The 144179-nt window shown below is 41.0% G+C and overlaps 1 protein-coding gene across 4 annotated transcripts; it reads left to right on the forward strand.

Moving 5' to 3' along the window:
- Window positions 1-34761: 34761 nt before the first annotated feature.
- Window positions 34762-93628, forward strand: LOC126412867 (muscle LIM protein Mlp84B-like). Of its 4 annotated transcripts, none has more exons than XM_050082742.1 (12): window positions 34762-34920; window positions 51603-51745; window positions 56170-56338; window positions 61302-61419; window positions 68806-68902; window positions 71231-71315; window positions 72787-72910; window positions 74480-74655; window positions 77712-77844; window positions 83647-83831; window positions 87302-87407; window positions 91377-93628. In XM_050082742.1, the coding sequence occupies exons 2-12, from the start codon at window positions 51631-51633 to the stop codon at window positions 91545-91547; spliced, it is 1479 nt and encodes a 492-aa protein (XP_049938699.1). In that variant the 5' UTR covers window positions 34762-34920; window positions 51603-51630; the 3' UTR covers window positions 91548-93628. The 4 variants fall into 4 exon arrangements, with proteins under 4 accessions (XP_049938699.1, XP_049938696.1, XP_049938697.1 ...); XM_050082739.1 differs by lacking the exon at window positions 71231-71315 and adding an exon at window positions 71552-71639; XM_050082740.1 differs by lacking the exon at window positions 68806-68902 and adding an exon at window positions 70030-70126.
- The last annotated feature ends 50551 nt before the right edge of the window (window positions 93629-144179 follow it).

Below are 144179 nucleotides of genomic sequence, written 5' to 3' on the forward strand. Positions count from 1 at the left end.
TGATGTACCTGACCCCAGGAATGTGTCAATAAAGTTTCCCCTTCCTGGGACAATGAATTCACGGTGTTCTTATTTCAATTTCCAGGAGTGTATTTAACTCTTTACTTATTTCAGAATTCTTTACTTGATCTCTCAGAGTAAATCCTTTTACTTAAGATTTTCATTTCAGCTGACGGTATCCTTCTTCGGTCTTACTTAGCTAGTACCGAAGCCTTACTTCTGTAGATGACCACAATGTTGCCATTACTTTGTAGAATTTTGTCTTTATGTGTTTCCTGGTTTTCCTGTTAATGTTCTACATATCATTTGATACTTATTTGACTTACTGGGTAATTCATGATAATATTCATAACTTACATCGCATCCTGACAGCTAAAAGTGCAATAACTATTTAGCCAATTTTCTATTTAGCATTACTTTAGATCGTACAGGTAATTTTCCTTTAAAAGCCGTAACTTTGGATTTTTTCTGATGAAAATATCAGAGATTGCCTACCAAGTCCAAGCGATGTAAAGCAAATTGTAAATCATCCTCAGTCTTTTATAAAACTATTTGGTCCTTTGTTAAGTTCTTGTTTCCATTGTCTAACAATGTCGTCAGAATACACATCAAATAAAGTGGGATAGAGACCGCACCCTTTGCGTGCTCCTCTGTTAATTGCTACTGGTCCTGTTCTCTCTTTGCCTGTATTAATTAATATTTCGTTATTTAAATACAATCGTTTTATCACTTGTATTAAATGTTCAGGATAACCTCGTCTTTCTATTATATCCTATAGCTCATACCTATTCATCCTATCTCTCTTCTTCATAATCTACAAATTTAATATGAGTTTCCAGATTATATTTTTGTCACTTTTCAATTATCCGTCGCACTATTGTTATACTGTCACTGCATGATCGTCGTTTTCTAAAACTATTTTGTTCCTTCAGTAAGAGGGCGTCAGCTATTTTTTTCAGTCTATTATTAATTATTCGTGCTTATAATGAACAGCCAGTGTTCAACAGACTTAATGCTCTATAATTTTCACAAGCATTTCTAGCTCCTTTTTCATAGACTAATTTTACTTCATCCTCTCCAAGGGTTGGGTTTCGCCTCCCATTTCCAACATTTTCCTGAGTTCTAAGCTATCCTCCACATTTGATAAGCTCTGTACTAATATTATTTCAGCCTACGGCGTTTCTATTCTTCACCTGCTTTCATGCTTCTTTCATCTCCTCCAATATAATACAGTCTCCTTGGTACATTTCATCACCTAGTCCTTTATGCAGTTCTATTTTCGCTTGTTCAATTTTATTATTGTTTTCTACCCATAATCTCAGACGAGGTTTTGTCCGAGTCTGTTTGTCTATTACGTGTAATCGTACAGAAAATTTTCCGTGTTCATCGTTTCAGGAGTTTATAAGCCATCTCTTGTCTACCACGTAGATCATTTTCAGTGTTTGGTATCATTCTACCACAGGATACTTGATGGGCTTCTCTCACTATTTTCTTTGCATAGTTGCCTTTTCTAACGCACTAACGGTTCTTCTGTACTGTGTTGCAAATTTTTAGTGTATGCTTTTTGTTCTTCTCCAATTGCATTTGATATATATTCATCCCATATTTTGACACCCTTCCTCCACCTGAATTTCTTTTTCATCCCCATTGCCTCCGTCGTCCCTTACGTCACACATAGCCTTATGTTTTCCCATTCTGTAGTTATATTCTTTCTGTAAATTTATTTCGTAAATAATCCGCGAGTCGTTATTGAAACAGACTTCTTACACCATCATGTTGCAAAAGGTGGATTTCTGAAATTTTATCTTCGAGTTTACTCCTCAGAATTGTTTGCTTCTTCCGTCCAATAATCAGGTTTACCTTGGGAATCAGCAGGAAATTATCTGGAACCATCTCGCTACCGCAGTGTACTCTTACTTCTTGTACTAGTCCTCCGAGTTTCCTATTCACTATCAAATGGTCAATAATCGATGTATAGCTCCATATATTCTATGTGAATTTATGAATATCCTTCTTTCTAAAGAAACTACTGGTGGTTTTCATTTCATTACACGTTAGAAAGTGACGTAATCGTGTTCATTGTTATTTATTACTTGCTCTCCAACTGTTCCTATTGTTCTAGATATCTGCAATCTCCATTTGTGTGCATTACAGTTTCCACTGACAATCGGATGAAACTTTCTTCTTTTGAAGGTATTCTTAGAACACTTCAGTTTCTTCTCCCGTCTCTTCTTTAGGAACTTATTGACCTACTATTGTGAGATAGTCTATCCATTTTTAGACTTACTGACATTACTCAATCATTTATAAAGGTATAGCTGTGAATCTTTTTTCCATTTATTGTCAATTAATATTGTTACTCCACATTTTATCTAGTTGTTGGGGTCACTTCGTTGTAAACCACTAAATAATCATCCCAATCCTTTGTCCCTTTTAGTTCCTTTTTCGTTTCAGATCAAAATTAGAAAAAAATACACCTACACTCGTAATTCAACGCTCGAACTTATGTATCCTAATCCAAAAATTTATGCAGTGACCACTGTAACAGAGGACTGAGTGAAGATACTTGTTGTTGATGTCATTACTATGTCACCAAATTGTCTTTCTCTGATGTCTATTTTCTACCGAAAATATGAACGGGACGAAATTTTGGTACAGACAGTTTTGCACTGTCAGTATGTTCGGAATCGCATTGTGGTGTCCGAGGTCAGGAATCCTATATAACACATATTTTTGTTGTATTGTGTATTACATAATATGTAACTCTGCAGTCGTAATTAAGAAGACAATAATTGTTACCTATAACGTTCTTGTAAGTTCCCTCTGTATTTCATAGCTTCCTAAAAAAATGATACCGTAAATCTAAAATTTATCTCAGAATTAAACTTCCAGTGCTCTGCTCGAGAACGGAAGCTCTAAAGCGCAAAGTGTGAGAGCAGGAAGAACTTTGGAGGCGTCACGTCCGGGGTGATGGACGAGATGATCAACCGGGGTTAATAACGTTGCCCTAAAAATATGACAGGGTACTAAGAGTTTCGTAGAAAATCTACACCATGCTTAAAATGTGCTGCGTGTCCTGCGTACGGCATCTTTTGTGTGCCATCCAAGTCCAGGTTGAATTAACGTCGCCCCGAAATAAGACTGCTGCCAAGAAGAGGGATAACTAGTCGTGCATTTTCACTCGCTCTAATTATACGCAGACTCAGAGGAGAGGCATGGAAACCAGATTACTAAATCATTTGCGCCTAGATGGCTGAAATGATGGCGTCGCTGAAAAAGAAAGTCAGTGTGGTGTTCAAGCTCAGCTGCCAACAAACTACAGCTCACTGCCGATTAACAAAATGAGACTCCAGTAATTTTGATCTTCTCTGTCAGTGTGTGGCACGATAAGGGCGTGATGTGAAAACAAGGGCCTAGTGGCAATCTGGGATTATGTCGTCGGCTTTAATATAACGTCATCTGAAATGATAATTTATTCTCAATACTTTATCTCGCTGGAATTATGTTCACTAATGTTGATCTGCAGGAAAGTCATAATACATTGCCGGACAGGACCTCGAGCTTACATTTATACCATATAGTATCAACCCTGTACCAACTGAACTCTCCGATCAAGTCTCTTGACGTGCCGCACTGATTTATCATGTCAACACTTTTCGCCTGTTTTATTGTTTGGATGGTTAGATTAACTTTTTGTCTCACAGTTACACAGTGACAGGATTCTCATGAACACGTTATAAAACACGAATATATAAAACATATATTCAAAAAAAGTGATATGCTCATCTCTCTTCAACAGATCTTAAGTGAAATGATCCTCATGGTTATTGACAAAGCCAAAAAAACCTTTAACTTATTTTCATTTACGAGGTAATAACAACTATGTCACAAAACAAGCAAATTTACAATACAATGAAGTGCATATGACAGTCCTTAGGCAATTTCAACCAAGCATCACCAAACAGAGAATCAGTTTGCAACACTTATTTACATTCATCACATTACTGCAGTGAAGATGAGCAGTAGTTAGATTTTACGTGCCGCTCATGCTTATTTGATATTATCAATAATGTATACATCAATCGGTTCTCCAAAGAAATTCTTCAATGGAATAAGAATTAGGCACCAGTAAATCCTTTGCCTCCTCTTAAACTAAATCTTATTAGAAGCTAAACATTTTGTAACTGCCAGCAAATTATTTAAAATGTTGTCCCTGAATAATGTACACTTTTCTGGTCAAACTGAGTGATATTAAGGCTTTATTAAGGTTACTTTTCTTCCTAGTATGAGTACTGATTCCGTGAAACGAGCTGTTTGTTTGAAAAAGAGATATATCATTTATGAGAAATTTCACTGAGGAGTAGATGTATTTGAAAGCAATAGTTACTATCCCTAGTTCCATGAAAAGGTCTCTGCAAGACGTTCTTGAGTTCTACGAAAAGTAACTCGTATTACACGCCTTCGGACTAGGGAACCTTTCACTTGATTTGGTAAGTTACCTCAAAAAGATGATCCCGCATAACATTACGGAATGAAATTAACCGATATAAATTGGAAGATACGGTTAACAGCATAATATGCATTATCATCGTGATGCTGTGTGTTCCGCGGTGAAATTTTTTTGCCAAAAACGATAAACTGTGATCAACATAGTTTCATCAAATGGTTCAAATGGCTCTGGGCACTATGGGACTTAACATCTATGGTCATCAGTCCCCTAGAACTTAGAACTACTTAAACCTAACTAACCTAAGGACAGCACACAACACCCAGCCATCACGAGGCAGAGAAAATCCCTAACCCCGCCGGGAATCGAACCCGGGAACCCGGGCGTGGGAAGCGAGAACGCTACCGCACGACCACGAGATGCGGGCTAGTTTCATCACAGCTACCTGAGTATTGGTTGGTTTAAACACTGGCAGCAAATTAAAAATGGTCCCTACTGAAGGTGCTTGCCACTGAAATATCCGAATACGGATCACTCTAGTCGTGCAGCATAAAAGCAGTGGGGTGGAGGTAATGGCAGCTAGAACCATTGAATTGGGCGAAGTGCAAGCCCTGGACTGGCGCACTGTGTTAACCTGTACAATATGTAATTTTTTGAGTTTCACTGTTTTCATAGCCGCAACTTGAAAATCCAGTATTACGTGGCTGACATGCTCCAACATGATCGTCGCCTTTAGTACTGTTGGACTCTTGTTCACACGAAGTTCAAGGAGCAGCTTTTTAAGTAATATAAGTTGCAGAAATGCGTGTTACTGAAGTTATTAAACGGGTTTGGTAATTTTTCCGTTATGCTCACAGTAATGTCTGTATAACTCTTTCTTTACATATTTTGTGATGAAATGTGCAGCAAAGACTGAGTTTCAAGTTCAAGTTATGTACTATACACTACCTGACAAAATAAGCGAAGCTACCAAAACATATGGTCGAATGTCAATGTAACTTCAAAGAAGCACGCGCGGATGGGTAAATGATTAGATACGCAGTTCTCTGTGACACATAGAACAGTCACCAGGATGCATCATTGTTGTTACCAGATCTGGTAGGATACATAACCTCAATGCTTTTCAGAGATCGCCTCTCTCACAAAATATTGCATAGATTACAATGTTTTACATTTTTTAAGTGAATACGTAATCTTATGCGTGTAGAAATATTTTGTTCGAAATTAAGAACATGTTAATAAATGCATACGAACACCACAGTGTAAATGAAAAATAATATCTCCATAGGTGGCAGTTACAGGAAGTATCCGGAAAGCTATTTCAGTTCGCCTCAAAGCGGCCTAGGGCTTAACTAATAAGGTGTTTACACTGCCTTTTGCTGATGTTACAAAATTTAATCATTGAGGCTTTCAGAAAAGTTATGTCACGTTACAGGAACAATTTGTTGCGATTTTTCCTGATACATCAGCTATTGTTGATGCCGGACTGTGCTTGCCTTGTACACAGGATTATCACGCTGAAACCGAAAGCTTCGATTACTAACTGCTACCACACTAAGGGAAGAAAGCTACTGACTAATGTATCTTAATCTACACTTACGTCGATTTTGCCGACGAGCGAAACGAATTTATTTATTTATTTTGGAGGTTTCAGATTTATATGTAGACGGTAATCCTGAATCTGCGTTATGGTATCACGTGGCTATAAAATGTTGCTGTTTATCACGTCTGAATACCGCAAGGTCGTTAGCCAAATATTCTTGAAATAACACACATCAAACTTATAATCCTTGGAGAAATGGACACAGCTCTCCCTAGTCATAAACAGACTTATAATCAAGCAAGACGAGCGAGTGTAATGCTCATTACCTTCACTGAATAACGACAAAATGTCGTTATACTTGACCACTGTGCACAGTGAGAACAACAGGCTTAGGTGTGTATCATGTTATATTTCTTATTAATGGGTCGCTTAACCTTGGAAAAGTTTTAGGACAATTTAAAGGATCTCATAATTTAAATCAAGTCCAAGTATAACAGATTTAGATTTGCCTTAAGTATCGGACACAATACACAAGTACTTAAAAGGTAGCAAAGTTTTCTAAAACTCTGGATTAAATTCACACAAAATGATGTTAGAACTGTGTGGAGTTACCAAATTACACTCCTGGAAATTGAAATAAGAACACCGTGAATTCATTGTCCCAGGAAGGAGAAACTTTATTGACACATTCCTGGGGTCAGATACATCACATGATCACACTGCCAGAACCACAGGCACATAGACACAGGCAACAGAGCATGCACAATGTCGGCACTAGTACAGTGTATATCCACCTTTCGCAGCAATGCAGGCTGCTATTCTCCCATGGAGACGATCGTAGAGATGCTGGATGTAGTCCTGTGGAACGGCTTGCCATGCCATTTCCACCTGGCGCCTCAGTTGGACCAGCGTTCGTGCTGGACGTGCAGACCGCGTGAGACGACGCTTCATCCAGTCCCAAACATGCTCAATGGGGGACAGATCCGGAGATCTTCTAGAGCACGTTGGGTGGCACGGGATACATGCGGACGTGCATTGTCCTGTTGGAACAGCAAGTTCCCTTGCCGGTCTAGGAATGGTAGAACGATGGGTTCGATGATGGTTTGGATGTACCGTGCACTATTCAGTGTCCCCTCGACGATCACCAGTGGTGTACGGCCAGTGTAGGAGATCGCTCCCCACACCATGATGCCGGGTGTTGGCCCTGTGTGCCTCGGTCGTATGCAGTCCTGATTGTGGCGCTCACCTGCACGGCGCCAAACACGCATACGACCATCATTGGCACCAAGGCAGAAGCGACTCTCATCGCTGAAGACGACACGTCTCCATTCGTCCCTCCATTCACGCCTGTCGCGACACCACTGGAGGCGGGCTGCACGATGTGGGGGCGTGAGCGGAAGACGGCCTAACGGTGTGCGGGACCGTAGCCCAGCTTCATGGAGACGGTTGCGAATGGTCCTCGCCGATACCCCAGGAGCAACAGTGTCCCTCATTTGCTGTGAAGTGGCGGTGCGGTCCCCTACGGCACTGCGTAGGATCCTACGGTCTTGGCGTGCATCCGTGCGTCGCTGCGGTCCGCTCCCAGGCCGACGGGCACGCGCACCTTCCGCCGACCACTGGCGACAACATCGATGTACTGTGGAGACCTCACGCCCCACGTGTTGAGCAATTCGGCGGTACGTCCACCCGGCCTCCCGCATGCCCACTATACGCCCTCGCTCAAAGTCCGTCAACTGCACATACGGTTCACGTCCACGCTGTCGCGGCATGCTACCAGTCTTAAAGACTGCGATGGAGCTCCGTATGCCACGGCAAACTGGCTGACACTGACGGCGGCGGTGCACAAATGCTGCGCAGCTAGCGCCATTCGACGGCCAACACCGCGGTTCCTGGTGTGTCCGCTGTGCCGTGCGTGTGATCATTGCTTGTACAGCCCTCTCGCAGTGTCCGGAGCAAGTATGGTGGGTCTGACACACCGGTGTCAATGTGTTCTTTTTTCCATTTCCAGGAGTGTATATGGAAGACTGCATGGAGCAAACACAGCAAGTTATCCTTGTCTGGGCAGCTGAAGAATTCAACATTAATAGTGCAGATTGCAAACCTCGCATCTCCCCAAAATCAGCAAAGCAGGCAACCATCAGCACCAGACGGCGGCCGGGAGACCAGCCGCACGGCAGCTGGAACACCAACTTCACCAAACTTACGTCTCCCTCCTTAACTTTCTACTTTCAAAAAAACTCTACGTGGAGGGGATAACTCAATACAAATGTGGGTGTGACGGATAATAATATCGCTTATTTCATGAAAAAACAGGGGAATACAGCAGAAATCTCCCACACTTGTCGCACAAACCGCACACTAACAAAGAGAATGTTGGTATTGGCCTAGATCAGTGTCTCCTCGATTACTCGGACTCTTTGGTCTAAGCACGGTGGTGGGGAGACTCAATTAGATTTGATGACCAAAATTTTGGATCGAAAGCAACCAGCTTTCTCAAAATGGCTGGACTGCTCCGCACCCTCTCGACTTCTGATGTTCGCGCATAAAAGCTAAAGTGTGGTACTCAATTATTCTCTGAGGACTACAGCTGCGGCACAGTGTCTGCTGCCCGCAGCTAGGCCAGCTCCTGGCTCTGCCCACAAAAGCAAGAAGCTGGCTGCAGCCTCACTTCCACAAAAACTGCACATCTCCCATGGGACGCTCACCTCTCCTAATGACAATCACTGACTGCATCTGCCGACAACATGACCCTGACACCACACCGGGGGTGCACGTTCCAAGTGTGAGAAACGCAAAGCCTTCCTCCCAAGATCAACAACGGTGGAAAATGTAACAATATCGCTTACCGATATGTGATAGTAATGTCACAATTTATTTATTTGTGTCGGAAACATACATTGTAATTTACAGGATATCATAAACATTAACAAAAATACTCCTAACAAATTGGTAAAATAAGTGTTACCATTTCTACTAAAAGCCAGTGACTTTTGCTAACTATATGTTACACAAATATATATTAAATATGGTATGACCAGTATGCTGGTAATTTACATGCTTCCTCTGTGGCATTCACTGTCTCTTCTTCATCACCTTTACATAATACTTTCTGACGCTGATTGTTTTTCCAACTCCAAAGCGCAGCCTGTTGAACGTCTTCCATACAGACCAACTTTCCTCGTGGCCTGAATGGACGCTTTCAGACTACATCACCCATCTTGCAAAGTGGCTAGATCTGGAATGCCAGCGAAGCTTTCTATCATATGGAGGAGGCTATGTCTGCTACGCAGTAAACGTTTTCAAGTGATGCAGAAGTCAAACAACCTGAAATGAGTCTGCAAGTATGATTTAAGGAGAAATCAACTTGATTCGCGTAATTAGATTTGCAGCCGACTGTTTAGGTATACTCTGCATCTCAATAAGACAGGGCTGTAGCTGAAGTTGTTAAGATGCGCAAGTGCGTCTCCAAAGTTGTTCTAGATAATATTCGAAGAACATTGTTCCTTGCTGATACGTCTCCTTTTGATGTTCAAGCAGTGTGTTCCGTATGTGATTTCTCGGTCACGAGCTACTCCTAGATATTTGGGAGTGTAGCACTGTCAACGTGGCTTTCCTTCCCAAATCACATGAAAATGTCTTGCTGCATGTCTGTTTTTGATGTGAAAGGCAGAGACTTGTGCTCTCGATGAACTCGGTTTCAGCGTGTTCTCCTGATAATAATTGCTTAGAATTTGTAGAGCACGTGAGACAATCTTCAAAAGTTGCCTCCTGAGTTGCGAGGACGACATCATTTGCGTAAATAAAGCTCTTTGTTCCTTATATTTAGGAGTGATCATTAGTGTTCACATTAAAAAAATGTAAGAGCTAGTACAATTCCTTGTAGAATGCCTTTTTTAGTTTCCTTCAAACAAAAGTAACAGTTCGAGAACAAACAGGGAAAAACAATCGCACAGCAACACGCTACCGCTGTTAGATAACACGGTCGCGACAACGCACTGGAGTTATATCATTCACCAATAATCCGAAAGATCCACGCATGCTCAGCTTCTGGACAGTAAAATATCTTTCGCCACTGCTCCACTGACGAACGGTATGGTCTGCACCATACTAAGCGTCGTTGCGCATCCTTTCTTCAGTTATTGGCATGACTGCGAAATCACTGTAGTCGCTTCTCGGATGATCGCCGTGTTATAGAACTCTAAAGACATTACGCAGTTGTTTGAACGTGGTCCTTCAACAAGCACACGCAGAATTTCTGTACGTATCTGTGTTCCATGTTCAGGAATATGGATGACATTACCTACGCACAGCCTCTATATTCACCATTTATAGTGGATTCAACACCTTCGAGAAGGCGATGTGGGCAGACGAATGGAATTCTGTCGTTGGCTATTTGCAAATTGCCGAGCAGTCCCATTAAAATTGTTTACGGATGAAGTCCCTTTGACTCGTGACGATATCAATAACAGTCGTGACCCACATCTTTAGTCCGACGAAAACCCATATATCTTAGTGGAGACAAATTTTCAAGAACGTTTTTCGGCAAATGTCTGCTGTGGTACGATAGACAATCAGTTGATTAGGTCTTCTGTGTTGCCGCATCGACTTACAGGTCCCGTTATCTAGACTTTCTTGGTAACGAGCTTTAAGCATTACTGGAAGAGTGTTCTTTGGCTACTAACAAGGGTATGTCCCTACCAACATCACGGGACCCATACTCATTCTATCGTGTGACACATTATCTAAACTCAAGATTCCTCGGAAGATGGACCGGCAAAAATGATCACGTTTCTTAGGCACCAACTCACCGAGGTTCCGAGACCTTAGGCTTACCTCTTTGGATTTTTGCCTGTGAGGAAGCCTGTGTAGTGGAACTTTTTTGCTCAACAGCCAATAACGACGTTGTAGGACGACTGCTTGCGCCGCTTATGTACCAATATTGTTATTAACTGGTAACCAACATAAATTAGTATCTTATGAGCCCCCAATGGACTAGCTACAGAAAGGGCTCGATAAGATTGGCCGCCATCCCCTTAGTACTGATCGATGTAAGTTGGCACCGCTACTAACAGTTCGTGTCTCGATCGTTGTCTGTTAAGATTGCTGCCATTCACAGCGACCCCAGAGTTGTGACACTGACAAATTTTGTGCTGTCTATGTGGTTAACAACAGTACCTTAATACGTATATTTATATGCCTTATGCAATATGAGACACGATCGCAAATATTTACTAGATGTTTTGAATGTCATTTCTCTTGTACGATTTGCTCTGTATTACAACAGCCTTCATTTAATTTGAAATTCCTTGCTACAAATATTAATCCCATTTGAAGATTATAGTCTCAATAATTTTGCACAGAGCATAACTTAATCATAGCTAACACTTGGTTCAAGAATCATAAAAGAAGGTTGTATACCTGGAAGATTCCTGGAGATACTAAAAGGTATCAGATAGATTATATAATGGTAAGACAGAGATTTAGGAACCAGGTTTTAAATTGTAAGACATTTCCTGGGGCAGATGTGGATTCTGACCACAATCTATTGGTTATCAACTGCAGATTGAAACTGAAGAAACTGCAAGAAGGTGGGAATTTAAGGAGATGGGACCTGGATAAACTGAAAGAACCAGAGGTTGTACAGAGTTTCAGGGAGAGCATAAGCGAACAATTGACAGGAATGGGGGAAAGAAATACAGTAGAAGAAGAATGGGTAGCTCTGAGGGATGAAGTAGTGAAGGCAGCAGACGATCAAGTAGGTAAAAAGACGAGGGCTAATAGAAATCCTTGGGTAACAGAAGAAATATTGAATTTAATTGATGAAAGGAGAAAATATAAAAATGCAATAAATGAAGTAGGCAAAAAGGAATACAAACGTCTCAAAAATGATATCGACAGGAAGTGCAAAATGGCTAAGCAGGGATGGGTAGAGGACAAATGTAAGGATGTAGAGGCTTGTCTCAGTAGGGGTAAGATAGATACTGCCTACAGGAAAATTAAAGAGACCTTTGGAGAGAAGAGAACCACTTTTATGAATATCAAGAGCTCAGATGGCAACCCAGTTCTAAGCAAAGAAGGGAAGGCAGAAAGGTGGAAGGAGTATATAGAGGGTTTATACAAGGGCGATGTACTTGAGGACAATATAATGGAAATGGAAGAGGATGTAGATGAAGACGAAATGGGAGATAAGATACTGCGTGAAGAGTTTGACAGAGCACTGAAAGACCTGAGTCGAAACATGGCTCCGGGAGTAGACAACATTCCATTAGAACTACTGATGGACTTGGGAGAGCTAGTCATGACAAAACTCTACCATCTGGTGAGCAAGATGTATGAGACAGGCGAAATACCCTCAGACTTCAAGAAGAATATAATAATTCCAATCCCAAAGAAAGCAGGTGTTGACAGATGTGAAAATTACCGAACTATCAGTTCAATAAGTCACAGCTGCAAAATACTAACGCGAAATCTTTACAGACGAATGGAAAAACTGGTAGAAGCGGACCTCGGGGAAGATCAGTTTGGATTCCGTAGAAATGTTGGAACACGTGAGGCAACACTAACCTTACGACTTATCTTAGAAGAAAGATTAAGAAAAAGCAAACCTACGTTTCTAGCATTTGTAGACTTAGAGAAAGCTTTTGACAATGTTAACTGGAATACTCTCTTTCAAATTCTGAAGGTGGCAGGGGTAAAATACAGGAGCGAAAGGCTATTTACAATTTGTACAGAAACCAGATGGCATTTATAAGAGTCGAAGGGCATGAAAGGGAAGCAGAGGTTGGGAAAGGAGTGAGACAAGGTTGCAGCCTCTCCCCGATGTTATTCAATCTGTATATTGAGCAAGCAGTAAAGGAAACAAAAGAAAAATTCGGAGTAGGTATTAAAATTCATGGAGAAGATGTAAAAACTTTGAGGTTCGCCGATGACATTGTAATTCTGTCAGAGACAGCAAAGGACTTGGAAGAGCAGTTGAACGGAATGGACAGTGTCTTGAAAGGAGGATATAAGATGAACATCAACAAAAGCAAAACGAGGATAATGGAATGTAGTCAAATTAAGTCGGGTGATGCTGAGGGAATTAGTACAAGAAATGAGACAATTAAAGTAGTAAAGGAGTTTTGCTATTTAGGGAGTAGAATAACTGATGATGGTCGAAGTAGAGAGGATATAAAATGTAGACTGGCAATGGCAAGGAAAGAGTTTCTCAAGAAGAGAAATTTGTTAACATCGAGTATAGATTTAAGTGTCAGGAAGTCGTTTCTGAAAGTATTTGTATGGAGTGTAGCCATGTATGGAAGTGAAACATGGACGATAACTAGTTTGGACAAGAATAGAATAGAAGCTTTCGAAATGTGGTGCTGCAGAAGAATGCTGAAGATAAGGTGGGTAGATCACGTAACTAATGAGGAGGTATTGAGTAGGATTGGGGAGAAGAGAAGTTTGTGGCACAACTTGACTAAAAGAAGGGATCGGTTGGTAGGACATGTTTTGAGGCATCAAGGGATCACAAATTTAGCATTGGAGGGCACCGTGGAGGGTAAAAATCGTAGAGGGAGACCGAGAGATGAATACAGTAAGCCGATTCAGAAGGATGTAGGTTGCAGTAGGTACTGGGAGATGAAGAAGCTTGCACAGGATAGAGTAGCATGGAGAGCTGCATCAAACCAGTCTCAGGACTGAAGACCACAACAACAACAACAGTCTCAATAATGTGCAGTCACGAATCCACGTCACTTACATGTCAAAATTTATACCATACCAGCTGCTTGGTACGTTCGCACACACCTGTGAGTAGTCAGTAGTGGAAGAGAAACAATATAACATTCCTTCTCCCACACCCTCTAACCCTGCGTCAGCTGTGTCACTTATCACCCTGCCCTGAGGTAAGCGGCCCGTTTTAATCAGCTCACGGCCAAACGAACCAATGTCAATTAAAATTTAACGCGTCCTGAATTATTACTGTCTGTGTATTTTTGTTTGTTACTAAGAATGAAAACTACATTCTTACGAAGTTCTTAACGTTAGTTGACGTTTTTGGATTCGGCTGTTAGTTGAGGGAACCCGTTGAGAACGGCGGGCGGCAGGAATACTTGATTTGGGCACTGCTCTTGAAAGAACGCCAAGACGACGTAAGAGGAGCTACAAAAATGTGCATTTACTTTGGATGACGAATTTATGAAAGTCCACATTGAACATAATCATTTTCCATTGCTTAACACTTACTGTGAATGTTTGTTTGAGTTACTTCTAACAGTTGTATCTCTGTAACGAATAAAAATTGGACATACGTCATACAGAATGTTTTATCCGAATGAATCGATACTGGCACTTCCGAACATAGTTAGCTTTCCTTCTGCAGCATCCTTAATAATTTGGTTGCTACTATCATTTAACTTGAGTCAAAATTCTCCTACACAGCGTTTGTACGTTCCCGGTACATTCGATCTCACTAACTTCTCTGTACAGGTAGAAAACACTCTTACGTTGTTAACGCACCACGTCAGACATCATACGCGGTCTTTCACTATTATATACTAGTCCACAGCCCGTGGGCTACCATTTAGCCTCGCTGTCTCTAGATCGTGGGATCCCGAGCTCGATTCCCGGCAGTGTCAGAGATCTTCTTCGCTAGTGGACTGCGTGTTTATCCTGTCCTATTAATTTCATATCACGTTCACTACCGCGCAATTAGCCGAACTGGCGTGAAGTAGAGAGATATGGGCCAGGCAGACGAACAACCCGAGAAGGAATCTGGAGGCCAATAATGCATTTCATTTCGTTATTACATGTTAAGCTGCCATAGATTTCTTGGGTCGAATAAATATTGAAACGCATATACAGTGTACAGCACAACGTGGTTTTTGTGGAACCTAGGAATCCCGAAAGACGCTGGTTTGAAACGTGTCATTCAGCGACAAATTCGAAACCGCTCGCAATAAACCGAGCGTAGCGGTAAACCATCGCTCACACGACGCGTGATCACATTGTCTGGGGTCACGGAGGCTACAGCCCCCACGCATGAGACAGTGCTTCGCACCCTCATACCGATTAGTATTTTGTAACTCTGACCTGAAGGACTTTTGCACGGCATGTTTCAAAGCAGCATGCCGTGAGCAAGAAAAAGTACCGACAGTATAGCTAAACGCAAAAAAAGCAAAAAATGAAATTTTGGATGGAAACAGAACAGGTTGTTACCTGAAAATGCCCCGTGGAGATATCAAGCAATGGAAGGGGGCGAGATACAGGGTTAGCACTATAAACGAGAACACAACTTCAAAATACATTCGACGCGCCAGATGAATTTTGCTCAAGAAGCCTCGTGTTTCCCGTGCACTCAAGTCCCACCTCACTGTAAGAGAAATAAGAAACGTAAACAGTACGGGGAGTTGCTGGACAGGAGCAGACAGCATTCCCGGAACGTCGGAAACGGTCGGCCTAGCAGCAGAGAGACGGCTTCCGGACAGCAGATGCTTGACGTCGTTTATGTGAGTCCTAAAATAACCGCAAATGGCAAAAACAAAATGTACAGAGAGGCTCAGAAAGCTATGGCCACAGCTTCAGACGGAAAACGTTATGACATTCTTATTACCCTTTCTACATCTCCCCTCCTCTCCCCCCCCCCCCTCCTTCCTCTCTCCACGACAGAGTGTATGTTCTCTTTTTTTTCATATTCTTGTGCGCCCGCTTATACGAGCATCATTTGAAAGAAATAGATACTCTAAATTAGACTTTACATCTGCTTCACCTACAAATTACTTACTATTTGCGTGGTTTTTCACGTCATTTTGGTGAAACGGAAAATCATTTATTCGGTGCATTGGCAGAATTCATTTCATGACACTTCAAGAACGGGTCACTGCGTAGCTGACAGTCTTGCGTTTTGTGTTCGTGAACGAGTGGGAACGACACGAGCCCATGTAGCCAGAACAACTGAACTTTATTATGTCAATGAACAAACCTCACAATACTTTCTAGGTGCGTACCTTGGAGGAAGCTTAGTCAGTCTGGAATGGTTGTAGATGGCTGCAGTCACTGGCAGAATGGAGGGCCCGCAATGTAGAGAGCTCGGAGACGATAACGGAAGCAACACAGGGCACTCGGCGAGGGCCTGGTGGTTTTGCACGTCGCCTGCTATGTGCTCAGCGGTCTGCAGCTGTAAGCTGAGTCCGTACTAAGCGATGTCGCGCGAGGCGATAACTTGGGGACGATGACGGAGGTGACATCCCACGAAGTGGAGCAAAGAAGTCAATTGGCAAGTGCCCGAAGGTTCTATACACGGCATGTGATACGCTCATCGGTCGCCGGTTATGGGTGGAGCCTGCAGCCGGTGGTGTACCGCAACAGTACAGCTTGAAGACGGAGATAAAGTCCCACGAAGCAATGCAGAGGAGGCACAGTGTGAGGGCCCAGCAGTTCGATATGCGGTAGTGAAACGCTCCCGGTCTTCGGCACTGGTCTCTAGCTGGAAGGATCGCGAGGTGCGGCCGGCGTTGATCCAGAGAGCCTGGTGTGCTCGGCCAAGCGAGCTCCGTATTGAGGGACCGCAGACGGTCGGCGCTTGGGTACACTGCCCAGCACTGGGAGGCACACGACTGGTGCCTGGCTGGTGGCAGCGATGCGGTGCCGGCGCCGCCTGTAGCGAGGCTGGCGCCGCCATGAGCCGCGGCCACTGCTGGAGACTTGCAAGAAAACAATCTTTCATGTTTCTGTTTACAACGGATTATTTTCCCGTACATTAAATGTATTCGCCATTGCGAATGTGGACAATCATCAGCTGCTAAATGGAATGACGACAATGAAAATTTGTGCCAGACCGGGACTCGAACCCGGATTCCCCGCTTCGGCTAACCCATTTGACTAGCCGAGCACGACTCATGGCCAGCCCCAAACTTCCACATGTCGTCGACCATGTGTCTGTAACTTGTACGTATACATCCATTATGTATATTCCAGTACAGGGGAGACATTTTACTTGACTGCCGCAATCCCGGTGTCGGCGGATAAATACGATATTGCAGTGCCTGTGTTGTTCCGAAAAACGATGTAATGTTCCCTTGGATACTCATGCACATCTGGAGCCCGTGCAGCGAGCGGGCGAGGGATACAGGCGACTCGCGATACCTGGTAGTACGAGCGGTGGTCGGATCGTAAACGCTAGGCGTATGATACAATAAGATTCAAATACGGCGACAACAATTTCAGGCTAATTTAAATAGGAGCTCCGGTAGACACTTGCAGAAATAGTAACTCAACTTCCAAAACAGTGGAGAACTTGGAAGTAATTTGGGAAACGTTTACAAAACACTAATGCAAATCACCAAGCCATACTCCTCGTCGGGAAAACTGTTTACGGTTTACGTTCTATCAACCGAATAGTTTCTTGTATTTCACACACATTCTGTTCATTTTCACGTTCAGGTAAAATGTGAGTGCTAGGCAGTGCACTACATTCACGTATTTTAGTGAGAACACGAGTAAACACTCTTTAAACTGGTACTCTGCTATTGCCAAATCGTCTACCCTGTTCTCGACTAGGAGAATTTTCCATTACAAAACACGCAAACACATATAACAGCATAGACAGTAAAAGTAAATACAGACGTATGACACAAGTGACACCCAATCACCTGACCACGTTCGAAGTCCGCGAGTTCTGCGGAGCACCCCATTCTGCTCTCTCACGATGTCTAATGACTACTGAGCTCGTTGATATGGAGTACCTGCCAGTAGGTTGCAGCACAATGCACCTAATATGAAAAACGTATGTTTTGGGGGTGTCCGGATACTTTTGATCACATACTGTATGTGTCCGTTACCATACGAATAATCGTGTTGGCTCCAGAATGTGCGAGGTCGAGAATCGTGTCAGAAACCTGCTGCCCGCAAAAGGAAGGAACGGAAGGTTGAGGTCATCACTGCGAAACGTCACACCAGATGAGGAAGTTATCAATAGGTATTTGTCTCAGTTGCATCCCCGTCGTTTGTTTCATAAGGAACTGAAGTCCTCGTCCGTTTCCTGTGCCGGGCCATCTGGGTTGGACATACTCTTGCAGAGAGCGCGTTGATTCTTGAGACGTAGTGGGCAACGTCATCAGCTCCCCGCAGGTGACAGAAATCGGTAGTGAACTGTGCGATGAATTTTAGTTGACTAAACTGAGGAGGAGAGCATAAATTTCGAGGGTTTGTATGGCAGAGAAAGGTTTATGGTCTGTTAGTGAAATGGCGTGCCTCAACTTGTGGTCGGAAATGACTCATCGCTTCGTAGACTGCTAACAGTTCGTAGTATCGGACCAGGTTTGTGATTGGATTCAGGATTTCCTAGAAGAAAGAACACAACATGTCATTCTTAACGGTTCAAAATCTGCAGATGTAGAGGTAATTTCGGGAGTACCGCAGGGAAGCGTGATAGGACCTTTATTGTTTACAATATACATAAATGACTTAGTTGACAACATCGGTAGCTCCGTGAGGCTATTTGCAGATGACACGGTTGTCTACAAGAAAGTAGCAACATCAGAAGACTCGTACGTACTCCAGGAGGACCTGCAGAGGATTAATGCATGGTGCGACAGCTGGCAGCTTTCCCTAAACGTAGATAAATGTAATATAATGCGCATACATAGGGGCAGAAATCCATTCCAGTACGATTATGCCATAGGTGGTAAATCATTGGAAGCGGTAACGACCGTAAAATACTTAGGAGTTACTATCCGGAGCGATCTGAAGTGGAATGATCACATAAAACAAATAGTGGGAAAAGCAGGCGCCAGGTTGAGATTCATAGGAAGAATTCTAAGAAAATGTGACTCATCGACGAAAGAAGTAGCTTACAAAACGCTTGTTCGTCCGATTCTTGAGTATTGCTCATCAGTATGGGACCCTTACCAGGTTGGATTAATAGAAGAGATAGACATGATCCAGCGAAAAGCAGCGCGATTCGTCATGGGGACATTTAGTCAGCGCGAGAGCGTTACGGAGATGCTGAACAAGCTCCAGTGGCGGACACTTCAAGAAAGGCGTTACGCAATACGGAGAGGTTTATTATCGAAATTACGAGAGAGCACATTCCGGGAAGAGATGGGCTACATATTACTACCGCCCACATATATCTCGCGTAATGATCACAACGAAAAGATCCGAGAAATTAGAGCAAATACGGAGACTTACAAGCAGTCGTTCTTTCCACGCACAATTCGTGAATGGAACAGGGAAGGGGGGATCAGATAGTGGTACAATAAGTACCCTCCGCCACACACCGTAAGGTGGCTCGCGGAGTATAGATGTAGATGTAGATGTAGATGTAGTCGTAGGCACTCCATTTAGCCCGCGCGCCAGACAACTTGCGGGAAAAAAGTCGAGGGGTTGTCATGAGTGTATGATCACAGCCAGCGGCGAAAGGAGGATTTGACTTTGTAGAAAGCACACAACAATTTATGTGTCCACACGATGAGGTGTTTACCTGGTGATGTGTTGCCGGAAAGCACTGCTGTAAGCGGTCTGAACCATCGCTGCTCGTTGAAATTGACGCCTGTGAAAATTATCCACGCCTAAGAAATGGTGTAATTGCCCATACGTTTCTGGTAGGGCTTCTTAAGGCCGAATGGCATCCGAACACATTCAGGAAGGCCATGAGGCATGACTACTGCTATTCTTCGTACGTCCTTTGATGCTACTGGAATATCATGATAGGTGAAAGTCAATAACACTAAATATCTGCGAACTTGCCAGAGTCACCGTGAAATCATGTAAGTGGGGAATAGGATTGCACTCCAGCCTGGTGCGCGCGTTCAGGGTGCAGTACTCCCCACACGGACGCCATTAACCGTCTTTCTTTCGAACTAGATGTAGGGGCGACGTCCAAGAGCTGTCAGAACGTCTGATAACCGCCTTAGTCAGCAAATCTTGAAAGTCTTTCTTTGCAGCAACATATTTACCAGGAGCCAACCAATGGGTCTTGAAAGCAATTGGCGACCCAAGCGCAGTAGGAATATGGTGTATGGCGTTTTGCTTTACTTGAAACTGTTGTACGGGATGGCTGTTTGCTGAACATTCTGAAGTCCTCTCATGTGGCAGTGTGGTTGCTGCTGACCCGGAAGCGTGGCATGGAATTATCGTACATCCGTGTACAATCTCATTATTCAGGTGATGTGCAGCGTCCTGTATGGACGCCATTATGTTGCAACAGTGGAGAAAATCCGCACCGGGTATGGGCTCAGCGACGTGGGAGATCGGGAATGCCCACCGAAAATCTGCGAGAATCTCAAATTCACTGCTGCATCTCCGTGACCGAAAGTAAGAATTCTCGAATTGTTCACTGCTCTGAACAATGATCTGACAGATGAACGTCTTCTTGGTGTTGCAGGTAGGACACTGATGTGTTCAGTCCACCTCTCCTTGAGGTACAGTCGATGTGACGTCGGATCACTGTGAAGAACAGAGTTTGACACAGATACATTGCCAGCACAAGGGAGAACGCTGTTAACACGTAGCCGAGTATTGGCGGCACACTTTCTTCTAGTGGGGGGAGAATTGTTTGCGGTAGTGGGTAGGCACTGTAGAGTTGAGCGATCTGTCGTGTTTTATTCGGATTGCTGTCCCCATTTGGGAAAATTGGAAATTTGTGGTAAGGACTATGGGACGAAACTGCTGAGGTCATCGGTCCCTAGGCTTACACACTACTTAAACTAACTCAAACTAACTTACGCTAAGGACAACACACACACACACACACACACACACACACACACACACACACACACACACATGCCCGAGGGAGGACTCGACCCTCCGGCGGGGGCAGCGGCGCGAACCGTGACAAGACGGCCGAGGCCGCGCGGCTACCCCGCGAGGCCCCCATTTGGGTAATCGCATGGCTGCATGCATTTTCGAGCCAACTGTCCAAAGCGTGAAAGGTACCAACACAGTTTCGCTTGCTAGATGACGTTAGTCCGTGCGCTGCGCCGTCTGGTAGATTTAGTGCTTTCTGTAGGTGGCTGGAGTTCCTCGCAGTTGCCGCTGAAGAGCGTCGACGCTGCAACGTAGCGCACTCACTTGTTCTGTAAATGAGACCTGCTGCTTCTTAGCGGTGGCGTCCGCAGCCATATCCACGACGCCGTGTTCATCTACATCTACATCTACATCCATACTCCGCAAGCCACCTGACGGTGTGTGGCGGAGGGTACCTTGAGTACCTCTATCGGTTCTCCCTTCTATTCCAGTCTCGTATTGTTCGTTGTGAGGGGATGGTGAAAATCACTGTGGAACTTAACTGGCTCGTCCAAATTTGTTTGAGCACGCCGTCAGAAACCGTAATCGTGGAAATCAGTGATCGCTGCTGACACCAAAAAGCAGAAGGTGCCTTGTAACCAACAGTTTCACCTTGCAGCACTTGCTGAATGCAGATGTCCGTCTGTTTGCGCATTCGATAAAGTACACTGTACTGTTCCGATAGTAGCAGTTAAGTCTGTGAGTCCCATGTTACCATCTGGGACGCCTTATACCTGGAAGGAAAGCTCAAAAAGCCGGAACGAAGATTAGGCTGTTGCAGTATGTACGATGGTACGGCGAATTTAGTACGCGGCGCGAAAGGCGTGATGCAGCTTGGCGGCGAACTGTCTGCGAACTGTATGCGACTCGAAGTGCCCGACACATGCTCGAAAGTTGTGGAACAGTCTGAAGGTCTTTTGAAACAACCCAAATTGGTCTTGGAGGTACAGTCTCCACGTTAGTAGGCGAAACAGTCTCACTCTCGATTAGCTTATTGTCTGCCATTGTCGGAGTCCCCACTTGTGGGAACTATAACGTACGATTTTATTACTTTAGTCAAACGCGAAAACCAAGGATTGAAATACTCTCCAGCGGAAACAGGGAGATTTTAAAAAAGGAGAACACGAAGATGCTGTTAGTCCGTCCATCACGCAGACATAAATATAGCTCATACTTTCAGTTACTAGTTGGACTGCTTGCTTCGCCACAACGTATTTGTTGACTTTTTACCATTTGTTTATTCATAACAGCAATGGCGAATTACAGTTGTTGCTACAGGTGCAAAGAGAAATATACGAAAGAAGAAAGTTTGTTTTGTATGACTACTTTGACGTCCTGTGCTACTTTGGTTGCATTTTGGCTAAATGTTATAAATTTGTAACTATGTTTGAAAAATGTGTAGGATTATTGAGCCACGTCTTTGGTTATCTGGTGCAGTCATTTGTAATAGCGAATTCCTTCTTGGTATTGACACACACAAAAGTCAATTGAGACCCTCAGCTTCAAAAATGTCCACGTCATATGATAGTGGCGAACATCAAAGGAGACTGTATAGTTAGACTTTTTTCGTCATGATACATTTGTGATAGGTCACACCTGCGTGATGTATGGGTTTGTTTGTTTGAAATCGGAATATACATACCATATGGAACTCTGTAACACGAAGGAACAGTTTAGTGTTTTATGCAAAAGCAAAATGTTTGTGAAATTTTTCACTCTTGTCTGATAGGATGTCTTGCACAATATAGAAGAAAAACGGTATATCTGCTACGTGTGTGGGAGGGGGAGAGGGAGGGGGAGGGGTGATGGGGGGAGGGAGGGGAGGGGAGGGGGATTCTCTCTACAGTACCAACATCCGAAAGTAAATAAAAAGTTAAATAGTACTACTTACAATGTGAAATGATGACCTTTGAAATGAATGTAAGCTACAAAATATGAAACTCCAGCGCACATTTTAAATACGTTTTCTGCACCAACTTCATTTGTTTATTTTTGTTACAACTCTTCATTTCCACAAACCTAGATTATAATTTTTTTCCTTCAGACAAGTCATTAGGAGATCACCAAGTTGAATGTGTATCATAACAATGGGGAACAAAAGGAAGATAAATAAATCACAAACATCCACACAGTGTATAATTATTTTAGTACAAATTCAGCTGCTTTGCGTCCTGCTTATTGCGTTCACCATTTGGTTAACAAGTATAAAATATTAGTACATAACATGACAGCTAGCTTTTTCATGTGTGTAATAATGTCCACTTACCATTATGCTGTTACATTGGTCTACTAAACAAATGACACTGAAAGGCTACAGTAAATGTCTCTCTCTTTCTCCGTATCTGTCCGTGCGTCCTTGTATGTGTGTTGTATGTGTGTGTGTGTGTGTGTGTGTGTGTGTGTGTGTGTGTGTGTTGTGTGTGTGTGCGTGTGTGTGTGTGTGTGTGTGTGTGTTTGTTTGTGCCCTGGAGAGTGAAATATGTCCTATACATTTTTATTATTTGTAGTATATTTTCCACTTACATATTCTGTTAAGTAGTAGGAGAGCATATCTATAGAACGCGCTAAATATATGTGTCAGAGTTAACAGGAGACAAAATAATGTGTAAGTCTCCAAAAAAGACGAAAATACATAAAAAAATAAAAAAGTTATGAAGAAGTAAGTTGTACCATCGCCAATGTGCGGCAAATTCGGTGTTTCTCGGGACATTTTCATAGACACTAGCTTGCCATCGAGTCGTTTTGCAATGCCATTACAGAATAATATATTGAATCAGACTCGGCAATACGATAAAGTGTCATATAAAACCCAAAAACTTGTGGCTGTCCCAGTAAGCAAAAAATTAGCGGCATCTGAGCTCTAACACTTGTCGAAAAAACAGAATGCCATTTGTTTTGTTCTTCAAACCTAAGAGTCCCGCTTCTTTCGTCTGTATGCAGTACAAACCTACGCCGTCCCGAGATCGGGTGACCACGATGGCATCTATTCTGCGCATCACAATGCTCACTCCGGGGATATTTCTACTCCACGTGCAACAACAGTGATGCAAGAAAACACCGATACTGCGAAACAAATTACAGCAAAACTATTATTTATCACTCTTGTAGCGTTTGATAAGCCCCTAAGTACCCAGATATTAGGCTGATTGCATCACAGATACTACTTGTTACGAACATTATGGTTTCGTTATGAAATGGGCCTCTGTCATTATTATTTGGAATAAAAGGGGTTGCTAATGTATGGTTTCGATCATACCTAGCAGATAGGTTACAAAGAGTAGAGATAACACATACTTCAAAAAGGTCTAAACATTTAGTAAAACACTTACGAGAACCAAAATACATTAATATAGGGGTTGCGCAAGGTAGCATATTAGGACCAATACTATTCCTTATATACATCAATGACTTTCCCAGTAGTGTTACTCATGGTGAAAAAATCCTTTTCGTTAATGACAGCAATATTATACTCACTGAGAAAACAAGAGAACTCCTTGCAGAGAAAGCAAATGAAGCTCTTAAGGAAGTTTATGATTGGCCAATAAGCAATAGTGTCATTGAACTAATACCATGATTTTCAGTTTGAAGAGGGAAAATTACAATGTTAAATTAAATGTAGATGGCACATCTATAGACTATGTAACAAATGTAAAATTTCTAGGAATGAATATTGATTCTTAGTTGAAGTGGTGTGAACACACAAAGGTACTTGTAAACAGAATGTATCAGCATCTTATTCCCTTAGAATCCTATCATAAGTATGTAACATGCAGTGTCTTTTAGTTACATACTATTCATATGTACAGTCAGTTCTTAGCTATGGCTTTCTTTTTTGGGGAAGAAATGCACAAAATATGAACACAATGTTCAAACTCCAGAAAGGAGCCATAAGAATCATAACCGAATATGGTAGTCGAGTTCATTGCAGAGTTCTGTTCAAAACACTTGGGATTTTAACTGTTCCATGTGAATACGTTTACCAGTCAGTTGTACACATCAAAAAATAACATTGGTAATTACTGCACAAACAGTTCTTTCCTTGACCATGAAACAAGAGCTACACTCAACTTACATTTGCTAAGAAAAAATAAGCATAAAACTCAAAACAGCATTTTCTACCAAGGAATAAAACTGTACAATAAATTACCAAGCACATAAAAGAAATTGCAAAAATACACTCATTTAAAAAGGCAGCTAAAAAGTACCTGTTATGCAGTACATTTTACACATTGAAGGATTACATAGGTAAAACAGAGTTGGGATATGGTAAAAAATACAAATAAATAATAATTATAAAACATCCAACATTCCACACACCACCTTCACACTATGTTTTTTTTTCCTTTTCTAGAAGTACTTACTCCCAAGCTATGCATTGCACAATACTAACACCCCTTCCTCTTTCTGAGCTCAACATCGCACTCATTACAGAGGGATGCTGACTCAGTTTTTCAGGATAGCAAATGAGAAGTTGTGGTACAGAAGATGACCCACGGACCACCAGTGTGTGTGTTTGAGAGGGAAGTGTTATGAAACAATGTGTGTATAGTCTGTGCAGTGACTGATACTGAGATATGAGTGAACAGTGTGGCATTACATTATTTAATAAGTGATTTGTAAAAAAGGTATTGTATACCAGGAGCAAATCTAATGATTGTCTCTAACTAGACGTCTGTAAATGTATGTGTATACGAATTATCTTATTTTAAATTGGTCTAAACTTGTAAATACTTTGACACGTCCTATACCCTTGTAAAAAGAGATCTACGGATGAATAAAGCTACTACTACTACTATTACAGCAGTATAAAGTCTTGCGTGTAAACTGGTGTCGAGCATCGAGGAATGTGGTTGTGGAAAATGGTATGCAATCAGCGGAAGCTCCCTAGTGCTATCAGCAATCCAACCAATACAATGTCTGTGTGTAGGCAGTTGCAAAGAATGTGGTACAATGACCGCGCAGCTCCTCATAAGCCACACATTTCTTAACTGTCGCTCGAGCTGGTGTACAGAGCGACCCACTGGAAAGCAGAAAGAAGGTCACTGGAAACGAGTGATTTGGACTGATGAATCACGCAGTATCCTGTATGACAATGCATCTTTTCATAAACTTGCATCAGAGAGGCAATGGTGATGAAGCAGAAGCACCCACAAAAAATAAGATGGCTAAATGAAATTCAGAAAATTAGCGGTTCCAGTTAACGTAGTTGTGCATTCTGACACACTAAGAGGTTTACAGTTAGTGTTGACCCAGTAACTCCTCTACCCCAGTTTTTTAAGGTATCCAACCCCACGTATAAACAACTTCAAATGTCTGATTACACACGAGTTAATGTGTTAAATGTTTCATGTTAAAGTTGTAGTATGTTTGTGCAGGTTGCCTACACAACGGCTTCCAAGGGCAACAAAGAAATATGATTTTCAGTACTTCATATAATTATTGACGGAAATCAAAATTTTTAAATACTGTCATGATATACTCATTAAGACGTATAATCTTACGTTTAAGGTTTAACATACTACGTCAAGTATTAAAGTTGCGAACGGTGTATACGTCTTAAGGCAGCATAATTCTTAGGGTGCATTTAGCAAGACAATATTCATCCAGTATTTCAGGTTGAGGGCACTTAGCGACTTCGAACGAACTTGACACATAATTTCAAGTCTTTTAGAAACTTTATCTAGCAGGCACTCCCTCAGAAACAATGAAAGGAAAAAAAGGTTTTCGCTTACTACATTTTCGCTGTACATGAAGTAAAACTTCAGGCATGATGTTTTAATCTATTACTTCTTTACTGCAAACTCTATTCGCAACAAATTTTGTACAGAGTATCCACATGTAACACTTAATTAACTTGCAAAATTGTATCATTTTATGAGACAAAGGTCTCGAGATATGATGTCATAAACATTGAAACGTATGAAAATTAGCTTTTCATGAAACGGAACGCAAATTACTCTGGTTACACTCATCCAGTGAACAATATGAAACTAATAAAAGCAACACAATTGTGCCTTCAGCATAAAAGTTTTCTCTGGTTAACGTCAGATATTTAACACACTAACACATCTGCAAAGTAATCAGACATCTGAGACTGTTTTATGCATAGGAGATTGACTCTTTGATGAATTGGGGGTTGTGGGAAGTTACTGCTTGAGCATCTAATTGCGATGTTCTTGTTCCCCTGATAATTTCTCTTCCCTGTGAAGTGTGGTGAACAGAGATGCGCGCTTGGGGGTGCCTTTGATATAACATATAATAAGGAGAACTTTTTCTAATAACTCCTTACAGGCCGCAACAGTCAGTTTCTTTTGTTCATTTTCCGCACTATCGTACAATTTAAGCCTTAGGTCATTTTAAAGTACCTTTGACGCTATGATCATACAACACTCTACTGATACTATGATTTTCTTGACAGTTGAAGGCCGTATGGAATAATTCAAAAATTCTTAGCAACCATGTCCCTGTTCAAGAGGAACTGAGAAGGTGGTTTTTCTCCACGAGGGATGCTGGCGGTGACACAGTTGTCTCTGAATGACGGTGCTTATAGTATACCCTTGACATCGTACGTGAGACGGAATGGGCTATGAGTGGAGCACCCACGATCTGGCCGCGACCAAAAGTATCGATACTGCGTATCTTGCCAATTGTGCGATCTGCTGCCATCAAGTCGACGGCAATCACAGTGTCCCAACCTACCCACGTGACCAACCGAACTACTTCACTCGCCATGACGGGAAAAAAATACCCTAACATTTCCCTAAAACCCATTACTTCGAAACAGGGTAGTAAGGACAAAAGCCCTGGAATGTCGTTATCACGGCTAAGCAGACAATTGCATATCAAAAGGTACTTGCTGCATGCTCCGTCTCCCAAGAAACGTGTTTCACGGCCTGGTTTAATTTTAAATCATTTCGACTTTTCCCATCGCAAATGTTGTCGGCTTGGAAGGCTTGTTTATCACACTGCAGAAGTGTGACACGGTGGCTCAGCAGCAAGCAAAACCAACAACATAAAAGTGGTTGAGAGAAAGACTACTTATCCAGAGGTCTGGAGTTTGATCCTCGGTTAGTCTGTCACTTACCACTTCTTTAACCCCCTGAAAGTGTCTGTTGATGTGAAAAATACAGTGATGAACTGTGTTTCGGAGTCCACGTTGAACTGTATAACCCCATAACTGGCTGGATAAGTCAGGGGAAGGTAAGGGCACAGCACCACCAAGAGGGCTGTCACTAGTAAAGCACCGTGCTGCTCAAACCTGTCCCACAGTCGATCACAGCTTTACTGTTTTTAAAAATTTTCGCTCATTATCACACAACGATATTTTAATGCGGCACTAAGCCGTTCCCAAACCCCTTCCGAGTAGTACATCAGATGTATAGGCACCAAAAGTTGGCGGACTCTGAGAAGAACCGCGGCACACATCTTAACCACACCCACCAGTGCCCAATCTTAAATCTACATCCTGGCAATCGGGAAAACTATTCACGTAAGAGCCCTACCTAATCCTGACAATAACCTCAGCCTCCTCCAAGCTATCGCTTCACTTCAATGGCGATCTTTCTAAGGAAAGTTCTCTGTCGCATCTTACGAATCCTTAACCAATTCCTTAAAGACTACACCACGAACAGGACAGCCTATCAACATCTCCTGCTTCTAGTGGAGAATATATATATATTATATGATTTATGAAGCTCCCTTCAGCTAGATAGAAAACTAACTTTTTGCAAGCATATTAACAAAACGTAATCAGTTTCGCATTAACACATTAGAATATCTACCAAGTTTCACTGCCATATTATAGTTACAATCCACAATGGATCTCTGTGAGTAACTAAACTTTACTCATAACCACCTAGTACGTTAAAGGTTGTCCACTCGAGATTATGTACAAAGAGAAACCTTCAATCAAGGCTGTGACATTTACCAAATACACTCCTGGAAATGGAAAAAAGAACACATTGACACCGGTGTGTCAGACCCACCATACTTGCTCCGGACACTGCGAGAGGGCTGTACAAGCAATGATCACACGCACGGCACAGCGGACACACCAGGAACCGCGGTGTTGGCCGTCGAATGGCGCTAGCTGCGCAGCATTTGTGCACCGCCGCCGTCAGTGTCAGCCAGTTTGCCGTGGCATACGGAGCTCCATCGCAGTCTTTAACACTGGTAGCATGCCGCGACAGCGTGGACGTGAACCGTATGTGCAGTTGACGGACTTTGAGCGAGGGCGTATAGTGGGCATGCGGGAGGCCGGGTGGACGTACCGCCGAATTGCTCAACACTTGGGGCGTGAGGTCTCCACAGTACATCGATGTTGTCGCCAGTGGTCGGCGGAAGGTGCACGTGCCCGTCGACCTGGGACCGAACCGCAGCGACGCACGGATGCACGCCAAGACCGTAGGATCCTACGCAGTGCCGTAGGGGTCCGCACCGCCACTTCCCAGCAAATTAGGGACACTGTTGCTCCTCGGGTATCGGCGAGGACCATTCGCAACCGTCTCCATGAAGCTGGGCTACGGACCCGCACACCGTTAGGCCGTCTTCCGCTCACGCCCCAACATCGTGCAGCCCGCCTCCAGTGGTGTCGCGACAGGCGTGAATGGAGGGACGAATGGAGACGTGTCGTCTTCAGCGATGAGAGTCGCTTCTGTCTTGGTGCCAATGATGGTCGTATGCGTGTTTGGCGCCGTGCAGGTGAGCGCCACAATCAGGACTGCATACGACCGAGGCACACAGGGCCAACACCCGGCATCATGGTGTGGGGAGCGATCTCCTACACTGGCCGTACACCACTGGTGATCGTCGAGGGGACACTGAATAGTGCACGGTACATCCAAACCGTCATCGAACCCATCGTTCTACCATTCCTAGACCGGCAAGGGAACTTCCAACAGGACAATGCACGTCCGCATGTATCCCGTGCCACCCAACGTGCTCTAGAAGGTGTACGTCAACTACCCTGGCCAGCAAGATCTCCGGATCTGTCCCCCATTGAGCATGTTTGGGACTGGATGAAGCGTCGTCTCACGCGGTCTGCACGTCCAGCACGAACGCTGGTCCAACTGAGGCGCCAGGTGGAAATGGCATGGCAAGCCGTTCCACAGGACTACATCCATCATCTCTACGATCGTCTCCATGGGAGAATAGCAGCCTGCATTGCTGCGAAAGGTGGATATACACTGTACTAGTGCCGACATTGTGCATGCTCTGTTGCCTGTGTCTATGTGCCTGTGGTTCTGTCAGTGTGATCATGTGATGTATCTGACCCCAGGAATGTGTCAATAAAGTTTCCCCTTCCTGGGACAATGAATTCACAGTGTTCTTATTTCAACCGACTGCGCTACCCAAGCGCGACACACGATCTGTCCTCACAGTTTTATTTCGCCAGTACCAAATCTACTACGTTCCAAACTATTTATAAGTCCTCCTGCATAACTTGCGTGACTAGCACTCCTGCATGACAGGATATTGTAGAGAAATGGCGTAGTAATACCGTGGGGGATTGTATTCAGAATGAATTTTTCACTCTGTAGCCGAGTGTGCACTGATATGAAACTACCTGGCAGATGAAAACGATGTACCAGTGGGACTCGAACCCAGCCCAGGATGAGTGTGTGTGTGTGTGTGTGTGTGTGTGTGTGTGTGTGTGTGACAGAGAGAGAGAGAGAGAAGAGAGTTTTTTGACAAACATCATGTGTAACATAGAATAACTTATGTCGAAATATTTTAGGATCCACTGTGATTTAAACCAAGTGTGATACAGAGATTGAACTATGGACATTCATAAGAGCTGCTTAATCTGCAAGTTAAATCACTAGTACCAAGTTACACCAATACTGTCAATATCTTTACATATGTTTGTTACATAATCGAATATTTTTGAAGATGCTTTCAATTTACGAAAAATTAGGTGAAGATTACGTTTCTTTGACATGGAAATACTGCTGTAAAGGTATTACTTATTGTGCATCTGTGCAGTAAGAGTAGCGTCTGTTTGTAGATGACTTGCTGGATTTATTTATTCAATTGAGGTATCCACAGTTGTTCAACGCTATCACAACAGGTTATCCCTAGCGTTCCAATTCGCGAGTTGCTTTTATGACATTCTTTTTCTGGCTCACGTTTGAAAGATAAGGTGATTTAATCACTATTTGCAGTTTCCGCCACCATGACTTCTCTCTCACCATTCACAGCATCCTATTCAATTAAGTACCTCACTAAAATATCTTGAACTACCCTTCCATTGTACACCAACGTGGAAAATCGCACCTACTAACCAACCAACAAATAACCTACAATATGTAGACTTAAACTATCAACCGGCCAAACATGTGGAATGAATCCCTCCACCATACTCCACATCTACAAAGCCTGTATCCATCAGTCCACTTTTATGCCAACGTCGCCTAAATTTCCGCTTCACCAAAATTTTACCATCGCCTGCAAAGTCTCAAACACTATGTAGCCTGCCTCATTGTCCATAACCGTCTACCCCTATCCACTAGCATTCCTCTCTTTTGCCATACTCAACACCCGATTTCCCAAATTTGCCGCAAACTTAACGCCAACGGCCCTACTGTTTCAACCCTGATCACCAATCTTCATATTCTGCTGTGCTTGTACCAACACATCTTCCCAACCTTACACTCAATCACTGTCCACATCCCATCCCAACAAGAGTAACCTCCTTCCCCCCGTCCCTCCACCTAACCACAAGATCCACCCAGAGAGCCTTTCAGCTTTAATGGAGTGTTCCTTTCCTCGGTATTTCAGGGGTCTCTTTCCTTCCACGTTCATCCCTCACTTTCCGAAAACTTAGTTCGGTGCACTCCTTCCCACCTTCTCCACCCAACACTCTCTTTAGAACACCCTGCCTCTAACAGTCCTCTTCACCAACTGATCAGTCTCTCCATTAAAGTAGAGTGCCCGTCTTTAAGAGAGTCATCATCAAGTTTGTTTCACTTAAAACACGTATATTTTATATTTTTCAGTTTTTTAGAAAATTGTATTTGAATATTTTACACACGCTCATAGTTGAAGAGGTGCGATGTATTACCGCCTGTCAACCCTCACGAATGGAGTAATTATAATGGGAAAAAACTGGGAAGGATGTAGTCCTCGCTCGCAATTTGTAAACATTCTACCAGTTCAGTTACGCAAGAATAACTGTTTGCTGTGTTTTCAAATTAATGTTTGTACGTACGTTTTTCCTAGGTGTAGGAAACTTGATATTGACATTGGTGCAACTAAGATATGGCTATACGGAAAGCTGTCGAAGAGGATATTTTTTGTTGCTCCGCGAAAATTCCCACGCTCATTCTGCACAAGACACAGTCACACATGCTGCTCCCTTAGGCTATCAGATTTTACCTCAGATTCCTGTAGTCTCCTGACATGGCACCCAGCGACATCTCCCTCTTTCCTCTGGTGAAGAGACTATAGCGTAGCAGACATTTACAGGATGATACAGAGGTGATTTTCGAGGTAGAACTTCCCCGAACAGGCAAAATGCAGACTTTTCGAGTCATCCATCGCTGGGAAAAATGTGTGGCATTAAAGGGTTAATATGTACCAAGTTTCACGGTCCCAGCTTGATTTTTTTCGAGGTGATAACTAAAACTTTATGACTACCTCCTGTATATACATTATCTGATCAAAAGCACCCAGACACCTACTAGCGGACATTAATATCGGCCGTGTCCATCCTTCACCTTTATGATCGATGGGACTCTATTGGGGACATATTCAATGAGGGGCAAATGCCAGGATGATTCCTTTAAAAAGGCACGGCTGACTTCCTTCTCCATCCTTCCAGAATGAGATTTTCACTCTGCAGCGGAGTGTGCGCTGATATGAAACTTCCTGACAGATTAAAACTGTGTGCGGGACCGAGACTCGAACTCAGGACCATCGTCTTTCACGGGTAAGTGCTCTACCATCTGAGCTATGCAAGCACGACTCACGACCAGTCCTCACAGCTTCAATTCTGCAAGTACCTCGTCTCCTGCCATCCAAAGTTCACAGAAGCTCTTCTATATACCTTACAGTACTAGCACTCCTGGAAGAAAGGATATTGCGAAGACCTTAGCCACAGCCTGGGGATGTGTCAGGAATGAGATTGTCACTCTGCAGCGGAGTGTGCGCTGATATGAAACTTCAAATGGTTCAAATGGCTCTGAGCACTATGGGACTTAACATCTAAGGTCATCAGTCCACTAGAGTTAGAACTACTTAAATCTAACTAACCTAAGGACATCACATACATCCAGGATTCGAACCTGCGACCGTAGTAGCAGCGAGGTTCTGGACTGAAGCGCCTAGAACCGCTCGGCCACAGCGACCGGCTATGAAACTTCCTGACAGATTAAAACTGTGTGCCAGACCGAGACTCGAACTCAGGACCTTTGCCTTTCACGGGTAAGTGCTCTCCATCCTTGCCTATTCCGAGGGGACTGATGACCTAGCTGTTTGGTTCCTTCCCCCAAATCAACAAACCAACCAACCATTCAATGGGGTGCCTGAATGTCTGTGAAGAAATGGCAGCTCTTTCCTCCTCAAGAGCCAAAACCAGACACGGTAGTGTCGCCGGACGCTAGGGACGGCGTTCTAACTCGTCCCAAAGATATTCCATTGGGTTCAAGTTGGATCTCTGGACAGGTCATTCCATTTCAGCAATGTTACTGTGCACAAACCAACGTCTCACAGATAATGCTTTATGACAAAGTACAATGACATGTTGATACCAACCAACACCATCTCCGTACTGCTCCTGTATTATACGCAGCACATAATGCTGTGAAACCTGTTCGTGTCCATCAGAATTTAGCGTTTTCTTAAGAGCAATAAGGGGACAACATCATAACCACGAGAAAAAACCTTCACACCGTAACACCACCGCCTCCAGACTTGAATACTGGTACTGCACATACTGACATATAGCGTTCTCCAGGCATTTGCCAAACTCCAGTCCTTTCATTGGATTGTCACAAGGGTATAGCGTGATTCATCAGTCCAAATCACATATTTCCTGTCATCTGCTGTACAGTGGTGTCGCACTTTACACCATCTCAAGCGTGCCTTCACATTTTTTATAGAAATTTGTAGCTTATGAGGATCTCCTCGACCATTGTACACAATTCTTCGTAACTCCCTATGCACATTCACCTAGCTGGACTGTTGCCAGCACTTCGGAACTCACGAGTGATTCCTTGGACTAATTTCACGCGATTTTTATAGCCATCGTCCGCAGTTCTCGACGGTCACTAACCGTCAGAACCTGAGATCTGTCTCGGTTTAGGCTGTGATTTTTGCTTTGCGTTTCCACTTTACAATCACATCACAAACAGTCAACTTAGGCAGCTATAGAGGCATTGAATTGTCCCTTATGGATCTGTTACTCTTGTGACATCCAGTGACTAGTCCACGTTCGAAGTCACTGAGCTATCCTGACCGACTCATTTCGCTGTTACTGCTTCTGTACTACCAACACAATACTGTCTGCTTGATTTTATACTGGCGGGTCAGTCTCTCGTGGTTAATTTCCCAGCATATACAGAGTGCCGGAATACTTTAGGCCAGAGAGTGTAATAGCGTCAAAATCAGTTACAGTATGCTAGCAAGATTATTTCAGAGCATCTTCATCGCAGCGAAACAGAAAGAGAGAGAGAGAGAGAGAGGCAGAGAGAAGGAGACGGGGAAGGAGAGGGATTTGTCACAGGGCCATTCCGCTGCACAGTCGAAGTTCCTGAGTCACAAAGGCGGAGAGTGTCAGAGATGAGAATATGTTCTATAAGCGTGGCGGCCGACAAATGAGCTGCATTTGGGCGTGCCGGTGCAGCGGCCGCACCTGCAGCGCCGTCGCTCTCGCCCTCCAAAATACCGGCGGCAGCGAAGGCGTCGGCGGCGGCGTCCCGGCGTGGTCCGCGCGGAGGCGGCGGCGGCGGCGGCGGCGGCGGCGGCGGCCGAGTCGTCTATTCCTGGCGGCCGGGGGCGAGCCCCACCGCCACCGCCGCCGCCGTGGTGCCGTGTGCAACCGGGGAAAGACTAGGCCGGCCGCGCGCCCGCCGCCTCCATTCGAATACGCGCGGTAGTCCAGTGACTGGAAAGCAGCCCCCTCGCTAGTTTCCGGCCTCGCCTACCAACGAAAGCCGAACAGGTACGTGCGCCCCGGCGCCCTACTAACCAGCCACCAGCCGCGGCGCGCTAGCCGTAGCCGACTGCAGACTCCGGCCGCCGCGACGCCGCCGCCCTTCGCAGGAGTTGCCGCTTTCTCGTGAATCCGACACCGACCGCGAGGACAGCCCTGGTGCTCCGACCGCCCTCGGCTACGCAGCGTCCGCGGCACACCAGTGTCTCGTCTGTTCCTTTTATTTTTTGGATGAGAATGGAAATCAGCACCTCTAATTCGACGAGCGGCAAAAGTGGTGACGGCGAAATCATTTTTTAATATTGCCGGTTTTTTTAGACACTGCACTGTGGGGTGTGTGGAGGACATGGATGTTTTTTGTGTGTCTCGCTTGTGGGCTGCGGGGGAGGAGTAGCGGTGTAGGGAGACGAGTGACTCTATATACGCAGCAACGTCACAGCTGTTATCAGTCTGTGTTCCACGAATAGTCTGCTCGTTTCGTCCGCTCCTCCCATTGGCCGCCTAGAACTGGATAGCGCTCGAACTTCCCCCCCCCCCCCCTCGCCCCTCTTTTCCCCTCTCCCTGACACTCTACCCAAATGTCGCAAAAAAAGCGCCACCAACTCTCTTTCTTGCCAACCATGGGGTTGGCCTAACTTCCGCAATTATTCCATGCACACAGCTCCTGCTTTTTAGATGTCGTCACCCTTGAATAACGTTCTTCATTTACAGTCAGACTGATGTTAACAAAAAACGTACGGAATACTTAAATTTTCTCAGTGCATTTTCCAGAAGATGTACGGGATAATTCTGTATAGTTCGATGAAATCTTGTCATTTTCAGAATAGCTGAATACGTAGTCCAGAATTACTGGTGCAGCGAACGTCACTTAAGTTATTTTTGAGTAATAGGAAACGGTAGACACACACGCCGGTTGGTATGTGCTTCAAAGAGAGAGCCCTCTAGCTATTTCTACGTGTTAGGTTCTCTACTTACTTGAGCCTTCGCGTAAGACAGCACAAATGCAGAATTGTTACACAGCTGACTCTGGATGGAAGTCTGACTCTGGATGGAAGTCTGAAGTCATAAAGTGAAACAGAATAATACACCGCTAGCAATCTCGACAAGAGAACGAAAGGGAAAAATAAACTTTGTAAGGGAAATATTCAGCAGAGTTTCTAACGTAGTGTCTACGCAGTGTGCAGCCTATGGTCTTTCCATAAACAGATCTTCCTCTCGTTTTTGTTTCTCGCTGTCAGATTTATCCGTAGAGAAGTCGTGTAGTCTCCTCTCCCTTCACAGCATCACAGAAAGAAATAGCCACCTCATACAGTGATCTAAAGCGTTCTCCACGGTCGTTTCTTCGTGCACCTTGCGAACCGGGTCTGTTTGCAGGGCGGCAGTGTTCGGATGAAGTCCATCCGAACAATCACACATCAAAATTGCCTGTTCCATAGTCAACACTTACTGCTACGAATCTACAGGGCAAGATCGGTTCGATTTGGCATTTATTGGTTGCAATATTTTTCGTCTATTACACTTCCTTTCCCTCTAGAATACCCGTTTCTCTCTCACACACACTTCCATTTGTGCTACTGCCTTCCTTCCAAAATTTTATTCAGTATAGAGCAAATGTGCCGTCTGAGGAAAACGTTCAACATGTCTCACCTGTTTCTTTGCTCTACTAGACTTCACGATGGCATACCCTAGCTATCTGAAGACATCGCTCTTATGTTCGCAAAACACTGGACACTTCACGAAGGGAATAACATTAACCGATAAAGGTAGTGCAGTGTTTAGACAACACAAGCTTTCAGGGGAGCGGAGTCCAAATTCCCCTCTGACCATCATTATCCAGGCTTGCCATGGTTTCCTTATATCAGTTCACATGAATACCTATTCAACTCCTTCTCTAAGCCGTTGCAGATATCTTTACCCATCTCTACCCATTACCAACTAACTTTCCATCTCCACTGTCCTCAATTTTGACTAACTTCGATTATGACTAATTTGCGGCAGAGGTAGACCGCAGATTCAACATTATACTTATTTTCAGTAAGAGTCTACCGATAACCTGTAATAACTTTCACTTTTCTTTTAATAAAGACTTAGCAACACCTTAACAAGTGCAGGGCAGCCAATAATAGTAACTACTGGATTCGTTTCGACTTGTGAAGAATCTTGTGAACGCCTCCATCAGTAATTTGTTATTCAATGGGAACATACTACGTGGAAGTTACTTCTAACGCTGACGGGACAGTGGCAATATTTATCTTTGAAGACTTGCTGCACTGCTACAGCAAAGTGGATTGTTGTTACGAATGGAAATGTAAATTTCTTTTTACAACGTAGAATTTTCACGGAGAGTTCCCTAGGACACGCTGCTTCTGTAGCGCAGTGTTGCCTAACCTCCAGCATTCGTATCACATAACCGAAAGCCTTACACCGGGAGCATTGCTGAAACTCTGTAACAGCTAGTCAGCCGGTAATACACGACGTACAGAATACAGGGCACTTAGAGGGCTCGGTAGGAGGTGGTAATGTATGATGTATTGAGTACGTTGCGGTAAAATGACAATGCCACGCCGAATATAACTACAAACACACTTTTTTAAACACTTTCGTAAGCAACTTCTAAATGTAAAATATTTATGAGTCGGAGGGAAATTCTGGGAATGAAATGTGCGTTGCATCATAGGTGTACAATAATAACACCTACGCGAGAAAGCAAGAGAAAGTACAGAAACGTCAGGCAATAAGAAACAGTGTCCTATTTACGATTTCGGTTGTGGTTATCTACCAAGTCGTGGAAAAACAAAGACATTACATCTCATTGTTTCTGCTGCCAGTTTATGTATTAAACTGAATATTTTTGTCTTATTCCGCATAGTTAAAAGAGATCGCTGTGACCTGCTGATATTCGTACTCAAAAAGTTTATATTACAATTCATTAATCATTATAATATATTGCAATTAAAGATGACTCTTCCTGGTACGAAATACTCATCGGGAAACGCGACTTGAGGAATAATTGAATGTCTCAGCTGCCTATTACTGGCTAGTCCTCTTGCTCCTTGAATCCAGGATAAAACGACTTTCAAATTTGCATTTGAAGAGGGTATCACTCCAAAATCATCAGAGATGAATTTCGGTAAGTTTAAACAAGAGTGGAAATCGGTTATGGCGTGACATCCTTTCACGTAGTCGTAATCATGAGATGATGAAACTATTTTACCAGAGGTGTTACGTCGTTTGTGACAAGAGAGCGGCAATTATCTCAAAGAAAAAGTGAAGAAGTCCAGTACTTGGCAAGGGAAGAGTCGGTCGTGATTATCTAGTGGTGCAACTCGGGATAAATATAGCTCGCAGAATTTATCACGTAAAAAACATCGTGCCTAGTGAACAACAGCTGTAAGCGAATATGAGTCAAAGCCTTGGCTACAGCACTCTGCGAGACTTGGCTCGCGAAGAAAAAACGTCACAATGTACACAATAATGATTGCAAAATCAGGTCCTCGTGTAAGTTCTTACTAGCGTCTACAAATATATCAACAACCATCTATGTAATGAATAGCGGAAAGCACCCTGTATCTTTATTCGTTGCTTCCAGGCCCCTAGCATCGCTCGGTCCTCTTCAGCCCGAGTACGCAGCAGCATCCGAAAATGACGATATGCCACCGTAAACCTGTTTTCTAAATTTACACAACGAGGCTTCGCGAAGTGAGCGTCGTTTTCATTCCAGAGATTCCCATTTCGGGTTCCTGAACATTTTTGCAATATATCCATCACGTTCCTCAGCTTATTCGATCAGATCATTAAATACTAAGCGAGTGAAACAGCAAAGAAGTTAAGACAACGAATTAAGGGCGTACCCAGGATCTCAGCAGTGGGGAGCGGGATACATAGTACGCATGGTCCGGAAAATATTTCATATACCTTGAGTACATCCAAATTACATCATCCACCGTGGGAGCTGAAGAGGTAAGTTGGATTGCCTACCTTAAAGTAAATGAAATATTTTCTGGGCCAGGTTTACTTTACCCACCCTCTACCTACAACGTACTTAAACGGGAGGTGGAGTTTGCATGAGATTTCAATATATTATTTTGCCGTCAGGCACCGAACTATCACGTACACGTGAATACTTTCCATTTCCATCTTTTAGTAGGTTTTGTGCAATCGCTGGTAACACGAGGAAAAAATTGCGAATTGGAAGTATAATGTTACTGTATCCTTTCAGAACTCCTTTTCAGTCAGAAGGATAATAGCTGCGAACGGCGAAATAATTTTGAAATTTCTTGACAAATGGCGCCATGTCCATTTGCTGTTCTTCGGAATCTATCACAAGTTTGGCGTTCTTCAAACAGATATTGATTCATAGTCTATCCATGTGGTGTAGCAGGACGAAACTTTCTCTAGCGCATTTTTTTTTTTTTTTTGTTCGAGGGAAAAAGGGGGCAATTGCCCACCCCTCCTCGTCGTTGGGCACGCACTGAACCCATATGTGGGAGCAACTAGGTCCTCAGCATGGTCCGGTCGGGGTAAACTTGTGTTCCCGTGCTTTCCTTGTCATTGCAGCCAGACGCTTTCCGCACCCGCAATTTCCACCCTCATCCACTCCTTCTTTTCTCCTGTCCCTACCATAATCGAGCTAATGCCCCGTCTCTAATGACCTCGCCGTCGACTGCACATCAAGCTGTAACCTTCCTTCCTCCTTCTAACAGATAGCACGAGAATCTTTGTCGGTGTGATGTGTTTTCCAAAATTTTCCTGCAAAGGAAGCTCTTCTTTTAGCTCTTGCTACAACCAGTTTTAGTACCTGGTTGCACATCACATTCAATAGTATCAAAACACCCAGGTGTATAATTCGTATGTCAGAGTTCCTACTTGGAACTTTCATCCTCTAATTTATAGGGTGCCCAAAATAGACTGGTCCAGAAAATATTTCATGCACCTTATGACAGGGTCCGCTTTCGTAACTGAATAGGCAACGTGGTTGACAGCCATGCAGGGGACCATGGTTCGATTTCCGGTATGGTCAGAGATTTTTCTTTCGTGGGAGGACTGGTACAGGATGCATTCAGCCTCATGATGCCATCTGAGGAGCTGCTCGACCGATTAGCAGCGGTTACAGCGTCAAGAAGCCCGACAGCAACCGGGAGATCGATGTGGTGACGACATTCCCCTCCATGTCGGATTCAATGACGCCATTGGCATCGGATGACACAACGGTCGGTCGGTTTCGAATGGCCCGTCTAGGGCCAGAATTTGGAACGTTACCTTACCATACCTTAAAATAGGCAACCCAAGTTACTTCATCTGCACAAGGGGCGGATGATGTAAAATGGGTTGCCTATCGTACAGAGCACGAAATACATTATGTGTCAGGTTTACTTTGCCCACCTTGTACTTGCAATATATTTCTATTTACTGAATGTAAGACATACCACCATTAACGCATTTATAAATGCAGCCAGGTGGAAATTTAGCGGGTTTTTGCAATCAATGTGAAAACCAACTTTTAATGTCAGAATGTTCTACAGTGACTCCGTCCGTTAAATATACAGTATTCTGTACATGGTGCGAGAGACTGAAAAAGACGGGAGTGAAATGATTGAAAGTTGGACACCCTTAGCGCTTTGCTTTACAGATGGTGTTGTTTGTGAATTTTCATCAATCGAATCCATTGAGGTGAAATCTAAGGGAAGAAGGTTATAAAAAAATCTGCAAAAAACTAATGATACCCGAATAAGGCACACTTCTCTCACTTATTTTTTTAACTTCATTTTATTACGTGCACATAACTGGACTTAATCAGTGCCCGGAAGTCAGATCCGAAGGTCGTCTCAATCGTTAGTGTCATAAAGAGTCATAAAACACATAATATTTTGGCCGTAAATTGCAGTCAAAACACGGGAAATTAATATAAAAGCATTTGCGTGGATCGTTAGTTTGGAAAGAAAAGATATGGATGCCTGAAAATTTACTTTAATAACAGTATTCACTTATTTCATGTTGAAATTCATTTTTTACCATCGTAGAACCTTAAGATTAAATTGTTAACACTGTAAGATTGTCCTTGAGCGATCTAAAATCAATATTTTACTAATTTCAGAGCCATACAAGTTACAGAATTCCTAACGGTCTCAACAGATGGGTATCGTTTTATAAAGTAAAATTTTTTTAACAGATGATTCAGCTTTTAATTTTAACGGAGATGTAGTGTAACGTTTCATTTAGACGAGGAAAGCTGAAAAGATGCAAATAAACAATTCAAAAGGCAGAGTCACGAACATGAAATAACTGCTTTCGAAGTTTACTCCGCGCCACCTCGCAAGGAACGACGCAAACGTCATTTAAGTTTCCAAATCAACGTCATGCCACTACGCATCGTGTGCCCTATTTGAAGTGTGGAAGCATAAAAAGATCAGTGTATTCTGCAACACGCCATATTAAAAGGGTACATTAACGTCTCTCTAACCTGTAACGTCTTATAACCTGAAAATTATGACGAGATTTGTCGAAACGTGACAGAATACAGATGAGTTCATAGAATGACGGTTGTGATGGCTATAAGACGCCCTCTCGGACGAATAGCTAAGGAGGGGGGCGGTGGGGGGGGGGGGGGTGACAGAAGGAGAGGTGGTCATATTTACTGCAACATGTCAAGAAAGCTTTTTAATGTTGTGCTGTATGTGTGAAACATTTCTGTCGCCATACACGGCAGTTGGTGTTTTGTAGCAATAAATGAAGAGTTTCCCATAAAATAGTGTTTACATTTGTGTTGTGTGTTTCAACAGGAACCTAAGGAATGTTCTATATGAAATAGGTAATAAAAACAGGAACTTACGGAATATTCTACATGAAATAGGTAATACTGAGATACTAGTACCACCGCTGGGGAAAAAACTACCAGTTGCCATAATTTTTAAAAATGAAATATTTGGAGATGACGGTGTGCGGCGGAAAACTGCCAAGTGCTCTTTAGATTAACTTATTTCGGCCTTTACACTAAATACCTCCACGGCCAATAGGAAACGTAAACGACGTCTTAAATAAATCTGTTTTTTAAATAACTAATGCGACGCGATGACATGGTCTGGCAATTGTCTATGATCGAAAACGGGAAAGAAAATTAGGATTTAACGCCCGGTCACCTTAATCTATTTTGGGCAACTACTAAAAACCTAAATCATAAGTCGTCGGAAGCGGTTGTGTTTGCCGATGATTCTGTAGTCTACAGGAAAGCACTATCACACGAAAATTGTGAACAAATCAATGAGGATCTGTAGAAAATAAATGCGTGGTGTAGCCTAATGGCTGGTGGTTATCTCTGAATATTAGTAAGTGTAACCTACTGCGTATAACAAGGCGAACATCCCCATTAATGTACGAGTACAAAATAAATGATCAGTCTTTGGAAGCGGTAACATCAGGGTGTGGCTATTCGAAATGTCTCAAATGAAAGTAACGGTAAGGCGAACTATAGATTGCGGTTTATTGGTAGAATCCTGAAGCGATGCAGTCCTTCAACAAAGGAAATAGCTTACAATGCGTTAGTTCGTCCAGTCTTGGAGCACTGTTCGTCTGTGTGGGACCCTTACCAGTTGGGTCTGGTTCAAGAGATTGAGAAGGTCCAAAGAAGAGCGGCAAGATTCGTGACTGGTGCATTTAGCCATCGCTAGAGCGTTACAAATCTCATAGAACGTTTGAAGTGGGACACACTTGCAGATAGGCGACGCGCTTTAGGAAGGGGCTGCTCACTACATTCTGAAATCCGATCTTGGCCGAGGATGTAGAGCATATATTATTACCACCAACTTTTAACTGGCGTTCTACGGATCGGAGCGTGGAATGTCAGATCCCTTAATCGAACAGGTAGGTTAGAAAATTTAAAAAGGGAAATGGATAGGTTAAAGTTAGATATAGTGGGAATTAGTGAAGTTCGGTGGCAGGAGGAACAAGACTTTTAGTCAGGTGAATACAGGGTTATAAATACAAAATCAAATAGAGGTAATGCAGGAGTAGGTTTATTAATGAATAAAAAATAGGCGTGCGGGTAAGCAACTAGAAACAGCATAGTGAACGCATTATTGTGGCCAAGATAGACACGTAGCTCACGCCTACTACAGTAGTACAAGTTTATATGCCAACTAGCTCTGCAGATGATGAAGAAATTGATAAAATGTATGATGAGATAAAAGAAATTATTCAGACAGTGAAGGGAGACGAAAATTTAATAGTTATGGGTGACTGGAATGCGAGTGTAGGAAAAGGGAGAGGAGGAAACATAGTAGGTGAATATGGATTGAGGGTAAGAAATGAAAGAGGAAGCCGTCTGATAGAATTTTGCACAGAGCATAACTTAATCATAGCTAACACTTGGTTCAAGAATCATAAAAGAAGGTTGTATACCTGGAAGAATCCTGGAGATACTAAAAGGTATCAGATAGATTATATAATGGTAAGACAGAGATTTAGGAAGCAGGTTTTAAATTGTAAGACATTTCCTGGGGCAGATATGGATTCTGACCACAATCTATTGGTTATCAACTGCAGATTGAAACTGAAGAAACTGCAAAAAGGTGGGAATTTAAGGAGATGGGACCTGGATAAACTGAAAGAACCAGAGGTTGTACAGAGTTTCAGGGAGAGCATAAGAGAACAATTGACAGGAATGGGATAAAGAAGTACAGTAGAAGAAGAATGGGTAGCTCTGAGGGACGAAGTAGTGAAGGCAGCAGAGAATCAAGTAAAAGGACGAGGGCTAGTAGAAATCCTTGGGTAACAGAAGAAATATTGAATTTTATTGATGAAAGGAGAAAATATAAAAATGCAGTAAATGAAGCAGGCAAAAAGGAATACAACCGGTTGTGAATGCTCAAAAATGCAGATTTAGCGGGCCAACCACTACGGCCACCTCGCTGTTATTTGTGCAGTTTGCAGTTATAAAGAAGGTGAGTGCCAGCTAAGAGGGATCACGTTGCTAGACTGCGCCAGAATCCTAGGAATACTGCATGTTAGTCTTAACGACTGAAGCGTGCAGTATTTTATAACTGAGGTGCGTTCATTCGAAACAGTCGAGTAATCAATCACTGTGTGTTCCATGCTTCAACCCTATAAATGACATAACACTGCCGTCGACTACTGCGTTAAGTTTGTCAACCCTGAAGTATTCTTCGGGTTTTACGTGAAGTGTGCATACTTCCCTCTCAGCGAGAAGAATTTCCTTTTGCTCGTCTTTATGGTTGTTAAATATAAACATGATGTTCTCCGACAGATACAGATCCCCTTACCTCGTAAAGATTTACGCTACCTGCACGTGTTCATAGGAGACAGCGTCAACAAAACTAAATCACCCGTCAAATCGAAGTTAGAGCTTCACTAACACATCTCCTATACAAGAGAGCCTTCTTCCAATCTGAGAAGCACAGTTATGAAGAATTTACTTCGCCCTAAAATCCCAAAAGACAACAAAATATTTCTAGAGCCACAAAAATTTTAGCACTAACGGGGCATCGAAACCGGACACTGTCCCAACACAACCGTGGACGACACGCGGTGTCGTATACTTTAAAAATAAATGCTGCTGCAACTTAATGAATTTGAGAGAATTTTTAATACCTGTGACCGTCCTCCAGCTGGTTCCAGTTGCGTAATCTGTGGTTCATAACTGAAATTTAATGGAACCTTCAGCCTCAATCTTGGTTCTAAAACCGTGATTTATTGTGTGTTGGAGGTACATTCTCTGAACTTACGACCAATCAGTATAACGACATGCAGTTGAAAACGCTCTCCAAGCCACAGAGTGTCTTGAAATTTTCACATGTTATTTAATCATCAAAGCAATGTAGCTATCCACTTGAAGCATTTCAGCACTTGTTAAAGGTAAATTTACCACACTGTTAGTGAGCGATGAAAGAACAATAGGATACCTGCTGATGTCGAATACCTTTGACAATAGCGCTCTTAGTCAAGACGTTTCTTAAACATTTATGACGGTAACCACGTTGACAATGCCTTGTGAGTTTTATACCACAATTTCTTACGACAACGCAGTTTCTACCCATTTGTCTCAAACGAAGCCGGCCGAAGTGGCCGTGCGGTTAAAGGCGCTGCAGTCTGGAACCGCAAGACCGCTACGGTCGCAGGTTCGGATCCTGCCTCGGGCATGGATGTTTGTGATGTCCTTAGGTTAGTTAGGTTTAACTAGTTCTAAGTTCTAGGGGACTAATGACCTCGGCAGTTGAGTCCCATAGTGCTCAGAGCCATTTGAACCATTTGAATCTCAAACGAAAATAGGAAAATGAGGTTCGCCATGAATGGAAAATTACACAAAGTTTTAGACAGTGTTCAATACAAATTGTATTACGAGTGATTAAAAATTAGTTCTAACTACAGGCTAAATGAATTCTCTGCGAGATTTAGAAATTATGGCTGGAATTCCACTCAGCTTCTCGGAGAAAATCTTATGACCAGCAATTAATAGTGAATTATGCTAATATTTTAGTTATGGAAACGAGAAGTGATCGAAACAATTGTAAACTGAATACGATTTAGAAAAAACACGGTAGATCAATGAACCCAAGAGCAGATACGGGATGTCGACATACGGCAACATAAAAAAGAGATGGCGAAAAAATTTGCCTTTGATTGCTGAGCTGGTATTAATGATGATTGATTTTGGATCTATTCTAGGCATGCATAAAAAAAATTCGTCACCGCAACTAACAGTTCTTAACAGTTCTACAAAAATAAACTAGCGCAATCTGTTTGGAAAAATGTGCCTTGCGTGAACGTCTCAATGAAGGACCACGCCCACTTGGTCGGCCTATTTATATGGGTCGCTTGGCCGTCTCGCACAATATCGTGGAAAGCGCTGTAACCTTACCTGCGGCGCGCCAAATTTGGACCGCGCCGATGGGTGGGGAACAGCCTGAGAACAGTGGTGGGGGGCTAGCCTGGCCCGTGGCCATCGCTTGCGTAACTCTGAAGCTCAGTTTCAAGTTTCCAGCTGGCCATCTCGCGTTCCAATGTGTCCTTGCGACCAAATGGTTTCTCATCGTCCGAAGAATCGTGCTGTAATGGTTCACTGTAACAAAGCTTTACAAAAAGAAAAAAAAAATTTCCCTCCATCCACTGATCGAGCTGTCATGACACTGTAATATCGCATGGAAAAGGGAAAAAATGAATAATGTTCACTGCGCATATTATGTATTGTACTTAACAAAAAAATTTCTGAATTTCATTGTTTTCACCTACGCAGTCTTTACGTAGCATCTAGGTTATAAATAAACTTAACCCGCTATACCCCATTCTAGCATACACTTCACACCCTGTGCTTACTACGCAACACTTGTTTACGTTTCTGCGTGTTCTCAGTGGGTGGCAGCATCGACTTGAATAAAGTAAAAAAGAAAGATAATTTATCGATAAATCGCCAAAACTGGGTATGATACAACCGGCCTTTGGCTGAAATCAGTTGATTTGGTTGCGATAACGAACACATCCAGTGTAGCCCGAGGCCTGGATTAAGTTGAAAGGTGGTAATTTGCTTGAGAGTTGGCAAAACAAACGAAGGTTGTGTCGGCAGCTGTGCTTGTGGCGTTGCCTTTGTTTACTTTCTATATTTAATAAAACAATTTCTGCAGAACACACTTGTACCGTGCTCATATCAGTTGCTCATGTTTATCGCAGTACTAGCATTTCTTCGAGAAATAAAATTAATTTTTGTTTTTTAGTAATTTAGTACTAGACTGTGTTTAGAATATGCTAATATATCAAATACCCTTCTCTAATGAATATGTAATTGTTTATTTCAACACAACAATACGATATATTTTTTCGATTTCGCTCTATATTTTCACACTCCAGTGGCATTGTTTTCAAAATTTTGTAATGAAAGTACGGTTCCTCCACTTATTTACTGCTGTCTTGTCATATGCAATATGCTACTTCCACGATCTTGACAAATCTCCGTTCGTGTGTTAAATACACGTAAGCTCCAGGCTGTACAGGAAGTCGTGTGGTAGGTAACCTATTCCAATCTCCTTGGAGTTCACTCCCACCATATTGATGGAGTCAGGAATGCGTTTTATTATTTAAACAATTATTTCAGTAATACTTATGTGAGTAGCAATGCCATTAATCAGGATAAACTATATCCTCTGCGTAAACAAGGGCAAGCACAAACAGTGTAACACGTACACTAGTATTTATTTACTTGGCTACTTATGGACGAACAACGTTTGGCTCGGCAACTATTAAGTGCATAGAATGAAATTTTCACTCTACAGCGGAGCGTGCGCTGATATGAAACTTCCTGGCAGATTAAAACTGTGTGCCGGACCGACACTCGAACTCGGGACCTTTGCCTATTAAGTGCGTTTTGTTGGGTACACACTTACCTTACTCTGCTGCAATAAAAACCATAAAAGCTTCTAGCAACAAAACCCGAATAACACTAAGGCCACCTTTTATTGTAAACATTCGTTTATTTTGTGACGTCAACGCCAGCGGGATATTTGAAAGATAGCCCAAGAGGGTGTAATTATGGCATTGTTTCGGTAGCTGGTAGGTGTATCAGATTTTCATAAAATTATTATTATCTGTGTTACAAGAGATAGTACAAAGAATGTTCTTTTTGCCACAAGTTAAACCTGCCGTCCGTTACGGTACTTACAGTATATGTACTTCTCAAATAGAAATGTCGAAGGCTAGGCTGTTTGACGCTCCTCCTAGAGCAGCAGCGACAATTTAGTATTTCGAGGTTATACAATGCGCTTTTCTTCCTTATACTTCAAGAATTTTTAAATGTTAAATAGTGCTAACAGAGCACAGCAATTTAATATTATCTTACCGACACATGTTTGTTGATACTGGCTACAGAGGTGGTTCCAAAAATATACTTTTCTTCTCTTTTAAATGTTCACAAGGTATCCATAAAATTCGTCTCACGTGAGATTTGCTGCAAAAAGCTATATAATGAACTTGATACTTGTATTAGAAAGTCATTTGCATTGACTGTAGAAATTCAAATAAAAAAGCGATAATATAAAATGCCCTCTAACAAAATTAGGTAACACTCTCTTTGCGAGGTCTTAAACAGTGAGTAACGATAAACATGATTAAATGTACAGCGAAAGAAATCTTATTTCAAACAGTACCAACCAAAATGTAACGATGTGTCCCGCAATTTAGTTCCGTAAGTTTTCTTAACTTTTTCCTTAAATAGCTTCTTTAAATAACATCTTTTCGTAAATAAAACAATGCGAAGCAGATTTATATGCATGTACATAATAGCACTCCCAGAAATCAAGCTTATATGCAGCATATCAGGAGGGGATGGAAATTTTGTGATTCCCAAGGATAAATGTGAATTAGAAGGCTGTTATGTAGAAAGTTGTATCATTTCATTAACTCTGTGTAGGAAGCAAAAGTGACACGTCATTTTGTGTCCACCTCCCCCTCCTCGTTTTCAGAAATTAGTTGCCTCTCCTTGGTTACATGATTAAAAATAAATCTAAATCCATTGATCGTGGAAACGGTTTCCCTTTCCTTTTAAAATAAGTTCTAAATACGCATTCCTCTGTAACAGAAATAAATTTCTGTTTCTTATTCCAGTGCTGAATATTAAAAGAAGAAAATTCATTTATATGTAAGACATTTCCTGAGATCCTTAAAATCTTTTAGTGAAAACTGAAAGAACTAGACCTATTGTATTATCCTAGTTTCAGTACTATGTGCTGTCGATTAAACTGAGTGAAAAGGATGAAAGAACAAAATTTCTTTGTTTTACTCTAATAACAAAATTTTTTAATGTTATGATTTGTAAATTATTTCACTTTCCATCAGTAAAAGTGGGACATAAGTACAAAAATATCACCTAAATTTGTGTTGAGGTATTAAAGATAAAACACTGTTTAACTGTGTAAGTTTTGTGTGTAGAAAACTCATCAGTAAGTAGTTAAATTTGAGAAAATTTATCATGGAAGTAATTCACAATTGATTAACATATTCAAAAACTATATGAATACTACTGAAAAGGAAAACAGAAGTTTTTGTTTGATATGAAAGGACAAAATTGTATTAATGAAGTCCAGTATAAATCCAAATTTCCCCTTTCATAAAAACACCATATAGACATTTTTATAACCTTTAACTCAGTAAAATTTCTCATAATAGGATCTGAACCTACCGACATGAAGGCATCACTTTCAGCAGCTAAAGTTGTCAGTCCACACAACTGTTCTATAAAAAAGTATTAACTTAATGTATACATTGAGTTTTGAAAAATTCCTCTCATTATCATTTACAGATGTAGGTAAAGTCAATAGAATTCAGAACCTTACAAAAATATTAGGAAATTTGTCAGTTAAAATTGCTTTTTGTAATATAAGATAATAAGCTATGTGAAGAACTTCTAGCAAAAAGCCTGGATCCAAACTTCTTCTTTTAGTGAAATTTGAAATCCATTAAATGGGACCTTAATCAAAAAAGTTACTTTTCAAATACATTTGTACTAACTAGGAAAATATTTGATATCGAAATTAGTGATGGCTCATAACCACACATCCACAGTTATCTCACAAATGACTTATTTGCAGATTCATGCATACTGGAAAAATTTTGCTCATATTACTGTATACTTTCACCCCTGTCAGTTTTCACTGTTAATTATTTTTCACCCTGTATACAAATTTTGCCCCAAGCAGCTGTTTATGTCATTTGGACCTTAAATTGGCCTGGGGTACTGTAGCACAAACCAGTGCCTAGTACTAGTCACAGAACAATGCATTTGAACTATAATTTTCACAAAGAAAATTCCACACTTGTAGCCCGTACAAGCAATTTTTTGGAAATTATTTATAGGTAAATTTAAGGAAATTAGGTATCACTAAACTAATATGAATGATACAGCAATATACACTGCTGGCCACCGTAAATGCAACACCCTGAAGGAAGCATCCGAATCAAGTGAAATTTGCACCATGGGTTTGCAGTGATGAGATATGCAACTGATTAGAATTTCAGCGCAGACGCACATCACGCGCGCCTGTGGCACCACCTCATAGCGACATTTAAGGCTTGGCGATTTCGACGAGTGCACGTTCGGCACGTGTGTTTACCTTGTGGTTGTTTCACAAGACGATCAGTTATGTCTCGTAGACAACAGCGAACATCGTTTGATCAAGTATCCGAGTTCGACAGAGGAAGGATAGTGGCTTACCGAGATTGTGGATTATCATACAGAGAAATCGCTAGTCGTGTTGGACGAAACCAAACAACTGTAATGCGGATATGTGACCGTTGGATGCAGGAGGGTACGACGGACCGACGTGGTCGATCGCATTCACCTCGATGCACCACTGCACGTGCTGATAGGCAAATTGTGCGCATGGCAGTGACGGATCGCTCAGTGACCTCCCGAACCATAGCACAGCACATTGCGTCTGTAACGCATCATCCAGTGTCTGCGCGTACCATTCGACGCCGTTTACAGCAGAGTGGTCTGTCTGCAAGACGTCCATTGCTTCGTCTACCATTGACGCAGAACCACAGACGTCTCCGTCGCCAATGGTGTGATGACAGACGGATGTGGACGGCAGAATGGAATGACATTGTCTTTACTGACGAGGCACACTTCTGTCTGCAGCACCACGATGGTCGGATTCGAGTGTGGAGACACCGTGGAGAGAGGATGCTGGACAGCTGCATTATGCACCGCCACACTGGTCTTGCACCGGGTATTATGGTATGGGGCGGTATTGGATATTACTCTCGCACGCCTCTAATACGCATTGCCGGTACTTTAAATAGCAGGCGCATCATATCCGAGGTGCTGGAGCCAGTTGTCCTTCCTTACCTTCAGGGCTCGGCCACAGCCATATTTCAACAGGATAATGCGCAACCACACGTGGCACGCATTGTCCAAAGGTTCTTCGTCAATAACCAGATTGAAGTGCTTCCCTGGCCGGCTCGCTCTCCGGATCTGTCGCCGATAGAAAACATGTGGTCCATGGTTGCTCAACGAATGACCCAGATTACCTCCCCAGCTGCCACACCAGATGATCTTTGGCAATGTGTGGAAGCTGCTTGGGCTGCTGTACCCCAGGAACACATCCAACGTCTCTTTGACTCAATGCCGAGACGTGTGGCAGCGGTGATCTCCAACAATGGCGGCTACTCTGCCTACTGATTCTGGCAGGAACCACATGTCACAGACGTCTGTAAACGTAATCATTTGATACTTGGTCAACATGTTATCTACAAAATAAATTTTGTTGTGCTACCTCTTGTCTTTCTTGGTGTTGCATTTACGGTGGCCAGCAGTGTAATAATATTTTAGTTCTGAGATCTTCTTGGGACAAGCATAAAAATTCAGTTCATAAAATTTCCTGTTTATGACAGTTGTTTTTGATTTTAGTTTTTTCACTGTATGGTGTTAATAGGCAGCTCCTACTGGACAACTCAAATTCACTTGCCATATCAGCAGAAGTATGTGCAGCTAATGCTCACGTAATAATATTGGACTAGGCTGATAACCATTCACCCAATGGTATATTTTGCTTCTGAACTGATAACTGATGACTGCTCATAGATTTCCAACTACATTACAGAGAACATGTGAATTAGAAAAACATTAAACTTATTTGACTTTATTTGTAGCAAATATCTTTCAATTAAAAAGGTTTTTTTTTTTATTGTTTCAGGTTACGTGAGTGATACCCGGCCAGCAAAATGCCTTTCAAGCCTATCGAGAACCCAAAGTGCCCTAAATGTGGCAAATCTGTGTATGCTGCTGAAGAGAGAGTAGCTGGTGGGCTGAAATGGCACAAAATGTGCTTCAAGTGTGGTGAGTATTGTGAAATGGCCTCAGATAGTCACTCACCATTGTTTCCTGTTCAAGGGATCCCACTTTCATCTCTCAGCTTTATTAGCCTAAAGTTTTCATTGTCATCTTTTATAAACATTCTAAGAAATACAAAATTATTGTGGCTTTTATGGCCGCTTGTTGCCATGTTGGTTGTTGGTTTCTGACTTGGATTCTTAAGCCAATGTTTGACAGTTTTTCTGGCATTTTGTCAGCACAAGTGCCTGACAGTGGCAAATCTTCAGTTCCTTTGTAAAAAAAAAAAAAAAAATCTAAAAATATTTGTCACTGTGAGAAAGAATGACTGTTCCCTGTAAAAAGGGAATTGCAAAAATTGCAGCAGTTAAATGTCAAAGCGAACATATCTCAATCCCTTAGGCTGTGATGGATGCCATAATAAGCCATATTACCATTCTTAAGAATGAAGACATTTACTGTGAATCAAAATTCGAAGATTACTATATTCACCTGATTGGAAGTGTGAAACGAACATGGGACTGTAGATATGAAAACAGAAACTTTTATGGATAAAAATAAATGTTAAGTTCTTTCTTTGAGTGACATTGGTGAGGCTGTGTGTATTATATCTGTTGCTGGTAGTGGACACTATTCAAAAATTCTGTAAGCAGAAAACAAACAATCGTTATCATATTAACAACACAGGAGATTAACCTTGTACAGTCAAAAGTGTTGTGCTTTTTATAGCTGACAATTAAGTCAGAAAGTTATCAGGCATATTTGAGGACATAACATTTGCTATCCAACTGTCGATCTGGACCATATGATCATAAAAAATATGTTACTGTCATGCTTTCTATCTGGCTTATGATTTTTTGTGTACTGTATGACTTGGACACTGTTCATGCTCACTTGATGTTGGGACTAGTGGCTATATTTATGCCTGTGTGGAAATTTACATTTGAGACTTATGCCTGAAGCTGAGTCGTATTACTCACATCTGCAATTTCAATCAATAAGAAATAAATTATTTGATATCTGTTAGTAGAAACAAACATATTTAAGAATATAATAGTTGCATAAGTAAAGTTAGCCAAATTTTTGACCAAGCTCCTTTTAACTTGAATTTTATGGCATACTAAACCCATTTTTATGTGTGATAAGTACCTTATTTAAATAATGAGAGAAAATGAGATTCAGATAAAAGCGAATAATATTCTCTGACTGCAGTTGTAATTTCAGATCGAACTCACTTAGCATTCTGATATAAAAAGAACTAAGAACTTCAGACAGAAGCAACCTGTAAGGTTGCAACAAAGAGAATATTCTACCATCCTTATGAGTGGTTGAACTTTCATTTTCTAAGAACTTGGCACACAGCGACAAGAGAAAATTTACTCTCAATATGAACTGTCCAATGCATAATATCTTACTTTATGCTTTTTATAAGTACAAAAACTTTACTTGCGCACCTTTATAAAGAACTGGAAGGATGACTATTTGAGGTGGAAGTAAATGCAGCAACAAAGAGAAGGGTTTGGCACAGTATTTGTTTGTGATGCTGATAAAATTGTGTATTTGCCATCTGAGTGTCCAGCCCATACAACATGGATAAGACATACATTTGATCATAGCCATATCATAATTGCTAGACACATGGGGCAGTTATTTCTAATTCTATGCAGCCATGATGTCAAATGTCAAGCAATAATACGTTGCTTGGGTAAAATCATAATGTGTGGGTCAGTTGACATAGTCAACAATGTACTGACATCAGTTTGATTGTAATGATAGACAGATGAACCACAGTTCAGCAAAACACTGTTGCTAGACAACAGCAAAATTAGCAACCGTTTCATTAGGAATTAATTCTACACTGAGGGGTACACAAGCCACTATCCCATATGAGTAACTCTGTTGATGTGCATCACAGGTGGAGAGATATTATCATAGGACACTGGGCATGTAAAAATCCCTTGTAGACTAAATAGGGATGGTTTCTCTTAGTAATGTCGAGTGTCAGGATATGACTGGGCCATAACACATGTGAGGCACTGGGTCAGTCTTGCCAGCAGGACACATTTCAGACTAATGATGTTATCTTTAGGAGGAATGCATATGTAAGTGGGAAAATGAACTGCAGCATATCTGCCACCACTCATCATAGACAAATAATACAAAGACCTGTTAGGATGTTATGTGAACCCATTAATTTCCCTGCAACTACCTATGTGCTCTGTGCATCACCCTACCCTGTAGTCGAGATATTTATAGAAGTATGAGAGCATTTGCCTGACCTAATAGATTACGTGACTGTTCAGCCTCAACTGTCACTGATCAGATCAAGTCACTTTTCCAGAAAACTCCTCAATTTCACTGAACATGCCTACAAGTCACCTACAATATTAAAGCCACTGATTACCATTCACAGGGTTAAAATGTACACTTCCATTTTACAGCCATACACTTGCAGTACAGTTGTCATTGGGTTCCATAGACTTTTTCAGACTTTATGTAAAGTTTTGTAGCCCGGCAGCTGAAGTTGTTAATGCATGCTTACACTACAACCTTTCTGCCCAATAATGGAACAAGCTCAGTGAGTCTTGCCAATGCACATAATCTCCAGTATCATTGCTGACCACATTGAGTCTGCATCAGGTGGGGATATCAAGCTGGTTTGTGTTTCGAGCACTGTTTCCTGAAACGTGGTCTGTGACTGACTTCTTTAAGATCAGTCTAACCATTCCATTGTTAACAGAACTGTTCTCATTATTTGTTTCCTTTGGTCATCATACAAACACATTAGGGGTTGTTATGAGCTTTCCAGATAACTTCAAGAGAGAGAACTGTTAATGGCTATTTCAACCCTTTTTTATCACAAAGAAGTCTTGAGCAAAGGCGTACAGAACATCACAATTGTTCCCTATAGGGTAGTACATAGGTGTAACAATTCTTGTAAATTTATTTTTATTTGGTAAAATATTAGAACAAAAATCTAGTTGTGACATACATAGTACACGAGCCAGACATAAATAAAACCTGACAAATATTACCTCAAAGTGTGTACCAATCTCTCTCCCACAAAAAATGCATTCACAGTGTCAGGCTGAACGTGTTTGTGGTTCAGTAATACATACAGTGTATCATAAAGTTTGTTGCAATATCTTTAACTGTCTGAAAAAAGTGCTGTTGATAGAACTTGTAGAAATATCTATAGTGTGCACTTTCTACTCTGAAAAGATGTGCTCCATACTTCCATTTCCCACACCAACAACTACATTTTTGTGGTGAACGAATGAGATACACTCTTGTCAAATGATACAGAGCACATAATTTTCACTTCACACCACTGCACATAATCCACTGAATTAGCAGTACTAACAGATGCATGGTAAATGATCCTAACGAGCAAGCTGCACAAACAGCGATGTGCCTGTGTGAGCAGCAATATGCTAGCAGTGAGACTACAGTGTGAATATACCTTTACTATTTATAGTTGTGAGCTATTTGATTGTTAGTATCTTGAATAGTACTACTGACTTCAAATGAATCCTAAATATGGGCATATGTGTCATGTGTTGTTGAATGAGTACCCTTTCTTCTTGCATTGCACAAAGTAAAAGAAACTTACTTCCACCACTCTTACTGCACTAATTCTGGTCACATGAAACACATATGGTAACGAGATTAAACACATATGGTAATTGATTTGATCTTCACTATTAGTTAAGAACTTGCCCTACTGCGCACCAGTGATAACTACATTTCATTTAGCTTCACAAAATTGGCTGTCAAATATTGAGAACATTCCTCTCCTTCCCTCCACCTGTATTGTCTTCTTTTTAATATAAGATTTCACAATAATGTTAATAATACAGAGAATAGTCTCATATCAGATGTCATAAACACACTCTTCCAAACAGTTATTGGTTCAGTCTAGATAACACATAGTAAATTTAATATCAAAATGAGTGAAAACTCAAGAAAAACAGATCATAAGACAATGTGAGCACCATGTTTGAAAATAAATGTTTATGTAATTGCCAGACAAGTGACCAAAAATATTGAAATCAGATAATCTTTTCTACTTGATTTTTTACTTCTTGAATATTGTTTCTCACAGGGGATAATACCTGATAAAAAACTGTTTATTTTGGACATGGAAGTCACTGAAATTTACACACACCACCAATAGTAGAAAAAGTATTTTGTAACAGATTAATGTTATTGTTATCACTTGCACATAATCTAGATATATTAGGCTGTTATCAAGGTGCTAAAACAGAAATATTTTTTGTAATAAGAAGAAGAAAGCAAGGAAACCAAAACGTTTGGGAAAGTCTGTAAGACAAATAAATACTGTTGTGACTCATGCGAAGTTAATTAGTAATTGTATTAGTTTTGTTTAATGGTGCAGTGTTCTGACATCTTACTCGACTGCATGACAGGAATGTGTAACAAGCTGCTCGACTCCACCAACTGCTCCGAGCACGAGGGGGAGCTTTACTGCAAGGTGTGCCACGCCCGCAAGTTTGGCCCCAAGGGCTATGGATTTGGTGGTGGTGCTGGCTGCCTTAGCATGGACACCGGAGACCACCTGCAGAAAGACGCTGAACAGTAAGTTTCTCGTTTACTCTGCATGTGCATGTAGCAATAAATACCACACATATTTAATTGTGAGGCTGTCTTTCCAATTCATTATAACAGTGCCGGTACTTTTGAGAGTAAGCAGTTTTTTCCTTCTTATTGAGATATCTGTTGAATTTCTCTGTGAGACATCACAAGGCTACATAGTTCTTGATTGTCTAAATGTAATGCTTCTTATTTTATATACAAAAAATTGATTATATTCAGTTATTGAAATATTGTAGGCAAGCAAAATATGAATGCCTCTGTCATAAGTTTCAAATACTAGTTTCAAATACTCATCTACACACACACACACACACACACACACACACACACACACACACACACACACAGAATATTCTCAGCAATTTGCCATTTTTAGCTCCTACTCCCAAATAATCTTGTGACTGAAACACATCAGATTTAATTGCAAGTGAAGCACTATATAAATCACCCCATTAAGTAAGGTGTGTTGTGTCATCTACATATGTTTTTCTATGCAGCAATTTCAATATTCCCATGAAGCCAAATGTATTGTGAGAATTTTGTGCCCATTAACATGGTATTGTAAACAATGCCAGCTGAATTGAGACCATATTTTGTGCAATCAAATAAGCAAACACAGCCAATTTTTGACACAGGAAAAATAACTTTCAAATATATGATGAACATAAGAAGTATTACATTTAATTTATGTCACTGAGCTCTTTGTTCTTCAAAAAAATATATAAAGTGTAAGTACAATGGTCAGTGACCTAAAAAGTGCTGTATTTAAGTTATGATATTAAGATGTTTACTGTTACAAGATATTTATTTTGTACAGTTGACCGATACATGTATATATGTTTCTAAAGTGAAAGAGTAACAAAACTAACAAATTTACTTTGTAGGCCATTAATGAACTCATTTTTTTAAATGCTATATGCACTATGATTTATGCAGTGTTGTACATTTAGAAGATTTATGTCATCAATTTGCACTGAGATATTCAAAATGCATGTTGTATAACAAATCAAAGTTTGCAAATCACAGATATTAAACAATATAAGAATAAAACCATGGGCAGTCGTAAAATAAATATAAATTGCAGGGATTCAAATATTCCAGAAAGAATTTAGCAAATAGAGCATCCTAACACCTAAACTTCACATCAGAAATGAAGTTTTCTTGCAGTTCTCGTATGACTTCCTATGAATATACTGTATTACAAAGCAAAGGGATAAGATTTGAGTTTGTATGACTTTTTCAGTTTGAGGCAAAAATAGAGGGTTCTGGAATTGTATGTGTTTTAGAATGGAGTAATTTGAGGGCGCTTCCTTATCATTAACTTACTCATTTTTATTAATTGTCATTTTATATGGTTTATGAATTATTACTTGTTTTCATTACATGTATGAAAAGAGGACACTGGTTGCCACATAACTGCATCAACTTGAATAAAATGTAGCCTGGCATTAATATCAATTGTTAGAGACTTTGAAGAGCCACACTAGTTGGCTAAATGTTTCATGTGGCTACCTATGATCTCTTTATAATTTTTACTTCTTAAGTATCTGTAATAACCAACTTAGAACAAACAAAATTAACTAGTCAATGGCGGTGCAAAATTTTATCTTTCTCTTTTAAGGACAACGAGAAACTTTTTTCCTTTGTTCCTTTTAAGTGTATATTTTGGGGAGAGTCATGCAAAAATTACTGCTGCTGTGGTATTGTTAGTAATTTATACAAAAAGTGGACCTTAAGAGTAAAAATTAAACCAGTTATGTGAATTTGTACTGCTGTTGTGCTTAAAGAGAGGTTTCTTTTTTGTCTTAAGGAGCCCTTTCTACAGCATGCCTCATTTTAAGGTTGTGATTGGAAACTATGCAGTTAGATTCTCCAGTTTTGCCAATTTTTGTTAATAATGTATTTATTCATCTAGTCTTTGTGAGAGAATTAACTTTCCTTAAACTGATTTGTAACTCTTATGGGCAGAATGTAAGTAGCACTAGTTTTTGCATGGCCCTCCATCATGTAAGAGACCCTCCCATTACTGTATCCTCCAGTTTTCACTTGCAGAGTTGACCAAACACCCTCCACTGTCTTTTTTTTCTCACGAACAGAAACTAAGTGCCCAAGTGCACTGTGGCAAGCAAGCGCCCACATCATGGAGGTCGGACCGTTCCTGTGAGCCGTGGGTCACCACAGTTGAAACTACACAAAAGAATGAACACAGACCCCTAGAACCAGTAGCCTACAATCAGATCAAATGTTCCTTCATTATCAATTTTGTGACAACATTCCTAAAGATTACTGCAGTCTATGTCGTTGTACCTGTAGGTATACTGTACCTCCTGGTTTGGGATGAGACTGTGGAATATAATGAAATGTTCCTTTCTTGTGAACTTCAGGAACCATCTACAAGTCACTACAAATTAAGATGGATTCATATTTTAACATGTTCAGTTGGCCACATCTGTTGGCTTCCCTTAGTTTGTAATGTCTCTGGAACATTTGATCTAGTACAAATATGCCAGAACCTACTTCCTCTCTCATCAGTGGCAGAATCATTGTTAGATAGGAATAATAATGTAAGGAAAAAATATTTTAAAAACATTGACTGTATGTGTAATTTTCATATTTTTGGCATTTACACTGTCATAAGCAGTGCTGTACAAAGTCATGTGGAAACTTCTAAAGTTTTTGTGTCACATTCTGAAAGTAGTCTCTGCTTGTAGGCTAATTTCCACCAAACGAATTAACTTCATTTATTCCTAAATTTTAGTACAGTCGTCTGAGTTTTAACAAATTAAATATGAATTCATCACTAATTCCATAAATTTATATTTATAGATGAATATAATAATTTGTATTATTCTGTATAAAATGATGAAATTAATAAAATTAAGAAAAGAAACTGAAACTGAGTTAAATTTGATCAAGCTATTCGTAAGTCCACTCCATCCTTTCATTTATAAAAAGAAATAAATGTATACTGACCAAATAAAGCAAGGTGCATTTGGCAGCTTGTTATTTCATTGTGCTGGCAAAAAGCCCTGTGCTGAAGCACCAGTGTCCCGTATTAGCTTCCAGTGTCCCATATTAGCTTCCCTCAACACACATAATAGCCAAAACTGCTAAATCATGCTTATCTGTTGGGAAGTACAGTACACGACTAACATTAAATTTTATTTGTGTATATTTCTTTGGGCGGAAATGGAAATTTGGAATCAGTATGATTGAATCTGAATGAAGATTGCAACCATGAACTGATGACTTTTTCTTGTTTTCACTGCTCTGTGTCCATCGCATAATTCTCATTCTATTATTTCACTTCTTTGACATTACAGGGAACTGACACAGAGCAAAATATGAGACAATATTTCACAATATTCTTACATAATCATACCTTAAAAATAAATGTTTATTAGTAATCTTTCAGTGTCATTATTTCATTTCATTAGTAATCATATAAGCTGAAGAATTGTCTGTTAACATCATACTGTCCCTTAGTATTCACAAATGGCTAAGCATGGTTTAGCTTCCTTGTCTGCAAATTCCTACACACACATATCCCATGTTACACATAGATAGGGACGGTGCTTTACCATCATAGCAGTTTCTGCAGTCAAAAGCCGGCCTTCGAGAATCGGTGAGGACACTATGGCATTGTTTGGTTGGTGCATGGACCAGAGCAATTGTTTTATCTCTACTTCTGTCAAACTTTATAACATCACTTTTCCATTTTTTTTCTCTAATTTAGCAAAGCATCGAACAACTTAGATCGTGCAACACTTATTCATCACTTTATCTTGCTTTTTTTGTCTTATTTTTAAAATACTAAATTGCTTTTCCCTCCAAAGATTTGTTTCAGCAACATACTAATTCAGGCCAGCGAATGATTTTTGTTTTTTGCAGTATAATGATTTTTGTTGAGTAGCATTAGCAGTCATTTCTATAGATGTTTTAGCTGTCATATGTTATTAACTTTTTGATTTTTGAAACCATTTTAATAAATGTGGTTTTTTTTCCATTGACAGCATACATTTTTTACTCTGTCTATTGTTTAAGTTTCTATACTTCAAAAATTAATGGCACTTCCAGGTTATGACCAATGGGTCATATTTTTGCAGCTGAGTTAAGTGTTGCACATTATGAGTTACTGATATGGGAGATATAAAGGCTTGCTTGTATTAACATACTGTTATCTACACCTTCACCCATGCTGAAAAGTAATGGGATAAGGAAAGTGCCCTCAAAAGATGTAGTCATTTTGTTGACTTTTAAGTGGGGTAATCTTTGATAGCTGTCCAGTTTGCAGAACCAAAACTGTGAGATAATACGTGCGCTGTCCTAGTCCAAATAGCTATGCCTAGCAAAGCTGTACAGGCTCAAACCTTCTCCCATTGCTTTCACTACAGAGCTAATTTTCTTTCAGGTTGCATCCAGATGTGGTGGACATCCAGTCCTATTCTAATGCATTTCTCCAGATACAGCACTACTAATGTCATTAACAGCGGACGCAGAGTTCAAACAAGTGCTTAAACTAATACTGCTTTGTGTATTTGCAGGAGATGTGACAAAACTCACCTTAACTTTTGAATTCTAGCAGTTATTAACAAAAGTGCTATATAGTTATACTAAAGTCTGCTTGACTAAATAAGTATTCCTATAAGAAAATCTGGCTGAAGTGCTGTTGCTGGATATTTTTATTTACTGCATGCCTAGTTCATGTTTACTTACTTTCAAAGTAGGATAAATCCATAAATAAATAAGCAAATAAAATCAAAAATCTAAATTTATAATTTTCATAAAACTGTTTCTGAAGATTTTCAGTTAAATTTGGATCACTTATTTACAATCAGAAATTCTGCTGTTCCTTTTTTGTTTGTAATTCAAGAATTATGATGCAATATAGTAGGACTCATTATTATATTTACAGTTGTGACATGTCAGTTTAATTGTTTCTCAGGGCTGTGAGTAATGCAGTGTATGCACTGAAAAACATAGCTAAGGCTCCAGAAGGGGAAGGCTGTCCAAGATGTGGTGGCTATGTTTATGCTGCAGAACAAATGCTGGCCAGGGGAAGGGTGAGTTACATACTGTGTGATGCTGTTATGCAGTTCTGTTACATAAAATTGAGTTGCTTGTGTAATTATATAGAGGAGAGAGCAACAAAAAAATAAAACTGAAAGGTGGTGCAAAATCCTGTACAACTCTTGCTCATAGATAACAAATCTAGTATTGTCAGCACAATTTAGACTGACTTAGTATAAATGAGTACCCGTATGTCATTATAAGAACAACAACACTTCACTTTCCACCAGATCTGTGCATGAGACACTACTTTCTAACTAAAGCAAATTACTTTAGATTTACAACCTTTCGGTCAAACAACATGTCTTATAATACATGAGACATGTGTGCTATAAAATCCTTATGGGCTCAGTGGCAAGAGTTTGTGGATTTTTTCAGGCTTCTAACCAAAGCCTTTTGAAATAGAAGCTTGCATTTTTAGGTCATGTAGCTAGAGTAAATGTTCCATTTGTATGCTTAATAGTTATGTTAGTTGTTTAAATACTGCTCATAAAAACTGACTTATGAGTGAAGCTTTATACCTAAAAATATATTTGTTGTAGAGAAATCTTCAGAGGTCTGTTGAGTTTTTTCTGGCTGAATTGTACTTTGATAAGTTTGCTACCACAGTGTTGCTCAAACACTATTTATAGAGCAGACTATTCGCAATCATACACATTTCAAATTAGCAGCCTATAGTCACTGCATTTACTTTTGCGGATAATTGTCCAAAATATAGATTTGACCTAAAGTAAAAATATTGCTGGAAACTTTCAATTTCATCTTTTGATGTATTAGAGACAAGAATGAATAATGCAGTTCAATTTTCTCCTCCATTTTGCATGTTTGTGTCAAATGAAGGACAACATTTGTATGGTACATTGCAAATTTGACAGCACGTTATGTAAATAGGAAAGATTAGTCTAGGCTAATCTAGAAAATGACACTGTAGGCTTACTGTGTCCGTTATGTAGCCACTGATCAAACCAGAGTGTGCTAATTCATTGCTCAAAGTAAGTGTGCTGATTTTGAAGTATTAAATATTTGCATACAATGCTGTACAAAAATTCCTGTCCGAAAACTTTCAGATGTGGAGTAACTGGAGTGACATCACACTCACAAGAATATTGTAAAACTATGAATCTGTATAAATGTAAATTCAGTAGGTGCATATGTAAGTCAGAAAATTAATTATATGTGGGACAAAAGAATACTTATACAGAGGAAAATAAGAATATTTATTTACACACTGTTAGAATCAGAGCAAGACTAGCAGACATCAGACTGAAAACAGTGTTAATTCTTGAACTTTGGAAACTTGCAGTTCCTTCATCAGGAAAAAAGAAGATGTGGGAAGAGAAAAAGTTGGCAGAAGTCACAAGTTACACACAGAGCAAAATGTCACAAATAAGTTGACACAAGTATGCAAAAGTAATGATTAATGACATTGTGATTAGTTCCATTTCATTACGAGCCACTTACATCTCTCGAGCATAACGTTCTGGGCAACTTCCATTTATACGTTAAGTGATCAATTTTTTAAATCTTACTGTTCCCTCTCTTGTTCTGCTCTCTCATCACAGGAAGCCCCAGTTTCAAAAGCTCGGTACCTGATAGCTTCCCCTATTTATATTTCTTACAACGTCATTCTGGTTATTGCACTTTCAGCAAATGGAAACCATGCACTCTTATTGTGTACAATGCAGTGTTCCTTATTTTACTCTGTATATTTATGTTATTTAATCGCATCTGTGTGAAGTGTTATTAAGAGAAAGAAAACTCTGGAAACATTTGCTCTGTTAATAGGAAAACCATACATAACAAAGACAACGTGATGTTCATATATGTGTAAATCACATAAGATGTAAAGTGAACATTTGGTACCTAAAAGAATATACACCACAAATTTTGATAAGGCTTATATATGCACTATGGTCTTGTGGGAGCAGTCCTCTGACACAGATATATACATACCACTAGCCAGTTTATTGTAGATAAAACACAAATATTGATAATGGATGAATTTCAACAGAATATTACTTCTTGCACTGTAGTAATATGGTTTTTCTGATAATGTCTTAAATAGAAGAAGGAAACATAGTACAAACAGTTTTAACTGAATAGCAGAACATCTTACTTGCAAATACCCATAATGAGGACAGCACATCTCTAACTTATACGCATACTATGTTTCATTTACTAGCTGTTGATCAGTCTTTAATCTTAATTAATTAACAGTGAGCTTACCCATGTATGGATTCAGATAACACTCAACCAAATAATTATGATGGTGTCAAGTGTTAGAAAATTTTATAGTTCACATTATTTGTAGGCCTATTATCATAACGTACCAGTAATTCTTAAAAAGAAGAAAGCATAATGAATTTGTGAAATTTGCCACATATATATATATATATATATATATATATATATCAAAAAACAAAGATGATGTGACTTACCAAACGAAAGCGCTGGCAGATCGAAAGACACACAAACAAACACAAACATACACACAAAATTCAAGCTTTCGCAACAAACTGTTGCCTCATCAGGAAAGAGGGAAGGAGAGGGAAAGACGAAAGGATGTGGGTTTTAAGGGAGAGGGTAAGGAGTCATTCCAATCCCGGGAGCGGAAAGACTTACCTTAGGGGGAAAAAAGGATGGGTATACACTCGCACACACACACACATATCCATCCACACATATACAGACATATTCCACATCATCATCATATAAAGGGAAACATTCCCCGTAGGAAAAATATATCTAAAAACAAAGATGATGTGACTTACCAAATGAAAGTGCTGGCAGGTCGACAGACACACAAACAAACACAAACATACACACAAAATTCAAGCTTTCGCAACAAACTGTTGCCTCATCAGGAAAGAGGGAAGGAGAGGGAAAGACGAAAGGATGTGGGTTTTAAGGGAGAGGGTAAGGAGTCATTCCAATCCCGGGAGCGGAAAGACTTACCTTAGGGGGGAAAAAAGGAAAAAAGGACGGGTATACACTCGCACACACACACATATCCATCCACACATATACAGACACAAGCAGACGTATTTAAAGACTTTAAGACTTACCTTAGGGGGGAAAAAAGGAAAAAAGGATGGGTATACACTCGCACACACACACATATCCATCCACACATATACAGACACAAGCAGACGTATTTAAAGACTTTAAATACGTCTGCTTGTGTCTGTATATGTGTGGATGGATATGTGTGTGTGTGCGAGTGTATACCCGTCCTTTTTTCCTTTTTTCCCCCCTAAGGTAAGTCTTTCCGCTCCCGGGATTGGAATGACTCCTTATCCTCTCCCTTAAAACCCACATCCTTTCGTCTTTCCCTCTCCTTCCCTCTTTCCTGATGAGGCAACAGTTTGTTGCGAAAGCTTGAATTTTGTGTGTATGTTTGTGTTTGTTTGTGTGTCTGTCGACCTGCCAGCACTTTCATTTGGTAAGTCACATCATCTTTGTTTTATATATATATATATATATATATATATATATATATATATATATATATATATATATATATATATATATATATATATATATATATATATATAGTTCTCCAACCTGCTAGGTAGCAGCCAAGGTTGAGGCACAGAGAGTGCTGAGAGTTACACGAGCCTAAGATGTCCTTATCCGAAGTGAACATGGAAGTAAGGCAGATTTCTGAATGGATTGATATTATTTGCGTTGATCAATTGAGGATGGTACAATTTTCACCAAAGTGGAGATTGAACAGTTGAATACAGCATATGAGATTCTAATTTCTGATGTCTTAATATTTATGTAGTTTCCAGTCTTGCCCAGCTTGTATATCCTCTACTTGGAAATTTTCTTATCTTCGGGTGTCAGTTTCAATAGGCTGATCTTGAGAGCAAAAGCTGTCTTTGGAAATAGAGTGTCCTAATGTGAATCATATTTGTAATTCTGAACAAAGAGCTTTTTCTATTGTGAAGTTCAACTTCAGAACTTTCTAGCAGCTTGAATAGTATTTTCCTGTGTTTAATCTATACTGTTTTTGTGTAATTCTTTGCAAGAAATTGCTACAAGCATCTACATCTACATCCCTACTCCGCAAGCCACCTGGCGGTGTGTGGCAGAGGGTACTTTGAGTACCTCTATCAGTTCTCCCTTCTATTCGAGTCTCATATTGTTCGTGGAAAGAAAGATTGTCAGTATGCCTCTGTGTGGGCTCTAATCTCTCTGATTTTATCCTCATGGTCTCTTCACGAGATAAACTCCTCGGTAAAGGTATGTTCTCGAAGCTTCAACAAAAGCCCATACCAAGCTACTGAGCGTCTCTCCTGCAAAGTCTTCCACTGGGGTTTATCTATCATCTCCGTAACGCTTTCGCGATTACCAAATGATCCTGTAACGAAGCGCGCTGCTCTCCGTTGGATCTTCTCTATCTCCTCTATCAACCCCATCTGGTATGGATCCCACACTGATGAGCAATATTCAAGCATTGGGCGAACAAGCATACTGTAACCTACATTCTTCATTTTCAGATTGCATTTCCTTAGGACTCTTCCAACGAATCTCAGTCTGGCATCTGCTTTACTGACGATCAACTTTATTTGATCATTCCATTTTAGATCACTCCTGATGCCTATTCCCAGATAACTTATGGAATTAACTGCTTCCAGTTGCTGACCTGCTATATTGTAGCTAAATGATAAAGGATCTTTCTTTCTATGTATTCGCAGCACATTACACTTGTCTACATTGAGATTCAATTGCCATTCCCTGCACCATGCGTCAATTCGTTCCAGATACTCCTGCATTTCAGTACAATTTTCCATTGTTACAACCTCTTGATATACCACAGCATCATCCACAAAAAGCCTCAGTAAACTTTCGATGTTATCCACAAGGTCATTTATATATAATGCGAATAGCAACAGTCCTACGACACTCCCCTGTGGCACACCTGAAATCACTCTTACTTCGGAAGACTTCTCTCCATTGAGAATGACATGCTGCGTTCTGTTATCTAGGAACTCTTCAAGCCAATCACACAATTGGTCTGATAGTCCATATGCTCTTACTTTATTCATTAGACGACTGTGGGGAACTATATCGAACGCTTTGCGGAAGTTAAGAAACGCGGCATCTACTTGGGAGCCCGTGTCTATGGCCCTCTGAGTCTCGTGGACGAATAGCACGAGCTGGGTTTCACACGATCGTCTTTTTTGAAACCCATGCTGATTCCTACAGAGTAGATTTCTAGTCTCTAGAAAAGTCATTGTACTCGAACATAATATGTGTTCCAAAATTCTACAACTGATCGACGTTAGAGATATAGGTCTATAGTTCTGCACATCTGTTTGATGTCCCTTCTTAGAAACGGGGATGATCTGTGCCCTTTTCCAATCCTCTGGAATGCTACGCTCTTCTAGAGACCTACGGTACACCGCTGCAAGAAGGGGGGCAAGTCCCTTCACTTACTCTGTGTAAAATCGAACTGGTATCCCATCAGGTCCAGCGGCCCTTCCTCTTTTGAGCGATTTTAATTGTTTCTCTATCCCTCTGTCGTCTATTTCAATATCTACCATTTTGTCATCTGTGCGACAATCTAGAGAGGGAACTACAGTGCAGTCTTCCTCTGTGAAACAACTTTGGAAAAAGACATTTAGTATTTCGGGCTTTAGTCTGTCATCCTCTGTTTCAGTACCATTTTGGTCACAGAGTGTCTGGACATTCTGTTTTGATCCACCTACCGCTTTGACTTAAGACCAAAATTTCTTAGGATTTTCTGCCAAGAAAGTACATAGAACTTTAATTTCAAATTCATTGCACGCCTCTCGCATAGCTCTCCTCACATTACATTTCGCTTCACGTAATTTTTGTTTGCAGGGCTTTGGCTATGTTTATGTTTGCTATGAAATTCCCTTTGCTTCTGCAGCAGTTTTCTAACTCGGTTGTTATACCACGGGGGCTCTTTTCCATCTCTTACGATCTTGCTTGGCACATACTCATCTCATGCATATTGTACAATGGTTTTGAACTTTGTCCACTGATCCTCAACACTATCTGTACTTGAGACAAAACTTTTGTGTTGAGCCGTCAAGTACTATGAAATCTGCTTTTTGTCACTTTTGCTAAACAGAAAAATCTTCCTGCCTTTTTTAATATTTTTATTTATGGCTGAAATCATCGATGCAGTAACCACTTTATGATCACTAATTCCCTGTTCTGCATTAACTGTTTCAAATAGTTCGGGTCTCTTTGTCACCAGAAGGTCTAATATGTTATCGCCACGAGTCAGTTCTCTGTTTAACTGCTCAAGGTAGTTTTCAGATAATGCACTTAAAAAGATTTCACTGGATTATTTGGCCCTGCCACCCACTATAAACGTTTGAGTCTCCCAGTCTATATCCGGCAAATTAAAATCCCCACCCAGAACTATAACATGGTCAGAAAATCTACTCGAAATATTTTCCAAAGTTTCCTGCAGGTGCTCTGCCACAACAGCTGCTGAGCCAGTGGGCCTATAGAGACATCCAATTACCATGTTTGAGCCTGCTTTAACCGTGACCATCACCCAAATTATTTCACATTTGGGATCTCCTTCAGTTTCCTTAGATACTATTGCACTTTTTATCGCTATAAACATGCCTCCCCCTTCTCTGTCCAGCCTGTCTCTGCAGTATACATTCCAATGGTGGAATCCATCTTCATACTATATTTTATTGCTTTCTGCTCCTGTCACATTCTGCCTTTTCCAATCCAACTCTGTGAGAACAAAATACTGATTTTGGATAGTGGAAAATGTTCAACCATTTTTCTTAAGTAAATGCCTATACCACAGTGGTAAGAAGATTTACATTCTTTACAGTTGCATAGTGTCAGTATTCATACTTAAGTACTTTTTCCTATTTCATGCTATCCTATTTTATACTATGCTTCCCATGTTTACAGCTCCTTTTATATTCAATTCATTCTTGAATGCTTCTCTGTTAAGGAAAATTATTTACAGCTAATCATAAATTTTGTACATTTGGTCCTTTAGTAAAGTAAACATTGTTGTCTTAAAACTAAGAAAAAAACATGATTCTTTATCTTCCCCAAAGGAATATATTTTTACTACTTATGCTTGTATCTTGTAATTCTGTGCTATTATGTAAATGTCATTCAATGAATTTTACGGTTACTCACATTTGTTCCAATTTTTTACTATCATCAGTAATATCAGGTGAAGAGTATAATTACAAAATATCCAAAAATGTCTCTTCAACTTTAAGAACTGTTTTTTTCTGTAATTTTAAATACAGAGCAGAGGAAGGCTGTAATCATATAATTTGAGAATTTCCAGTGTGTGAAGTGCTGCAAGTGTTGTTCATTATGTGCAATATAGATGTGAATGTCCCCCCACACAACAGGGCTGGCATAAGACCTGCTTCAAGTGCATTCAATGCAGCCGTGCCTTGGACTCCACCACGCACAATGATGGCCCAGACAAAGAGATTTACTGTAAAGGTAGGCTGCAGTCTGTGGCCTGTAATAAGCTGACTCAGGATACAGGTTGCTATAGAAAACACTTTGCGTGTTGCACATCATCAATGCTCTCATCAAACAGATAAAAAATTGTTGATTCAGTTTCATGGCAAACATTCAACCATGTCATTTTTATGATGCATTTAATATTTCATGCCACTCAGACACATAATTTTTACTAATGTCAAACTCCTTTCCTGGAAGAGTTTCTATATTATCTTACAAAAAAATTTGTTGCCTCAACAGCAACTCTTCATTTTTATATTTCTACTTTTCATGTGTGAAATTGGTGTTAGTACTAGTTTCCCAGTGTTTCACTTTACAGATCTGAGACTGCTATCATTATACCATTCTAAATAAATATTGCAATCATATGCTGTACTTTTTATATCTCTTGAAATACCCTGTATATAAAAGAATGGCTTCCTTTTTCTCATCTGAAATTATGAGAGCAGGATATGTTTGCAAATACATTCACATTTTCTGGAATCACAAAAACTGAAGAAAAGAGTGTTTTGATACAATTTATTTGTGCTAAAATATTACTGCAAGCCATCTGTATCCTGATCAGCAGTGAACTGAAATTTTGGCTTGACACTGCATTCTTTATGCTTTGTGGTTTTTTTAATGGAATGTTTTCCACTGAGGATTTAGCTGTATACCATTAAACTGTATCACAGCTTAGCTACAGTTTTTACACGTGAATGTTGTTTTTGTGTGTGCCACATAACTTTTTCCTTAAATTTTCTGCACATTTTTCAGATTAAAAATAAGCTGGAGTATTCACATGAACCAGCCATAGATTTTATAACAGGGTGCTGATGCTTTTTTAATGAGTTCTTCTTCTTCCTCTTTTGACTGTATTTTGGCCAGCATTCTAGGAGACAGGAACATCAAGAGAGGAGATGACATACATGAAGAACTCCTCTTACAAGTACATCATAACTTTCTATTTATTTAGAAAAAATTCAACAGGACAGTATTGGCTTTCCATTACACCTTTCCCTTTGAATTTATTGCACTACATTGTGATTACCAGAAAAGTAATCAAACTGATTACATCTTTGCCACAACATAAAATTATCATTCCTGAATTCATTATTTTCAAGGGTTGGCACAGGGAATGCTTCAAATGTGCAGAATGTTCGAAACGACTGGACTCTGTCAATTGTTGTGAAGGACCTGATAAGGACATTTACTGCAAAGGTGTGTAAGGAGTAGGAGCTGTGATTTCCACAATCAATGTATACTCTTTGTTCAGTGCTGAAATGACCTAATATTTTCATCTAGTGAAGAGTTTTGCTGTGCATTGTAACTACTAGGACCTAGAACTGTACATAGATTACTTGTGGGTGTTGTAGCTAATATTATTTACTTAATTGTGTAACGTAGTTCTGCAGCTATCAAACATCACTTTAATGAATGTAAAAGATGTGTTCACAAAATGAACAAATGCTTGATATTTTTGACTAAATTAACAGAAACGTGTGATTTAATGTAGTAAGACTACAATTGAGAACACAGCAGAGTGTAAAATCATTGTTGGTGTGCTGTTTGTATGATGTGCTTTCGTTGTTCTGTTTACAGTTTCATAACACTGGTTTCTGTGAAACTAACAGTTTGATATACACATTCTTTTACATAGGTAGTCTGTTGCCTGCATTTAATTTGTTTTTGTAACAACAATATTTTAAAGATATCATAAGAAGGAAAGTTGCTACTCATCATATAACAGAGATGCTTACTTGCAGATAGGCCGACAAAAAGACTCTCACAATTAAAGCTTTGGTCATTAAGGACTTCATCAACAATACAAACACACACACACACACGCATATGCCATTTGCGTGTGTGTGTGTGTGTGTGTGTGTGTGTGTGTGTGTGCGTGCGTGTGTGTGTGTGTGTGTGTGTGTGTGTGTGTGAGGGGGGGGGGGGGGGGGGGGGCACATGCTTATGTATGTCTATTGTTGACGGCCTTAATGGCCAAAAGCTTTAATTGTGAGACTCAGCATCTCCACTATATGGTGATTAGCAACTTTCCTTCTCATAACATTGTTACATTCCATGCTGGATTTTCCATTGTTCAGTATTTAAAGATTAGTGATATGTACAAAAATGTTACATTTTAGTGTCCAGAAGAACTTATTAATAATGTTAAACATCTAAAGCATAAATGCAGACTTATGAAAGGCCTGCTTTCATGTTTTAAGTAAGTGCTTACAAATCTGTTCATAATTCTGCATGAAGTTTACTGTATAAAAACACATCAGTGTATTAATTGGTTCTAATGTACATCATGTTATCCTGCAGTCTGCTATGGTAAGAGATTCGGCCCCAAGGGTTATGGATATGGCCAAGGAGGTGGTGCTCTACAGAGCGATGCTGTAGCTAATGGGTATGTAGCAAGTAAGAGTGAAAAGTCCTTCATGGCTCAGAAGAAGATCACTCCAGCTGGGTAGCTCATACTTTTAATATTCAAACTTTCAGTTTCTGGAAACACGTATTTGCAATAATTTCATCATTAATCATACACAACACTGAAGTTATGGCTGGAATGATCTAATCTGAACCTGAAGGCAGTTTTATTGTCAGTTATATTACAGTGCAGTTTTTCTCTTTTTTGTCACACAGTTTGCTATGGGAAACGCTTTGGTCCACGAGGGGTCGGGCATGGAGGAGGGTTTACAATTGGTCTTACATCAGACATAACAGATGAGAGGTAGCTCATGTGATAAAATCCCCTAAAGGAACTTGTAGAAGCTGCATGGATGCAACATCACGATCTTTTCTGTAGATACAGCATTACTGAGACCCTGTGGTGCGTGCTATCAGAAGCACTAGATCACAGAAATTTTTGCTGTCAACACCTCTGATTGATTTTTCATTTTCAGTTTTGTTTTTGTGTATCATAGACCTCATGTTTTTATGAAGTTGGGCATTTTGTATGGTGCACAATTTTTCTTAGCATGCAGCCATTCCTTTTGCATTTTGCACTTCTCTTGTTAGTTCCTCCCCTTTCAGTGTGTGGTAGTTTTTTGTATATATGGTGTACATTCATGTTTTCCCTATGGTAGCCATAAATTTTAATGATTTTTAGGACTTTTCACCTAAAATATATAATTTTTTTTTTAAATTTCGCAACATACATCAACTTTCTTTTGTGATGTAGTCATTATGAAATGTTTACTTATGTTTATAAATCATATTCTGTAATTTTAAAACTAACATTTTTGTAATTATATGTACATAACAAACATTGTCCTCTTGAAAACTATTTTTGCAGTGTTAATCTCAGCTATTTCCAATTTATTATATTATATTTGCAAAGAATATATAAAGCAATGTTAAATTTCATTAGAAATAGATAACATGATTTGCTTATTAAAATATTATGTAGCAAATGCAACTCTGGCAGTGCAGAAATTCTGAAATGTTAAACTACTAGAATCATATGTTCTAGTTGTAAAGATTAAGACTGAAATACCACACATTATTTCACAGATTAGAAAGCAGTCTGTCACTTTTGATCACAGTTTCCAAGTTAGATTATCAATGAATGTATTAGTGTAATTCATACATGAGTTTCCTCAAGTGGCTTTCTAACATGAAGTTCTTCATATATAGTACCCCAAAACTGCATCCAATGCAATCCAACATACATGCACATACTCAGAAAATTCAAACATATATGATTAGTCAGATTGATACTTTTTATACATTTCATATTTTGATACTTTATACATTTCGTATTATGCATGACGATGATGCAGCAGAATAGAGTCTGTACCACCCAATATAAGTATTATGTTTGTTGAACATTATTCAGTGACTATGTCAATTAAAAACTTGTTTGCTTACATTTCCAGTGAAATAACTGCACCTAAAACCACTGTGATTGATACTGCTGTGATCAAGGCACCTCCAGGAAAAGGTTGCCCTCGTTGTGGTGGTGTTGTTTATGCAGCTGAACAAGTGCTTGCGAAGGGCCGTGTAAGTATTGTACCATGGCATTATGACTATACTCACCTTAGAAAAAGCAGTTCAAATGGGAAGGAAAGAATGGGTGTAATAGTCAGAGGGAAAAAGAGTAGGAAACACAGTATAATTTGTACTGAGACTGTATGTTTGCGCAATAGATTTATTCAAATCATTATAGGCAAAATTTGGCTGTATAGCCATTTTCAGGTGGATACATCCATGAATACATGTCATGTTGCACTCAAACAACAACCAGGTTATTTACTTGTGCAATATATCTCTATTTAAGCACACAACTAAATCAGGAGCAGTGCAAGAACAATATGGTGTGCAAGTCAAATAATAAAATAATGATTATCACACAAAATTTTGTGCATGTCAAGTCATAAAATAAAATAATGACTGGTCAGCATCACACAGTCCTCTGGGCCTAGTTGGGAAGTTATGCTCACATACAATCTCAATGGAAACATTGTTGTCTTTCAAAGAAATTTCAACTTACTATGGAACCAAATCTGAAAAGCACTAATAGTAAAGTCACACAGTGCAGTTACAGTACAAAAAAAAGCTGAAGATCACTCTCAGAATTTAGAGAATAACTGCCTAATTGTATATCATCCCTTTCCAAGGACATGAGTCTATAGTTAACTTTTTTTCCAATAATTCATCTGATTTGTTTCTTCCTTAAAATATCAGGCGGGCTACAAGGGTTTTGCGACAATCAAGTTCCAGAATCTATGAAATTCAAACATGAACATTTTTGCACAATATCTTTGATGTGTTTGAGAATAGAAGTTTTCTAAATTTTTGCTGATAGCATTAGGCAGATCTTAGCTCTTTTCTTTTTTTTTTTTTTTTTGGGGGGGGGGGGGGGGGGGGAGGAATCAGTTACTTGACTGAGACTATACTGGAGATATTTTCTGATAATGATTATTGTCCACCAGTTGTGTAATGACTGCTACTGGTAAAAGTACACTTTTAGACTGAATAAGACTAATTTTCACAGTATGTACAGCAAATCCAGTTCCTTCTTGAGCCTGATTAATAGCATTTTGTGAGATTATACACCATCTAACCCCAGAACAAAAATGGAATTCTGGTATCGAATGTAAGAAAAGTTTGATTCTAGGTAGACAAAATACATATTTAATTTGATAGCATGGAAAGCAATCATTTGTTTGGAGCTTCCTCATCAAGATTCCTTTAACAAAAACTCATTGTTCAAGGATTCCCACAATTTTTTCAAGGATAGTATTGCAACTGCTGAGTATTAATATAAATCATAACTAATATGATGTGTTGTGGACTGCTTGGGAGAAGTCATGTTCAAATCCCTGTACAGCTGTTCTCATTTAGATCTTTTCCGGTTTTATTAAATAACTTCAGGAAAGTGCTGGAATTGTTCATTCATTAGAACACAAGTGTAACTGAGATAATGCTTGAGCTTGAACTGTCTTGATTTTTAAAAAATTAAACACTAAAAATGAAAGAATATATCAAATGATTGCTAATTATTCATTGCTAAATGTCAGTTATACTGTCTTGTAACTTATAAACTAATGTTTCATTTTCTTTATTCAGGAATGGCACCGGAAGTGTTTTAAATGTCGTGACTGCACTAAAACCTTGGACTCCATCCTGGCCTGTGATGGGCCAGACCGTGATGTCTACTGTAAGACCTGTTATGGAAAAAAGTTTGGTCCCCATGGTTATGGATTTGCTTGTGGCTCTGGATTTTTGCAGACTGATGGTTTAACGTAAGCATTAATGATTTATTATATGAGGCACATTGAGAAAGTAAGTTTCCTGATGTTGTTCCCTTTAAAGCAGACGTATTTAGCCAGGAAAATTGGGTGTGTGCAACAGATCTGTGACGTGACAATCAGATGCCCGTCGGGCATGTCCCACCTGGTGCCAGTAGCAGTGCAACAGTGCCCTGAAATGGTGTCTGTTATTCCTTCTCTCACTGCCTTTGAGATTCGGTCAGTGATAAGGTTCCTTAATGCATAAAACATAGTGCCCATTGAAATTCATTGTCAGGTCTATGGGTAGAACATCATGAGCAAACAGATGGCGTGTCTCTGTTGTAGGGTTTTTTTCTGAGGGTCATCAAACTGTTCATAGTGAAAAGTACAGTAAACAACATTCCTGAGCTGGTGTGGCAGTGCAACCTGGAGCTCACTTCATGATAACAGAGCTCAGCAGCCATTCTCCGCATATATCATGATCCTTGTTGCTTGAAATTGTGTGCCAGAGGGGTGCCAAAAAGCACAAAATGAAACACTTTGGAGCAGCACTGACATTTCTGCAGCAGTATCATGATGACATGATGAGTTCCTCAACAGGATCGTCACAGGCAATGATATGTGGATTTCTCACTTGATCCCAGAAACCGAGCAGCAGTCAATGCATTGGCATCATAGTGGATCTCTGGTCAAAATGAAATTCAAACAGACTGTTTTAGTGCAGAAAATGATGTGCACAGGGTTCTGGGACAGGGAGCTCATTCTGGACTCATAGACTTCCTACCCAGAGGTGAAACAGTGAATGCTGTCTATTACTGTGAAAACTGTGAAATGCCATTCAGAACAAGAGGCATGCTTGCTGCAGGTGTTGTGTTGCTACATGACAATGCTCATCCCCATACAGATCAGTGTACAGCAGTTGTTTTCCAGAAGTTCAACTGGGAGCTGTTTGATCATCCAGTGTACAGTCCTGATCTTGCTCCCAGTTATTTCCATCTTGTCTTACACCTCAATAAATTTCTATCCTCTGGCCAGCATTTTGACAATTATAAAAAGCTGAAGACGACTGTCACATGCTGGTTCCATTTACAGGTGGTAGACTTCTAAGACACAGGAATAAAAAATTGGAAATTTGTGGTAAGGTCATATGGGACCAAACTGCTGAGGTCATCGGACCATAAGCCTACACACTACTTAATCGAACTTAAACTAACTTACACCATGGATCACACACACACACAAACTCATGCCCAGTGGAGGACTCGAACCTCCGACGGGGGGGAGCCGCACGGGCTGTGACAAGGCACCTCAGACCTCGCGGCTACCCTGCGCAGCTATGACACAGGAATACAAAAGTTGATCCCACACTATGACATGTGTCTCAATTCTTTTGGTGGCTATGTCAAAAAATAGCACAAACATTGCTGTACCTGTTTCCAATAAAGTTTCTCATGTAATTATGTTGTCTTTGTTTAAAAAAATATGGAAACTTACTTTCTGGACATGCCTTGCACTTTATGTTGTAGTATATCTGTGCAGGGGATATAATGCAATAAACAAAACTGCTACTTGTAAGGCAACAGCAAGCTTAGGCGTGTACATGCGTGCGTGTGCACGTGCGTGTGTGTGCACGTACGTGCATGGTCGCACCCACACACGCACATGTGCGCACGCACGCACACACACACACACACACACACACACACACACACACACACACACACAAGAAAGTGATGGAAATGATAATTTTTCAAACTAGGGGTTCCTTCTTCAGCAAGTTGTTGTTCTTTTATATCCTCTCTACTTTGACCATTGTCAATTATTTTTCTGTCCACATAGGAAAACTCATAAACTACTTTTAGTGTCTCATTTTGTAACCTGATTCCCACAGCATTGTCAGATTTAATTTGACTGTATTCCATTACCTTTGTTTTAATTTTGTTGATGTTGATCTAATTACATCATTTCAAGACAGTATCTACTATGTTCAATTTTTTTACAAGTCATTTGCCGTCTGAACGGAAGTACAATCTCATCGGTAAACATCAAAGTTTTCATTTCTTCTTCATGAACTTTAATTCCCTTTCCAGTTATCTGCTTGGTTTCCTTTACTATTTTCTCAGTGTAGAGACTGAATAATGCTGGGGATAAAGTACAATCCTGTCTGACTCCCTTCTCAACAAGTGCTTCCCTTTCATGTCCTTCAACTCCTATAACTGCCATCTGGTTTTTGTATAAGCTGTGGATGATCTTTCACTTCTTGTATTTCATTCCTGCTACATTCAGAATTTTGAACAGAACGTTCTAGTCAAGATTGTCAAAATCTTTCTCTAGATTTACACGTGCTTTAAATATTGTTTTACCTTTCTTCAACATATCTTCTAAGGTAAGTCACAGAAACAATACTGCCTATATTTCTCTGGAACTAAGGTTGGCTTCTACTAGTAATTCCATTCTTCTGTAAATAATTCATGTCAGTATTTTGCAACCATGACTTATTAAACTGATCATTTGTTATTATTCACACCTGTCAGCACTTCCTTCTTTGGGATTGGTATTATTACTTCTTGAAGTCTGAGGGTATTTCGCCTATGTCATATATCTTCACACCAGGTGGAATAGTTTTTTTGTGGCTGGCTCTCCTAAGGATTACAATAATTCTAAAGGAATATCATCTACTCCAGAGGCTTACTCCCACTTAGGTCTTTAAGTGCTCTGTTAAATTCTTCTTGCAGCATCTTATCCCCCATCTCATCTCCATTTACTTTTCCAGCATTCAAGAAAGGAAAATTGAATGAATGAGACTATAAATGGATTAAAATAAAAGTTAAGGAAATTGTAATAGGATAGGACAAGTTAGAAAGCAACAATGAAATCGTGTTTCTCAGTTTTATTTGTGAACAGTTAGTGTCTTACAGGCAGCTTTTCATAGGAATAAAATACTAATTTGATGGATTTGTTGTAGGATATTACTGTTATACTTGTTTTTCACACATGTGCATTCTGTAAGACTGTTGTCTGTGGGTCATGTTTTATTTTTGTTAACTACAAGTATTTTTCCACATCAGGGAAGAGGAGATTTCTGCATCAAGGCCATTCTACAACCCAGACACAACTTCAATAAAGGCTCCAGCTGGCCAAGGCTGTCCAAGGTGTGGAGGTGCAGTATTTGCCGCTGAACAACAACTGGCAAAGGGAACGGTATGCAGCAAGTTTTGAATTGAGATGTTTGTTGTCACTCAGTAACCATGATACAAGTTTTAATCTGATGCTCAGATCCAGTGATATAACACCATAGTAGTTTCAGAAGTTCCTGAACCCAACATTACCTGGAAAATATGTCAGATAAATTTTAATGAAAAATATTTTATTTCTATTTGATGTATGCATGACAAAACACATTTCAAATGAAAACATTTTGTCAGAAAATATTAATTATATGCATATAATTGAAAGAGTAAAGGCAACTACTTGAGTCACTGAGTGTTTATTGTTGTTCTTGTTGTTGTGGTCTTCAGTCCAAAGACTAGTTTGATGCAGTTCTCCATACTACTCTATCCTGTGCGAGTCTCTTCATCTGAAAATAGCTATTGCAACCTACATCCTTTTGAATCTGCTTACTGTAAACGTTAGCGACCCTTTGATGTCTCAGAATGTGTCCTATCAACTGACCCCTTGTTTTGGTCAAGTCGTGCCACAAACTTCTTGTCTCCTCAATTCTATTCAGTACCTCCTCATTAGTTATGTGGTCTACCCATCTAACCTTTGGCATTCTTCTGCAGCCTTAGCAAATTTCTCTTCTTCAGAAATGCTTTTCATGCTATTTCCAGCCTACGTCTCATATCCTCCCTACTTCAACTATCATCTGTTATTTTGCTGCCCAAATAGCAAAATTCATCTGTTACTTTAAGTGCCTCATTTCCTAGTCTAGTTCCCTTAGCATCATCCGATTTAATTTGACTATGTTCTATTAACCATGTTTTGCTTTTGTTGATGTTCATCTTATATCCTCCTCCCAAGACAATGTCTATTCTGTTCAACTGCTCTTCCAAGTCCTTTGCTATGTCTGACAGCATTACAATGTCCTCAGCAAACCTCAGAGTTTTTATTTCTTTTCCCTGAACTTTATTCGTACTCCAAACTTTTCTTTGGTTTCCTTTACCTCTTGTTCAACGTTCAGATTGAACAGCATCAAGGATAAGCTACAACCCTGTCTCACTCCCTTCTCAACCACTGCTTCCCTTTTGTGCCCCTTGACTCTTATTACTGCTGTCTGTTTTCTGTACAGGTCGTAAATAGCCCTTCAGTCTGTGTATTTTACCCCTACTACCTTCAGAGTATCAAATAAATTATTCCAGTCAACATTGTCAAAATCTTTCCCTAAGTCTACAAATGCTGTAAATGTAGGTTTGCCTTTCCTTAACCTATCTTCTAAGATATGTCGTAGGAACAGTGTTGTCCTGCATGTTCCTACATTTCTCCAGAATCCAAACTGGTCTACTACAAGGCTTGTATCAGTTTTTCCATTCTTCTGTAAAGAATTTGTGTTAGTATTTTGCCACCATGACTTATTAAACTGATAGTTTGTTATTTTTCACACCTGACAGTAATTGTTTTCTTTGAAATTTGAATTATTACATTCTTCTTGAAGTTGGAGGGTATTTTGCCTGCCTCATACATCTTGTACACCAGATGTAATAGTTTTGTCAAGGCTGGCTCTCCCAAGGCTGCCAGTAGTTCAGACAGAATATCGTCTACTCCTAGGGCCTTGTTTCATCTTAGATCTTTCAGAGCTATGTGAAATTCTTCTCTCATTATCATATCTCCCATCTCATTTTCATTTATGTCCACTTCCCTCTCTATAATACTGCCTTCAAGTTTGTTTCAACCTCTGTATACCCCTTCCACCTTCCAGCTTTCCCTTCCTTGCTCAGGACTGGTCTCCTATCTGAGCTCTTGAAATTCATAGAGCTATTCTCTATTCCCCAAAGGCCACCTTAGTTTTCCTATTGTGATGTCTATCTTTCACCTAATGAAACATGTTTTTAAATCCTTACATTTGTCCTCTAACCATCCCTCCTGAGCCATTTTACACTTCCTGTCAATATGATATTTTAAATGTTTGTATTCTGTTTTGCCTGCTTCATTTGCTGCATTTTTATATTTTCTCCTTTCATCAGTTAAATTTAATATCTCTTGTGTTACCCAAGGATTTCTACTAGACCTTGTATTTTTACCTATTTGATCCTCCACTGCCTTCCCTATTTCATCTCTTACAGCTACCCATGTGACTTTTACTGTATTCCTTTCCCAAGTTCTAGTCAACCATTGTCTAATGCTCTCTCTGAAACTCTCAGCAACCTCTGGTTCTTTCTACATCTATACTCCGCAAGCCACCTAATGGTGTGTGGCGGAGGGTACCTTGAGTACCTCTATCTTTCAGCATATCCAGGTCCCATCTCATTAATTTCCGACCTTTTTCCAATTTCTTCAGTTTTAATCTACAGTTAATAAGCAATAAGTTCTGGTCAGTTACACAACCTTCTTTTGTGAATCTTAAACCAAGTGTTAGGAATAACAACAATATGCAAATTGTGGGTCCACCTCAATGCAAAACAATTTTGTTATTTATTTAGACCCCAAACTAGTTTCAGCAACAAATATCACCATCATCAGTGGGTTCTTTAATTCTAAAACATGCAGAAATAACATAATTATACAACATTGTAAAACATTATTACATGTGTAGTGTCTGTTTTTTTCTGCAGATACTTTCATAATACATTATTTACTGTACATCACAGCATGGTTTTAAAATTGTTGTCACTGTCTGAGACATATTTTCTGTAATTTTCTTTTGCCCCTTTTCTCGGCATACGTCATGTCATCAGCAACTTTGAGAGTGACTTTTAGTAAACAAATACAAGAAAGTGAACTTATGTATGTCAGTGTTATACACTTTGGATTACAGTAGTGTTGCGGATACAGTTTTGGTGTGTACTAGGTTGTTACACAGTTTTTATGTGCTCACGTTCATTTAACAGTTTGCCACTACTTTTATACACAAAAAAAACATAACTTTTGCATTTCGTTCATAATCCAAAACATTACACGATCTTGCTGTTCGCATGTGTCGCAAGAAATGTATCGCATGTTGTAAGAAGGCTATAAAAATTGTAACGAGAGTTCTAATGACTTCTGCCCCTTATATATGCCTCTCTGTGTGATGGGGGAGTTTTCTGTTCTGTTTCAAGCGTCAGTTCTCTCAGAATAGTAAATAGTATGTTATTGTAAAGTGTTGTGTTTGTGATTATTACATTTTTCCCTCCCACTATAGCCTTTTGTATGTAATAATTTTCTTGTATTGTTAGGTGTTGGTATAAACTGTTATTGCATTTCAGAATGTGTAGATCACTTTCTATATTAGTGGGGTTATTATTTTTGTTCATTAGGAGTTCTGTGGAAGTGGAATATGTGCTGTCACTCTTTAGAGCTCTCTTGTGCTCTGTGTACCTCTTTCAGGAATTTGTGCTTCTATGTCCTATGTATTTGACTTGACAGGAGGTACATGTAAGTTGGTATATTCCAGCATTGCTGAATTTGTCTGAGGTTCTTTTGTCTGGTCTTAGCCTTTTTTTTTTAACTGTGTTGTTTGTTCTGAATGTTACTGGGATCCCTTGCCTCTTCAAGATGTTTTGACTTTCTAATTCTATGAGATGTTTTATTATTGTATAGCAGTGTGTCCTTGTTCAGAGTTATCAAACAGAGACACGAACATATGTACACTTCCATTTTCGGTGTCATTGTGCTGAAATCTGACTACAGTGAGGGTGGTATCAGAGAGAATGAATAAGAGCAACAAGGTAGTGGGGATGGGAAGGAAGCAGAGTGGAGGGCAGGGGTCAAGGAAGGGTGGCAGAGAGCTAGGAGAGGGACAGAAATTTTGGGAACTGGGCAGGAGTGTGGCACTGAAGAAGTGTCTCCTTCAGAGTTCTGAGAAACAAGGATTGATTTGTGGAGTGTCAGTTCTTTTCCCATTGTCAGGTTCAACAATAGGAAGGAGGATACTAACAAATTGTGTTAATTGTGCAATGTTTACCCCTATCAGTTATTCAAAGAGTATTAGACAACATGCTAGTAAAATTGCTTAAAAGCAAATAATCTCTATTATCAGATGTAAAATAGTACTGTCATTAATATTAAAATGAAATGCTGATGAAAGCACGTAATTGAAAAATGGAAACTGATAGTTATGGATAAGGAGTAAATTAGCAAAACTGAGTAAATGTATGAGAGAAAAAAATAAATAAAGTAACAACAAAGAAGAGGTTAAGCTATCATCAAACTGGAGGTTGATTTGAACATCAAACTGTGTATTAAGGGCAGATGGAAGTGATGAGCAAAATTGGTACTTGCAGTCTCAACCATAGAACATGTTGCCATTTTTTAGACATACACAAGATTCTGAATCAGTGAAACTCATATTAAATGCTAGAAAAATCTCAGGATAAACTGCAGTTTGAACCCAAATCCTAAGATTTCCTTTACTGGCATGCCATGTCAATCACCTCAGTTTTACTGTGTCCAACCAGGAAGACTTATTAATGTTCTTTTGAAAAGAAAATTGCTAATTTAGTTAGAATGTTATTCCCTTAATTGAGTACCAAGAGACTTACAGTCAATATTTGCTGAAGAACTCTAGCACTTTCAAAAGTGGCAACTCAACCCCTTTCTCATGACCAAGACAACAGTAAATAATTACTTCTTGAATGCTGCTAGAGGAAGTTTCTTTTTTGGGAACTCAGTTTTGGGTGGTTGTTGTTAACAATTTCAGAGAGAAAAAGTCTTATTACAATATAGAAGGTGATACTGAGCCCCATCTATTTAGAAATATATACCACAAATTTCTTTAAAAATAAAAGAGAAGAGTGAAGACAAAAGCCATGTTCCGGCTTCTTGCTGCCACCTTTTTATCTTTGGAGACTTCTGTTTGTGAAAAGGCTAATTTTGAACAATCTGTATGATACATTAAGTTGGTTTAAAGGCCAGAAATTTATTTTCCAATTTCATAATCTATCTGTATAACTTACAGTAAAATTTTGAATTTTATTTGTCTGGGCCCTGGTGTTTTACAGAGATTTTGTTTGTTAAGTGCCAGTGAAGGGTAAACCATTGAAGAATTTATTAATTTAAGATTTGATAGAAAATGGTAGTATGCCTATAGCATATGCTAAAATGACTGCAGAATCAATCTCTCTGCCACTCAAATTGCTCAGATTTTGGCAGCAGTACATAAATGATCTCTCTCTCTTTTCACTTCAATGACATGAATGCCTGGATGGGAACAATAAATTAAAATCAGGAATAGCAACCAGATGTTGATGCCTAGAAGCTTTTAAGTTACTACTCTTCAAATTCATATTTTCTTACGAACAGCCACAGTGATACCCAAAGAACTGACCTGTAGGTGTTTGAGTGACTGTGTGGTCATTTTCGTAAAGTGTGTGCATAAAGAGCAATAGCTCAAAGCTAATTAAGTCTTTGTACTGCTATGCTTTTCCTCATTTTTATTTATCATTGTTATGCTTCATAAAAACATTACTTTGTGCAGGAAGAGTATAATTACAATGAAACAATTCATCTCTAAAAGCTGACACACCACAAAGATCCTTATGCATGCACCTTGGAAGTGACTGATCAGAGATGGAACGTATCCTCCAACTAGTATATTCTGTTCAGTTAGCATGCATTCTCTTCTTTGAGTTACGCAGTTATCTATATTTTCTAAAACTATGCTAATTTCATAATATATACCAATGGATTAAATGATATCCATTTTTTGTACACAACAGAAAGAATGACATATTCTTTCCTTAAGAAACATGTAGTAGGCTGGAGAAATGCTAAAATTCTATCAATAACAGAAGTACAGACTTGAGAAAAATGATTTTATTTTCGGGTGTTTAAATAGTCCTATAGAGATAAATTTATTTCTCCTAACAGATGTGGCACAAGAAATGTTTCAACTGTAATGCTTGCCATCGACCTCTGGACTCTGTACTGGCATGTGATGGACCAGATCGAGAAATCTATTGCAGAGCTTGTTATGGAAAGAAATTTGGTCCTAAGGGCTTTGGCTATGGTCATGCACCGACACTGGTGTCCGATGGAGAAATTACAACACCATAGTAAGTCACCGCTCATGTCATGCATCATCTAGTCTATATTTGTAGAATTTTAGAACTGTGCAGATGAATGAGATGTTGGTACTCACACTTCAAAAGAGAATCATAAGAAATGTGGTTAGTCCAAAAAAGAACATCATGTAGCCCATTGTTTAAAAAATTAAATCCTCTGTCTTAACCATTGTGTCACCTCATTTAATACTCATATACGAGACACAAAAGGAAGATAAAAATATGTTGTCTTGGACCCATCAGTGTTCATTGTGTATTTTATTGCCTCATTATCTCAGATGTAACAATTGCAGGAATAAAATTGCCACAGTAAACACAATTGGTGTAACTGTCTAAAGTAGCAACTATAAAGTAATCACAAATTTGTTTCAACAACACAGTGATACAAAATAACTTGAGCTAGTGAATGATATTTAAAGTCTTCTCTCACATTTTCTCTGTTGGAAATATGAATAATAAATGCATTCAATATCATTTTCAACAATGAAGCTTGTATCAGACCTTGGTAACAAAGATAAGGCACAATTTCAACAGGTTAAGTGTCATTGATCACCAACTTAGTTGACAGATTGCAAAATAAGTATCTTGACAAAGTCCTACAGTATAAAGAAGTAGAAGAAACAATGATTCTAAGTCATGAAAGACAATGTGTTTGCGATAGAACTGCTTTATATATTTTTTCAGACTCAGGTACACTTGTCCAAATGATGCTCTTGTGACAAAAAATAGAGAATTTTAGAGTTCTCCCTTTTCTTCTTTTTTAGATAATGATTTGTTGTTTTACTTATGAGAATGGTGGTCCGCCCGGTTGGCCGTGCGGTCTAACACATGGCTTTCCAGGTGGGAAGGAGCACCGATCCCCGGCACGAATCTGCCCAGCGGATTTGTGGCGAGGTCCAGTGAGCCGGCCAGTCTGTGGATGGTTTTTAGGTGGTTTTCCATGTGCCTCAGCGAATGCGGGCTGGTTTCCCTTATTCCGCCTAAGCTACACTATGTCAGCGATTGGTGCGCAAACAAGTTCTCCACGTACGCGTACACCACCATTACTCTACCACGCAAACATATGGGTTACACTCGTCTGGTGTGAGACATTCCCTGGGGGTCCACCGGGGGCCAAACCGCACAATAACCCTGGGTTCGGTGTGGGGTGGTGGAGGCGTGAAGTGGATTGTGATAGTCATCGTGGGGTTGCAGACCACTGCAGCTGTGGCAGGGACGGAGCCTCTCCATCGTTTCTTGGTCCCCAGTTAACATAACATAACATAACATGAGAATGGTGTATATTTCTTTCAAATTTGTTGGCTTTTAAAAACGTTCTTTCCTTGGGCTCAAATTAAAAAGTATGTCCATTACAAAATGAAATAATTTTGGCTATGTTCAGCCATTTGTTTGACAATTGGTGTTTACAGATAATAAATGACAAATACACTCCTGGAAATGGAAAAAAGAACACATTGACACCGGTGTGTCAGACCCACCATACTTGCTCCGGACATTGCGAGAGGGCTGTACAAGCAATGATCACACGCACGGCACAGCGGACACACCAGGAACCGCGGTGTTGGCCGTCGAATGGCGCTAGCTGCGCAGCATTTGCGCACCGCCGCCGTCAGTGTCAGCCAGTTTGCCGTGGCATATGGAGCTCCATCGCAGTCTTTAACACTGGTAGCATGCCGCGACAGCGTGGACGTGAACCGTATGTGCAGTTGACGGACTTTGAGCGAGGGCGTATAGTGGGCATGCGGGAGGCCGGGTGGACGTACCGCCGAATTGCTCAACACGTGGGGCGTGAGGTCTCCACAGTACATCGATGTTGTCGCCAGTGGTCGGCGGAAGGTGCACGTGCCCGTCGACCTGGGACCGGACCGCAGCGACGCACGGATGCACGCCAAGACCGTAGGATCCTACGCAGTGCCGTAGGGGAGTTCACCGCCACTTCCCAGCAAATTAGGGACACTGTTGCTCCTGGGGTATCGGCGAGGACCATTCGCAACCGTCTCCATGAAGCTGGGCTACGGTCCCGCACACCGTTAGGCCGTCTTCCGCTCACACCCCAACATCGTGCAGCCCGCCTCCAGTGGTGTCGCGATAGGCGTGAATGGAGGGACGAATGGAGACGTGTCGTCTTCAGCGATGAGAGTCGCTTCTGCCTTGGTGCCAATGATGGTCGTATGCGTGTTTGGCGCCGTGCAGGTGAGCGCCACAATCAGGACTGCATACGACCGAGGCACACAGGGCCAACACCCGGCATCATGGTGTGGGGAGCGATCTCCTACACTGGCCGTACACCACTGGTGATCATCGAGGGGACACTGAATAGTGCACGGTACATCCAAACCGTCATCGAACCCATCGTTCTACCATTCCTAGACCGGCAAGGGAACTTGCTGTTCCAACAGGACAATGCACGTCCGCATGTATTCCGTGCCACCCAACGTGCTCTAGAAGGTGTAAGTCAACTACCCTGGCCAGCAAGATCTCCGGATCTGTCCCCCATTGAGCATGTTTGGGACTGGATGAAGCGTCGTCTCACGCGGTCTGCACGTCAAGCACGAACGCTGGTCCAACTGAGGCGCCAGGTGGAAATGGCATGGCAAGCCGTTCCACAGGACTACATCCAGCATCTCTACGATCGTCTCCATGGGAGAATAGCAGCCTGCATTGCTGCGAAAGGTGGATATACACTGTACTAGTGCCGACATTGTGCATGCTCTGTTGCCTGTGTCTATGTGCCTGTGGTTCTGTCAGTGTGATCATGTGATGTATCTGACCCCAGGAATGTGTCAATAAAGTTTCCCCTTCCTGGGACAATGAATTCACGGTGTTCTTATTTCAATTTCCAGGAGTGTATAATTTCAAACAGTAGCAGTGTTATTGTTCTACAGGAAAAACATATCTGTAGACAACAAGCTGATTAATAATACTGACATCTTTAAGTTTTATCTGCATTTATAATCTCAGAAATACATGGATATAATTGTGGGTAGCTAACTGAATGCAAGGCAACAACCAAATATTTATACATAACTTGCATTTTTCCAAACCACAAAACACCTTCATTCCCAACATTTATAGCCAAATAAAAATAAAAGATGTAGGCTGTTTAAAAGGTAACAAATTTACAATACTAACAAAAAAAACTGACAGTTTCATTAACTTTGGGAAACATGAAATTCTTGAAAGAAGGATAATGGAACATTGCCAGGATTAAGAGGGAAATATTTTCTAGGCATCTTCTCAAATGCCACAGACAACAGAAGATTGACAATGACATTCCAGCTGTTGCTCATTTGATCTCAGTGGTAATTTTCTTGTTATTCTCTCTTTTTGCATCTTTCTTGACCTTTGGTTCTGGGCAACTTTTCTACCTTACAGTCCAGAAATTTTGAATGATTTAGCTAACCAGGATTTTTGTAAAATAATGTTTTGCTATGAATTTCATTATGTGTAATTATTTTTAGCTTTGATGCCAAACCAACATCTGGACCTAAAGCAGCTGAAGGGAAAGGCTGTCCAAGATGTGGCTATGCTGTGTTTGCTGCTGAACAGATGATTAGTAAAAACAGAGTAAGTATAATATCAAATATTCTATTTACTTTGACCAAAATTTCATAGCATATGATATACACTGCCTGACGAAAAAAGTGAATCACAAAGAAGGGGAGGAGGAAATGACTTGACACTTCATGGGTGTAGAGGGTATATGATGTTACTTCAGTGATTACAAAATCAATTCAAATTTACAGGGAACTTGTCAGTGTGAGCTCACTTACCTGTATGACACTGCAGTTCATCCAGCCTGGATGCATGCACCAATCTGATTTGGGTGGATGTTGTAAAGACTTTGTATCTTCACCTCAAGCAAGCTGGTCCACAACTGCTGTAAGTGGTCCACAATATCCTGTACACTGGCACTGAAACTGAGTTGAGAACCAATGGGAACAGAACTGGAGTACCTGAACATCTTGCAAACAGTTCATGAAGACATGCTATGTGTGGACACACATTGTCCTGTTAAAAAATTGCACCACAATATTGTGGGGTAGCACAGGAGGACACAGCAGGACCATGATGTACCATTGTACTATCACAGTTCCCTCAATCCTTACTAGCTATGACCTTAAGTCATACCCAGTGGCTACCATGATGCCGAGAGTAAGACTGCTATGCCTCTCCAAAACATTAGAAAAATTTGACCTTCTCCCCAGGTCACTGCATGCTTACTAACGTGGTCATCTGAGGTAATATAGAACCACTATTCTTTGCTGAACCATTCACCAGCAGTCCGTGCTTCCTGGTATGCCATCACTCCAAATGCAGCCATTTGTGCTGTGTTGTTAATGGCAGGCTGCACATAGGGCAGTAATTCTGTAGCCCGACTGCTGCTGGTCTCTGACAAATGGTGTGGGATCACACAGAATGTTACAGGGAGTCCATTACTTGTTCTCAAACTGCAGGCACATATATGAAGAATATCCTCCCTTGTGATGATTACATGTGGTCGACCAGAACCTTGATGATGAGTATGTCAGCCCTCAAGTACCCGTGCAGTTCCAACATTCAGTCACACTCACATCCAAATCCTCTACATATCTGGATATTGCACAATTTGGCCAGCCATCTAAATGGAGACCTACAATGACACCACTTTTAAACTCTCTCAAGTAGTATTAATACTGTCTCACACAAGTACACAGGATGTTCAGGTCCTTCACAATTGGCATTCGACATCTGAAGCTGTTCGCGCCCCTTATATACCCTGTCAGGCCTGCTAAGAACAGTAAACATGAACAATATTAATGCACGCTGGTGACCATTCTACCTGTCGGAGAAAATTGCAACTCTAATCATTTACATACCTGCAGATGGTGCATACATGTACAAACTTACATCATCTCTTCTGACTGCTTCATTTCTTTTGTCAGGCAATGTAAATGATTACTTCGCCTCAGTCCAGTTCCACACAAGCCTACAATTTATTTAGAATTTAGTGGCCATAGTTGAACTATTGATAGTTCTTCACTGGAAGGTTAGGTTTGAATCTGGGCTGGTTGTGCATTACTACTTCTGAGTGTTTCCCTCAAATCTCACCTTTTCCTGCCATATTTCTTGTAGTTCCTTTTCCCTAATGAGGAAACTTAAAAAAAGCTAGAGACTCAATCACGATCTTTAATTTGTGTGTCTAGTGGCCCTGAGCCAGTCATTCGTGTGTCTGCAGTTTATAAGTAGATACCCCTCCTTAATTTGTAAGCTGAATGCAAGATGTTGTTGTTGCTGTTGTTGTTGTGGTCTTCAGCCTGAAGATTGGTTTGATGCAGCTGTCCATGCTACTCTTCATCTCCGAATAACTGCTGCAACCAACATCTTTCTGAATCTCCTTACTGTATTCATCTGTTGATCTGCCTCTATGATTTTTACCCCCCACACTTCCCTCCAATACTACATTGGTGATCTCTTGATGTCTCAGAATATGTCCTATCAACTGATGCCTTCTTTTAATCAAGTTGTGCACAAATTTGTTGTCTCCCAAATTCTATTCAGTACACCCTCATTAGTTGCATGATCAACCTATCAAATCTTGAGTATTCTTCTGTAGCTGTAGCACCACATTTCAAAAGCTTCTATTCTCTTTTTGTCTAAACTGTTTATTGTCCGTGTTTCACTTCCATACATGGCTACACTCCAGACTTACACCTTCAGAAAAGACTTCTTAACACTTAAATCTGTGTTCAGTATTACCAAATTTCTCTTCATGAATGCTTTTCATGCCATTGCCAGTCCACATGTCATATTCTCTCAACTTCAGCCATCATCAGTTATTTTGCTACCCAAATAGCAAAACTCATCTACTACTTTAAGTGTCTCTTTCCTTAACTGATTCCCTTAGCATCACCTGATTTAATTTAACTACATTCCATTATCATAGTTTTGCTTTTTTTGATGTTCGTTGTATATCTGCCACACAAGACACTGTCTATTCTGTTCAAATACTCTGCTAAGTTCTTAGCTATCTGACAGAATAACAATGTCATCAGCAAATGTCAAAGTTTATATTTCTTCTCACTGAACTTAATTCCTAATCCAAATTTTTATAGCTAAGCAAAAAATTGTTATTTATGAGCAAAGGTAAAAAATCAAATCACCAAATAGTAGAGGCATGAATCATCGAGAGTCTCCCCTCCCCCCCCCCCTCCCCCCCCGCCCCTCTCCACCACTCTCTCTCTCTCTCTCTCTCTCTCTCTCTCTCTCTCTCGCTATCTATCTATCTATCTTTTTCTTTGTCACACACACACACACACACACACACACCACACACACACACACACACACACACATACGCACATGCACATGCACACTTTGTACAGCTCCTGCAGCTTGCTTGTGATGTGACTATGTGCTGGGTGGAGTGGAGAGGGCAGGACAGAGGTGCCGAGAGGGACGGCTGGGGAAGGGTAGCTGACAGCTTGGAGGCTGTCAGTAGGTCCACAGGATAGAAATGCAACATGGGCACTGACACAAGTGAGTCTGTGCAGCACACAGTGACGATAAGATTGGGAGGGCATAACAGAAGAGAGGAAGGAGAGGGTGCAGATGGAAAGAAGTTAGGAACTTTGGGGGGGGGGGGGGGGGGGGAGAGAGATCAGGGGCCAGCAGAGACAGATGGAAAGGACTGCAGTAAAGAAGGGTGTGTCACAAGGATAACTCCTATCTACATAATAAAGAAAGGGGTGAGTCTGTGGGGGGGGGGGGGGGGGGGGGGAAAATCAGGTGGGACGGGTTGTGAAGCAGCCATTTAAATTGCACCTGGTGCACCCAGTAGCGTTTTATGCCCCTGGGTTGTGAACTTCACTCTTGGCCACAATTTAAGCCATTCACTTGGTGGCTAGCCAGCCGATTGGTGGTCACACTCACATAAAATGCTGTGCTGAAATTGGAGCAGAGCTGGTATATGACATGGCTGCTATCACAGGTGGCCCACATTTGATGGAATAGTAGAACCCTTTAGAGGAACTTGAGTAAGGTGTGCCAGGTGGGTGTACTGGACAGGCCCTGCACCTGCATCTTCCACAGGGTTGAGACCCATGTACAAGGGGTTGGAAGCAAGGGTGGCATGAGGACGTACCGAAGTATCTCATAGACTGGACACACGGTAGAGGGGTGGGACAGATTGTGGGTACCTGTTCCTCATTTTTGTGCATGATGATAAATAGTCAAAACACTGGCAAGGATATGGTTTAGCTGTTTGAGTCCTGGATGATTGTGGGTTGTGAACAGCATGCTTCTTTGTAGTTGGTTCTTAGGGCTGGAGAAAGGTTTAGGGGTCTGTGAGGGTGTGGTGTGGGGCTTGTCCAAAAGCTAGCAAATTTTCAATCTCATTTAAGTGCCTGTCAGTGATTTCACACTTCTACTATGCGGTGAGTTGTTACCTATGCTCCTAAATTATTTACACTCTACAATTACTTTCCATTACTGAAAAATTGTGATTATTACTGTTAATGTTTACTGGTAAAGCTTAATAAGGAATGTTTTTTACAGATTTGGCATCGGCGTTGCTTCAGCTGCGGCGAGTGTCGTCGTTCTCTTGATTCAACCAACCTCAATGATGGCCCTGATGGAGATATCTATTGCCGTGGGTGCTATGGAAGGAAGTTTGGACCTAAAGGGGTGGGATTTGGAATGGGTGCTGGTACTCTGACCATGGCTTGAGGCTTCCTGAGTTCCTATGTATGCACCAGTATACCATCCCGGCGTAATATTTCATATTCTATCATTTGAAGACTACAGGGAATAACAGGGAACTGTTTGTGCAGTTACTACGCTTGTGATTTACTGTTCCAGTTTTATTATTCACACTGAATTTGAAAGTGTGATTGCTTAATTTTCATTTTGAAAAACATTACAGTCTTCCTTCGTATTAAATACCTAATGGAATACTGACATGTTTCACACACTTTCAGTTACTTAAACAGAACCTACTCTGCTTTACCACGGTGGTCAGAAGACTTGAATCTGTACGAAAAATGCCGGGATGTTGCTGTTTCTTTTTTCCTTTTTTGTGTTTGTGAATGATTTCTAGGTGAAAGTTAAAAACTGTGGATGAATGTGAAAGCTTATTTGACTGTTTTTGTAAACTGGTGACTGTATGCTTAAAGTATTCCAGGATTTTTGAATAGAAGTTTTTGTATATTTTTCTTATTTTTACAGTAGTTTTGGGGCAGGTTGTATTGTATGATGGTTCGTGCATTCCGAAAATTCAGTTTCCCTGACCACCATGTTCTAAGCACTAAAACTCTCTCTCTCTCTCTCTCTCTCTCTCTCTCTCTCTCTCTCTCTCTCTCTCTCTCTCTCACTCACTCACTCACACACACACACACACACGCACACACACACACACACACACACACAGATATACTGGGTATAATTATGCACTTATGCATCTACGCATACATAATCACATTGCAATTCATATTCAGTAGGATTAGAATGTGAGTCCTAGTTCTTAACAACAGATTCCAGATAGACATCAAATGAAAAAATATGCAGAACAATTCCAAACAGTCAGTTTTATATGAATTCCTGCCACTAAAGCTGTTCATGCAGTACTGTGTTATTGCATCAGCCAATCAGGAAATTATATGGACTGGGGTACTTAACATTTCCAGCCATACTGTGTAACTTAAATACATCATGACAGCATTAGAGCACATACCATAAGACAATAATAATTTACAAATCCAGACTTCATCAGTGACACTTTTCACCATAAGCACATGCACTGTAACTTAGCATAAATATATTAATGCATTGTTGTGGATTTTTTAAGAATACTAACAAAAATATACTTTTCATTTAAGAATAGGAGCCATATCTAATATTGTTGAAATATATGCACATTTTCTGTCTGTTAACTGACTATCAAAGAGTTTTGCAGCTGTTAGGTACACTTTTACAGATCATTGTAGTAGTGGCAAATTTTGCAAAACAAAATGACTGAGACTGCCCCAACTCAACACAATTGTAATTGCTACCCAGTCCAAGCCAGGAGCTTAAAAATCAGTTTTTTTGTTTTTACTCAAGGTAAGCAAAATAGTGGGGTACCTATAGTTACAGCTGTATCTGCAGAAAGCCTGAATGACCCTTACCAAAAAAAAAAAAAAAAATCAATCCAGCTCAACTTTCACCTACAAATGTACTTGCATCCAACACATTGTCAAGACCATAGACATTTTACAAGTTCTTTATGATGGAAGCCAGAGGTCTGAGGATTATGTGTATGGCATATACAACAGCAGCCACACTTGTCAAGAAATGTCACTGCCATTGAGAGTGCAAATTTATGCTTTAAAAAATATAACTGAAAATAATGTTTTGGGCATATAGTTATATGTAGAAACTGTGGAAGCTGTTATGGGAACAAACTATTTTATAAACATACTTTCTATTTTTCTACTTCCATGAGTCCTCGAGATATTAAAAATGTGTACAACGAACGACCAAACTCTATCAAAGAGTTTGAGGATGACGCATGTTGTTTCACAGACCGGTGGTTCTACAAACAACATTTTGATAAAATTCTTCCCACAGTATTTTTAATCATCTTTTCACTGATGCTTTTTGCTTCACACACTCAACAAATATTGGAGATTTGCTACATTGCTTCTTGCATTTGTTATTGTACTGTTTATTGTAAGCCTTGTTATTTAGACTGTAAATAATTGTAAAGTGACATGTATATGTATATATATTTACACAAGTGAATAAAACAGATTTTCTGGAGTATGAAAAAATCTTCATATTGTTCAACAGAGATCATACTAATATTGGAAGAATGTATGTGCAGTTTGATGAAGCATAAAAAGTATTGCCACACAGCTTTGTCTGTTTTATAGCCACTAAATGTAATCTAAAATTGTGCTTATGCGGGGCTGTCATTCACATAAAAGGGATTTATTAAGACAAAGGCAAGAGAAGAAAGCTGTTAACTCATTTATACCATCACTTCAGACAAACTGTGAAACCAGTGGGTAGTTTCCTTGGAGAATAGTGTGCTGTTATATGTAGTGATTGCTCTACACTACTTGATCACAAGTATCTGGTCACTCCTACACAATGCAGAAATGACCAATAGATGTCCTGAGAGGTAGACCCACCAGTATAAAAGCAGCTGGGGGGGGTATTTTGTTGCCAATAGAGAAGCAGTAACAGCAAAATGGGTCATTCAGGAGAGTTCGGTGCCATCGAATGTGGACTAATAATTGGATGTCATCTGACTAATAAATCCATCAAGAATATTTTAACTTCTCTAAAACTGCCCAGGCTGACTGATGGTGATGTGATTGTGAAGTGGTGACATGAAGGTACAACTATAGTCTATAGTACAACTATAGACAACTATAGTCCTCATGTAGTGAGGACTGCAGACGACAGTTGTAAAAAATCACATGAAATCAGTGAGTTGCATAGGGCCACTATCTGTCCAGCTAGTATGATGACTGTGTGCAGGGAATTAAAAAGAATGGGATACAGTGGTTGAGCAGCTCCGCATAGGTCATACATTTTTATCATTAGTACTAAGTGATGCTTGAGGTGGTGTTAAGAGCAGTGCCTCTGGACAGTGGATGGCTGGAAATGTGAGATTTGGAGTGATGAATCACACTATACCCCAAGGCAATCCAATCAAAGTGTAGTGGCAAAAGTGAGTATGGAGGAGGTAGTGTTACAGTTGTTGTTGTTGTTGTTGTGGTCTTCAGTCCTGAGACTGGTTTGATGCAGCTCTCCATGCTACTCTATCCTGTGCAAGCTTCTTCATCTCCCAGTACCTACTGCAACCTACATCCTTCTGAATCTGCTTGGTGTATTCATCTCTTGGTCTCCCTCTACGATTTTTACCCTCCACGCTGCCCTCCAATGCTAAATTTGTGATCCCTTGATGCCTCAGAACATGTCCTACCAAACGGTCCCTTCTTCTAGTCAAGTTGTGCCACAAACTTCTCTTTTCCCCAATCCTATTTAATACCTCCTCATTAGTTGTATGATCTACCCATCTAATCTTCAGCATTCTTCTGTAGCACCACATTTCAAAAGCTTCTATTCTCTTCTTGTCTAAACTATTTATCGTCCATGTTTCACTTCCATACATGGCTACACTCCATACAAATACTTTCAGAAACGACTTCCTGACACTTAAATCTATACTCGATGTTAACAAATTTCTCTTCTTCATAAACGATTTCCTTCCCATTGCCAGTATACATCTTATATCCTCTCTACTTCGACCATCATCAGTTATTTTGCTCCCCAAATAGCAAAACTCCTTTACTACTTTAAGTGTCTCATTTCCTAATCTAATACCCTCAGCATCACCTGACTTAATTCGGCTACATTCCATTATCCTCGTTTTGCTTTTGTTGATGTTCATCTTATATCCTCCTTTCAAGACACTGTCCATTCCATTCAACTGCTCTTCCAAGTCCTTTGCTGTCTCTGTCAGAATTACAATGTCATCGGTGAACCTCAAAGTTTTTATTTCTTCTCCATGGATTTTAATGCCTACTCTGAAATTTTCTTTTGTTTCCTTCACTGCTTGCTCAATATACAGATTGAATAACATCGGGGAGAGGCTACAACCCTGTCTCACTCCCTTCCCAACCACTGCTTCCCTTTCATGCCCCTCAGCTCTTATAACTGCCATTTGGTTTCTATACAAATTGTAAATAGCCTTTTGCTCCCTATATTTTACCCCTGCCACCTTCAGAATTTGAAAGAGAGTATTCCAGTCAACATTGTCAAAAGCTTTTTCAAGTCTACAAATGCTAGAAACGTAGGTTTGCCTTTCCTTAATCTAGCTTCTAAGATAAGTCGTAGGGTCAGTATTGCCTCACGTGTTCCAATATTTCTATGGAATCCAAACTGATCTTCCCCTAGGTCAGCTTCTACTAGTTTTTCCATTCATCTGTAAAGAATTCACGTCAGTATTTTGAAGCCGTGACTTATTAAACTGATAGTTCGGTAATTTTCACATCTGTCAACACCTGCTTTCTTTGGGATTGGAATTATTATATTCTTCTTGAAGTCTGAGTGTATTTCGCCTGTCTCACACATTTTGCTCACCAGATGGTAGAGTTTTGTCAGGACTGGCTCCCCAAGGCCGTCAGTAGTTCTAATGGAATGTTGTCTACTCCCGGGGCCTTGTTTCGACTCAGGTCTTTCAGTGCTCTGTCAAACTCTTCACGCAGTATCATATCTCCCATTTCATCTTCATCTACATCCTCTTCCATTTCCATAATATTGTCCTCAAGTACATTGCCCTTGTATAGACCCTCTATGTACTCCCTCCACCTTTCTGCTTTCCCTTCTTTGCTTAGAACTGGGTTTCCATCTGAGCTCTTAATATTCATACAAGTGGTTCTCTTTTCTCCAAAGGTCTCTTTAATTATCCTGTAGGCAGTATCTACCTTACCCCTAGTGAGATAAGCCTCTACATCCTTACATTTATCCTCTAGCCATCCCTGCTTAGCTATTTTGCACTTCCTGTCGATCTCATTTTTGAGACGTTTGTATTCCTTTTTGCCTGCTTCATTTACTGCATTTTTATATTTTCTCCTTTCATCAATTAAATTCAATATTTCTTCTGTTACCCAAGGATTTCTACTAGCCCACGTCTTTTTACCTACTTGGTCCTCTGTTGCCTTCACTACTTCATCCAGGGTGTATACGACCCGGGAGATCTGGGAAAAACCCAGGAATTTTTTCATCCGGGAAAAACCCGGGAATTTTTTAGAATTCCGGGAATTTTTCATTGTTTTAGTTTTCAGTTAAATTTTTGTAACTTTGACTGATAAGAACCAATACTCTAACAAAGAATATTACTGTATCTCGCTACTGCAGAATAATACTGCAGCATTAAAAAACGAACGAGAGAAAAAAAAAAAAAAAAAAGAAAAGAAAACTTAAGTTGGAAAGGAAATGCACCATATACAACAACAAAACACATTGCTCATACAAGCGTTTGCCAACAGCAAAACGTGTCAAAGACTTTAGGAAGACTATTCATGACAACAAATTGCCTCCGATGAGTGTGACGTCACAATTATTTACATTAGATTCGTTTGAGCAGTTGTGAGCGAGCTTACGCGCATGTACACTTGAGTCGCGTTTCAGTAGTACCCTCTCCCGCTTCTGGCTACAGAACTGTGGCAGTTAGCAGTATAAGCAATAGCAGCAAGCAGCCAGATGCTATCAGGAAAAATTTTACTGGTGCGCCTAAGCTGCCAGATTCACATCTGCGCAACAGGCCCGGAACTAGGGGTCGGGGGCAAACAGGGGTATCTGCCCCGGGTGACAGTTTCAGTGGGGGAAGGGGAGGGAGGCGCCAAATTCACATTATTGAGGAAATAGACCTAGTTTCACAAAGCACCTAGCATCCAGCGCTCGTTGGTATATTGATTACTCATATGATTTTGAACGCATCCCTGTTGGTTTTTGAACATTTTTGAACAAATTTCTGAAATAATCGCAAGTTGATATTTGAATGCTTGCATAGTGTACGTGATGTCTCTGCCAGGGGAATTCCCATCGCATCTAGAAATAAACTTTCCTGCAGACCAAAGGGGACGGGTCTATACGAGCTGGGCGGAATAAAGCCGAACGGGTGAATGCCAATCGCCGTCTGTGTGGTTCATTGGGTTTGCAAATGATCCGCGTTGCTATAACTACTACCGAATTCCATAGATTCAGACTACCAGAGTGGAAATAAACGAATAAAAGGAATAACAGGCAACAAATATTGCGTGTTGTCTCCTCCGTGTATCCAAGAAAATGAAATTGTGACAGAAAATTTTTGGCCAGACCGCCACACTACTAAGGGCCAGTTATACAGTCCCCGGCTAGCAGCCGCCAAAGTTCTATTCTGGGAGTGGTGCGGAAAACGCGTTGTACGAACACGTAATAACGCCTAACCGGAGAATAAATGCTGGTTAACTAAACTGGTGATTGTGGCAGGGTTAGTGAAGTTAACCAGAGAAGAAGTTTTGACACTGGCAGGAACAGTTACAGAATTATAGATGACAAGATTGTTTGTTAGAACAAGGAAGGAGAAGAAACGGGGGGACACACAAGTTACGGAAGAATATGACGATTCCAAATTTATATAAAAATTTCGCACTACTACTTCTCGATCTAATGCTTCAGAAGCTAGAGAGTATGAATGAAATGTGAAACTATTTCCTAACATGAAACTTTTTGCTTGTAGTTGGCCTAATAGGAATTTGATATTGGTACTTCGTGAATTATATTCCGCCTGGTCTTGGGTTCAATTCGTATTAACAGCTTTTTTAGTATTAGACAACATCATTTCGTTTTTTGAAGTGGCAAAACATTTGATGAAGTTTGGTGAGATAATAGATCCTTTCACAAAAAGGAAAGGACACCATGTAAAGCTGCAGCAAGGTTAGAGAGAAATTAAGGACTGAAGAAATGTGTACTGTCTTGCTTGTCACTTGTCTTTACTCGTTTTATGTATCCAATATTTAATTTTATGTCACACAAAACAGCAAGTTATTAGCCAATAGGCTGTAAAGACTGCAAATTTTCTGAAGAGTACTTGTTCTGCCGGTTACAAATAATCCCATCCCGTATTAATTGCAAGATTATTTTAAAGAGGGGCAGGATGTCAAACTGGCCGACTGGGAGCAGGAGAGGCACCACAGGACATTGCAATTTCCACTGTCCTGAATATAGTTTGATGACACCCATTACAAAATATTATATGTTTGAATTCCACAGAGCGAAATTCAGAAACGTGCGACAGAAGAATGTTGTGTGAAGAACCATGGCACTGCACTTTGGCACACTTAAGACCAAATAACATGTCTTACTTTCCCTCGAGCATATATGTTTCATGTATCAGACTCTTCAGAAATATGTGCGCTACAAAATGAAGATATTTTATAAAAGTCGATTTTTGGCGTCGAACCTCAAACGCTCGAGGGAGGGGGAGCGCCACTATCTAGTATTGCCCCGGTTTGGAAATATCGTCGATCCGGACCTGATGCACAGAGCAGTCTGAGTGGTAGTGGGGAGGTGGCAGTCTCCATGTGACCCGTGTTTACGTTAAGTGATTTTGCTGTTTCCTCTTCGTTTATTGCTCTCACGTCAAATGAAAACAAAACGAGTGTCTTGGCCGGGAGCTATCAAGTGAATTAAAATACATTCACATAATTACGGAGGGCTAAAATATGTTGTTAGTGTCATTTTATTTTCTTTCCACCTTTTTGACAGTCAAGCGTTGAGCGCCTTGCAGAACAATGAAGTTATTTTTGTCGATTTGTCAAAGAAATTTGACTTTTGTTAATCTTTTCTGCTGAGGCAGTCAATTTATTTGAAATGAAGTGTTTAATTCCACACTATTGACTAGTTTCAACTGTTAACTGTATTTAAAGTTCACGTTTTCATCTTCTAGCACATATGGCATTATACCTTCATAAGGAACCAAACATTAATACAGTACTGGTACTCCAAGAAAATTTACATCTGAATCTGGACATACGAATGTGCACTTTAAGCCAAATGATGTATTTTAGTGTGGTTCACAAAATTCCGATGCTCTTGGAGTATCCTTTAATGTCTTATTTCTTTTATGACATAATGTAAGATCTTTTAATGTTTTACACGTATGAACTTACGGGCTTCCTGCATCACTGTAGCTGCGCAAGCGCGGCGACACCTGTTATCTGGCACTCTGACAACTGCTGAAACAAATCTAACAGGTCACGGGAAAATATTCGGAATGGTTCTTTGAAAAGCGTTACTTTAAAAGTACGACCATTTACAATATTTTCGAGCCCAGAAGATCAGACATTTATGTCATTGTTAAAAATTTTACTGGCACTTTGTGTGGTATATCTTTAAGTGTATCATGTGTGTAAAAAAAAAAAAAAAAAAAAATTGTGTGTGTAAGCTTAGCTTCTCTTGCAGCTTATTAATCTTAGAGACCAATATTATACGTAAAAGCTTTTCTTTTCTTGTAGTAACACTATGTAGAGACCAATATTATACCTAAAAGCTTTTCTTTTCTTGTAGCAACACTATGTATATTCATTTAAACTATTATCTTTTCCTATTTGTGTGTTAGCGCTACTTAACAGTGATGTTGCTTTTGGCTATGCTCTGAATATCCGCTGTCATTGGCCGGCGACATCGTTTGTGATGAGCTACGACTGGCTTACAAAACCGCATAGCAATCTCTATTTCAGTCCTTCAGAAAGTAACGTGCGGTGTTTGGTGGAATTTGAATTTATACTTTCGTAATACGAAAATATGCAGTATGCCTATTGCTGCACATCAGACATCTTTCCAAAAACGTATTTTTTCCCCTGAGTTTCGTTTTCTAAAGTGCCTGGAAATTCTACTCCAGTGTATAAAACCACAACCACTGAAAGGATTGATAAGTTTCACAGTTCTGAGGAAAATTGTACTCCTACTTAACACGGAAAAAGTGTGTTTTCATGGGGGAGAAATTCCATTTTTAACCGGGAAATCCGGGAAAAATCCGGGAATTTTTTTTTCTCGTTCACGTATACACCCTGTTCATCCCTCAAAGCTACCCATTCTTCTTCTACTGTATTTCTTTCCCCCACTCCTGCCAATTGTTCCCTTACACTCTCCCTGAAACTCTGTACAACCTCTGGTTTAGTCAGTTTATCCAGATCCCATCTCCTTAAATTCCCACCTTTTTGCAGTTTCTTCAGTTTTAATCTACAGTTCATAACCAATAGATTGTGGTCAGAGTCCACATATGCCCCTGGAAATGTCTTACAATTTAAAACCTGGTTCCTAAATCTCTGTCTTACCATTATATAATCTATCTGAAATCTGTCAGTATCTCCAGGCTTCTTCCAGGTATACAACCTTCTTTTATGATTCTTGAACCAAGTGTTAGCTATGATTAAGCTGTGCTCTGTGCAAAGTTCTACCAGGCAGCTTCCTCTTTCATTTCTTACCCCCAATCCATATTCACCTAGTATGTTTCCTTCTCTCCCTTTTCCTACTACCGAATTCCAGTCACCCATGACTATTAAATTTTTGTCTCCCTTCACTATCTGAATAATTTCTTTTATTTTGTCATACATTTCTTCAATTTCTTCGTCATCTGCAGAGCTAGTTGGCATATAAATTTGTACTACTGTAGTAGGCGTGGGCTTCGTGTCTATCTTGGCCACAATAATGCGTTCACTATGCTGTTTGTAGTAGCTTACCCACATTCCTATTTTTTTATTCATTATTAAACCTACTCCTGCATTAACCCTATTTGACTTTGTATTTATAACCCTGTATTCGCCTGACCAAGAGTCGTGTTCCTCCTGCCACCAAACTTCACTAATTCCCACTACATCTAACTTTAACCTATCCATTTCCCTTTTTAAATTTTCTAACCTACCTGCCTGATTAAGGGATCTGACATTCCACGCTCCAATCCGTAGAACGCCAGTGTTACAGTATGGGTGTGTTATTCGTGGTTGGGCCATGGTTCCCTTATTACAGTTAAGAAAATGCTGCCAGAAATGATTGTATCAGCATGACAATACACCCTGTCATAAAGCTGAATATGTGAAGTAAATATTTGTGGATAATAAAACCAGTGGAAAAATGTTCTTATAGGAGCACAGAAAAGGGGAATATGCTCCTGTTTAAAAGACTCTGACTGAAAAGTGGGTTACCAGCTGCTTCATTCTATCTTCCTGCACACCTTTAAAAGTTTTCCCACCAATTTTGTCATTTGAACATACCTGAACCTTTTTAACATGCAACACAATCCTCAGTCCCAGAAGCTCCCCTAATTTTAATTCGCTCACACCCACTAGTCTGTCATTGTAAGTTGCTCCATTCAGTCCAATTCACTGACATTATCTCCTTATGTCTCTAACTGTCACTGTCTCCCATCTCATAATTACAGTCTCCTTCACTCTGTACTACTACTTCCATTTCCTCTCACTGTCACTGTCTCCCTCTTGCTCTTTCTTATTGCTACTGTTTCTTTCTTTCCTTCCCACTGCTGTTGTCTCTGCCTCATTGTCATTATCGTAGACTCTGTCTCTCATTATCACTGGCTCTCACCCACTTCCACTCCTTCTCTTTATTCCTCTCCCACTGGCATTGTCCCCTTTTCCTAGCACTGTTTTGTCACTGTCAACTATGTTCCACTGCTACTATGTTCCACTGCTACTGTATCCCTCTGTTTCTCTCTGCCATATTCTGCTTCACGATTTCTATACCCAACCACTGTTTACTATCTTCCAGTATCTTTCCCACTGCTGCTGTCTCCTTTTCTCTCATAAAAAGTGTGAATATGTTTGCATGCCAAAATTTTGGGAAAATTTTTAAAATTGCTGAGGAAGGTAGAATGACGCAGCTGGCACCCCATTTTTCAGTCAGTCCTTTAAACAGGAGAATATCCACCTTTTTGTACTTTTGACAGAAGCATTTTTCCTCTGGTTCCCTTCTTTTCCCTGTTACAGCAGGGCATGTCACTCACATGAAATGAACTTTATGGGTGAGTAAAATTTTGATAGTTTATTTATGTGAAACTGAAATGCAAAACTAATTTTACACCTCAGACTTTATTTTACGTGCACAATAATTTTGCTTGTGCTTTGCTTCTAAAATATGCAGTTCTTGGAATCCTTCTGATGATAACTGAGGCACTGTGCAGCATATTTGTCCATGCTATGTTACTTTATGAACTATGCTTTTGCCTCTCCCTGTATTTCATATGCATATTTTACATATAGAAGTAACAGTAACTTTGACCCTCTGAATCTCGGAAATGGATAAGGGTATCAAGAAAATTTTCAATGTTGTATGGGATTGGGATCTTAGGAATATATCATAAAAGTTTAAGCCATTTGCTGTGCATAGCCATCTTGGAATCTGCAGCTTGGTTTTGGTATCCAAACACCATATTTTTGGATTGGCTCTTGATAACAGGTAATTTTTTTTTATTTATTTATTTTATTTTTTTTATTTTATTTATTTATTTATTTATTTATTTGAAAGTTGGAAGATGGTACTTGCACATAAATGCCTAGAGAATATACTGTTAAAATCTGATCAGTTTTCTGGGGTAAGTTATTTAGATATCCACTTCTGACACACACAAAAAGACGAAAAATGCTTTTATCTGTTTTTTGCAGGAACTGCCCATGAACTAAATGTTGCCTCCATAGGACCCCTAAAGCACACCACAGACCACATCTAATGCAAAAAGTACCAAATGATTTGCGTAATGGAGAAAGTGTGTAATTCAAACTTTGGCCCTGTACTGTAGGATAACTACAGTAAGATTATGCTCCTGTTAGGTATATCAGTAGTCCCTTCCCCAAAGGCCATTCAAAACACTTGACCTTATCATTCTATCACCAGTAGAATCCGAGGTATGAGCTCCGTAAAAATCCCATTTTTACACACAGCTTTCTGGAACATATTGGTAGTGGGTACTGTCATATGCATACTGGTTCCTGAAATGGACTGACCTGTTAAGAATCCTAACCTGAAACCAATGGAAGGCCTTTGGAATGCATCAGAACATCGATTTCATGCCAGACTCTAGCATCCAACATCTCTACCTCCTCTGGTTTTAGCTCTTGATGAAGAATGGGTTACCATTCCTCTACAAATATTCAGAAATCTCGTCGAAAGTGTCCCCCACAGTGTTCAAGTGCTCATAAAGGCAAAGGGTGGACACATCTCATATTAATGTCCACTAATAGGTGTCCTAATACTTTTGATCATATAGTGCACTTTATTGGATAACAACAATGAATGGAGTGATATCTGCAAGTGCACTATTTGTTCTATGTTAGTATATGATTCAAAGCACAAACCTTTCCTTATGGTCAACCACAATATTCATCAATAGGTTACTCATGATCCACTGATAATTTACATTCTCTGTGTCCTCACAAGCTCTTAGGCTCCAGAACATTATTGGTTAACAGATAAGTAATGTCTTTAGCTCCTTCAATAAGGATTTAAATAACAAGTATTATTCAGGATTTGTGGACTAATATTGTAAATACAGTAAACACATTTGCTGCAGGGAGTGTGTCTTGTAGACTGTTGTCTTAGATCTAAGTTTACATGCTTCCTAGCACGTAAACTTAGATCACCCTCAAAGACAATGTCATTTTACTGACAAGCAATGTGACAAGTATTTCATCATTGTAGGAGTATATGATAACAAATTCACACAAAATGAAACACACATCACAGTAAAGGATGCCCAAACAGTCACATCAATACACAGTGTACCCTCCATTGGTGTCAAAACAAACATGTATTGTCACATGCAAATCACTATAAAGATGCCAACTGAGATCCTGCATTAGTTTGTGCCAAGCATCTTGTGCCTTTTGTTGCAGTTTGGCAATGGTTCTTACAGGCCCTGGAAAACAAGTAAGTTGCTGCTTCATCATGTCCCATATGTGTTCAATTGGTGAGAGATCTGATGACTTTGCTGGCCAGGGCAGTTCTCATAGACTTTGAAGAGCATGCATCATTGCATCACCTGTATGCAGATGTGAATTGTCCTACTGAAAAAGCTTTTCACCTTCCTGTCAAAGACGTGATAGTAACACGAGAATAACAGCCTGTACTACATAGCAGGCACTGGTTACTTTCCCTGGAGAAACATCAAATGGGAACATGAGTTTAATTGATGGCTCATACGCCATGTAGCATGTCATGGGACCATCATGTTGTGGCTTAATGAATTCTGGAATAGGCAGCTCACCAGGTCTGTATGTCTATCATTCACATACAGATAGTATCTACTCTAATCATTGAAGACAACAGAGTGCCAGTGCACTCTCCAGTTGACTCTTCCACAATGTCAGAGTAGCCTTCCTTGGCAGTGTCATGGAGTCAGTGGTAGCCTGGCCAGAGGTACACATGATCTTAATCCTGCTACAAGCATGCAGTTCCCAATGGTCCCTGATGACAAAGCAGGTGCATGTACCCAGATTTTGTCCATGAGTTATGTTCAGTTGTCCACAACTGCTTGCACAATGTGTTGATCTTGACGTCCAGAACCTGATATACAGGCGTAGGAATGTTCCACAAACCACTATTAAAAGCAGTGACACACTACTTACACAATGTACCAAAAATGTGCAGCAGCCCATCGATACATCCATCTAGCCTCCAGCAGGTTCACAATGTGGCCCCATTTCAATGACTGAAGCTGTTTAACAGGACTATGTACTCATTGGGGCTGCATAATTATATGTTAAAAATGAATGTTGCAGACACTGTTCACCTCTAAGCTCAGCACAGTTACTGCCTGCATAGTCAAAACACAGGGCACACAGACAGATCTCCTGAGCACCATTTGGTCATTGGAGACTGTGAGAAATGAATCACTAACATTAAAACCCCTCAGTATGCATTGGTGCCACTGATCACAGCCCTTAAGGATGTTGCATTTTTTTCCTGGCAGTGTATTTTGAATAATAATCATAATAGTACACTGTCCAGTCACATTAATGTGAACACCTGTTGAAAGCCTGAATAATTATATGTTAAAAATGAATGTTGCAGACACTGTTCACCTCTAAGCTCAGCACAATTACAGGAAAAGAGTCAATGAAGTTTTCAAAGATACTGACAGGGATGTGGTGCCATTTTGAATCCAGTGCTGTGGACAGCTGTGCTAGGTTTTTCAGTAGAGAATCTGCGACATGAACAGCCCAATTGAAGTGGTCCCACAGATTCTCAATTGGATTTAAATATGGAGAGTTTGGTGCCCATAGGAATACACTTAACTCATCCTGGTTCTCCTCAAAACACATGTGTACACTGTCAGCTGTGTGACATGGTCCATTGCCCTGCTGGTAGATGCCATCATGCAAGGAAAAACAAACTGTACATAGAGGTGGAAATGGTCTCCAAGGATAGATGCATGCTTGTGTTAATCCATTGTGCCTTCCAGAATGATGATATCACACAGGGACTGCCACAAAAACATTCCCCAGCGTATAACACATGCAGGGAGCTTGCTTTCTGACATTTCATGTTGCACCTGCCAATGACCATATGTCTGAATGGAGCATAAAACATGATTCATCTGAAAAGGCCACCTGTCATTACTCAGTGGACTTCCAGTTGCAACACTGGCATGCAAATTTCAGCCTTTGTTGTCAATGAGTGGCAGTCAGTAAGTGCACATGAAATCAGGCACCTGCTGTGGAGAATCATACACAGCAATGTTCACTGACCAATCGTTGAGGAGACTTTGTTGGTAGCCTCTTGATTCATTGGGGAGGTCAGTTGCTCAACAGTTGCACACCTATTCACCCGTATCATGTCCACAGCTGTCTTTCATCCCTGCCATCTACAGCCTATGGTGCACCACAGTTGGCTTGGCACTGATTTTAGTCAGTATCATTTTGCCAATGCAGCATGCGAACAATTTGCCAACTTAGCCTTTTCAGAAACACTTCCACGCTTGGCCCAAAAGCCAGTGATCATGCCCTTTTAGATGTCAGATAAATCACTCCGTTTCCACATTACAATGAGAATTGCGCTGTTTTCCTTGTCGCCCCTCCTCTCCTAAGCTGCCACCAGCCATCTGAGTGGTTACTGCACATTGACAATGAACATAGGAAGTGGTCACATTAATGTGACTGGACCATGTAAAATCCTATGCAACAGTGATGTTTAAGAGCAAAACATTAACTAAATTTATATGTAGAGGTGGAAGATAAGTTGCACCCAAGAAAATCTTAAAAGAGCTAAGCAACACTTATGCAAAAATCTTTCTCACATCAAAATGAAATACAAGCCAACCCAACTGCATGCCAAAAACATCTGTATGCTACTGTCACTTCTAAACATCTCTTTTAGTCGGTAACACAATGTGTTTGGGTACACTGCAAGGGTCTAGAATTTTTTCAAGAGTGACAATGAACAGATGAATATGGAAGGACACAATGCTGAGCAAAATGGCCATAAGAAATACAATTTTTATGCCACCATTACATATTGTGCATAAAGGGTATATGTGTTTTTCTTCCACCAAAACTGTAGTCTGGCCAGTAGTGCCTTTAGATGTTCTCATCTACAATTATGAATTAACGCTAACTAACAGTCCCTTACATATAATTTAGAATTCTTTTTCCAATGTTTCATCACACAGTATCAACAGTATTAAGACCCTTCACTTATCTATGTTAATCTCTGTCTCACTGTATAGGATGAGATTTCAGAGAAACTGGAATTTAAATACTTCTGGATTAAACAAGACTGCTCACCAAAAAGCAGGAGCATTGAGTCATTGATAGGCACACACAAAAAGAAAGAAAACTTGATAGTTTTTGGAGTGATCCTTGTTTGAGCTGAAATAAAATACTCACACATACACATGCTCGCATATACATGCCTAAGCCTCTACATGGTGCTAGCTCAACAAAGAGTGCCAGTATTTCACCTTGGCAGCTGAACTACACTACTGGCCATTAAAATTGCTACACCACGAAGATGAAGTGCTACAGATGCAAAATTCAACCGACAGGAAGAAGATGCTGTGATATGCAAATGATTAGCTTTTCAGAGCATTCACACAAGGTTGGCACCGGTGGCAACACCTACAACGTGCTGACACAAGGAAAGTTTACAACCAATTTCTCATACACAAACAGCAGTTGACCGGCGTTGTCTGGTGAAATGTAGTTGTGATGCCTCGTGTAAGGAGGAGAAATGCATTACCATCACATTTCCGACTTCGATTGAGGTCAGATTGTAGCCAATCACGATTGCGGTTTCTCGTATCGCGACATTGCTGCTTGCGTTGGTCGAGATCCAATGACTGTTAGCAGAATATGAAATCGGTGGGTTCAGGAGGGTAATATGAAATGCCGTGCTGGATCCCAATGGCCTCGTATCACTAGCAGTCCAGATGACAGGCATCTTATCCGCATGGCTGTAATGGATCGTGCAGCCATGTCTCAATCCCTGAGTCAACAGATGGGGACGTTTGCAAGACGACAACCATCTGCACAAACAATTCAACGACGTTTGCAGCAGCATGGACTATCAGCTTGGAGACCATGGCTGCGGTTACCCTTGATGCTGCATCACAGTCAGGAGGGCCTGCGATGGTGTACTCAACAACGAACCTGGGTGCACAAATAGCAAAACGTCATTTTCTCGGATGAATCCAGGTTCTGCTTACAGCATCATGATGGTCATACCTGTGTTTGGCGACGACGCAGTGAACGCACATTGGAAGCGTGTATTCGTCATTGCCATACTGGCGTATCACCCGGCGTGATGGTATTGGGTGCCATTGGTTACACGTCTTGGTCACCTCTTGTTCGCATTGACAGCACTTTGAACAGTAGACGTTACATTTCAGATGTGTTACAACCCATGGCTCTACCCTTCATTCGATCCCTACGAAACCCTACATTTCAGCAGGATAATGCACGGCCGCATGTTGCAGGTCCTGTATGGGCCTTTCTGGATACAGAAAATGTTCAACTGCTGCCCTGGCCAGCACATTCTCCAGATCTCTCACCAATTGAAAACGTCTGGTCAGTGGTGGCCGAGCAACTGGCTCATCACAATACGCCAGTCACTACTCTTGATGAACTGTGGTATTGTGTTGGAGCTGCATGGGCAGCTGTACCTGTACATGCCATCAAAGCTCTGTTTGACTCAATTCCCAGGCGTATCAAGGCCGTTATTACGGCTAGAGGTGGTTGTTCTGGGTACTGATTTCTCAGGATCTACGCACCCAAATTGCGTGAAAATGTAATCACATGTCAGTTCTAGTATAATATATTTGTCCAATGAATACCCATTTATCATCTGTGTTTCTTCTTGGTGTAGCAATTTTAATGGCCAGTAGTGTAGATTGTGTTGGGTGGGGTGGGCAGGAAGAGAGGCAGGAAGAGGGACTCAGGGTAGGTGGCTAGCAGCTCAGAGAGACACAGCCAATTTGCTGGCTAGGATTGGGGGAGAGTGGGGTGCCAGGTGCATAGGCTACACATGTGATGCACAGCTGTCAGAGATGATGGGGAGCATTGTGCACTGAACATTATGTGAGGACATGAATTGTGATGGGGTGACAAACTTGGGGAAACTATTGGGTGGAGGGAGTGGGGACAGTGAGTTACTCGATAGTTACAGGAAAGGAGGATGTGTTGCAAAGATAACTCCCATCTGCTTAGTTTAGAGAATCTGATAGTGGAAGGAATGGTCCAGTTGGCCCGGGGTTGTGAAGCAGCCATTGAAATTGAGCCTATTTTTCCCAGCTGTACATTGTGTCACTGTGTGGTCAACTCTGTTCCTGGTAGCAGTGTGTGGTGGCCATTCATCCTGGTGGACAGCTGGTTGGTATTCATATCAACATAAAAAGTTGTACAGTGTTTGCAGCAGAATTGATATCTGACACAGTTGCTTTGACAGCACTTTTAACTCTAGGCATGTCACAGGCTTATCCTACCCCATCAGCAGCCAGGCCATTGATGAAAGCAGGCATGTCAGACACCAGCTCTGCTGCAAACTCTACACAGCTTTTTGTGTCAGTATGACCACTGACAAACTGTCCACCAGAATCAGTGCCCACCACCAGATTGTAGCTAAGGACAGAGTTGACCACACAATGGCACAACATGCTCCAATTTAAATGACTGTTTCACAATCTGGGCCATGTGGATCCTTCCATCCACTACCAGCTTCTCTAAACTATGCAGATGGGAAGTATCCTTGCAACATATCCTCCAATACAGTAATCATCCTGGCCTCTATCTCCAGAAACCCAATGCCCCCACACCCTCCACCCAACAGTTTTCCCTGTCTTCCATCCTGTCAACTCCTCCCCCCATCTTACCTTCAGTGTGTGCTGCTCCCCACCAGTTGTGACAACTGTGCACCACATGCTTACCCCATGTACTTGCCACCCCTCCCTCCCACATTCCTGGCCAGCAAACTGGCTGCCTCCCTCCGAGCCTCAAGCCATGCATCTGCATCCCTCTCCCTGTCTCCTGCCTTTTTCTCCCTATCCTCCCCACAACCTAGTTCACCTATTAAAATGCAACACTGGCACTGTTTGTCCAGCAGGCACCATGTAGGGGATTAAGCTTTTGTATGTGTATTTAACTCTAGCTCAAAAAGGATCACTCCATAAGCTAGAAAGTTTTATTTCTTTTTGTGTGTGCCTATCGATGACTCAACACTTCTACTTTTTAGTGAGTGGTCTCCTTTAATCTAAAAGTATTTACATTTTGCCAGAGCTTACCTACAACATAAGTGTACTTAAAATTCCTTAATTAACTGGTTCACAAGATCATTTTGAGTGAACTTACAATACTTACAGAATAGCGTATCTTCTCCCATTGAGAAGCCTGCTGTTATCGTGTCAAGAGGTGGGAAACACTAAAGGGTAAGGGTCTATTAATCACCAACAGTTCAGATGTGTGGCAAATAATCAGCCTTCACAAGGAAATGGTAGCAAGTGATGGGAAGGATCACACAATACACTCAGTGAGTATGTCTGGAGGCCCCATTTAAGATGAAGAGTCTGCGCTAGCAGCCATCGAGGGAACAGGGTGCAAACAAATGCAGATTGTGGCATGCATTGGAAGAAACTATGCCTGTCATCTAGGCTCCAAGGTCATACTTGGATAATTTCAGCAACTGGAAGAGATGGTTGAGAAGACTAACCTCACTCACAAAATTTCAACAAAGCTCACAATATACAGCATTGCCCACAGAGCTCATTTTTCTGAGTTAGCTGGAAAGCTTGAACCAGAGACTCCAAAGATTATGTGGTACGCTAAGCTGTGACTTTTCTGAGTCAGCTGGAAAGCTTGAACGAGTGATGTGATAAGCTAAGCTGTGACTTCCTAGACAGGTGACAGAGGGTTTAGAACTGCAGGGTCCCCCTAAATGTGTCAGGGGTGTGCTAGCACAAGAGGCTACTATCAAGTTGGGTCACAAATGAGGGTTTCTCTGCTTATGCAACTGAATACAGCAAATATAATGATAATTTAAGGGGAACCAAAGTATTAGTGTAAGATCCGAAGAAATCCCTCACCTCTCCACCTCCCACAGATGAGACTATCGAAATCCCAGTGATTAAATGCTAAAGTATTCACAACAAAGTGCCAGAATTTGAGTTTGAAACAATCCTAAAAAGTGATGGAGCTCATATAACACTAGGTATACAAAGCTGGCTAAAACTCAAAACTAACAGCAGAGAAATTGTTGGAGTAAATTTAAGTATATATAGAAATAACAGCTAATGAGTAATGGAGGTGATGTTTTGCAACAGTAGACAAGAAACTCAAATCCATGTGGGTAGAAACAGAAGCTGAGTGAGAGATAGATTGGGCAAGCATCAAGGATGGGCATAAACTTATAACTGGTTCCATCTATCAACATCCACACTCACCCCCAGATGAACACTTCAGAGAAAAACTTAGTTAATTAGTATGAATGTTCCCCAGTCATAATGTCTTAATCATCAAACATTTGAATGTGAAAGTCACAGTTTTATAACTGATGGGAATGACAAGACATCCTATAAAACAATACTAAATACTTTTTCCTGAAAACTACCTTAACTGATAGTACAGAAGCCTACTCATGATGGAAACTAAAGGTGACCTGAAAAGTCCTCGGCATGATAGTGAAACCAGTTTATACTTTCAAAGAAGTTTTATTTTTCAACATAATCTCCTCTAATATCAATATATTTCACCCTGTAGTGTTCCAATGCCATTATCCCCTCCCTGTGGTGTACCTCTGGAAGTGCTGCAAAATACTCATACACAGCCACAATGGATTCTTGAGCTGATGAAAAATGCTGATCAGCGAGAAATGTTTTCAGTTTTGAGAACAGATGGAAGTCTGAGGGGGCCAAATCTGGGGAGTAGGGTTGTTTGAGAACTTCATAATGCAAATCCCTCAATTTTCCCATTGCCAAGACACTTTTGTGGGCAGGTACAGTGTCCTGATGGAAGATGATTTTATTCTTCTATAAACTGGGTCTGTTCTTGTGAATGCTTGCACTCAATTTTGTTAGAATTTTACAGTAGTATTTCCAGTTATGGTCTTACCCTTTTCAAGATAGTCAATCAACAAAATTGCTTTTGTATTCCAAAACACTGACGCCATGATTTTTCCCACCTATGGCACCATCCTTGCCTCCTATGGAGCTCAAGAACTGGCTTTTATTCACCGCATATATTGCTGTTTTGATTCAGGTGTGTAGTGATGAATCCATGTTTCATCCACTGTCACATCATCATCTTGGACAGTTTCCAGTCTCTGGCCAGGTCTGTATGAAACATAGGCCTCTCCATCGTCTTCTGTCTTGCCACCATCTCTCCGTCTTCACCTTCATCCAGTCTTTTCCTTTCTTCTGGACTCATTCCTCTACTCCTTTCAGCCAGCTGTCTCTCGGCCTTCCTCTTGGTCTCTTTCTTTTCAGTTTCATCTCGTGTATTCTCCTGGGTATCCTCTTCTCCCCCATTCTCTTAATGTGTCCATACCATCTCAGCTTTGATTTCTCTATCTCCTCCTGTAATGGTTCCACCTTAATTAATTCTCTGATCCTCTCATTTCTTAACCTGTCTATCTTTGTCACTCCAATACTGTTTCTCAAGAATTTCATCTCACTAGCTTGTACTTTGCTTTTCTCCCTTCCTTTCATAACCCAGGTTTCTGATGCATATGTCAGGATCAGGACATAGTATGATTGGTATATAACATTTTTAGTGATTTGGGGTACATCCTTGCTCCATATCAGGCTTCTGACACTCATCCAAAATGCTTCTGCTTTTCTTCCCCACTTGTTTATTTCTCGGTTGTTTTTGCCATCTACTTGTATCAGGCTTCCTAAGTACTTAAAACTCTCCACTCTCCTCAATTTTCCCCACAAATTGTTACTCCAAATGTTCCTCTCTCCTTTTTTCTTGTTGTGATAATCATCTCACTCTTACTTATGCTAAATTTCATCCCCTATTCTTGTACTGTTCATCCCCATACATCCAACTGCTCTTGTACTTCCTCCTCCTTATTTCCCCAAATATCAGATCATCTGCAAACACCATAGCTTTCATCTTCCTTTCACCAATTACTTAGCTACAGTACTCATTATATCATCCGTCACTACAATGAAGAGTAATGGCGAAAGTGCACTTCCTTGCCTCAAGCCATTCTTCTGTTCAATCCAAGCTGATCTCTCTCCTCCCACTTTCACACAGCTCACACTTCCATGGTACATTTCCCTTATTCTCCAAATAATCTGTTTTGCTGCTCCTCTGTTCTCTAGGACTTTCCACACTTTGCTTCTATGTACACTAACATGCGCTTTTTCAATATCCAAGAAGGTAATTAGTAGATCTATTCCATATTCATAGTGCTGTTCCTGCAGTTTTCTTACAGAAAAAATTAGACCCAGTGTGGACCTTCCTGTTCTGAAGCCATGTTGCTCTTCTCTCATTCTTTCTTCTAATTTTGCCCGGATTTCGTGCTTCCAAAATTTTCTCAAAAATCTTTGGACAATGACTCATCAATGTTATCCCCCAATAGTTCTTGCACTCTTTTCCATTTTCCTTCTTATAGATGAGGACAATTATTCCCTTTTCCAGTCTTCTGGGGTCATCTTCTGTCTCCACACCATTTTCATTACTTGATATAGCACCTCTCCTGCTGGTCTCACCATCTTTACACTTAGCTCATCTAGACCTGGTGACTTCCCTCCCTTCATCTTGCTCAATGCCTCTTCCGCTTCTCCCCATGTAAGGTCTTTTTCTATTTGCTGTTCCTCCTCTTTTTTCTCCTCAGCTTGTTCCTCCCCATCCAGGTCTCCATTCGGGTTCAGGAGTTATTCAAAATACCCCTTCCATATATTCTTGAGTTCCTTCTTATTCTCTAAATCTTGTTCACTTTTGTTCACCATTCAAGCATAATCTGTCATACTGTTCTTCCTCTAACATTTAATCATCCCATATAAGACCTTTTTTGAACCTTCTCTATCCTCCTCCATCATTCTGGTCCACTGTTCTGTCCACTTTCGTCTTTCCTCCACCACCACTCTTTTTGCTTCTTTCTTTCTTGCCTGATATTCTTCTCTTGTCTCTACTGTTCTCTTCTGGAAAAATACCCATACTGATGCAGAAAGTCACTTTTTCTTAAAAAGTGCCCCAAGCATCTCTTTGTGATCCACGGCTAGCACATAGGGTACGCATCTTGCATGAAGATTTCTCACTTTCAGTTCCTGGTGCAACATTTAATCAACACATTCCTTTCATGTCTGAAGAGCATTACCAATTTCATCCACATTTATATGCTGATCATCCAAAATCATATCATGCACATTGTTGATGATTTCCATTGTGCTTGCACTTTTTGGACATTCTTCATGTGGATCACCTTGCATTCTTTCATAGCCTTGTTTAAACTTTATTGCCCATTTCTGTATGCTGGAAACTGGAGGTGGAGAGCTGCCATATAGAGCTGCAAGTTGCAAATGAATTTTGGTTAGTGTTAAACTTTCTTTTATGACGAATTTAATCACTGATACTCAATTTTTTCCATTTTCAACACCACCCACACCACAACTGCTTCAAACAAATGCATACAGTCAGCTGCTGCCTGGAATGGCTTGCAATTTATATGGCATCTGCTAACATGTGCACCAACATAAGGGGGAAAAAATCACATAAGTTTTGCTGCAGACAGTCCTCATACATTGGATGTTATGGCAACGAATAGATCTGATATCTTCAAGGAAACTGGTATCCATCACTATGAGGCAGTTGTAGCAACAATCATTACCAAAGTACAAAGGGTAACTAAAACATATACAGTGTACTGATTATCTGTGGTAATTGGGGACTTGAAAATGTGGATAATCAAATTCTGTGAATAACTCACAATTAAAGTACACGTTAAAGTATTAAAGCTGTTCAAAAATGAAAGTTAATTACAATGTCATAATTAAAATCATTTAAGTTATGTTTATGATAAATTCTACTCTATTCCTCATATTACGTGTGAGAATACAGTACTTACAAAGAACAGATTGCAAGCCAGTTTCACATTTCCCTACTGTACTTTGAAACAAAATAGTCTTGAATTGATTTAGCTTATCTTTTACATACCACACTACAAATTTTACACATCAACTTGTCACAAAGGGGAGTATCTTCATTCTGTTCCAGGTAGTTCAGTAATCCTGCAGTCCATTGAAGTGCTGATGCATGACTGACTACTGTTTCTGGAATTAGAGGAATGTTGTCATCTTTGTCACTCTCATTCAATTACTCATATTTTCCTTCCACTTGCTGAACGATAGCACTGTAACTCAACATCTCATTACCTAACTCTGTGAAGTCCATTCAAGCCATTCAGAAATATTTTCTTTGTCAACAGTTTCACACCCTGGAGTACTTTTCAAAACAGAAGCTAATGTTGCTAATGAGCAATCTTCTTCATTACCAGAATCACTTATTTTGTTAATATTAAGATTAATGTTTTTTTATATTGTTGATTGTTTTACCTTATGACATGCCATGCCTTTGATACTTTATAAATTGTGTCTCGCAAAGTCAATTGTTTCCAAAATGTTTAAAGATTCTGCCTTATCAATAAGTTTTTGTAGCAGATTTCCTCTATAACTTTTTTCATGGCACCAATGACATCCCCCCCCCCCCATGAACCATGGACCTTGCCGTTGGTGGGGAGGCTTGCGTGCCTCAGCGATACAGATGGCCATACCGTAGGTGCAACCACAACGGAGGGGTATCTGTTGAGAGGCCAGACAAACATGTGGTTCCTGAAGAGGGGCAGCAGCCTTTTCAGTAGTTGCAGGGGCAACAGTCTGGATGATGGACTGATCTGGCCTTGTAACATTAACCAAAACGGCCTTGCTGTGCTGGTACTGCGAACGGCTGAAAGCAAAGGGAAACTACAGCCGTAATTTTTCCCAAGGAAATGCAGCTTTACTGTATGATTAAATGATGATGGCGTCCTCTTGGGTAAAATATTTCGGAGGTAAAATAGTCCCCCATTCGGGTCTCCGGGCGGGGACTACTCAAGAGGACGTCGTTATCAGGAGAAAGAAAACTGGCGTTCTACGGATCGGAGCGTGGAATGTCAGATCCCTTAAGCGGGCAGGTAGGTTAGAAAATTTAAAAAGGGAAATGGATAGGTTAAAGTTAGATATAGTGGGAATTAGTGAAGTTCGGTGGCAGGAGGAACAAGACTTTTGGTCAGGTGAATACAGGGTTATAAATACAAAATCAAATAGGGGTAATGCAGGAGTAGGTTTAATAATGAATCAAAAAATAGGAGTGCGGGTTAGCTACTACAAACAGCATAGTGAATGCATTATTGTGGCCAAGATAGACACAAAGCCCATGCCTACTACAGTAATACAAGTTTATATGCCAACTAGCTCTGCAGATGATGAAGAAATAGATGAGATGTATGACGAGATAAAAGAAATTATTCAGGTAGTGAAGGGAGACGAAAATTTAATAGTCATGGGTGACTGGAATTCGTCAGTAGGAAAAGGGAGAGAAGGATACATAGTAGGAGAATATGGATTGGGGGGAAGAAATGAAAGAGGAAGCCGCCTTGTAGAATTTTGCACAGAGCATGACTTAATCATAGCTAACACTTGGTTCAAGAATCATAAAAGAAGGTTGTATACCTGGAAGAATGCTGGAGATACTAAAAGGTATCAGATAGATTATATAATGGTAAGACAGAGATTTAGGAACCAGATTTTAAATTGTAAGACATTTCCAGGGGCAGATGTGGATTCTGACCACCATCTATTGGTTATGAACTGCAGATTGAAACTGAAGAAACTGCAAAAAGGTGGGAATTTAAGGAGTTGGAACCTGAATAAACTGAAAGAACCAGAGGTTGTAGAGAGTTTCATGGAGAGCATAAGGGAACAATTGACAGGAATGGGGGAAAGAAATACAGTAGAAGAAGAAAGGGTAGCTCTGAGGGATGAAGTAGTGAAGGCAGCAGACGCTCAAGTAGGTAAAAAGACGAGTGCTAATAGAAATCCTCGGGTAACAGAAGAAATATTGAATTTAATTGATGAAAGGAGAAAATATAAAAATGCAGTAAATGAAGCAGGCAAAAAGGAATACAAACGTCTCAAAAATGAGATCGACAGGAAGTGCAAAATGGCTAAGCAGGGATGGCTAGAGGACAAATGTAAGGATGTGGAGGCTTGTCTCACTAGGGGTAAGATAGATACTGCCTACAGGAAAATTAAAGAGACCTTTGGAGAGAAGAGAACCACTTGTACGAATATCAAGAACTCAGATGGAAACCCAGTTCTAAGCAAAGAAGGGAAGGCAGAAAGGTGGAAGTAGTATATAGAGGGTTTATACAAGGGCGATGTGCTTGAGGACAATATTATGGAAATGGAAGAGGATGTAGATGAAGATGAAATGGGAGATAAGATACTGCGTGAAGAGTTTGACAGAGCACTGAAAGACCTGAGTCGAAACAAGGCCCCGGGAGTAGACAACATTCCATTAGAACTACTGACGGCCTTGGGAGAGCCAGTCATGACAAAACTCTACCATCTGGTGAGCAAGATGTATGAGACAGGCGAAATACCCTCAGACTTCAAGAAGAATATAATAATTCCAATCCCAAAGAAAGCAGGTGTTGACAGATGTGAAAATTACCGAACTATCAGTTTAATAAGTCACAGCTGCAAAATACTAACATGAATTCTTTACAGACGAATGGAAAAACTGATAGAAGCAGACCTCGGGGAAGATCAGTTTGGATTCCATGGAAATGTTGGAACACGTGAGGCAATACTAACCTTACGACTTATCTTAGAAGAAAGATTAAGGAAAGGCAAACCTACGTTTCTAGCATTTGTAGACTTAGAGAAAGCTTTTGACAATGTTAACTGGAATACTCTCTTTCAAGTTCTGAACGTGGTAGGGGTAAAATACAGGGAGCAAAAGGCTATTTACAATTTGTACAGAAACCAGATGGCAGTTATAAGAGTCGAGGGGCATGAATGGGAAGCAGTGGTTGGGAAAGGAGTGAGACAGGGTTGTAGCCTCTCTCCGATGTTATTCAATCTGTATATTGAGCAAGCAGTAAAGGAAGCAAAAGAAAAATTCGGAGTAGGTATTAAAATTCATGGAGAAGAAGTAAAAACTTTGAGGTTCGCCGATGACATTGTAATTCTGTCAGAGACAGCAAAGGACTTGGAAGAGCAGTTGAATGGAATGGACAGTGTCTTGAAAGGAGGATGTAAGATGAACATCAACAAAAGCAAAACGAGGATAATGGAATGTAGTCAAATTAAATCGGGTGATGCCGGGGAATTAGATTAGGAAATGAGACACTTAAAGTAGTAAAGGAGTTTTGCTATTTAGGGAGTAAAATAACTAATGATGGTCGAAGTAGAGAGGATATAAAATGTAGACTGGCAATGGCAAGGAAAGCATTTCTGAAGAAGAGAAATTTGTTAACATCGAGTATAGACTTAAGTGTCAGGAAGTCATTTCTGAAAGTATTTGTATGGAGTGTAGCCATGTATGGAAGTGAAACATGGACGATAAATAGTTTGGACAAGAAGAGAATAGAAGCTTTCGAAATGTGGTGCTACAGAAGAATGCTGAAGATTAGATGGGTAGATCACATAACTAATGAGGAGGTGTTGAATAGGATTGGGGAGAAGAGAAGTTTGTGGCACAACTTGACTAGAAGAAGGTATCGGTTGGTAGGACATGTTTTGAGGCATCAAGGGATCACAAATTTAGCATTGGAGGGCAGCGTGGAGGGTAAAAATCGTAGAGGAAGACCAAGAGATGAATACACTAAGCAGATTCAGAAGGATGTAGGTTGCAGTAGGTACTGGGAGATGAAGAAGCTTGCACAGGATAGAGTAGCATGGAGAGCTGCATCAAACCAGTCTCAGGACTGAAGACCACAACAACAACATGACATCCTGTTCTGTTGGCTGAATTAAGAAAATGGCTCTGAGCATTTTGGGACTTAACAGCTATGGTCATCAGTCCCCTAGAACTTAGAACTACTTAAACCTAACTAACCTAAGGACATCACACAACACCCAGCCATCACGAGGCAGAGAAAATCCCTGACCCCGCCGGGAATCGAACCCGGTCGCGGGAAGCGAGGACGCTACCACACGACCACGAGCTGCGGACCTGAATTAAAAATGCCACATTCGGGGGTAAATATTTTACAAATATCATTTCACCATTCAATTTCAGAACAAGTTCATTCTGAATGATGATGCATTTTCCAATTACAATGCAGTCCTTACAGGTAGACTCTCCAGTGTTAAATGTTCCTGCACATGTGGTATAAAGCAATTATGAAAGCACGTTTGAAGTATTGTGCAGTCCATCCATGACCCTTTCTGACAAAAATAATGGACAGTTAAATTGTGCATTTCTTTCGCTTTGAAACAGGGTGGTTTTTTAGCTTTACCTATTGTACCAAGCTTAACTTTATGTGATCCCGTACCATTAGCACAACACAACAGAGTTACCCTTTCCTTACTTGATTTATAACCAGGCACACTATGCTCTGTCTCAAATACGAAAGTCATTGGTGGTAGACACTTCCAAAATAGACCAATTTCATCCATGTTGTGTATTTGTTCCAGCTCTAAATTTGCTCATGCAATAAACTCCTCAGAATCAATTTCCCAGATACCAGGACGCTGTTTAAATCTTGATAGTCAGCCATAAGATACATTAAAATCTCCTTCAATCCCAAAGGGTTTGAAGAAAAACATGGCCTGTTTGGCACATATTGGGCCAGGTACCTGTGTGCCTTCTGTTGTTTTCTGCTGAAACCATTCCAACATGTCTTTATCCTGTTTACACATGTAGACATTTTCATAGCTTTTGCTTTGACAGACTTTTAGAAGAATAAGAACTGCTAGAAAATTGAATTATTTTGTCTTTATTTTTCCAAATATCACAGACTGTAGTTTCACCCACACTGTAAATCAGTGGGACATTCCACATATGAACACTGCCTTCTTCAAGTTTGTGTGTTATTTGGAGTTTCTGCTGTATTGTCAGCACAACACATTTTCACTTTTCAGACATTGTTCAGCACAAACAGAAACCTAATGACTATTGTGTCCACCACAGTAATAAAGTCCAGCGAGCAGTAAGTTGTTACATGTTTTAACATGACATCATTCATTGGTGACCACTACCAGGTAAAAGAAAAATTTTCAGCAGCTGAAAAAAGGGAGAAATAGGCTGCATTGGGACAAATAGTCTGCAGATAATCTAAAAAGCAGATAATTTGCTCATAGACAACTGAGAGTTTACTGTAGAAAGATTTCCATGCTTAGTAGACTAGATAATGAGGTAGGTGTGTCATATCTGAATGAAGATATAGGTGGAGACTTTAATCTGGCATCCATTGACTGGGAAAATTACATGTTTATCACAGTGGGCAGAAGCAAAGATTCATGTAAAGTTATTCTAGGAGAACTCACAACATACAACCTTGAGCAATTGGTTGGAAAACCAACTCGAGATGGGAACATATTAGATATCTTGGCGACAAACAGACCTGATCTTTTTGAGGAAGTTAATCTAGAAGAAGGTATTAGCGACCATTATGTTGTTGTGGCTTCTATGTCAGTGGAAGTTGAAAAAAAAAAAAGAAAAGAAAAAAAAAACAGAGTAGAGTTTTCTTGTTTGGGAACACAAATAAAAGTGTCATTAATGAATATCTTCATAGTCAGCTCCAAGCATTCACTGTGGGACACAAAGATATTGAGCATCTTTGGTCAGAATTTAAAGGTATTGTCCACCATGTGCTAGAGAAGTATGTGCCTAGCAAAGATATAGTGGAGGGAAAGGATCCACCTTGGTACAATAAACATATTAGGAAGTTGCTGAGAAAGCAGAGAATTTTGTACAGTTGTTTTAAACGTAGCCACTGCCCCGCCAACAAGCAGAAATTATGCGAAATGAAAGCAGCTGTCAAAAGGGCAATGAGAGATTCCTTTAATGAATTTGAAAGCAATATTTTATCTGCAGATTCTAAAAATAACCCCAAAAAATTTTGGTTGTACATAAAATCTATGAATGCTAAAAATAATTCAATACCTTCTCTTGTTGGTAGTATGGGTAATGTAACTGATGATGATAAACAGAAGGCCGAAATTCTAATCCTAGCTTTCAAAAACTCATTTATGGTAGAGGACTGCAGCACCATTCCCCCTTTCAACTATTGAACAAATGCAAGGATGGCTGACATAGTGTTTAGTGCATTTGGAATTGTAAAACTGTCAAGATCCTTAGACGCAAGGAAGGCATCTGGCCCAGACGGCATCCCCGTAAGATTATATGTTGACTATGCTACCAATATAGCACCATTCTTATCCATCATCTATCAGAGATCATTGGAACAGTGGAAAGTTCCATGGGACTGGAAGAAGGCCCAGATCATAGCAATCTATAAAAAGGGTAGAAAATTGGATACACAAAATTACCGGCCAATTTCACTGACATCAATTTGTTGTAGAATCATGGAACATATTTTGTGTTCAGACACAATGACCTTTCTAGACTCTGAGAAGCTCATCCGTAGAAACCAGCACAGTTTTAGGAAACAGCAGTCATGTGAGACACAGCTGGCCATCTTTGTGCATGATATACAACAGCCTCTAGATACTGGCTCCCAGGTTGATGCCATATTTCTCAACTTTTGAAAGGCATTCAACTCAGTTCTGCACTGTCACTTGCTCCAAAAAGTGCATGCTTATGTTCTACCTGATGACATATGCGGTTGGACAGAAAGTTTTCTAACAGACAGGGAGCAGTATGTCGTCCTGAACGGGGTGACTTCAACAGAAACAAGCGTAACTTCAGGTGTGCCCCAGGGCAGCATAATAGGTCTGCTGCTTTTTACGATTTACATAAATGAATTGGTTGATGGTATTGACAGTGGCATTAGACAGTTTACCGATGATGCTGTAGTCTACAGGAAAGTAGTATCACACGAAAGTTGTGAACAAATCAATGAGGATTTGCAGAAAATTAATGCATGGTGTAATGACTGGCTGTTGTCTCTCAATATTAGTAAGTGTAACCTACTGTGTATAACAAGGTGAAAATCCCCATTAATGTACGAGTACAAAACAAATGCCCAGCCTCTGGAAGCAGTATCATCCGTCAAGTATCTGGGTGTGACTATTCGAAATGATATCAAATGGAATGGTCAGATTACACAGGTAATGGGTAAGGCAAACTCTAGACTGCAGTTTATTGGTAGAATCCTGAAGTGATGCAGCCCTTCAACAAAGGAAATAGCTTACAATACGTTAGTTCGTGCAGTCTTAGAGTATTGTTCATCTGTACGGGACCCTTACCAGTTGGGGTCTGATTCAAGAGATTGAGAATGTCCAAAGAAGAGCGGCAAGATTTGTGACTGGTACATTTAGCCATCACAAGAGCTTTACAAATCTCATAGAAAGTTTGAAGTGGGACACACTTGCAGATAGATGGCGCGCTAAACAGAAGGGGCTGCTCACTAAATTCTGAAATCCGATGTTCACTGAGGATGTAGAGCATATATTATTACCACCAACTTTCAAATCACAAAATGATCACCATTCAAAGATATGGGAAATTAGAGCTCATACTGAGGCATTCAGACAGTCGTTTTTCCCTCGCGCGATCCCCGAGTGGAACAGAGGGAGGGGGGGATATGACTTTGACGTGAATTGTGCCCTCCGCCACACACTGCTTGGTGGCTAGTGGAGTATATATGTAGATGTAGATATGTAAATGCAGAAACATTCAGCTCTGGAAAGGAACATGTAGAGGAAAAATGGTCTAAGTGTAGAAGAGTAGACGATTATGCGCTAGACAGAAATGTACCTAGGAACACAGTTCAAGTTGAGAGAACCTCTCCATACTACACAGTCTGTGCAATGAATCTTACAAAGATACAATAACAGTTGCACAACAGGCATAAAACAAGCACAGGATTACAGACAGTGAAATGCTAAATGAAATGTGTTTGGACATCAAAAAGGCAAAACATCTAACCTCAACAACTTTTGTAGCTGAATGTTATCAAAAGGTCTTCTACAAAATCCAAATAAATTGTGGTCATGTGTAAAGGCTATCAGTTACCAAAGTTAGTGTCCAGACACTCATGGATGATACAGGAACTGAAATCAAGAGAAGTAAAGCAAAATGAGAAATGCTAAACCTGATTTTCAAATGTTTCTTTACAAAGGATGCTACAGGAATGATGATCCAGTTTAATTCTCGCACCCCAGGCATGCAAAATGAGTGATATACACATTAGTATCAGTGCCACTTGCAAACACATGAAATCATTAAAACTGAATGAAGATCAAGGACCAAGAGGAACCCCTTCCAGATTCTATACAGAATTTGCAGCTGAATCAACCCATCATTGAACGATAATTTACTGTAGCTCTCAAACAAAAAACGGTGACTAATAGTTGACAAAAACATGGGTCACATGTCTATAAGAAGAGTAAAATAAATGATCCATAAAGCTATCAGCCAACATCTTTAACGTGTATCTGTTATTGTATCCTAGAACACATTCTAATTTCAAATGTAATGATGCATATTGAACTGAATGATCTCAATGCCAGACAGCATAGATTGTAAAAAACTGATCACATGAAACCCAATGTCTGCTTTTCTTACATGACAGCCTGAAAGCATGGATGAAGGCAGTCACACACAGGCAGTGTTACTCGACTTCTGGAAAGCATTTGATTCAGTACCACACCAACACTTGTTAATGAAAGCGCACTCATACTGGATACCAAATTAAATTTCTAACTGGACTGATAACCTCTTGGAAGGGAAGGCGCATCATGTAATCTTGGATGGAGAGTCATTGACAGACATAGAAGTAACTTCAGACATGCCCTAGGGAAATGTGTTAGGACCCTTGCTCTTCATGTTGCATACTAAGTTGCAGACAATGTTAGTAATATACTTATATGGATATGGTGTTTGTTATTTTGGACAAATCCGAAAGAACAGACACCATTGATAACCTGCAGCCAACTAGAATGAAATTAGAGTTATGTATTAATATCTAAAGCTATTGACGGGCATTGATATATATCAACGGGGACAGGTGAAAATGTGTGCCCTGACTGGGACTCGAACCCAGGCATGGCAGATGCTCTATCCATCTGAGCCACCGAGGGCACAGAGGATAGTGTTACTGCAGGGACTATCTAGTACATGCCTCCCGCGAGACCCACATTGTCGCACATATTACCCAAACTCTTACAGGACTTGGTAAAAATGTCTTCCACGAGTAATGAGTGTGTTGGGTAGGGACATTACAAATGTAGTGTATGGATATATAAGGTGAAAATGTGGGTCTCACTGCAGGTATGCACAAGATATCCCTGCAGTCACACTATCCTCTGTACCCTCAGTGGCTCAGATGGGTAGAGCATCTGCCATGTAAGCAGGAGATCCAAGGTACAAGTCCCGGGTGGGGCACACATTTTCACCTGTCCCCATTGATATACAGGGTGTCCCAGCTATCTTGTCCACCCAAAATATCTCTGGAACAATGACAGCTATTGGAAAATGACTTTCACCAGTATCAATGTAGGGCTGGGGCCCATGAATGTACATATTTGGAAACATTCTAAAACGAAAGCATATGTGTATTTTAGCACAAACTTATGTTTTTTTAAATGGACCTCCTATATTTTTTCTTCAGCACTCCATAGCATGACAAAGCACATACACAATGGCAATATTCCCATTACGTCCCAAGATATTAAGATGCGAAGTTGACGCTTGAAACACCTGACATGTGCTGCTAACACACGTCCTGAGGCTCAGGCATGAACCCCATGCTGCCCGTAATCGTGATGTGACTGACATGCGTAATCACACTTCCATACTTATCAAGAGGTCCGAAACGAATAATATGGTCTGCTGCCATCCTGAATTAACGTCGTACATTCCAGCAGGTATTTATCCCATAGTCTAGGGGTGATGCAGTTCTGTAACATATCTGTGTACCGCAACGTTAGTCACAAAGTTAACTTCGCTTATTGTTAATCCGTTACTAAAAAGGTAATGCCATTCAATGTTAAAACTTTACTTTACTGTAGACCTAGCACAAGCGACAGTTAATCATTCACTCGTAATAGTAAAATTCATGTTGATGGTTTTAGTGAAACGAGCAAGTGGACTAAAAGTTTTACCGTTGTTTAGGTAAAAATGTTTTGATTTGGGAAGTTCAGGTAGGACATAGAAGATGAATGTAAACATGTTTAACTAATTAGTTTTATTATCACATAATTATCAATGTTATGTTTATCTAATGTGTTAAATGACAAATTGTTGCAAACAAATGTTTCTTAACATCACTGGGTAAATGGCCCTTTGTAGAAACTTCCACTGTGATACCAGCACTACATACTAAACACAGCGTTCACATCTCATGCTCAAAGTGATGCCCATTGGCTTGCATACATAGGGTTACTCTACTGATGAAGGATGCCCTACTTCGTGCTACTGTTTCCTCTTTGATGGCTGTACAAGCATCAATAATACATTGCTTCATGTCCTCTGGTGTTATTGGTTCATGTTGGTAAACAGCATCCTTCACTGCTCCCCAAAGAAAATAATCCAGCGGTGTAAGGTCTGGAGATCGGGCAGGCCACCTAACTGGGCCACCTCGTCCAATCCACCTACCAGGGAACTTACGGTTCAGAAGTCGTCGTGCTTGTAAGGCGTTATGTGCAGGGCATCCGTCATGCTGATACCACATGTCCATTCTCTGGTTCTGAGGTACGGTGTCCAAGAGAACAGGAAGATTGTGTCATATAAATCTGGAGTATTGTCTGCCATTTAGGATGCAATTTATAAAGAAAGGTCCGATAATGGTGTCTCCAATAATCCCACACCAAACATTAACTTTCCACGGACGTTGATGCTCTACCTGACGGAGACAATTTGGATTGTCTGCGGACCAATAATGCATATTCCTCATATTGACAATTCCTTTGTTGGAGAATGATGCCTCGTCGGTAAAGAGAACATCTGCAAAAAAATTTGGATTAGTCAGAAGTTTTTGCTGAGCCCACCGACAAAATGTTACCCTATTGCGGAAGTCATTTCCATGAAGATCCTGGTGTAAATGAACACGGTAAGGATGAAATTTATGATGTTTAAGAATACGCTGTGCACTTGATTTCGACGCACCAACTTCACGTTCAATTTGACGTGTGCTGATTTGAGGATTCACAGCTATGGTAGCGAGCACAGCAACTTCAGCACGTTCATCTGTGCGTGTTCTAGGACGATGCCGAGGTCTTGGATTTAAGCTTCTCGTTTCACATAGATGAGATGTGAGACGACCAAACATCCAGCGTGAAGGCGATGGCTTGTCAGGGAATCATCTTCTGTACAGTCGTTCTGCCTGAACAGCATTTCATCCACCTACAACAGGGTACAGTATAGGTATGTAGAGTAGGGTAGAAAACAGACATATTAACTTAATAATCATAAGGTTCGCTAACAGTACTATCAACAAACAAGCAATCTCATAACGTATTTCCCGTCAATGTACATTCTCCATAGATCAGCAGCATTTCTACCATATCTTCATGTGTGTACATTATACTGTACAGTATAAGTTCCACAACACAACGTGTACTACCTCCGTGCTGTCACTAGATTACTCTGTTTGGTGCACGACTACACTGGCAAGTGGTGTACTGCACGTCAAAGCAACAACAAATGGGATGATTGGATGGTGGTGGAGCACAGGAGTTTGCATGGCTCGCAAATCATAAACAAGGCGAAGTGGTAATTGTGGCAGTAGCGGGAACTACGTTGGACACTTGACTAGGTAGAGCCAGGCCCTGCGCGACAGGCACAATGGGTCATATAACACATTAGATAAACCTTATTTTGGGTGTGCAGGATAAATAAGACAACCTGACGGGTGTACACTGATTGGTACTGGTTCATATTGTGTACATAGATACGTAAAACGTGCACGAGGGAAACCATTATGTGCTTATGAGAGTTGATGGCAGCAGACCGTATTATTCATTTCAGACCTCTTGATAAGTATGGAGGTGTGATTACACATGTCAATCACATCGCGATTACGGGCAGCATGGGGTTCATGCCTGAGCCTCAGGATGTGCGCTAGCAGCGCATGTCGGGTGTTTCAAGCGTCAACTTCGCGTCTCAATATCTCGGGATGTAATGGGAATATTGTGATGCAATCAATGCCATTGTGTATGTGCTTTGTCATGCTATGGATTGCTGAAGAAAGAATATAGGAGGTCCATTTAAAAAACATAAGTTTGTGTTAAAAAATACATATGCTTTCGTTTTAGAATGTTTCCAAATATGTACATTCATGGGCCCCAGCCCTACATTGATACCAGTGAAAGTCGTTTTTCAATAGGTGTTATTGTTCCAGAGATATTTTGGGTGGACAAGATAGCTGGAACACCCTGTATAACAATGCCCGTCAGCAGCTGAAGATATTAATATATAATTATAATGTTAGTAATAATCCCAGACTTTTCACAGCAAGGTATTTCAAATGACAGGCCAGTATCTTGACACAAATGCCAAGTTCCTGTGACAACATAGTTAAGGAGTATGTCTAAATGAGTATGTCATAATGCCTAACAAACTGTGACAGAGGTTTCAGTTTACACAAGGCTTGTCCTCCAACACACAGTTTATTAAGATCTTGTCAAAAATCTCATCTGCAAGAGCTGTAATATGTTGAGTAAATGTAAGTTTTACAAAATGAAACTATGAGCTCTGAAAAACTACTGAATATGAAAGGACCTACTGGAGTAAGGAGTTGATCTCGGCTATGAATATCGGCATGACACCAACAATATTTCACAGTCTGGTTGGAGCCCATGCAGCAAGTATGCAAAACAACACAGCTCGCAAGACCTGAAGAAGACAGCATCACTTGGTGAAATATTGTGCATAACATGGAATCAACAATCCACCTGTACACATGAAACCACAACATTAATTAGAGGTAAAGCTCAAGCCTATATTGGACAAACACGGTAAATAAATTGTCATTTACAAGAACCATCATGGTATTTGCCTTATATGATCTAGGGCAACCACAGAACATAAACCAGGTTAATCAGATGATATTTGAATCTTGCCACTCCGCTCCATCTCACTTAGTAAAAGTCAGGTGAAAGAAAGGGGTAGGTCTAGGGGCATATGTAAAATGGTAAGAGGAAAACCAGCACACAAATCTGATCCAGTAGTGAGTTACAGTCTGAAATTCCATCACTACTGTTCTGTATAAGAAGACCTAGTAAAATAAATGTTTAGGTCCTCCAGTCTTTCCTTCTCATTCAGTCCAGTAAATTTCCCGTGACCTGAGGTTCTTGATGACTTACTGAACTGTACCCTATTCCCTAAACCTCTCCAATCCTTTCCCTTCAGCCCTCTTCCTTCCCCTTCAACTCTTCTGCCAGAAGAAGGAGCCACTGGCTCGAAAAGCTTGCAGACGTTAAACCCTTTTGTGTGTGTTCCCCTGCTGACGCTTGGTGAGTAGATTTTTTATCTATCCATTTACATTATACTGTCAATAACTGATTATTTTCATTGTTATATTAAACCTGATAAAGAGCCACACAACAATTTCCCTTCCCATAAATTAGAACAGATGGCTGCTTGTTACATACTTTCAACTCTTTCGTCCCATCACAACAGAAAATAACCTTAAGTCAGAAAATAGAATACTGAACATAATATGTAACACGCACTACTCACTAGTGATTTGTCCTGTAGAAATGGAATGCAACATGTAATAGCGTAATATTATGATGGTAGTTAGGAGTGATGGTAGCGGGTTGAGAGGTATGCAATAACATTTAATCATCATCTTTATTATAAAGATGAAAACTGACAATTCAGAATCAACAGGTGGACCCCCAGTAAACATTTACAATGCAATACAAAAATTACAGTGATTAAAAAAACCACAGGAAAGCATGATAAATTACCAGAGTTTTTTTTATAAAAAGTACTGTAGTCTAAATAGGGAAACCCCAAACGAAGCAGTCTGCAATACAAGAGCAATAATGAATGCTACAAATTATCACAAATTCCCTTGATGAAAATAACAAGCACTGGCATTCAATCAACAACATTAATGTGGAGGATATGACTGCTCACCGATAATGAATAGAAAATGTGTATAGATTAAGAAAAACACAATTACACCCAACCCAGTAAAAAGCACCTGTGCGGGAAAGCGTCAGTGTCCAGATGATGATACAACTCACTTCAGTTACTTTTTCACACAGTTTGCAAAATGTCTGTAACCATGTTCCACTAACACACAACAGATTAGGTTCCTAGGGCCCTGGAATATGTGTATTCATTTTATATAAAGAGTCTCCCCTTCAGTCAAGTCAAGCAGTGCCGATATCGGGTCAAGATAATGTGCTGGCAGCAAATCCAATTGACAAATACAATTCCTTGCCATATCAAGGCACATGGCCCACTAAACCTGTGCACCACTGATGTGATAACAGATCATGTTTCCTCATCGATGGCTCAATAGGGAAGACCACTGAAGCCAGGTACACAGCAACCCCAGCAGTTGTGTCAAGCACATATATTTTCCCAGTGGCACGCACACAACATACCAGAGCTATTCAGTGGGTGTTCAAAACAATGTGGTCACATAACAGAATTGAGCTATCACTAATCTGTTAGATAACAGCATGTTAAAATCGCAAATTTCTGCTGGAGTAACTGACAGGTATATGATAGCACTATATACTGCCTACTGTTTCCATCAGTCTTTGAATCATACACTCCTGGAAATTGAAATAAGAACACCGTGAATTCATTGTCCCAGGAAGGGGAAACTTTATTGACACATTCCTGGGGTCAGATACATCACATGATCACACTGACAGAACCACAGGCACATAGACACAGGCAACAGAGCATGCACAATGTCGGCACTAGTACAGTGTATATCCACCTTTCGCAGCAATGCAGGCTGCTATTCTCCCATGGAGACGATCGTAGAGATGCTGGATGTAGTCCTGTGGAACGGCTTGCCATGCCATTTCCACCTGGCGCCTCAGTTGGACCAGCGTTCGTGCTGGACATGCAGACCGCGTGAGACGACGCTTCATCCAGTCCCAAACATGCTCAACGGGGGACAGATCCGGAGATCTTGCTGGCCAGGGTAGTTGACTTACACCTTCTAGAGCACGTTGGGTGGCACGGGATACATGCGGACGTGCATTGTCCTGTTGGAACAGCAAGTTCCCTTGCCGGTCTAGGAATGGTAGAACGATGGGTTCGATGACGGTTTGGATGTACCGTGCACTATTCAGTGTCCCCTCGACGATCACCAGTGGTATACGGCCAGTGTAGGAGATCGCTCCCCACACCATGATGCCGGGTGTTGGCCCTGTGTGCCTCGGTCGTATGCAGTCCTGATTGTGGCGCTCACCTGCACGGCGCCAAACACGCATACGACCATCATTGGCACCAAGGCAGAAGCGACTCTCATCGCTGAAGACGACACGTCTCCATTCGTCCCTCCATTCACGCCTGTCGCGACACCACTGGAGGCGGGCTGCACGATGTTGGGGCGTGAGCGGAAGACGGCCTAACGGTGTGCGGGACCGTAGCCCAGCTTCATGGAGACGGTTGCGAATGGTCCTCGCCGATACCCCAGGAGCAACAGTGTCCCTAATTTGCTGGGAAGTGGCGGTGCGGTCCCCTACGGCACTGCGTAGGATCCTACGGTCTTGGCGTGCATCCGTGCGTCGCTGCGGTCCGGTCCCAGGTCGACGGGCACGTGCACCTTCCGCCGACCACTGGCGACAACATCGATGTACTGTGGAGACCTCACGCCCCACGTGTTGAGCAATTCGGCGGTACGTCCACCCGGCCTCCCGCATGCCCACTATACGCCCTCGCTCAAAGTCCGTCAACTGCACATACGGTTCACGTCCACGCTGTCGCGGCATGCTACCAGTGTTAAAGACTGCGATGGAGCTCCGTATGCCACGGCAAACTGGCTGACACTGACGGCGGCGGTGCACAAATGCTGCGCAGCTAGCGCCATTCGACGGCCAACACCGCGGTTCCTGGTGTGTCCGCTGTGCCGTGCGTGTGATCATTGCTTGTACAGCCCTCTTGCAGTGTCCGGAGCAAGTATGGTGGGTCTGACACACCGGTGTCAATGTGGTCTTTTTTCCATTTCCAGGAGTGTATAATAAAATATTTGTCTGTTCTACAGCTGCTCTGTATGCTGAGTATCCTCTCCTGCTGAAGACTTGGTAAAGTACAGGTGTTTAGAAGACAGATAGGTAGATAGAGATGGAGTAATCAGAAAAGTCCAGCTAAGTACTAAAAGCAGGGTTAAGCTAACCTGACAAATAACGTATTACTATATGAGACAAGAAACTTTCTCTTCTACATGTATTGACTTAAATAGGCAATTTAATGAACAAACACCATCAACTAGGGTAATAATTGCATCTAATGCCCAACAGCCAAAACAGGTAGGAAGCAGAACGGAACTTATTGCCAAAAGAAATGTCTAAGTATGACATTTCTGCTTTGAATGTTAGTGTATGTGTGTATGAGAGAGAGAGAGAGAGAGAGAGAGAGAGAGAGAGAGAGAGAGAGAGAGAGAGAGAGAATTCAGCAAAATATTGTTTACAGTCTGCCTTTTATAACACAACATAACATTCTTATTAAAACAAGATTTGAGGGTAATTTAAGAATGGCCAGATTTTAAACAAGATGAAACTGGAGGTCTTGCTGCACCATCCAGAATGTTTGAAGATGAACTGGAATGTGTTCCTCCAGGTGATGGGTGTTGTGGTGTGTGTACAAGTCATGTGGCCCATTACAGAAATCCTCTGGTGGCCATCCTGCACAGATGCCATTATGCCATTGGCAGAATATTAAAAATGGATAGCATGCTAGTGGCCTAATGCAGTGACATGTATCCAAGTATTATGTGCAAGGTTATATCACCCGTCCTCCCTTGAGGTAAGGGCACTCCATTGATGTAGGAATCAGGGTGACTGTTGAAATGTCCATGGTCTCTGTGATGAATGCCACAGGCAATGATGGTGGTGGCAGGAGGAGATTCTGGGCTGAAACCAGTGTGTAGCAATGGAAGGGGCATGGCTGTGGTCACACTTGGTGGCTGCTACCATGTGAAGTGTCGTAAGAGAGGACCAGTGGCAAGGGCACTGGTAGCATCTCAATGTCCGGTTCCTCAACCTGGTGGAACTGTGCTGGCAGTGAAGACACTGGCCGCTCAGTCGGCAATGCTGGGGATGCCAGTGTTGAAGGGCCTGAAAGTGTCATCTCACCCATTGGCAGAATCACCGGTAGCAGCGAAGAACTGCAGGAAGACTTGGCAACAGGCACCAGGGAGAGGGTGGGGGTGGAGGGGAGGCTGGATCCCAAAGGAGAGGCAAGAGGTGGCGACATCCACAAAAAGGGAGTGTCAGACACTGCAGCAGGGTGCCCCTTGATGCTGGGAAGGGTGCCAAGAGAGAAGGCAGTGGCACCAGACCCACAGCCCTCACTGTGGCATGAGGACGCACGTAGTCGCAGTGGCACACCACTATACAGAGGTGGCAACCTGGGCACCTGCGGAGCTTGCCTGGAATCCACTTCAGTTGGTGGCCAAATCCCCCAAACCCAGAGCATGTACACCCGGGTTCCCGGGTTCAATTCCCGGCGGGGTCAGGGATTTTCTCTGCCTCGTGATGACTGGGTGTTGTGTGATGTCCTTAGGTAAGTTAAGTTTAAGTAGTTCTAAGTTCTAGGGGACTGATGACCATAGATGTTAAGTCCCATAGTGCTCAGAGCCATTTGAACCAGAGCATGTAGCCAGGAGCAAAAATCAACAAGGGCCACACTGACCACAGGAGAGTTTGTAGCTGGTGGCCATGGAGCATCTCGGTTGGACTCTGATCCCCACAGGTGTAAACTCAAGAAACATATCAAGGCACTGTCCCTGGAGGAGTATGCAACGTACACCTTAATTTGAACTTTAAACGTGCAGACAAATTGATCCATCTTGCCATTAGATTGGGGGCAAAAAGGAGGAGCAGTCAAGTGGCAAATGCCTTGATGAGTGAGAAATGACGGAAGACCTGCAACACAAGCTTTGGACTGTTATCCATCACAAGCACATAAGATAATCCTTCAGCAGAAAAAATTTAAGAGAGGGTTAAATCACAGCCATGGTTGAAGTCAAAAGGCAGTGGATAATATATGGAAATTTAGAGAAAGCATCAACAACTGACAACCAACAACCAGCAAGACTTTCAGAAGGGTCCCATGAACTCAACATGAATGTGTTCCCATGGAAGCTGCATTGTGGGCCATGGAGAGCACGTCGTCCATGGCACTGCCTGTTGGGTAGCAACTGAGAGCAGAATATGACAAGATTTGCAGTTTCACTGTCAATGCTGGGCCAAAATACATGCTGGTCCCTAATGTAAGAACTGAAGCACATCCCACTGTAGGGCAGCAGGAATCACAACCCTAGGCAATAGCCCATCCGTAACTAATAGAACAATTCCATCAAATATCGAAAGGCAGTGAAACAGGGCAAAATATTTATGCAGAGGATCAGAAGCCCCACCCGGAGGCCTGCCTGGCCAGTCATGCCAAACAAGGCAAACAACTTGACACAAAAGCGACAGTATCTGCAATCTAGGAGCCTGTAATAGGGAACCCTTCTACTGCATGTTGTGCCTCAATATCTAAGTGAAAACAAAGGCATCCATCGTGGTCAAAAGTCAGATCCAGGACCATTGGACGCTGGGACATTGAAATATTGTGACATAGGCCGAAAATGTATTTCATAGTTGTAGCAACACAGAAACAAGATCCAACACTGGAGTCGATGTGCTGCTTTGTTGGGCAATGAAGCAGAAGGATTAAGCAATAAAACTGAGGGCTTATGGTTAGTAATGAGGTGAATACAAGAACACATCAAACATTTTGAGGGCATAGACAATAGTGAATGCTTCCTTTTCAACTTGAGGATAGTACTGCTCAGCAGGGTTGACCGTTTTTAATGTGTAAGTTTATCAGAAATTCAGAACCACTCTCATATCAGTGAGCAAGAGTGGCCCCAAATCGATATTGAGAGGCATCTATAGACTAAACTGGGTTGTAACCAGGATGAAAAGTGTTCAAACAAGAAGGCAAATGTAATTTACATTTCAAAAGTGTGAATGTCCTTCTAGGCCAGTGTCCATTGAAAAGGAATGTTCTTGTGGAGAACCTCATTTAGGAGATGAGTCAATGTGGCTGCAGCTGAAATAAATTTCTGATAGTAAACAATTTTACTTAAAATTCTTGGACTTCTTTGACACTATCAGAGTGAGACAGAGTTGTGACCATGGTGACACGATGTTGTAAAGGCTTAACACCATCCCCAGAAATCTCAAACCCAAAATACACAATGGATGGCTGAGAAAGTGTGACTTGCCCAAGTTGCATTTAAACTGTGAAGTATGTAAGACCATGAGCAACATGCATAAGTTACACAAATGCTCTTCCTTGGCTGCATCCATCACGACAATGTCATCGAGATAGTTGCTGCACCCTAGAATAGACATTCTCAATTGTCCCAAAAAACACTGAAAAATTGTTGGGACACTAGCCACACCGAACACGAGGTACTGATATTGCTACAAACAAAAGGGCCTGTTAATCACAAGAAGCCATTTAGAATCTTCATCCAACAGAACCCACATGGGGAAAGGTAGAGATGTCAATGATAGATGAAGCATTAACTGAAACTTTGAAGTTGCCCCAGAGGTGAATCTGAGCATATATACATTCCACATGGGAAAAATATATCTAAAAACACAGATGATGCGACTTACTGAACGAAAGTGCTGACAGGTCAATAGACACACAAACATACACACAAAATTCAAGCTTTTGCAACAAACGGTTGCTTCATCAGGAAATAGGGAAGGAGAGGGAAAGACGAAAGGATGTGGGTTTTAAGGGAGAGGGTAAGGAGTCATTCCAATCCCGGGAGTGGAAAGACTTACCTTAGCAGGAAAAAAGGACAGGTATACACTCGCACACACACACATATCCATCCGCACATACACAGACACAAGCAGACATTTGTAAAGGCAAGGAGTTTGGGCAGAGATGTCAGTCGAGGCGGAAGTAAAGAGGCAAAGATGTTGTTGAAAGACAGGTGAGGTATGAGCGGCGGCAACTTGAAATTAGCAAAGGTTGAGGCCTCGCGGATAACGAGAAGAGAGAATATACTGAAGGGCAAGTTCCCATCTCCGGAGTTCTGACAGGTTGGTGTTAGTGGCAAGTATCCAGATAACCTGGACGGTGTAACACTGTGGCAAGATGTGCTGGCCGTGCACCAAGGCATGTTTAGCCACAGGGTGATCCTTATTACCAACAAACACTGTCTGCCTGTGTCCATTCATGCGAATGGACAGTTTGTTGCTGGTCATTCCCACATAGAAAGCTTCATAGTGTAGGCAGGTCAGTTGGTAAATCACGTGGGTGCTTTCACACGTGGCTCTGCCTTTGATCATGTACACCTTGCGGGTTACAGGACTGGAGTAGGTGGTGGTGGGAGGGTGCATGGGACAGGTTTTCCACCGGGGGCAGTTACAAGGGTAGGAGCCAGAGGGTAGGGAAGGTGGTTTGGGGATTTCATAGGGATGAACTAAGAGGTTACGAAGGTTAGGTGGATGGCGGAAAGACACTCTTGGTGGAGTGGGGAGGATTTCATGAAGGATGGATCTCATTTCAGGGCAGGATTTGAGGAAGTCGTATCCTTGCTGGAGAGCCACATTCAGAGTCTGATCCAGTCCTGGAAAGTATCCTGTCACAAGTGGGGCACTTTTGGGGTTCTTCTGTGGGAGGTTCTGGGTTTGAAGGGATGAGGAAGTGGCTCTGGTTATTTGCTTCTGTACCAGGTCGGGAAGGTAGTTGCGGGATGCGAAAGCTGTTTTCAGGTTGTTGGTGTAATGGTTCAGGGATTCTGGACGGTAGCAGATTCGTTTGCGACGAAGACCTAGGCTGTAGGGAAGGGACCGTTTGATGTGGAATGGGTAGCAGCTGTCATAATGGAGGTACTGTTGCTTGTTGGTGGGTTTGATGTGGACAGACGCGTGAAGCTGGCCATTGGACAGATGGAGGTCAACGTCAAGGAAAGTGGCATGGGATTTAGAGTAGGACCAGGTGAATCTGATGGAACAAAAGGAGTTGAGGTTGGAGAGGAAATTCTGGAGTTCTTCCTCACTGTGAGTCCAGATCATGAAGATGTCATCAATAAATCTGTACCAAACTTTGGGTTTGCAGGCCTGGGTAACCAAGAAGGCTTCCTCTAAGCGACCCATGAATAGGTTGGCGTACGAGGGGGCCTTCCTGGTACCCATGGCTGTTCCCTTTAATTGTTGGTATGTCTGGCCTTCAAAAGTGAAGAAGTTGTGGGTCAGGATGAAGCTGGCTAAGGTAATGAGGAAAGAGGTTTTAGGTAGGGTGGCAGGTGATCGGCGTGAAAGGAAGTGCTCCATTGCAGCGAGGCCCTGGACGTGCGGAATATTTGTGTATATGGAAGTGGCATCAATGGTTACAAGGATGGTTTCCGGGGGTAACAGATTGGGTAAGGTTTCCAGGCGTTCAAGAAAGTGGTTGGTGTCTTTGATGAAGGATGGGAGACTGCATGTAATCAGTTGAAGGTGTTGATCTACGTAGGCAGAGATACGTTCTGTGGGGGCTTGGTAACCAGCTACAATGGGGCGGCCGGGATGATTGGGTTTGTGAATTTTAGGAAGAAGGTAGAAGGTAGGGGTGCAGGGTGTCGGTGGGGTCAGGAGGTTGAAGGAGTCAGGTGAAAGGTTTTGTAGGGGGCCTAAGGTTCTGAGGATTCCTTGAAGCTCCACCTGGACATCAGGAATGGGATTACCTTGGCAAACTTATGTGGTGTTGTCTGAAAGCTGATGCAGTCCCTCAGCCACATACTCCAACGATCAAGTACCACTGTAGTGGAACCCTTGTCCGCTGGAAGAATGACGATGAAACGGTCAGCCTTCAGATCACGGATAGCTTGGGCTTCAGCAATGGTGATGTTGGGAGTAGGATTAACGTTTTTTTTTTCCCCACGTGGGAAAAATATATCTAAAAGCAAAACTGATGATACTTACCAAACAAAAGTGCTGGCAGGTTGATAGACACACAAACATACACACAAAATTCAAGCTTTCGCAACAAACTGTTGCTTCATCAGTAAAGAGTGAATGAAAGGGAAAGACGAAAGTATGTGGGTTTTAAGGGAGAGGGTAAGGAGTCATTCCAATCCCGGGAGTGGAAAGACTTACCTTAGGGGGAAAGAACGACAGGTATACACTCGCACGCACACACATATCCATCCGCACATATACAGACACAAGCAGACATTCGTAAAGGCAAAGAGTTTGGGCAGAGATGTCAGTCGAGGCGGAAGTACAGGGGCAAAGATGTTGTTGAATGACAGGTGAGGTATGAGTGGCAGCAACTTGAAATTAGCGGAGGTTGAGGCCTGGTGGGTAATGAGAAGAGAGGATATACTGAAGGGCAAGTTCCCATCTCCGGAGTTCTGACAGGTTGGTGTTAGTGGGAAGTATCCAGACAACCTGGATGTTGTAACACTGTGGCAAGATGTGCTGGCCGTGCACCAAGGCATGTTTAGCCACAGGGTGATCCTCATTACCAACAAACACTGTCTGCCTGTGTCAATTCATGCAAATGGACAGTTTGCTGCTGGTCATTCCCACATAGAAAGCTTCACAGTGTAGGCAGGTCAGTTGGTAAATCAAGTGGGTGCTTTCACACGTGGCTCTGCCTTTGATTGTGTACACCTTCTGGGTTACAGGGCTGCAGTAGGTGGTGGTGGGAAGGTGCATGAGACAGGTTTTGCACCGCAGGTGGTTACAAGGGTAGGAGCCAGTGGGTAGGGAAGGTTGTTTGGGGATTTCATAGGGATGAACCAAGAGGTTACAAAGGTTGGGTGGATGGCGGAAAGACACTCTTGGTGAAGTGGTGAGGATTTCATGAAGAATGGATCTCATTTCAGGGCCGGATTTGAGGAAGTCGTATCCCTGCTGGAGAGCCACATTCAGAGTCTGATCCAGTCCCGGAAAGTATCCTGTCACAAGTGGGGCACTTTTGGGGTTCTTCTGTGGAAGGTTCTGGGTTTGAGGGGATGAGGAAGTGGCTCTGGTAATTTGTTTCTGTACCAGGTCGGGAGGGTAATTGTGGGATGCGAAAGCTGTTTTCAGGTTGTTGGTGTAATGGTTCAGGGATTCCGGACTGGAGCAGATTCGTTTGCCACAAAGACCTAGGCTAATCAACACAATCTGGAACCACAACACCCTAATTCAGTAGTCAACCTTTCCTACAAACCTGTCTCCCAATCAAAAACCTCTGTCCTATCCAAAGACCTCACCTTCAGCCCTACTCCCAGATTCAACCAAACAGCCCTCGTCAAAGATTTACTGTCCTACACTCGCACTCTCTGCTGGAAATATCACTTTAGCACGAAGAAAAATAATCCTAATCCTACTCCTAATGATCCAACTTCCCCAAGACACTACCCAAATTGACCCCTGCCTGGAACAGTTCCATCCTCCGTCACAGCGGGACCTACCTCCTCTTCCTCAAAATTACCCTCTCCAAACCTTCCAGGAATTTCTCACTCCAGCCTTGCCTCTCAGTCCTTCTTAAAAACCCTTAAACCTACTCCCAACATCACCACTGCTGAAGCCCAGGCTATCCGTGATCTGAAGGCCGACCGATCCATCGTCATTCTTCTGGCGGACAAGGGTTCCGTGACCGTGGTACTTGATCGTCGGGAGTATGTGGCTGAGGGTTTGCGTCAGCTTTCAGAAAACACTACATACAAACTTTGCCAACGTAATCCCATTCCTGATGTCCAGGCAGAGCTTCAAGGAATCCTCAGAACCTTAGGCCCCCTACAAAACGTTTCACCTGACTCCATCAGCCTCCTGACCCCACCGACACCCTGCACCCCTACCTTCTACCTACTTCCTAAAATTCACAAACCCAATCATCCCGGCCGCCCCATTGTAGCTGGTTACCAAGCCCCCACAGAACGTATCTCTGCCTATGTAGATCAACACCTTCAACCCATTACATGCAGTCTCCCATCCTTCATCAAAGACACCAACCACTTTCTCGAACACCTGGTATTCTTACCCAATCTGTTACCCCCAGAAACCATCCTTGTAACCATTGATGCCACTTCCTTATACACAAATATTCCACACGTCCAGGGCCTCGCTGCGATGGAGCACTTCCTTTCACGCCGATCACCTGCCACCCTACCTAAAACCTCATTCCTCATTACCTTAGCCAGCTTCATCCCGACTCACAACTTCTTCACTTTCGAAGGCCAGACATACCAACAATTAAAGGGAACAGCCATGGGTACCAGGCTCTGTACTTCCACCTCGACTGACATCTCTGCCCAAACTCTTTGCCTTTACAAATGTCTGCTTGTGTCTGTATATGTGCAGATGGATATGTGTGTGTGTGCGAGTGTATACCTATCCTTTTTTCCCCCTAAGGTAAGTCTTTCCGCTCCCAGGATTGGAATGACTCCTTACCCTCTCCCTTAAAACCCACATCCTTTCGTCTTTCCCTCTCCTTCTCTTTCCTGATGAAGCAACTGCTGATTGTGAAAGCTTGAATTTTGTGTGTGTGTTTAAAGGGTGTTACAGAAAGGTATGGCCAAACTTTAAGGAAACATTCCTCACACACAAAGGAAGAAAATATGTTATGTGGACATGTGTCCGGAAATGCTTACTTTCCATGTTAGAGCTCATTTTATTACTTCTCTTCAAATCACATTAATCGTGGAATGGAAACACACAGCAACAGAACGTACCAGCATGACTTCAAACACTTTGTTACAGGAAATGTTCAAAATGTCCTCTGTTAGTGAGGATACATGCATCCACCCTCCGTCACATGGAATCGCTGATGCGCTGATGCAGCCTTGGAGAATGGCATATTGTATCACAGCTATCCACAATACGAGCACAAAGAGTCTCTACATTTGGTACCGGGGTTGTGTAGACAAGAGGTTTCAAATGCCCCCATAAATGAGAGTCAAGAGGGTTGTCAGGAGAGCGTGGAGGCCATGGAATTGGTCAGCCTCTACCAATCCATCGGTCACCGAATCTGTTGTTGAGAAACATACAAACACTTTGACTGAAATGTGCAGGAGCTCCATTGTGCATGAACCACATGTTGTGTCGTACTTGTAAAGGCACATGTTCTAGCAGCACAGGTAGAGTATCTCGTATAAAATTATGATAACATGTTCCATTGAGCATACGTGGAAGAAGATGGGGCCCAATCAAGACATCACCAACAATGCCTGCTCAAACGTTCACAGAAAATCTGTGTTGATGACGTGATTGCATAATTGCATGCAGATTCTCGTCAGCCCACACATGTTGATTGTGAAAATTTACAATTTGATTACGTTGGAATGAAGCCTTGCCCGTAAAGAGAACATTTGCACTGAAATGAGGATTGACACATTGTTGGATGAACCATTTGCAGAAGTATAACCGTGGAGGTCAATCAGCTGCTGATAGTGCCTGCACATGCTGTACATGGTACGGAAACAACTGGTTCTCCTGTAGCACTCTCCATACAGTGACGTGGTCAACGTTACCTTGTACAGCAGCAACTTCTCTGATGCTGACATTAGGGTTATCATCAACTGCACGAAGAATTGCCTCGTCCGTTGCAGGTGTCCTCGTCGTTCTTGGTCTTCCCCAGTCATGAGTCATAGGCTGGAATGTTCCGTGCTCCATAAGATGCCGATCAATTGCTTCGAACGTCTTCCTGTTGGAACACCTTCATTCTGGAAATCTGTCTTGATAGAAACGTACTGCAACACGGCTATTGCCCCATGCTAATTCATACATCAAATGGGCATCTGCCAACTCCGCATTTGTAAACATTGCACTGACTGCAAAACCACGTTCTTGATGAACACTAACCTGTTGATGCTACATACTGATGTGCTTGATGCTGGTACTGTGGAGCGATGAATCGCATGTCAACACAAGCACCAAGTCAATCTTACCTTCCTTCAATTGGGCCAACTGGTGGTGAATTGAGGAAGTACAGTACATACTGACGAAACTAAAATGAGCTCTAACATGGAAATCAAGCATTTCTGGACACAAGTCCACATAACATCTTTTCTTTATTTGTGTGTGAGGAATGTTTCCTGGAAGTTTGGCGGTACCTTTTCGTATATAAAATAGAGGGAAACATTCCATGTGGGAAAAATATATCTAAAAACAAAGATGATGTAACTTACCAAACGAAAGCATTGGTATGGTGATAGAGACATTAACAAACACACACACAAAATTCAAGCTTTCGCAACCAACGGTTGCTTCGTCAGGAAAGAAGGAAGGAGAGGGAAAGATGAAAGGATGTGGGTTATAAGGGAGAGGGTAAGGAGTCATTCCAATCCCGGGAGCGGAAAGACTTACCTTAGGGGGGAAAAGGGACAGGTATACACTCGCGCACACACTACAGACACAAGCAGACATATCCAGTCTCCTTATGCTCTCCCTGAAACTCTGTACAACCTCTGGTTTAGTCAGTTTATCCAGGTCCCATCTCATTTAAATTACCACCTTTTTGCAGTTTCTTCAGTTTTAATCTACAGTTCATAACCAATAGACTGTGGTCAGAAACCACATCTGCCCGTGGAAAAGTCTTACAGTTTGAAACCTGGTTCCTAAATCTCTGTCTTATCATTACATAATCTATCTGATACCTTCTAGTATCTCCCGGCTTTTTCCATGTATACAACCTTCTTTTATGATTCTTGAACCAAGTGTTAGCTATGATTAAGTTATGCTCTGTGCAGAATTCTATCAGGCAGCTTCCTCTTTCATTTCTTACACCCAATCCATGTTCACCTAACACATTTCCTTCGCTCCTTTTTCCTACTATCGAATTCCAGTTACCCATGACTATTAAGTTTTCATCTCCCTTCACTATCTGAATAATTTCTTTTATCTCATCATACATTTCATCAATTTCTTCGTCATCTGCAGAGCTGGTTGGAATATAAGCTTGTACTGCTGTAGTGGGTGTGGGCTTCGTGTCTATCTTGGCCACAATAATGCATTCACTATGCTGTTTGTAGTAGCTTACCCACACTCCTACTTTTTTATTCACTATTAAACCTACTCCTGCATTACCCCTATTTGATTTTGTATTTATAACCCTGTATTCACCTGACCAGAAGCCTTGTTCCTCCTGCCACTGAACTTCACTAATTCCCACTATATCTAACTTTAACCTATCCATTTCCCTTTTTAAAATTTCTAACCTAACTGCCTGATTAAGAAATCTGACATTCCACACTCTGATCTGTAGAACGCCAGTTTTCTTTCTCCTGATAACGACGTCCTCTTGAGTAGTCCCCGCCCAGAGATCCGAATGGGGGACTATTTTACCTCCCGGAATATTTTACCCAAGAGGACGCCATCATCATTTAACCGTAGAGTAAAGCTGCACGCCCTTGGGAAAAATTACGGCTGTAGTTTCCCCTTGCTTTCAGCCATTCACAGTACCAGCACAGCAAGGCCATTTTGGTTATTGTTACAAGGCCAGATCAGTCAATCATCCAGACTGTTGCCCCTGCAACTACTGAAAAGGCTGCTGCCCCTCTTCAGGAACCACGTTTGTCTGGCCTCTCAACAGATACCCCTCCATTGTGGTTGCACCTATGGTATGGCTGTCTGTATCACTGAGGCATGCAAGCCTCCTCACCAACGACAAGGTCCATGGTTCAAGGGGGAGGAATGGCAGCATAGTAATATAGTATAAATAGTCTTAGAGATGAGTTGTGATTGTTCACAGCAATTGGCATCTTGGAGTTCTTCTTGTGGTAATTATGATGACAGTCATACAAATCTCTTTTGTGAGGGTGAGGACATTACTTAATTCAAATAGAGCTTCAGAGTTTAACTGGGCATACAGACTGTTGATTAGAACTTGATGATAATGGTGATTAATTCAATAGCAGACAATCTGCCACAGCAATTGCTGCTGCTTGATCTTGTCACAACAGCTTCATCAATGTGGGGCACCAGTCAACCACCGTCTGTGACTCCTTGTGGTGCCAGAAAAAGTCCCATCCAAGAACAATGTTATGACTGCATTTTGGTTGAATGATAAATTCAAAGACCAGTGATATGTCACTGATAGATGTTCTCATGAGATAAATCATGTCAGTTAGACGTATTTTCCACCCATCAGTACAACACTGTCTGAATCTTGAAACATGGTACTATTCAGTTGGTGATGACAAGCATCCATTATCACAGAAAATGATGACAATGAATCAACTATTGTGGTGCACAGCAGTGGTGTCAGAGGGTGCTGTGTAACAGGCAATCTCAATGTGGCAACTCAAATAATATGGTCAGTCACCTCCTAGATGACACACACACACCAGAAACTACTTTGTGTTCCTGCACAACACATTCAAATAGGCAGATAGGTGATTCAGGTGCCAGTAGTTAAATCTGTCACCACAGAGAGTGCTGAAATCCGGAACAATTTGATGCATCTGGCAAAAAGTTCAGAGGACAATGTCCATATGCCAAGTGCATGATTTAAGTGATGGCATGCTGACACTCAACCAGTTACAGTTGTTATCATCCAGTCCAATTTCTCCAGTCCTACAATTGCCTATAAGTTATCTACAGTGACAACCAGTTTACTTGTTAAGTGCTTTATGCTCAGTATCTGACATTGTTCAAAGTTATGGTCAAAATGTTTACTGTTGAAAGACTGAACCTTAAAGGGACCACACCATGGTTCAGGTTGAAAAAAATCAATTTTTGGTTTTCGTCATATTTCAATAGGATAAGGTTTTATTTCAGTAGTCTGAAAAGGATTTTGCTGAAAAAAATTTTTTTTGAGCATTTAAAGAGCATTTTCCTATCACATGTGTTTATGTGCCACGCCCACTTTTCTGTCACTGACTTTTCTGCATATATTTTAGATTTTTATATCCCCTACATTGCATGTTAGGTCCCCCCCCCCCCCCCTACCAGTGTATTGGGTATCCTTGGAATGCAACGGTCGGTATTCTTTTGTTTCTGCTCTTTGTAAACAACATGCTTTCAAACAC

The sequence above is a fragment of the Schistocerca serialis genome, chromosome 7 (genome assembly GCF_023864345.2).
Source record: "Schistocerca serialis cubense isolate TAMUIC-IGC-003099 chromosome 7, iqSchSeri2.2, whole genome shotgun sequence".
NCBI lineage: Eukaryota > Metazoa > Arthropoda > Insecta > Orthoptera > Acrididae > Schistocerca > Schistocerca serialis.

Bases quoted from the DNA above. Each gene is read 5' to 3' on its own strand.
- LOC126412867 (XM_050082739.1), top strand. From the start codon at position 51,631: ATGCCTTTCAAGCCTATCGAGAACCCAAAGTGCCCTAAATGTGGCAAA. The intron at 56,339-61,301 runs GTAAGTTTCTCG...ATTGTTTCTCAG, and splicing joins CTGCAGAAAGACGCTGAACA to GGCTGTGAGTAATGCAGTGT. The intron at 74,656-77,711 runs GTAAGCATTAAT...TTTCCACATCAG, and splicing joins TTGCAGACTGATGGTTTAAC to GGAAGAGGAGATTTCTGCAT.